Here is a 144,179-nt window from a genome sequence, read left to right as displayed (position 1 = left end):
AATCACTTCAATCCTTCATTTTCATAGATTTCGTGTAACTTTAAAAGTAAGTCTCACCGAAAGAATTCGTACGCAGCATGGTCACATGATCTCTTAAAAAATTTCCATGCCTATGCATATTTGAGCACTAAATACACTGAGAAGAAGTATTGCGTTTTGTTCCTCTCGTATTCTCTGATTAATTACTTTAAGTAGAATGAAATGAAAAAAAGATATATCAAAGTCCAAATTTTTAGACAGATCAACATTTTTTGAAAACTTAGATGATATCCACAGGAGAAATACACCGAATATTATCCTATCAGAAAACCAATTTCAGTGGATATGATTGTGCTCGACCAATGAAAATATCTCCGCTTTGACTATTTCTATAATAATTCATCACGTCTGTATTAAGCAAAACGTTGTGCTACCAAGATGCAGAGTCATAACATGTTACCTAGGTACAATTCATCATAAATTTATCATATTATGAGCAGCTTTATACTACACTACTTTGTCTTTGCTGACCTTCTTGATCCATTTTGAAAGTGCTTTTCAAATTTAACCTTTTCTAACCCAGAGCTGTTTCTGGGAGAAATAAAATTTCAAGATTTTTCATTTTGAAAACTTGAAAATTTTGCACTCCATCATAATTATTGTGGCAGCTAAATATGCCGAAATTTACAATTTACACCTCAAAATATTTTTTTAGATATTTTTTAGAGTATTTTAGATATTTCCTGAATAGAGCAGAAAAATTATAAATTTTTGATGCTGTTTAGAAGCAACATTGTGTTATAATGGGTTAACCCTTATCCATCTAGCATGTGTCTCACAGACCCTGACAGTTAAATAATCGTAAATATTTCGGCGCCACAGTATTGTATTGACTTTTTCGTGCTTGTACCTATTCCTCTCACCCCTCAGTGTCGTGCAACCGCTCGCCGGGGACGGATGTGCGCGCGTTTTTCACGGAATAGTAAAAAACTACTACCTCGGGTCTGAGAGATCCATGTTAGGTGGTTACGTGATTGTTCTTAAATAATATATTTTTCATTATTTTAGTGAAAAATTGCTCTAAATGATGATTCTATCCCGAATTGATTGGAGAACGATCTGTCACCGAAAACCTACCGAACGACACATTTAGCTTCATGGAATTTGATATTGGGCTAGATAATGTTTTGGGAGAGAGTTGTGCCGGCGATTCTGAATGCGAATAGAGAACTTCGGTGTAATAAACTGAAGTCACAATATAGTTTCCTAAAATATAAGTCAATACAAAGAGTTTTCATAAAAAGATAAAATTACCTTCATCTCGCTTGCGAAGGAGACCGGGGAGATAGAGTTATTTCAGTAAGATTCGCTTTCGTAGGCAATGTCTCACATTATTCTTGATGAAGGACTTTACAAGATAATAAAGAAGGACAAAATATTGGAAGCAGGTACAAGTTTTTGAGAAAACAGGGCAGAGGTTGAGGAGACCGCACATGGAACGTCGTGAAAGCAATGTGAAATTGCGACGTGATATGCGGATCGTTAAACGACACATTCTCCATGGATAGGGGAGAACGGGGTAATACCATACGCCAATACCGTGCACCATAATTTTAGATCCACTGGAGTATGTAGTGAGCGCTGGGAAGTACTGCTGCATAGCGGAAGGAAAGCGAAACCGATTGACACAATCTGGGAGCTTCTGCCTTCACGCACGTGCATGAGACGAAAGTTTTTCTGTTTTGTCAACTTTTCTCATAATTTTATAGACTTACTCGAACTGAGGTAAGGGAAACATTTTATTAGGGACTTTATTCAAATTAGTGGTTTTTAATAGCCCACATCATGGGATTTTTTAATATAAAAAACAAGTCCCATATTGTTCTTATTTTAAGTTAGGGTTGAAAATACTGCGTCATTCCATTTTGGGGCAATTCCGTGCACCTTGCATGGGGCAATACCATGCATGGCGCAAGGTGTTCGGTATCGCCCCGTGCTGAACGAAAATGCCCCCTATAATATTATAACTTTTCTGATCAACTTCAACATTAAAATGCTTATGTGAATTAAGAAGGACCTTTAAATGTGTGAGTTGCCAATCCTCCCAAGTACGGGCGAACCTCGATAGTCCGAGCACACGAAAGTCGGAGCACCTCAATAGTCCAAACGACCTTCATCCGTCGTATCGTCAGTTTGTCTGTACTAATTAAGGATTTTTTTCTTTAATGCTACAGTAAAACATTCAATCGTAACTATAAAATTATTTAGTTTAATTTTGGTTTTACGTTAACTCACTTTCATTACAACTAAGATAGGTGGCTGGTATTATTATAATTTTAATGTAAGTTATTATGCTATGTTTTACTTATTTCGATGATTGTATAAAACATTCTCCATCTTTGTTTTCCCCCCACAGTCTTTCCTTCATCGTCAATATCGTTCATCATCACCATTTAGGGGCAATACCGCACAGGACAGTATTGCCCCGGTACTCGGGAATTTACCGAGCAGTATAGGGGTTTTGTAAAATAAGTGTAACACTCAAAGTAAGTTCAAATTTCCAAATATGAAGCAAAGAATTGTTGGGAAATCGAATATTCTTCAAAATAATATGATTGCCTGTTTCTTTAAAGTTTTCAATTGATAGATATACAATAAAAATGCTTAAGTGTACGCTATTACCCCGCTCTCCCCTACACGACCACTCTATCAGGAAGCCCAAGTAGCAGTTATGCAGGCGAAAAGTTAACGGTCCACAAAAATTGTTTAAGTTGCACATTTAGTAAGACCCGCAAAATATAATACATTTGTTTCGAATTCAATGCACCAATATGCCTCGAATGCTCAAACAAGCTGTGTTTTCGTTGTCGTGAGAAACACAAAAAGTTGAGAGTTTGAATTTTTTTATTTATTTTTATTGAAATTTTAAAAAAGAATTTATATTAAATAGAAAAAAAATGTCTTTACTACGCGATAATTTTTTTGAATCTCATTTTCAAAGATGTGCGTACGTAAGATCGAAATAAGAGTTATTTACACTCTTCAGAGACTATGCAACAAATAAAGTCCATTTTCATGTTTCTTTATTTTTAATACATACTTTATTATGGTCCAAAACCAACTATTAATTAATAACCATATATTTCTGCGCACATTTTATGAAATTGAATTATTTTACTCTGAGGTCTGACAGACCCATAGTAAGTGGTTGTGTGACAAAATTATATGCTAGGTGATTAAGGGTTAAGTTTCTGGCATCAAAAATACCTTTCCAGCCTTTATCTTCATCGTGATGATTCATTTCTAGATCTCTGTACAGCTATTCTAATTAATGCGATATATTCTTTTAACTCTCCAGATTATATAGCCACCTTGTCACTTCTTCGTCTTTGCCAGCCCTTTTGTATCTTTTTGAAAGCGTTTTTCAAATACAAGTTAATTTAATATTTAAATTGAACATTCCTTTCCGGCCTTTTCATTATCTTAAATCGTGATTCATTTCTGGATCTCAGTACACCTATTCTAATTCCTCTTTTGCTGTTCTCTTAATTGTCTTTTCAAGATTTGGGAAGATACCCACCCATAATATTCACCCTATTCAACTTAATCTACCAATATCTTGTTACCTCAAGTAGGTACATTGCTCTTATCTTTATTTGAAATCTATAATAGACTATAAATGTTGTTAAAAACTATCATGCTGGTTACAAATTATTAGCCAAACTACTTGTGGAAGTGTGTCATTTACTGGGGTCAATTTCTGTCTTACTTTAAAAAAATGAAATTAAGCTATTTGCGCCTCATAAGATATCTACTTGAAGAGAATAAATAAAATCCAAATTTTTAGAAAATTTTTAAATTAAACCATGTCATACTTGCTATTCATTGCCTTGGTACGTAAAGGAGTTAAGAGAGTTGTGACCTGCAAAGTCATTTAAATTTATTAAGATCATTATAATTCCTAACAACCTCGTATGGACATAAGGAAGCTTTTTTTTGGAAATTTTTGGTTAGTAATATCAACTCATTGATAATGTAAAAGAATCAATGAACCAATCGTGCTCGCTCCATATTCCGTGTATTCTCAATAAAATGTGTGTTATCAATTTAGTATGTGGAATTTCAATTAAATTCAAAGGTAGGTATACTATAATGTTGTGTGAATATGTGAAAATTTCAATAGAGAAACAGTGAATTATAGCATATTTCTGCACTTTATGATCAGGTATAGGAATGGAACCCAATGACCTAATATGTAATATATTGATACGCATTAAAAGTGTATAAAAATATAATATAATAAAAGAACTAGGTGTATGTAAATAGAGAATTGTTAAACAGTGGTGGATAGCATGGAATTTATACTTGATATAATGTGTAGGTAACGGATTTAAAGATAATTGTTTATGGCTAGATAGGACTTACATTTCAAAGTAAAATAGAGATACATGATAAAAGAATGGAAATAAATTTGAACTTGGTCAAGAGATATATCAATAGATTGATGGATTATCCCCTATACTGCCAAAGCCAGTACGCATGAGGTGAAATTAATATAAAGTGCAGTAGTAAGGCACGACACGAATATAATATTCGGTAAAGCCTGACATCGATCCTTGTAAAATGTAATAAGAAGGAAAATGAATGAATTAATAAAGGAAAACGGATATTGTAATCTGCCATTTTAACCATGAATAAGAAAAAGGGATGGTTCAAAATCGTGCGTTGCATTTTTTTTAATGGAAAGCATGTATGATTAGGGTTATCATGCCATATTTTCCTGGAATACATGGAGCAGTGCGATATTGTCGAACTTTTTACAATTTTCAAATACTGTTTTGCTCTAGAGTTGAGCGCGAAAACAAGCTCCAGGGCCGATGCGAGTGAACGTCAAATTTTGGCGAAATGATGTTTTAAAGCCTATAACGTGTGACTCAGGACTTATTCCAGGAAATTTATACAGGTCAATCCAGGCCGTGCATGTTTGAAATTTCAAAAATGGAAGTGTACGCTGTTGAAATATCTCCTTTTAATTTTTCGCTTCGTCTATAAACTAATTATAGTTTAAAATATAGCATTCCGTTTAGGAGACATGTTTTGACCATTATTTGAATTAAAATATCATAAGGCTCTGATTAATTCAGCATAATAATCGCAGAAGCACATACTTACAATTTATCCCTGTTTCTATTTATTTTAATACCACATATCGAATAACATCACTGGGATATATAGCTAGGGTAGTAAAATTTAAAGTAAAAATTAATTGTATTTTATTTCAATATAATATAATCTCAGGTAAAACCGGACTGAATCATTGCCAAATAGGTCTGCAAAAATTTAAGAAAAAGAATGCAAACGGTCGAACAAATGTAAATTAGGATTCATCGCTGGTCACCGCTCCAAAGATTTGTATGATGCAGCTCTCCACTCAATCATCCTATCATCTAATCTTTAAACATATACGTGTTTCTTCTCTTTCACATCTATCTTTACCTGCTCTATATATTTTGTTCTTTCTTTTTCGTTCCTGCCATCCACTTGTCCCTCGACGATTGCCTTCATTAGGCTATCATGTCTCAAAATATGGTCTGTAACGTTGTGCCGTCTTCTTATTGAGGTTTTCAAAAGGCTTCTCTACTCTCCTACTCCTCCTAAGACCTCCTCGTCACTTATCTGACCAATCCATTTGATCCATATCATTCTTTTGTATCACCACATTTCGGTAGCCTCAACCCTTGACTTCTCTATTTTTGTCATTGTTCAGGTCTATACGTCACTTCCGTTGAGAGACATTCTCCTAATGTAAGTTGTAACAAGCCGTTTCCTTACTTTTATGGTTAAATTTCGTGCTGCTATTAGATTTTTCTTTTGGTGGAATGCATTAAATAATAAGTAATATTTTTTTATCAAACGTCAATAGGCTGAGCTCATTATTTTCAACTTAGGGTATATGAGTTGAATTGAATTAAATTAAATAATTATCCTGGAGTTACACCCCTTAATAATGAAAAAAAGTTTTTGAGCAAGATTATCAAAATAAAGTATTTGGAACTAAAAAAGTGAAAAAATTAGCATACATTAATACAATATTTACTATTAAAAGACTTAATGGTAATTATTTGGGAATTATTTAACATAATCCATCTGCGCATGAATTTTAAAGTTAACAATAGAATTAATACACTAAAATACTAAATAAATATGCAAATACATTTACTGCAAACAAAATAATGACAGAATTTGGTGGTCAGAAAATAAGTTATTACCTAAGATACCTAAGATATGGCAAATACCTAAATGGCAAAAAGAGTGACATTAGCGAGGGAAATATAATGAAAGAAATTAAATATTCAGTTGGGGAAAATACTCGAAATGAAGGTTACGTCAATATTTCAAAGCCCTCATATGCTGTTTGACCAATTAACCTGACGGGGATGAAAGCCAGCAAATGAGGGGGTGTGCCCAAAATGAACGATGGAATAGCGAATATTTGGCCGAAAAGGGAAGTAAAGTTGTTATCACGTTTGCGCCGCAGCACGAGGGTATATGATACGGAAATTAGCTACTCGAAACGAAGGGAATGTGTGACGTCTGGTGGACATTTTTGTGGCCATGGCGTTCAATTCTGTAATAATAGTGTTGTGTTTAAAATTTTTCCCTTTTGAGCACCTCATCGCTCATTCTAATTATTGCCCTTTGCCTTCGCCCCTAGTGACCGCATTTTGAATTCGGACCATATTAGATTATTACCTGGACGTCAAAGTTCGTTTCAACATGATGTCGCCATCCGTATTTTTCTGAAATAGAGTGAAATGAACTGAAGTTTATTTCCAGTGTTTTCCGGGTGACTACCATCGGTAGAACATCTTCAAATTCAGGGTAAATATCTGCTGAATGATTCAACATTATGTACCCAGCAAGTAATAGCAGTTTTTTTCGTTTATACTCAACTCGTTCCTATATTGTTCCAAAAGAATAGCCTTTTCGTCATGATGTCCTTTTTTCATAATGGTTAGTTTGTGTCTTGCTTGGTGTTTTGAATCACGTGCGTAATTTTATGCAATTTTTGTCATTGAACTCCTTTACTCACTCACGGTGAGACCCAAAAATTTTTCATTTTATTTATATTTATTCTCCGTCAGCATTACTGTTTCTCAGAAAATATATTTTTGGAGTGAAAACTTAAAACTCCTTAAATTATCATGTCTCCGTCGATTATTTGTTGGAGAAAATAGCTTTTTCGTGTATTTTATTAAAAAATACCTTTGGAAAGTGTCACTGTTGCTTTGTAATACTAAGAGTATTACTTCTACCGTCAAAGAATGGTGAACGAAGTATTGCGGATAGAACATATAATTAATTTATTTTAACTCTCTCATACAGTAATTCCTCTCTGCTGAGCAATAGTACACGACAGTTGGCCAAAGACAAAGACGTGATTCATTTCTCAGTCACGATGACCGTTGCGGCGTGGTACGTGGCTTTCTATTGGTAATGCATAACGAGGCGGCGGAGAAAGTACCTCAATAACCTGATATTGAAATTGAATTGAGTTTTAATTGCGAAACAAATATAAAAATTTTGCTGTATATCGCAAAATTCGTTTGCATGGGGTAGATGGAGGCTAAGTTTTTTCTAATATTGTCGAGGTATAAGATCATGAAAAATGATTATAATTGAGGAAACTTCAGTCATGGAAGAATCATGATGAATACTACAGATATAATGAATTGAAAACATAATCATAATCCCTACAATGAATATTACTGTAAATTTCATTCAGTGCTTCATAACATGAAATAATATTCCTCATTTTGATATTTTTGTCTCAGGAATTGAATTTAGGATCAATTCCGCGTGAAAGGCCAGAATTTGTTATGATATGGTACCAAAGGAGATTTTTTGATTGGGTGAATTGGAAATTAAATTTGCTTCACACATTCCACGCTTTATTTTTACCGACCATGGTTTCAGCGCAATCTGATATCTTCGAGATGCAAATATCGGCCGTTTCGAAAAAATCTCTGAGATCAAGTGAGGGACGTAGGAGGGGAGAGGGAATGCGGAGAATGGTAGTTCAATGAGAAGATGATGTGGAATGCCTAATATTGCTTTCAATATGACGGGCTGGGAACGGATGGTGTCATTGATGATACTTGGTGGGATCGAAGTTTAGCATTAACGTGAACATATATTAAAGTTCCAAAAGAAGGACAATAATGGTGAATTGTGGTCTGACATAATGTTTGGTAAACATCGTGCCAATATAAATTTTTCCATATCTTTATCAATTTGACATAGTCGAAGGCAGTGGCGGCGCGTGCGTATACGCATGTTAGCAAGTGCACACCCAAAGATGAATGAATAATAAAAGAAAACTATTCCTTTGCAATGAGAAGGATAAAAATCCTGTCTGCGTATGCAATAAACATGAAGCCCCGAACGCTACAGCTATCTCCTTTTCGAATTCACCGCTCTACAAGTGTGTGATCCCGTAGCATCGCGCCGGGCACATTTTCGGTCTATGCGATCACTTGAGGGTGCTCTGGCGGGACGAAGTAAGCGGGGGGGGGGGGGGGGGTATTTACAGTTCAAATGGGTGATGGGAGCTGACTCAAAACGATGCGAGTGCGCACGCGCATATTTTTGGTGAGTGACTCGCAGGTAGTGTAGTGGTGTAGCCGCCACCTACACTACCTGCGCCCAGGATCCTAGTTCGTCTACAGAGTCATCTGTATGGCCGATTTCTACACTAATTCCTCATAGGGTATAAGGAAAGTAGAATGAATTTCACCTACCGTCACTTGTAAGGGTGTGTTTAGAATAATTATTTTCATGCAAGCTAATATTATTTCTGTTCATGCAATTTTAAGAGCAGAATATACCAATGATATGTTTTGCTTGCTATGTATTCTATTACGACGAAATATGATGCTCATGGATTAGTATTAACATAATATAATTAAATCATCCTATATCTGCTCTAATACACACCCTAGATAAATTACCAACAACCGCCACTGGTCGAAGGAAAAGAAAGCCGTTTTAATAACGTTTTATCGCTGTGTTGCTTGTCATCTTGACCGGGTCAAAACTTTCAGCTCAATTATAACCCCTCCTTCCGATTTTTACGAAGATAGCTCAAAACCAGATGTCAATAAAATAGTCCAACACTTTTAATATGATAATTACTGTAACTCAAATGTTATTCAGGATTTTGAGTTACATACGGAGATTAGTTCAAAAAATGCCCACCAAAATCCAATGACAGCACTGAGATTATTTAATGGAACGAGAATGATATTCATAGCAACAAATTTGTTTCCATCAAAGTTCATTGTAAAATTGATTGAGGAAAAATGTAACTGTAATATATTTAGATCGCGATAAAAACATGGTATTTTATAAAAATCTCATTTCATTTGATATTACTTCTTATTTTTTACATTCGTATTTTTTCCCGAAAATATTGAACGTGTTTTTTTTTAATTCAGTGATTCCTCAGGGATAATTATGAAATATATAACTTCTTTATACCTGAGCAAAACGAAATTCTGTATAATATATCCACTTGCCTTAAGGCTTTCCCACTGCAGTCGATACGATAATAACTTTGGCTCCAATGCCACCTGTTATTGCGGGCGAGGATGATTACCATTTGCAGTGACTTTGCCAGAGTTTTGACCTGGAACATTGTGTGTTTCACAATCATAGAAGGAAAACGCGCGTGCATTCTGTGAACTTTCCCGTGCCAATCCAGGCATGAAATTGAATGGCCTTCGGAGGAGTGCGAGGGCTTGGATTCCAAGCAAACGCACTCCTCCGAGCCTTAACATAAACACACCCAAGTCATATTACCTGCCAGCATCGCAACTCTTTGTTGCTTGTAGCTCTCTCCTTATTTTGAGTAGCAGCAACTGACTGCAAAGCTTCGTACACACTTTGTTCGATGACATTCACGCGTAAAAGTGAAACAATGTACATATCAATAACTTATTCTTTTAGATGATTACTTACATGCATTGATTGTACACACTCACACGCATATATTGTAAGATTTAACACTTTGCGCGCTAAGGGCGTAATATTACGCCTCGTGAAATCCTTCATTTTAGTTACGGGTGTAATATTATCTTAATACGGATAGTCTTTTGAAAAATCATAGTATAGTACCCATAATTTCAAAAAGTGGTACTAAACTCTTCATTAAAAAATGAAAAATAGTCCAGCAATATTCAATCTTTAAAACGAAATAAAACAATATTCATTCTTTAAACACCTCTTCCTTGCATCAAAGGTTTTTTGATAAGAAAAAAAACAAATGTATGGGAAATGGCCTGAAATGGGGTATAGATCTATAGTACTATGGTCGGCACGGTGTTACTTTAATTATAATATGATTTTAATGCAATATAAAACGATTTCAATTGTCTAAGTAACATAAAAAGTATGCTGTGACCGGAAGTTATTCATCACAGTTAACCAGTTTGGACTCATCAGACGTTCCTTTGTGCAACAGATCGTATCTCACATGTGTGGATTTTTCACTACCAATGGTATCGGTTTGCTGTCCTTATTGATTGCTATCACCTCGATTAAAAGAATCATCGTGGTACTTTACGGTACTATTTAAAGCTAAGTAATAAGTTGATTTTTAAAAACACGAAATATATGACCACAGGTACTGCATAAAAAATTAGTTCCTCTTCCTCATTTGGCAGGAATAAATGTGGCCATTCATTTTTCAATGGTCACAAATAATGAACTAATCATGATACATTTTTAATTGTTACCATTATTGAAAATTAAACCTCCTTTAGTTCAAAATTGAAATTATTCAAAAATTAGGTGTAAGTGAACGTAAATACTTTGTTTATTTCAGGTTTGTTTTAGCGCATTAATAAAATTTTTTTCAAACACTTGAGTCATGCCAATCAACACATCGAAAAAGCAGTTTCATTACGTAATTTAGTAACGCAAAGTAACCGTGCGTAAATTTAATTACGTAACTGAGTCAACCTGACATTATATAAAACGTGTTGCACACGGAAATTTGAAGCTATTGATATGGATATAAGTTTTTTTAAATCAACACAACACATAAAAAGTGACCGTAACATGCATTTTTGTATTGCGTAGCAATGACAAAGAATGAAACTTTTATTTCTTATTCGGAATTGAATAAATGTATATAATAGACTATAAAGCTATTAGGATAAAACTCAATTTTAGCGGCATTATTATGGGTGGTGGTTATATTTACCTAGTTAACAGCATACGATTTGCAAAATTTACATCAATGCGCTTGTTCTTGCACTTGAACAGTGGAGAATATTTATGTTTTAAGTTGGATGCCAAATTGAACTTAGAATTTAAATTAAGGTATCTCATTAAAATGGAAAAAAGAAGACTCTGGGCATAACAGGGTAATCTTAACTAATTAGGCTGGGATACGGTCGTTATGTTAACATTTCGCAAACTCTCTTTCACTTGAAATCCGTGGTCAGATCAAGGTTTGGCAAATGCGAGAAAAACAAACGGAAGAATACGAACAATAAGAACGCTAATTATGTATATCTGGAACATTATAGTTTTTTTAGCCTCCTCCGTGGACATTAATTATTTTGGTAAAAAATGGCGTCGTGAGTTAATCAGCGATAATTTCGGTACTAAAATGTATATGAAAGGGGCTCCATGATGAATTATGTAGACGGAGTGTGGATGAGTGGTCGGTAGGGAAAATTCGTAAGGTAATAATTATGCTGGCATTTCGGCGAGAGTGGGCGCAATTAGATATTCCAAATATCCGCACCGGAATAAAAGCTAAGATTCCCTTGCAGCTAATTACGGGGCTCCGAGGTCGGTGATGAGTAGATTCCTTCGACCCATAAACTCAAGGGCTCCCCCTCATACCGTTGTCGTCAACCACCCGTACTCCTGAGGTCCCCCCCGCCCCCTTCAGTAGCGGCCTCACTCGCACAAGGCCAAAATCCAGACACCGCTCTCAGCAGCCTCTCTGCAGCGATCTTATTACCTTTTTAATGCTCCATTTTCACAGTGGATGTTCCTCCTCCCATTATTCCACTCTCCCTTGAACTGAAATCCACGGAATGTGTTTACTCATTACTGTCCACCATAGGAAACGGAAAAATCGATTCTTTCGCGGAAATCGGCTTTAATGAAAATAGTGTGAGACAGGCAAAAATCAGGTCCAAAATGTTTGAAACCTCAACCTCCTTGATTCAAGACATTCGCGCTGTGGCTAGGTTGCTTAGGATCCTCCACCTACGCAATTAAAATGGTCAATTTGTGGCTAAAGGGTGTGAGATACGAAAAATTGACAACCATTTTGGGCCAACAGGAACAGAACTTGGGAGCATATATTAGGAATTAATGTAGAATCATTCAATTTTTATAATAACCCCCCCAACCTATTGACGTTGGCAAAACGAAGACTAAAGTTTGACCCAGAGCTTTCTAATATTTAGAACAATTTTAAGTAAGCTTCATAACTTTGTTTCAATAGGAAAGTTTTCCCAAAAAAATAGAATTTTCCGATTCACCTTACGATGCATTCCTTTGCCTTATCAGATTCTTAGTTCTCTCTCACTGTAAAAGCCCTTTATATTGCTCATTCTGAGACCCTAGTACTTAAAATCCACAATTACTACTCCACTTCGGGTGTCTCATTCCGTTTTCACGTGTTTTATTCTCGATGTGTTTATATTTTTTCATCTTCATTCCCCATCTAATACTCTTCTGCCCATAAAATTAATGCCATGTAATTAATGCAATATAAACGTTACGACTTGGCTTATCATACAGGTGAAGCTTATATTTCTCACAAAGAACTCGTGTTTTGTAAGTGGGCTTTTTAATATAGCTATATACTCATAATCAACGGTAAATTGTTATTTATCATAAAAATATTCCAAGGAGTTTAAAAATCCAAAAGTCAATATCTTCACTATTTTTTCACCACCCGTATGTTTCATGTAAATAGAAATACCCTACGTATATTTTTCCTGTAAGTCAACAGTACCAATCCCGTTATGAAGAAACTATAGATGCTTCCAATACTTCTTCATTGCAATGCCTTCACACACTGTGTTAAGTAATTAATTCTCCCTCTTTTCAAATATTGTTCACCCGATATTTTTTTTTCTTTTAGCCTTGGCCTCATGGTTCTACTTTAGAGTTATCAATGTCTGCCCTCCAAACTCAGATCCAGACGGATCATTTTCACTCTCCCTGGCACCCCTTTCATTTCTGATTTCCGAGGCAGGGGAGGATGAGAACGGAGCCTTGTCATTATATTTCTCCTCTCACTGAGATTCATCGATCATCCACACGGTGCGCTTCAATAATAGGGCGAGCGATCGGTGATCGAACGCCATGCGGATACAAAAAAAAGGACAAGAAAAAGAAAAGTGAGGGAAATTTAACGAGGAATGAAAGCATTTTCGAGAGAAGTGGAGGTAGTCCTTGATAGCGGGGAGAGATATGAGCGCATGATTAAAAGGACGAAGAAAAGTCAAGAGTGATGCGACGTATTTTGATGGAATGGGGCAGAAGGAGCTAAACTATAAATTTGCTGCAAATCCAAGGAAAAATTTCGCATTTCACCCCGGAATTCCTTGAATAAATGGTGCACGGAATGAATTTTGTTTTTCAGCTGTTTTTCCCAGGCCTTTGAAATTGGCATACGATATGAAATTACATCGATAACGAATAGCTGTTAATATCTGCGCCTCCTTTCGAATGCCCATGGTAATAAACCACCGGGAGTTGGCGATAGTACGCACTAATTATAGGGTAAAAACTTTCGGTGAAATATAATATGGGGTCTGAGATGCCGTATTAAGAATAAGTAAATGTCATTAAATTACTAACTGAAAAATTTATTTTTGTTTCATTTTCCAATGATTGATATAGCTGAATATTTCCGCGTATTACACAAATGCGAGCTTAAATACGGCCTAGTCTTACTTAAATTTTAGTGTCACACTCTTCATGATAATTATTTAAAAACTTTTACCTGACTATTTAAATAAATATTTTATTCACGGATCACATAAAAATGATCCATATTCCGTGAATAACTGTAAAATAAGAAGAACTTTAAGAAGATATACATTTTGAAGCCATAGGATGAGGAATGCAGTAGTCAGAGGTAAAAAATACAAGCTTTTTTGAATTTCTTGTTTTGGAAAAACTTATTAAATATCGAAAAAGGTATATTTAATACACACTTTCATTGTTATTAAATAAATAATAATTTTCCCGTTTTTTTTTCTATTAATATTGTTCAGACATAGGATAATACTGAAGGGTTGCATACAACAAGGGTCGCATGCGGCGCTGAGGAAAGGTTTAAACTTACGTAACGCTGTGACGAATAAAGGTTATATGTTAAAATGAGCTTACTTAATAGCTAGAGGAGTTGAAGTCAGGAATATGGAATGCACTTGCGTCATCGAAAATGAAGCCATGCACTTAATAGATATTCCACTTTTGACTCCATTTCCATTACTTAATTTTATTGCATTCTCAGAATACAAGATTCCTTACTGATTCACAGGTTGATCGAATAGTAATAGCTTGAATAAGCAATCAAATGGAAAAAAGATCCTCCGCGTAATCATTGAAAATAACTTTAATACTTTACGAAGTGACTGAGAAATTCCCGATTGCATAAGTCCTAAGATATTGGAAAAACAAGTATCAATTATGTTGTTTACTTATGCTAATGGTTAGCGATCATCATAACTGTTTTTTACTGGCTACTGGTTAATTTGACTGAGTTAAGGGAACCGTTTGCCGCTGGGTGCGAAATTAAAAGACCCGTGCATATCGCTACCTTTAAGCGTCGTCACATCATCACGGGCAAAAAAAAGGTGATTAGATCGGTGACTGGAACCCTACTTAGACGAGCCATAATCATATCGGACACCTCCTCCCCGAAGAAAGAATAACTACACTCAAGCAGGATACTAGATGTCAACGGATACTGCCAAAATGTCATCTTCCAACGAGAAAAGAGAATGGACGAGGCCCAAAATGAGACCGAACACCCTGCACCTGAAGTTGCTAAGAAGCCTGTGTAAATCGCCTTTCTTCCATGTTTTGCGCAAAAAGCAAACAATCGCTCGCCTACCCTCAAAACATGGTACAGTTACATGATATGATAGCGCAACAAATATCACCAGCTTTATTAACAAAAGAAATTATAGAATTCCCCTAGAAAGGCAATGCGGGGTATACCACGTCAACTGCAACGGGGACAATGCATGCATTGGGAAAATATGTAGAGCCCTAAATACACGGCTCAAAGAACACCAAAGAGCCAAAAGAAATAAAAAAATGTGCCTTTGAATCATTACCTAACACATTTGGTGTGGGCTCACTGAAAATATTGACTAGACAACGTGAAAGTAATTGTCAAGGAAATGAGATACTATCCATGCTTCACCAGGAAGTAATGAAGTAAAATCCACGAACAAATTCAAGTGGGAAGTTGGGTACTAGTGATCAAACTCATGGAAAAGAGTGCTCAAATCAATACGGTAGAAATAAAAAATGGAAAACTCTAGGGCAGACAGGCCAATGAGAAGTCTCCTTACTCCTATATGGACTAATGAGAAGACGCCCCACTCTGACGGATGTGTATTGAAAGACCGGTACCACCAATCTCTTCTTAATCGACCTGAAGTACCCAACTGCATTGCCGTCAAAACTTTTGCCCGCAAAGATGGACACACGTGGTGTATTTCCCGTAAACCTCACTGGTCCAAGTTTAGGATCTGAGGAATTGATTCCTGATTTCTACACTTGTATTCTCGCATGTGAATAGATTTTTCTTAAACATTTTTTTACTTTACACTTTTTCTCCCTTCTTCGGTGCTGTTCCTTTTCTTTCATGCTTTGTCCATAGCTGATTTCTCTTCTTTCTATCGATCAAAACTCACCTTTCGGCTCTTCAAGCTTTTTTCTATCCTTGTTATAAGTGAAAAATCCGAAATGTTTCGATGAATCTGGTGAATATCGCGAAGGATTGTGAGGGGAGGACAGACAAGGAATATTAGCTTGGTTTTTAGGAAGAAATTGACTTTAAAAAAATTAGGTTGAAAGGATGGCAAAGCTTTTTAAAAGCGCTTTCTCGCATCAAACGTGACAATTTGAGCGGGGAAAGCCATAAAATACGTGTATCCGTGTCTTTCTTTGGATTTCCGTACCCAGAACACTACCTCCTTATCTTGCTCTCTTTTTTTTCTCCAAAAGTCATTAATAATGCCCCTGGAGCATGGAAGTCGAAGTAGCAGGAAAAACTCGTCACATTCTGTATAAAAAATTAATGTGTCTCCATTTCGTACGGATTCAACTATTATTGGTATTTTATTTAAATCTGTATTTTGGTAGTTAAGTTATATGAAATGAAAATTCAGTTAAAATATTGTATTTATGATCTGAAAGATATTTTTGGTAATTTTTCTGATCTTCACATTTTTTCACAAAATGGAGTGAAAAGTTTGGGATGACAATTTATTAGATGATGTTATTAGGCTAAGTTATGAATTTTTTCAGTGTGAAACTTAAAAAAATGCATCGAACATGAGAGGATAAGAATAATCTTAGCGTTATATTTCAATATTGGAGTTTTTATATGAATTAAATGTGTCCATAACCAATTAAACAGTTTTCATAAGATTACACGCATTCTCCTTAACAGATTTTATAGCTTACATAATAAGAAATACCAATGATCTTCCCAAAGTCAATTCATTATGTTCTTAGAAAAAAATAGTGTAGCATAACAGTTTATTTCGTTCCATGAATTAGTGCAAACATTGAATGTAATATAAATAATTGAATGGCATAAATGTCTTCTTCAAACATTATTCTCTAGCTTGGAAGACCTAGAAGGAATTAATGACGACACGGTTAAAACAAATCAAATGACCGATTTCCTTATCTATATAACCTGAATCCATGTCATCGTGCTCACTTGTCAAACCAAAACCAAGGTGTCGTAATTATATGGACTATCACCATGTCCTGACTTTAAATTGATTTCAACGCATATAAAACACCTGTCATGAGTTAGCCAATTTTATAACTAAAATGGAGGTAGGCTTATCATATTTCATTGCCTGATGTTATTGTAGCGTAGACATACAGCCCAAAATTATCTTTAGCCAATCCTTTCAATTTGAAGTAGATAACAAAATATGTGACTTGTGTCTATTTCCCTTTTTACCATAGAAATTCAGTTTTTTCTCCATAACATGAACATTAGTATCATGGAAAAGGACACATGATTTTATGAGTCAATGGCATGCAATTGTCTACATTCATTCAGCGTTTACTCATTCATAAATGCTCGACCATGGAAATTTGCATTTGAAACTGAAACTCCCACAGGAGCTTTGGCAGTACTCATGTCCTATTTTGGTAATAGCAAGCGAGTGTTTTCTTATAATTATAGATACTCCTTTCCTCTACATTTTTGAATTAATTAATGCCTCTTTAAAACACAAATTTTACTCGGTCCTACTGCACTCCAGGAATAAAATTGAACTCGATGACAAATTATTAGAGATTTTAATTTTTTTTCGTCTTTTGTTAAGCTTCAGCAGTGGTCCAATTCAGTATGAGACCACTTTTAGCAATTTTTTTAGGTGATACTTACTTTTTCCTCTTTTCGATTCGTCACGCTATCGTGTATTTCAAAGTTTCTCCGGATTCCTAGTGAGTTAACACCACCGCGCGTTTCAGGGAAATATTTTGAATTGGAACTGGCCCCACGGCATGAAGAACGTCAACGACTGGCTGCGAATTCGCCGAAGGCAACTTTTCGCTACACTGATTAGCATATACTTCGCGGAATTATCCCAGTATCCCGCCGTTGTTACGTAGCTCAAGCTCGAGAAGTGATCGTCATCTGTTTTGTCTGTTTCCGCACCATCGCATCCAACGGTTCTTCTCCCACCACTTCCTTATCGCATCACCCATGCTCCCCCATTCCACCACTCTTGTAACATATCCTCCCACTTTGCGACCTTTGTCGCTTCTCCGCCCCCGGGCAACGACTGCTGTGCACCCTAGAAGAGAACATCTGACGCCACTGCGGCTTGGGAATGAGTTCCATTGCGAGGTGGGAGGAGTTCGTGGGAAGGGAGGAGTATGTGCGGGGATCGAAGGAGTTAAGGGCGGAAGCGGTTCCTATCGGGACGAGGAAATCTTCGTCCAAATTTAGAGGCCGCAGCGAGGAGTATATGCCGCAAATTACTTGAGGCATGACAATATATTTGAAATTATTGTTATCAATTTTGAAAGAAATCAATGTTTTACGACGTTGCTCTGTGGGGTCGTAGCATAATAGATTACATGGTAGACGACAAAGTTTACCTTTTAATCAATCAATTTTGAATCTCCACCAAAGTTTTTTATTATTCCTCTGTTGACTAACGACGGCAGCGGAACACGTGGGGAAGTGTCCAAAATTTGACCTACTCAGACTTACCAAGACGTCTTGTGGAATGGTGGTATCTGGAGATGGATATAGAATGGAAGAGTTCTTCCTTTTGTCTCGTTACATGGAATCGATATGAAGTTCGTGTTTTAATTATGTTAATCTGCCTGATTCTCGGGAGTTGTGTGTAGTATCTTTGGAGACATTTTATATTGATATAGCGTTCAGTTGAACTTGAACCAAAATATCTCTATCAGATTGGAAAGTTATTATTGATGCGACCACGAAATTGTAATGTATATTTTTATGGCTAATATAATGCACCTACATCAGCACAATAAGCCACCATAAACGTATGCACGAGGAGGGAAAACGGTGTATTACGCAAAATTTCACTAAAAATTGTTTGAGAAACATAATAAATTCCTCACAATAATGGTTTTATTCAGGTGTTAAATCGATTGCAAAGAAAAATTCAGAGAAATAAGACATAAATCCAAAATTAAATGATTTATATAGTTGTTAGCTGGTATTATTAACGTATTTATAAACTTTTCGATGAATATAACGAAGCTATTAGCATGTAACATATTGTAACTCAAGTTATTGTGTGGCGTCTACCAGACTCCGAAAACAACAATGTTTAAAATGTATTCCATAAATGAGGTAAAACAATAAATCGTATCGGTCACTATTTCAGAATCATAAAATAATAATATACAAGGAATATGAGGTTTCTAACTATGGAAATACGATGTTAGCAATGAGAATAAAATGGCATGGCGTCTGGTGGACGCCACGCGACCAACGGAGGGTTAATCTTCGTTATGACAGTTTCGCCGGCGTTGCAGTGGGCATCTTCAGGTTTGAAATGTCGGATTCAGGTTTTATTTCCCGTCTTATTATAATATAATAGGGCTTGGTTTTGGTCAACAACGTCATGATTGAGCGGTTTTTGGAGTAGTTCCTTCCAGGCTTCGGAGAGCAAATAGCTTTCCTCCCCGTTGAAATAAAATGTTTTGGCTTGTCAAAACCAAGGCCTATATATAACGGGAAAAAAACTTGCATCCGAAACTTCGAACCAGAAGACGCCTGCTGCAACGCCGGCGAAACTGTCGTCGTGAAAATGAATCGACGTGGAGGACAAATGGAATCCCAGCTGCGCCTACTGAACCACTCCGCGGATACCTCAATCAACATGAGTTGCACTGACTTTATAAAAATTACCGGCAATCCTCAGAAATATGTTAATGGCTCTCAGATGCATATGAGCCTAGGAATTTTTAGGATGAATGCGAGGGTGAGAGGCTGCAGGGCTGCTAATGGTTTTCACTGTTAAAATTACCTTTCGAGGGAAAGGGAAGGGGGGAATGAGAGGGGCACTTGTTCATTAGCGTGATGGGTTGCTGGCGATGCGTCCATGGATGTACCCGGCGAGGGGCAGGATGGGGCAGCTACCCCCCTAGAAGCAAAAACGGCAAATTTATTTATGGAAAATAATATTTTTTCAAGCAAATAATTTTAAAAACTAAAAAAGAGCTGTTACAGTTTCCTTAAAATTTTGATTTCATTAACCTCGTCCATGCTTAAATCTTACCTACAACTTGAACAACCATGGCTTGCACCCCCATAGTATTGATCCTGGGTACGCCCTTTGATGCGTCCATAAAAATTTAGGTGTAATAACTCACGAGATAATGCGGTACTGCCGGAAGTTGAATTCAATCCGCATTTGTTTTCTTATTTGTGAGTAAATTATTCCAAAATTAAATAGCAAGTGTTGAAAATTAATTGAAAAAAAGAATTTAATGATCATAATTCCACTAAAACTTTTGAATTTTAATAAAAAACCAGCCCCTGAATGTTACCAATTTTTAATTAATGCTACATATCCATGGAACGACCTGCGGAAATGGTTTTACATCGATTTTTTTTATTTTGGTGTATTTTCACTCGTTCGATTTATATGAGTTTAAATGTTCCATACTCTCAGTTTTTAAAATGCAATATTAATTTTCAAACTGGAATTACACATTTTAAATATCGAAATACCATTTTTAGACCGCGACCTCAAGGCATGCTTACATAGCACTGGAACATACATCACTTTGCTATCTGACTCCATATGTTATTATCCAAGGTGATAGATATAAAAGGGAATATTTGAATTCATAAAAGCGCATGATATACTTTGATTTGGTTATGTTGCCAAGCTAAGTAGGATTTACCAGCTGCTGAAAATTTGTTCGATCGAATTACGTATTCAACGTAGCTATCTAATTGATAACGGCCCTAACGCCATCATTTTGTGGGTAATGGTGGCTATCATTCACTCTTGAATTATTAGGTAGCACTCCCTTACATTACGAGGTCCATTGTGCGAGCTAATCCTGGGGCGCAGTCCGGCGCTTTCTGTCCTGATTCATGTCCCCACACTTGCAGCTGTCTTACGTCCTCCCTTAGATTTTAGCGGCCAGATTCTGATCCACTTCCTCTCCGCCATGTCCACCAATCGCCTTTTCTTCTCCAGTGTCTACAGTGGAATCCCACTAAATATTGTTTACTACTTTTCCTCAGAAATCTTAAACCTTGAAGGAATTTGGATTCATTTTAGGCAATCGTGACATCCTACTCAGCTGAATATTATTTCTTCACAAATAATGTTCTTTTAATGGCAGGCATAACAATAAAAATTGAATGCCATACTAACATTTTTTTGTTACCCATGTAGAATTTAACTAAATATAGGTTACCCAAATGATTGCACATTTGTGTTGAGACTCGAGTTTTGACGAGGTTAAGTGTGAATAAAAGTGATCTCTATGATGGGTGACTATTCTAATATACCGCTGACAGGTCATCTCCCACTCTTCTCCTTGTTACTTGCTGTCTAAATTATGAAAGTTATTCTGATAGTTACACTACGATTTCATAAAGTATTTTGAGAACCACTTCGCCTGTCTCCTATCTCCAAATTCGAATTTCCTCTTCATTTTTCAATGAAATTCCCTTTCATATCATATTTTCATGGAATATTCTTCCTCCTCTATCCTCTTTAGGCTATTTATCTTCCCTCTAATACGAGTTTTAGTATCCCCTTTTGATTATCGTTAGCCCCTCCAAACCCTGTATATCCTTAATAAAATTAGACATTTGCAATATATCCACTAAGTTTTACTGTGACACTACACGTTGCGTCGTTACAAACACTTGATAATGTTGTAAACTTATTGTAACTTGATAAAACAACATTATCAAGTGTTTGTAACGACGCAACGCGTAGTGTCACAGTAAAACTCAGTGGATATATTGCAAATGTCTAATTTTATTAAGGATATACAGGGTTTGGAGGGGTAACGACAAAACGCGTAGTGTCATAATAAAACTTACTGAAATATTGCAATGTCTAATTTTACTAATATTAAGAACTTATACTATACCACCATAGCGTGTCCAACATTATACAAGATACCTGTATATCCTGTTTCTCATCCAGAAGTTATCTCTCCTCGCCCACCCTAGCACCTCGTTGTTCTATCTACTCTCCGTCTGCTTCACCTCCTTCATTGTCCTCCAAGTCTGAAAACCTTCATTTTGATCTCGTACTTTGTCCTCGGCGTCCATGTTTCTGCACAGTGGGATACCATATTTTAGGTTATTCATTAGCCTTTTCTCAACATTTTTACATGCCAACACTATCTTTGCTCCTTCCCACGAGAAGAATCATTCTTTTTTAACACCATTTTTCTCAAATTCATCCGAAAAAAAAATTTCTTCGGAGATTATTTTTCCTTGCTTATTTTAAATTCGGATTTACACACAAATTCATCCTCTACTCAGATATCCTTACTCCTAACTCTTTCCCCTATATCTTATTTCTTACCATAGTCTTCTTTCAACCTTCTCCCTTTCCTCGAGTTTTCGATTGTACCTGTGCTCATCATTCACTCTCGTCCTCAACTACTAGTCCTTTGGTTCTCCTTTGCCCTCCTGAATCAAACGCAGATCGGCTCTCTTTTCTCCTTTCGTCAGAACCCTCCCAATTTTTTCTCCTTTCTTAACCTGATTCGTAATCCTTTTTCACCCGATCCACAGTTCATCCAACTACATCCCTTTAGCGAGCCTTTCTGGCCTTACCACTTCAACCCAAAAGCCTTCGTACCCCGACATGATCCGCTTTCCTTTGAAAAAACCTAGCCATTCCACCCCGAGGCTCTTCGTTCCCTCCCTTTAGGAAACCGGCCCCATCGCTGCGGGACTCATGCCTAGATCTCGTATTGCATATTTTAAGGCAAGCTCTGTTCCTCCCTAGCTATCCGGGCTTCGTGGCCATGAGGTCGCTTTGAGGCCTCTTCGCCCTACCCTTAATCCTCCCCTTTCTCCCAGGCTACACTTATACTGCTTTCTTCCCAGCTCACTCTACGTTAGATTATTTTGCACTAATGTGAAATAGATGAATGAAAATTAAAGAAAATTAAGCGTGATTCCTAAAATTCCAGTTTTTTCAGCAATTTTGGGACACAAACAATTTCCTCTGCACATTTTTGAAGCTACCTAAGCTAATGCTTATAATTTTTCACATTTTACTTCCCGTTACTTTCCATAAAACATTTTCTGCAATAATTGCGTGCATAGTACTATATTTTATACATATGACGAACATCCAATAAACATCCCTAGGAGCTCCTAAAATATAATCCAAAAACCTCTTCACCCCACAATCATGCCAGATGGTAACTCTTTAGCGTAGTATACGGTAAAAGCGCTTATCTGGAGGACACCTGTTTGCACCGTAAACAATGACATAAAGCATGAAGAAAATTTTCAGATATTTGAGGGAATTATTTTTGAGCCCATGAGGACAATGATTCATTTCCTTACTCGCAAGTTTTTTTTTCTTTCGAAATGATAGTCGAAACCTAAGGCTCTTAGCTCATAAAACACATTGATAAGAAATTGAGTTCACTGCTACGAAAATAAATATTTTCTTGTGTATCCGCCTTTTAACCACAATTGTCTGCTCTACCAAATTTTTACTTACAGTGAATTTCTTGTATAAAACTTCTTTTTATGGATATTAATATTCAAAAATTCAGGGAGCTTTTCCTACTTATATAATTCACTGAAAAACAGTCATAACGATGAAGTTCTGCATGATTTTAAGGGGGTAAAAATAAATCTGAGAAGAGGAGAAATAATAATTGTTAAATGTGGCTGAAAATCCATAGAAATTATTAAACGGATATAATAGAAGTGAAGATGTCGCAAATATATATATTTAAAATACTACTGCCACCATCGTCAGTAATGTTGCAGTAGGCGGTGGACGGCTTTCTTCCCAACTACTACGGCATACGTATTTTACCGCTACTTCTTCACAGTAGCACCGAAAATTTTGTGTTTGTGACCATTGTAGAGTTTTTATTTTCAGTCTCTCTACCTGTCCTATTTTCCATGACAATGTGCCCACGACAATTAAAGAAACACCGAGGTTCGCGTGGTAAACATAAACAAAAAAACACTCAGAGCCCAGTTGTTTACTCCAATTGTCTTTCATACTGACCCTTAATAGCATTCCCTTTGTCCTTGTAGATGCTATATACCGTTTGTTTAGGTGGACATTCTTTGATCTCACCTTAAAGGGGTCACATTTCTCTCCTTCCAACACCTACCTTACCCATCACACTGATCCTCATGGACACTTCGTCTTATCCTCCGCTTTCTTTATTTTCTCAACGACTCCTCCCTGCCAGCTGCCCTTGACCCACAACCCCGTAGCCCCTGTGTCCAGTAATTCTATCTTTCTTCAATTCTATTCCTTCCTCAACTCCCATTTGGCAATATATCCCTAAAGAGGATACACTGTTCGCTTCAATCCTATTTTTCTTATTTTCATGGCGTCTTTTTTTTTGCTTGAAACTTGCGACTCCATCCTAAAATATTAGGGGTATAGAGGGTAGGGTCTTATAACCATTTGCATTTCCTTAAATTCACCTCAATGAAAAATTAAGAAAAACGTTTCATGTTTGAGATACTTGCAGATTTTGGCAAGGGTGTGCACGCTCAAAAAATAATCAGGTGATAGCATAACAAACGATTGATTCCTCTTTAACTGATTCTATTAGTGAGGATAGAACCCGACTCGTGTTCCGAAACGTCGGCAGAATGGAGGGAGACCGCCCCACTGGTAGCCCGAAGAGCCTTTTCCGGATTGATTCCTCGTTTGCCGTTTGGCTTAGTTTTACGTCCTCTCATATTAATATAATGCGTCTCGTACATTGGCGCTCTAATACCCCTAAGATCACGGTTTAAATTATTTAAGATATTTTCAACTAGTCAGTTTGTATAAGTAATATTCTGAGGTTTTATCCAACAGAAACCATAGATAAGAATGCATGAAATATGCATCGATGAAATATATATGCAATTTGAGCAATTTGCACGATGCCTGAGGAGTGAAAAAAAATATGAGTGAGTTTTTTCTTCAGTCCGAAGATCGTCCGTAAAATTATGGAGGGGCAGAGAAGAGGTCCCTGGAAATAGACTCGTTATCAGTTATTGCAAGCGGCCAATCAAAAATGGGAAGTAAGTGAAAATTTTAATCTATCTGTATACTGTTTCCCTACGCCCTTCAGTGACAGCTATCACAACTAAACATGGCGTGCCCTTAACGTAACACACATCTTCCTAAATTATTGTATTCCTAATATAATAAGGTCTTAAATATTTAATCCCAATAAACCCCATTTTGTCTCCCAGAACTACCTATTGCGGGAATCTATCCTTACCCTTTCTCCGTTTGCAGAAGCGGGATAACCTACCCTCCTCCAATGCGTGGCAATATATCCCTTTGAAACCACCTTTGCAGCGTCCGCAAATGGACCGGCTCAGCAGGAACGGTAGGGATCGAGAGAAAAATGCGTGGCCATCGATAGCAATGGCATCGGGGATTGGGAAAAGCAGCCGTCGCAAATCGGCGTCCACCCACCACGCACATACGGTCCCCGCCGACACCCCGACCCTCCGCCACCGCCGCCGCTGCGGGATATATGTCCGCGGCGGTAATGGCTGTGGACGACATTGCGGGGAAGTATGGGTTAGGCTAAGGGAAATGTATATATGGTTGTGCATGTGTGTATACACAGGGTGGGTCCCCGCCCGGCGTTTATGTGAAGTAGGGTGGGGTATATATATGGGATGATCGGAGCTGTGTGAAAGGTGTAAAAGCGGTCGACCTATGGTCGTCCGATGCTGTAGGACATAAATGATGGGCCCCCGAAGCGGAAATAGTGGAGGGAGAAGGGTTCGCGCCGTTCAGGGTAGAGCATGAAAAATTGGATAATAGGATCCTGCCGCTGCGGGTGTAATCGACAGAGGGATGTTGATAGGTAAACACTGCTGGCCTCGGATCAAATTCATAGTTATGCTCGTACTATCGGAGGGACGGGTTTATCATTGGAAAGTAATATCTCTCGTTGAGTGTCTTCAAGCGATAGCGTTCAAAGCAACTGCTTTTTTATGAAGAGTAGAGAATTTATGTCACAATCCTTTTCTGATTAAACTTTTGTTTATTTATCTGAAGAAAAATCTCAATTTGTCGTTGATGGAGTCGTATCCATGTTGTCTAATTATGCGAGAAAGTAAAGGCAGCACTGTTATTTATAAAAATCAAATTGATTATTTTACTGAAAAGTAAGAAGAGATTTTATAGTCGTTATAATGGAATAGATGATTAGAAACTGGTGTTTCTAATCATCTACTCCACTCTAAAATACTATAATAATATATACTAAAAAACTATAAACTAGATTTGACTATTATTTTCATTGAATGCCTAGAAGCGACTAGGTTAAGGCTACTTTTAGTAGTTGATTCTTCTAGATAGTTTCAAAAACTGTTAAAAACAAGCGTAGAATTTGAAATTAAAACCGTCTAATCGTTAATGGACCCCATGTCAATGGTTAGAGGAGAACTAGGTACTTGCACTCCTGTCTCACATACAAATAAATTTGGGAATTAGAAAGTCAGAACCTCTCCAAAGCTCGCTTCTTGCCTCGAGAACTCTTGGCAAGATTGAAAGAGTTGCACCTACATATTTCATACTATACATGCAAATTATTCTAGTCGCAGTTGTCACCCATTAGTTTTTGTCTGGGAACGATCCCTCCATGTGCCCGCCGATCAACCTATGATAAACTGGATTGAAATCACGGTCTGAGAATCCCACCATTAGTATGTGGACTGGTATGATTAATTTTACTTTATCTATATTTATACTATTATCTACCGGTTTGGTGAGGTGTGCATGGAACCGTTATGATGAACCACCCCCGCCTGACCCCTCTCATTTTGAACCCTTCAACTCACATTGAGGACTTTTCGCCTTTATTCTAACTGTAGGTACTTTTCCTTCCTGCTGCTTCCGAGCTTACCGAGCTTTCTTCCGTCGAACATGATTTCTAGCATGTTTTTCCCTGTTAATACTTGCTCCTTCCACATCATCTCTCTTCCCAGTGTCTCCCCCAGATGTTTACTCTCTGCGCTCGCCATGTTTTTCAGCTATTCGTTCTTTATTGTCTCTGTCTATTTCACCGTCTTCATTCTCTTCCTCACTCACATCTCATAAGCCTCCAGGTTTTTCTCGTCCTCCTTCTTCAGCGTCCAAGTTTCCGCCCTGTAGAGCACTACGCTGTAGATAACGACTGCTTACTAGAATTATTTTGCACTTATTGACGACAAATCTCTCATTACACCATTCCTACTGATAAACGCGTCCTACGTAAAAATTATTCTATTCATTGAATTCTTGCTATTATTTCCGTTTTCTTCGAATGTGCTGCACTCATGTTAAACTGTTCTACATTATTAAATTTGCATATTTCTACTTTTACTTGAAGTCCTCGATCTTTGTGAACATAAATTGCTTTGGCCTTTTCTTGATTTATACTGGTGGAAAACATCTTTCGCCGTTTGCCTAACTCATCAAACCTGTTAAATAACCCTTTGACTTGCTGCCTAATCGTTGCTCACTCTAATATAAGAGACCTTCAAATACGGCAAAGAATTCTTTCAAAAAATTCAATTTGTATAAAACAACAGAAAATACGATTTTTGTTTGTTTTGACATCTTTCAAGTGCTAACAAAGAGCAAAGATTTCACTCTCTAGAAAAACAGGTGCTATTTGATTTGTGGGATATATTTGAATTTCACTTCACATGCATTATTTTAAATTCGGAGAACAGACTTGTCAAATAAAATAAAACTCTCTGAACCGTTGGCTATGATTGATTGAATTATTAGGTTATGTCGAAATTTCTTGAAAATCAATTCCCTACACTTAATCTTATATTTCTTTTAATGGTAACAAGAAACAAATAATTTATGTGGTATTTTTGGAATTTTTGATAATATTTTTCTTTGTGTATTCTATAGAGTTTTCGAGGCAAATTAGAGCAAATATACCCTATAAAGTGAAAATCTGTCGGTGAACGCGTGCAGTTATTCAATAGAATTGCAAGTGAGATTCATTTTAGGTGTCATTCCTATTCCTCATTTTGCCCTGTCACCGATGCATCTACCATATTGCACTCTCATTTGACTACGCAGGTACGGAATTTCGTATAATCTTCCATATTCTTTCACTAGGAAGAGAATTCAGTCTTTTAGAGAGAAGTCATTTAGTTCTTTTGTCTCTCCGGTATTCTTTTTAGGACTGCAGAATTGACTCCTGATGACACTGCTCCACTGTGTATATTCTATCCTACAGTGATACTTTTGGTAGGACTTACCGGAAACGAATCCTTTGATTTACGCAGTAGCTTCCAAGGTCCATTGAATAGTACAGTTCCTGATTTAGAATAACGGCGTCTGAACCTCTCCGAATTTTACCTAGCGCTGAATCCATTCAATTAATGGTGACTTCAAGAATATTCTGTTTTTTACAAGATATGAGTTGGTACATTTTTCCAGTTAAAATAGAGGAAAATGAAATTTTTTGCCTCTTTAAATGAAAGTATTTACGACGTTTGCGAAGTTTGCTAGTAATGGTACCAAATAGAGATCCTACGACTGGAGTAACTCACTCTCATCAAATCCGAGACCACGGAAGGGAATTTCATTCTTTTGTATATTTTATTGCTAACAATTTCGGGTTCATAATTCCAATTTTTTTTAAAGCAAACTTTATTTCCGCTTTTATTATCATTGTAATATGAGCTTTATATGAAATATCTCATGAGCAAATACTCTCATCAGTATTATTCTTGCGGAAGTACAACGTATGTTCGTACTTTTAACTTGAAGCAAATGTACGAGGGGATTAGTTGCTTATATTATTCCCTAAGTACTCAGGCAATACTTCACCATCAATTCCTAAAAGATAGGCCTTTTGGCGCTGTGGCAGAATGATCAAGTCAATGTGCTGATAATTGGAGGATCTTTTTACCAGTTTATTACGATATCATCTCATTTGAGTGACTTTAATCTTCTTTTTACTCCCGTTTATATCACCTCATGTTTTTTTTCAAAGCTTAGCTTACGTAATATTTATCCCTTTAGCAAATTGCTAAGCATGAATCTCTTTATGTTGTCACTTTGAAAACTTTTTGACTTTGAAAACTTTTGAAAAAAAAATTGATGACGTTGAGCGAAAAGGAGGAGCCAAAGATATTTTTTTTCTAAGAAAATAATAAAAATAATTTCATTCTTTATATTTTCTTTGAGTTTTAGAATACTAATTCAAATTATGTCATTTATGGTCAACCGCGCAGTTAATGCTTTCCTTCATAGGAGTATTAATTTGCCCAGTGAGATCACTTTTAAAGGTTTTATATGTGGTAAAAAAACGGATAATTAATGGAGTGCACGAAAAGATACGATTGATCGGTCCAGAGTACAAATTACGACATTACCCATGAAAGGTTATGTGAGTGAAGTGGCAAGTGGAAAAGCGTGATGCGATAAGAGTAAGTATGAGATAAATATTTAGGACGTAACCATAAACTCAAGTGGGGCGAAGGCAAGGCGGGTTTGAAGGGAAGAGTATGAGAGAGGCAGAGCGTATGAATTGGCTCGTTTATGGGACATAAAAGTGGGCGCCTGGGGCAGTAAATGCGGGCCGAAGGTGTGCAAAAAGGCCTCCCGAGTGACGATTCTCCCTGCGTCTCTTTACTGCGCGAATATTTTCCAGGAGACTCGATTCTGTCATACAGTCCTTGGGTAAAGATTCAGTGCGATCATAACGCGTTTATGAGCCTGTACCCTTTTCCTGTGAATCATGTCGTTTAATTCTCATCCCAGCATGGGCAGAAGGGATAAAATGTGATTTCAAGCAGGAAGAGGTTGATGTTTTGTCCTATCAAAAAATTCATGGGTGTAAATATTTTTCAAATAAAATACTATATTTGTATGCATTAGGAGGTTGAGCTGAACGATCAAGCACAGTAAAGGTGGTGTTCATTAAAATCAGAAACTTGTCCTCTCGGTCATGTTAAGTGATAGGGGAAAGCATTATATCTCCTATGTGTTCGTACCTTGTTTGAATCACTATAATCGTCAAACGTACTGAAATTCCCTCTTTTCAACGAGTTTTATGGTGCTTAATTTATATTTTTGATCATGCTCTTCTACTTTGCAGTACATGGGACATGAGAAAAATTTATTTGAAAATCAATGCCCTCACCAATTATGAAATGGGAAATGATGATCTGCAATTTCAATAACCCAAATTACGTGGATATAAGATGTAACTGATCCAATCACCACTGTGGAGAAGCTTGTGGATATAAATGGATGGAAATTTAGGTTGGAGATCATTGGAGGTGTGTGAGAGTATCTATTTTGAGCAGTAATTATTTCGGTTACTAACACTGGAAAAAGCATCAGGTAAATTAATTCCATTTGTCACATTCGGATACCAATTAACTGTTACATTCTTTCCCATTCGTGTTGCGTTATGTAAATTTATTGTCCTTAGACTTCGTATGAATCTCTAGCACTATTGTGGTCCAACCAACTAAGGCAATTTGCATTCCAACAATCATAGGAGCCTTTTGGGGGGGAGGGGCACGTGTCACCCCAGACGCTTAACCCAAGCCCATCAGGATTTTAAATAGGATTATCATTACGTTTGTTTAGTCTTGTGTATTACGAAACCTCAATCGTTTACGCTTTAAGGCTCGAGCCTAAGTCCAGAAGACAGGTTTTTCGTTCATTGGTCATTCATTCGCTAGTCAGCGATCGAAAAAAAGCATTGCTAAAATGGGAAAGAGGCTCATAAATTGCTCTTATTTTACATGAAAGGGCCGTTTTTCTTTCAGCTTACGATCGCTTAGCAAAAACATCATACAAGCGACAGGCGGGTACAACGCTGGAAGGGCAACTGCGCATCCTCCGCACTACAAGCGCGAGTCATTTGTGACCGAAAGTTGTTAGTTTAAGGTTAGTGGCTATCTCATTAGCCTCGCTGCCTCAAATGATTCTCCCGCCAAGGGTGTCCTGGGGAGCGACAGTCAGAAAACTCTTCGAATGGCTTAAGCGTTGATATCTTGACCTTTATGCCGATAAAGAGATTTTTTTAAATGCACTGTTGATAGAGTAAGAAATAATGTGAAACATAACGTACGTTCCCCTTGAAAACCAAAGAAGGGACATGCTGACTTTTGAAAGCGCTCTGATCCATGAAAATGCTCGTCATATCAGCGCTGATGCAGCCCAACTGCTCCTTGAGCAATTTCGATGGAGCATTTTCAATCACCCTCCGTGTAATACCGACCTAGTGCCATGTTACTTCTATCTTTATGCTGAAATAATTATGTGGCCAGAAGGGAAGCGTTTTCGAACAGACGATGACCATTAAGACAAAGGCAAAATTCATTGGAAGTCAATGGCAGCAACAGATGGTATAGTGAAGCTTATCCACAGCCACGACCAATTCCTCAATCGTCGAGGTGGTTATGTCGAAAGGAAACCAAGAGTGTATTCAATATTTACCAATGAAATAATTTTTAGTCAATCATTTCGTCTTCTGTTCATGGCCCATTGGATCTTAAATAAAACGGCCCTCGTATTAATATCTTGCATGTTAAAATACAAAAAAAATATTTCGCACAGTAACTGTTGCAGTAGACCCCCCCAGAAAAAAATCCTGGACCATCCCTTGCCAACAATGGCAACGAGTCAACCATAAATATTAAATCACGCTAGGCGAAGCTAGGTTTCCTGGTTGTCCTTCGCGTGTATTCATCTTCATGACGACAGTTTCACTGGCGTTGCAGCAGGCGTCTTCAGGTTTGAAGTTTTGGATGCTAGTTTTTGCCCATCTTGGGCAAAATATTGTCGGGAAAAAACTTGCATCTGGTACTTAAAGCCTGAAGAAACCTGCTATAACGCCGGCTAAAATGTCGTCACGAAGTTGGATCGACGCGGAGGACAATCCGGTAACTAAGCGGCGCCTACTGCATCACTCCGCAAAAAAACTCCATCGGTAATAACCGTGGGAAAAAATTGTCATGAAATATTTTTAGCATTGAATTCGTGGGCTTCAGTTAACATCCTTGTCGAAATTCCATTCAGATTACCGCATTAATTCAGAACTTGCCCAAAGTCGTTACTTTCACCATTCCTGTAAAATCTACTTGCGTAAGAAGCTACCGACTCTACCTCATGTTTTTACTACCCTTGGTCACATAGTTGCTATTCCCGGTTCAGTAATATAACTTCAAGTGGCTCACAATGCGTTATTGCTACAACAACACACTTCTTCGGATGCATTGCGATTTTTTATTGTATGTGCGCAATTCGTTCCCATAGGCCATTCAATAAACAGATGAACCATCGCGGTGGTTTCCCATTATCTTTCGATCCTGGAAAAATGACATATATATCTCGTCGAAACGTAATAGAGGAGGAAAATGGGGCAAAGGAGTATCATTCGGAACAGAAGGAGAGAGGGGAGACTCGAAATTGAGGGTTATGTACAAAGATTATATACTCTAGAAAGATGTGTATCTACGTGTTAAAAATGACGTAGCAAGTTTTGGCCGCCTACTGTAGCGTCATCCTACTTTTGCAGCGGCCAAAAAAGTAACTTCGGCTATGCTAGAGCGCGAAATTCAAATTGAATAGCCTTTTTCCCCGCCCCCTTTTCTTAGGGATTACCAATATTACTACTTATTAACAACTCGGGCCGATGACCCGTTATCATAGTTGATATCCATTACGGTTCGCTAGGGTGAAAACACTAAAAAAAAATAATTTAGTAATACAAAGCACATTTATTAAGATTTCTTGCAAATTACATTGTGATCACACTGCAGTAGCCTTTGACACAAAACAATAAAATGATGCAAAACAATTATACAAAAAGATGGGATTATATCCACCAATGTGAAATAACAATCAAATGTGCAACAGAAAAGTTTGACAACTGCACCTCAAAATTAATAATGAAATGAATCCGTAAGGGTGCTATTCGTAGACGGCACTTTAAGCTAAAGTGTACATTAGCTGGGCTAAAGTCTACTTTAGCCAGGCTAAAGTCTGCTTTCTCTGTTTCATAAACACCACTTTAGAGGAAAAATGGCAGAATTGTCACTTTACCGTAAAGTGCCCAACCGGAGCTCACTTAGGGTAAAGTGTTCTTTCCGGATGAATAAATATGGCTGCTTTTGAAGTTGAAATATGAAGATATTTGGGTTACGGAAATTAATAGGAATTAATTCTTTGGTGAGACTCAGCAGAAGACAGGCATATTTCAAGAAATAACCAGACACGTAATGTGTCTCTCTTTCCGGAAAATATATCGAGTCAGTATTGCTGGAGATGACCCATTACTTCTGCAGTTGAACTCTATTAGTCGTTATACTACCTAGGACATTTTTACAATTATGTGATAATTACAGCACAGTAAGTGGTTGAATAGGTTGGCATAAATTGTGTTGATTTTGAAAACAAGCTAATTATGTTCTTCGGTTATGCATGTGTTTATATTCTAGAATTTCCCCCCTAGAAATGATAGCAAATTTCTGTTTATATTGGAGCCAATGGTCCTCGTAAGCAGACTTGATTTTCATATCGTTTGGCAAACCAAATGCTTTTTTCTAAACGTTTCATTGTATTTTAACCATTTTCATTCCACAATTGCTTTATGTATTCTTTCCACATGCCTCCATATTATGTTTAACATTTTCCTGTTTCTGTCATTTTGAAACTAGAGTTTTTGTTTCGTTTTTTGATTAGTGATTTGAATGTTTACAATGATGAAATAGTATCTTGCCATGAAAGGCAGCAATAAATAAGTAAAACATACTTTCCTTCATAGTCATATTATCTGCAGCTAAGCAATATTTTATCGAGGATGTATATACATACAGCCGCATACATCAACATCCCAAGAATTAAAATACTGGTATGAACAAAAAAATTCAATAAACACCAATACCTACTTCAAAATATGCGTCCACCTGAGACAACCACTGATTGGAAAATCGTCAAATTGATTACTACAGTTTCAAGTTAACGTGAGAGAATTTCACTATTTCACCCACCTTCAATGAACTTATACCATCAAACTTCGACTAACATGTAGTCCAAACAACTGTGTGCAGTTAAACAGGCAAGATTATCATAAAATGATGTGAAAATATCAGCATTTGTATCTTTACTTTGCTGAAAACATCGAAGTGAATTTCCAATGCAGGAAGCTAATTAAAAGTGAGCTTTTATTCACCTAACTCAGTCATTATCATACAAAAGAGTTAGTGGGGAAAAGCTTCGGACAACGCAGTATTAATTTACATCTGCACACAAAATGATAGAACGGGAAAATGCAGCTTAATAAAATCTTTGCACAATACAACATGGAAACCTAGTCCCCAAAAACCTGTAAACAACTTAGCAATTCATATCCTGAGTCAACTTTTTGTTGACCTTTACAAAGCGTTCATTGCCAACACTCAAAATTTCAATGCCTGATCGAGACTTCAGCAGCTACAGTTCCACTTTATAAAGTGAGATCCTTGGGATGCCTTTGAAGTGAACTTTAGCTAAACTCTCACTTTACCGTAAAGAGACTTTGTAGAGTGAGCAATTTTAGTGTCTCTATGAATCGCACCCTTAAATGCTTTTTTACCCTAAAAACAATTTGTATGGCACTGCATAACATAATAAATAAAAATGTAAATGAAATACAAAGATTTCTTAAAAATCTAATGGCACAATTAAGTGGTCATAATCCCAATTGGTTACGCATCATTGTAATTCCAAATACATACAGCAACACCATTGATATAAAAACACTGACTATAAGATGGCCTGTAGGCAAAGATAAGGAATACCTTAGATGTACACCATGGCAATGTCAAAAATTTTACTTTTGCATATTTTCCTATCAAGGTTATTAATTTGGTTAAGAGCAGAGCTTCATTTCCATGTCCATTACCGTGGGAGAAATCCACAGGTTGAACCACTTCAGCAACTTCAGTTTCAAGATACTGTCAGAGCAAACAAAAAATGTATAAAAATATGTCACCCAATAAAAAGCAGGTACTCATAAAGATGAATGCGAAAGTACATTAGCAATCCCATCAAGTTGATTACATACCTCTAAGATCCATGCCTTGGAATGTTAGAAATCCAATGGAATTTTTCAATATTCAATCCCATTCATCAGTTTAACTGCTCCATTATCCTGATCTAAGGTTTCACATTGTACTTGGGTGATGAATGACATCAATTCAGATACTGTCAAGGTAAAAAAAAAGATAAATGACAATATGTTACCTGGTAAAAGAAAGATGGCCATAGATATGAATATCAAAGTACATAGTCAATTCCATCAAGTTCAACACGAGCCATTCCATATCAATGCAACACACTTAAAATAAAGTGTTTACCTCACCATTTTAGATTTTGTGGAAATTTGTTACGATGATTGCAAGTGCTGGAGCAATAATTACCAAATTTTCAATTTTTTATCTGAAGCAGTTACAGAAATATGGCTAAGTAATGTTTTCATAAACTGACAAAAAAGGGAGAACAAATATTTTTCATCACTCTTTGTGCTGTCTTAATTGAGCTGCAGAGATGGGAAAGGTGTCATATACCAACATTTTGTACGCTATTTCCAGTGAGATACGAGTATTAGATAGAAGGTTTTGCAGAGGGGTTATGCAACATTCTTTCAAGTTCTCTGCTGTATTTATCCATCTGAAGATGGCATGTATAGCAGGCGTTCCAGTCTGCTTCTTCAGGCTGGAAGTCAAGGTTCAAATGAAAAAAATGTCAACTGAATTAAAAAATCAGCTTGAGTTGACATAAATAAAATAGACAAGTGCCTATTCAGAAACACCTAAAGTGGGGGAACTTGAAAATTTGGAGAGTGAGATGCTTCAAATTTGATGACTCTCAACATTTAAACAATATTCTTTTGACAGGTGGAACATCTAAATTAAGTCATAATTTAGGAGTTTGAGACATAATGCAATAGAACCTCTGATGATAAAATAGATGCACATGACTATGGGCCTATCTGAGGCTTTCTGAGTCCGTACTTCACAAGACTTAATCTCCAACCAGATAATGAACAACTATCTTGTTTCTCTGTTGGTGAGACTTTTTCTTTACATTTTTATTGAAGATAAAATTAAGTACCACATGGCTCAGCTATTACATTATGTCATGATGATGATCAAATCTGTTGAGTGATTCATTTGTTAGCTTAATTATTAGCTGTACTGAGTGGCCACACCCCACTTGTGAATATTCAACTCAACAAATCATAAAATGAATGAGTGACAATGCCAAGCAAAATGTGGCATAGAAAATAACTTAAGTAACAACAAGCAATGCAGTGTAAAATAGAATTTCAACTGATCACCAATTGATTGAAACATACGTACATAATTCTGAATATTGCCCTTGAGAAACTGTTACACCTAAAACTTTGCAAGACTCCCTTGAAGTAAATTTAAATTTAACATGTTCCACTCTGACTGTAAAATTCAGTTCATTATTGTAACCTGACTCAGACTAGATCATATAATGTGATCTGTAAAACTGGAATTAGCATTAAATAACCTGCAACATGACCTCCATTTGGCCACCAGCTCTCTAGCTCCATTAGGACTGCCACAAGTATAGCTGAAACAACACCATTAATTTATGAGCTAGTTTTTCCAAACTTAAGAATTCTTATTCCATAAAGAAACTTATATCAATTTAAAAATTTGGAAGATATTTAGTATCAGAACCAGCTATGGGTGTACCACTTTTGAGCAATATTAAAATTACGATTTTTCAACAGTAAAGGGCACCCAACAGTTCAGAATCTCAATCATACAAATCCAATGTCTCACGATAGAAGAGGATAATGAATGAAACCATTGACTACACAGCGAAGAAAAAAAGTTCTACTAGAGAAAGACTCCAGTTCAGATCAAAGGGGATGTAATCGTAATATTAAATTTTAAAGATCATTACCTATTCCATTGCATTGAAATTTATCCAAAAATCACACCCAACATGATAGAAATCCAAGAGCATTTTACAACAGATCTTGCCAATATTCACTCAACCATGTCCAGCATACAAAGCCAATGTCTCATGCTATACGCGATTTCACTGTGAAGAATAAAAATAAGATAGGTTCCCATTCGAAGAGGTCATATTCATAGAATGTAATTAGAGTTCTTACCTATTTCATTGAGTTGATCTTTATCCAACATTCACACCTCAACGTGATAGAAATTGAAGCTTTTTTCAATATAATACGCCAATTTTCACTTAACAAAATACACCATACACGTCCAATGTCTCATGCTATATGTGATTGATGAATAATAGCATATATTGCACTATGAAGAAAAAAAGCAAATGGGTTAAGGTGCACAATCAAAGAGGTTCTATTCATAGAATTTAATTAAAATAATTACCTATTCCACAGAGTTGACCACGTCCAACATTCACGCCTCAACATGATAGAAATTCAATTCAAGGGCACATCCTTCATTACTCAAATATCGAACATCCATAATTATTTCCACTTACTTTCATGTTTTAATTGTCCAGACAACGAGATAACTGAGTAATACTGGCAATACCTCGAGCAAAACGAATGTTTCTGTCAACAAGTATATAGGCAAGTGAAGCAACTGCACAATGTTCGCATAGTACAGTGGCGTAGGTTACTTTTGCACAATAGGCATTAATCCGTATAAAATATCGTTCATATATATCCGCAGATAACATTACACAATTTTAAAATATGTTTCTTCCGCTGCACTGCTCTTTATTTTGCCAATGAAAAGTAATTCACACTAAAAGGATTATGTTGGTAATAGCATGAAGGATATCGAATAGGATGCTAAACTTGATGAATTTTCACTAGCGCCCCAGGTCTTCACGCGGTGTCTTATCCACAACATTAGGTAAGCCGGCGGCCTATACTTCTTTCACGGCCTTGGTTATGTACGATCAAATGTGTTGGGGAAATGTAAGGGTGACAGTCAAAGGACTCCCTCGGGAGAGAGAGCGGCTACGACCGAGGACCTTTGCCCTAGGAGGCGGAGAAGAGGAGAGACGTAGCCGGGAGATGGATTCGCATTGCGGGGTGATGCAAGGGAGAAGTCGGTCTCCTCCGAATGGAGGGAAGATAAAGAGGTGGATACACAACTGTGACTATTCTAACGGCTTTTGACTGAGCATCGAATTATTCCAAAAGTGTTTCCATTCCAAAAAACCCTAAAATATTTTTTTAAATCTCGCGTTTTACAATTGGTTGATTATGGGGTTTCCGTAATAAAGGATTCAATTGTAAGACAAAACCCTTCGTCTGTCAATGAGTTAAACTTGTGTGGGAAATTGCCATCGGATTTCAATGTTGGCGAGTAGAGTTTCACCAAAATAAAAATAACTGAGGAGAAACGATTTTTTTTAGATATATAGATTTATTGCCCACAGCTATTGCGAATTGAAACAAGATATGTCATGATTGCAAAATATGTTGCCTCGAAAGAGAACCTGTGTTAAGGCAAACTTTATATGATGTATACATTGCTAACATAGATGTATAGTGCATAATAATTCGCATATTGATATATTGTAAACATACAATATAATATTACAAATTAGACGCACAAATTAATAATACTACAGTACAGGTGATGCCAAACACGTAATATGACAAATATAAGGTATATTTTTTTTTAAATCTGTCAATATTTTCATCAGCCAATATCCAATTTTTGATAGGTGCAAGAAAACTATATTGCATTCTTATTCTTTATACAAAAAAATACAAACAACATGCTACCATATATATATATATATATATGGTAGCATGTTGTATATTCTTGGTCGCAAGTATACAATGTACCGTTTGAAGATGGTTCAATTAGATTTAGTTCAGTTTACCTTGCTATTTTATAGATTGAATCTTCAAGAACAACCAGATAAATTTGTGTTATTGCCACTCATAACATAATATTAATAATATCATATTTATTTGCGTAAAAATGTTGTAAAGATGGTAAATATAGATGCACAAACAAAGGGAAGGAATGCTCCATTTTATTTTTAAGTGTAATATTTCTGTTAATTGTTTTTGTAAAATTTGAGCAGGCTTTAATTTATTTAAATGTACACTTTCCCAGAATTATAATCCATAATTTTTCTTTGATTAGATTAGGCCTTGAAAGATGACTTAAAAAAAATAATAATTTACATTTATTGCGGATGCAGTAAAATTTCTTAAGACCGAAGATACGGATAAGATTTGATGGTCCCATCTCAATGATCGATCTAAGACTATTTCCAGGTAGGTATTCCAGATTCTCTACTCTACGACAGATACAATACCAATTTGGGGACAGCTAGGTGCATGTCGTTTTGTAACAATTTGTATCTTGTACTTTAGGAAGGAGAGGTGTAAACGGGAGAAGTGAAAGAAGGGTGGGAAAAGGGATTGAGGTTTCGCAGAGTTGATTTTTGGGTCAAAGTGTGGCGTGCCGAAATGTTGGATGCTAAGCAATGATGGGGTCTTGGATGAGGAGACTCCTAACCTTTTGGCCCATGAGTCTCCCTGACTCCGTGACTCGGGAGGCGAGGGAAATTTGTGGGGAGAAGGAGAGAGAAATCCAGCAAGCGAGCGAGCGACCCGTTTATGGCACAACCCATTTCACAGAGATAACGATGCCGCGGGGGCATATTCGACAGAAAAGGTCGGGCAAGTGGAAAGTGGCGGTGTAAGGCAGGAAGGACGTAGGATGGATGTAGATAGGGTACATAGCAAAAGGAAATGAGGAAGGGGAAAAGTGTTTTCTTTTGCCCTGGGACCGATACAGGTTAAAGACGGAGGACAGATAAAACCACGAATGCTTCAAATGAGGATCCTCAACTCTGCCTCTAAATGTGATTTCACCCATCGCGCATTTAAATGTATTTACAAAAGTCGCCACTCACATCGCTGACGGAGAAAGTGATACGTGTTTTACGGGGATATGAGGTATAATTGGGAATTTTAACCAAAATTTACACACATGATGATATGACCTGTGTAATTAATAACTTTTCAAAGCTATTCTTCGCAATTACAAGCATTATAATGCCAAATTTTGGAAAAAAAATATCGCAATGCACTCCTAACCGCGCCGCGGACATTTTTGAAAACCGTTTAATATACGACCGAAGTGGTAACAGAAATCTGCCTTTTATGGAATGGAATTGGGTATCCTCTATGAAGTCCCCTTGGCTAAAATAATGCGGTAGGGGTAAGGCACTGGCGGGAATGAGGGAGATTGTGAATGGACCAGGGACGATAGCAAATCGTGAGTTAATACTTAATTGAGGGAATACTAAATGTGAAAGGTAGAAATACACCGTTAACTGAGCTGGATCGGTAAATTTAGTTTCAAGGGAACCGATCGATGAAATAAAAATGGCACGGTTTTCCTGGTCCATATCTAGATTCATACCAAATCTGCATTACAAAACAGCATGATTCTAAAAATACTCTATTGGGGCTATTGAATTACCCTATAGTGCTGAATGTCTTGCTAAGAGAATTCGACGAGAATACAGCGCCCGTAAACGGTATTTCATCCATTCAAACTATTCTATAAAATAGCTCAACTGGAATGGAATCCGTATTACTAGAGTCCGAATTATCGATTATCCATGATATGAAATTATATTTGGAAGTTAAATGAACAAAATCCTTGAAATGCATGTATAAATATTGATTCTGTTTCTCTTTGAACTTTCAGGAGTCCTCCTGCTCATCTTAAACCCCCAACACTTTGTGTTAAATCGATTTATAAAACCAACTATGTTCAATATTATGGATACCTACTCAAGCGAAATATTGGCTGGCACACTAGGTACAACTTGTATCATGTGGGGGGCTAGACAGAGAATTACCCATAATAAAATTTTTTTTCTGTTGATCAGCATTAATATCTGTCGCAAACCATTCTCCGATGACCATGTATACATTTTTATCGACTGTTTAATATTTTATCCCGGGAGAATAGTATTAATTAATGTGATTAAAATTTACACGGTTAATAAATAGCCTTTCCTTTCAATTTAGTTCATTTTAAGCACAGCTTATACAGGAAAATATCAGAATAATCTTATTAATTACCGAATTTGGCCATCAATTAGTGCTTTTATTCGTTTGATTAATCTGTAAGTGATGAGCGATTGAAGGACATTGACTTTCTTAAATAAGATCGGTGTGCAATTTATAACCTAGTTCATTTGTTGGGCGCACTCGGTAAATTTTAAATCTGCAAGATTTGATCTGCAACCCATGTAACGTGACATTATATTTTACTTCCCTATCCAAATGTGACTTCATTCCTTTCTCTGTTCGTTGCACGTCAATTATGTTGGTATGGTATTGCCGATAGCCATGCGTAATTATGCAGCAACTCAAATTATAACCCTTGCACGTCGCGACGACGATATCTACAAAAGATTTTTGGATTAATACCGTGCTACAATGCACACATTGCTGACGAATGTACCTAGATATCGAACAGCGGGGGATCATAATGTTCTGAATCTCAGGTAATGTTTGGTTTTCATTGGTATTTACACGTCTCTAAGATCAAAGAACATCAGATGGATGAGGCATCATCGACGCGGGACGAGTCGAATTCTGGGAAGGATAAAGTGTGAAAATAAGATCCACGTTGATTGGCTGAGGGAAAGGATTAATGAAAGTTGGCTGGGAATGGAGGGGTAAAGGATTCGGGGTGAGTTAGCGTTAAATATTAATTCCCGCCTTCGGAATTCCCATTCAGCCGTGGGTCGTTTATGTTTCCCCGATAATCCCCACGTAACAAAGAAAGTGCGAAGTCAGCTTAGTAAATTCCTTTAACTCAGAGTAAATTTGCACCTTTGGACTCAATTAAAAATATCCTGTTTGACGGCGTGGAAATTTCCAAGTATTTCTCAAGTGTTCATGCGTCGTCTTTAAACTGCTAGAAAAATACAAATAATTGAGCAAGTCACTTCTCGAGTCTATTTTTCGTAATGATTATGCCAACTAAGCCTATTATATGAAGTCATCTATTTGTAAGTCCGTGTTGAGGATGAAGCCAGAATATTGAATTGTCTTAGACCTGTAATCGATGTGATGAAGAAATGCTTCTGTTGCAAGCACAAACATCAAGCAGAGGCAATAACATGTGTTACTTATGACATTCTTTACAAATACTTGAAGTACATTTTTATATTTTTATAAATATTGGAAGTCATTGTGAAATTACATCATTTCAATGATAATTTTTCAGTTCATTATTAATTATTTTGTTATATCTCGACTTTTATCTTTCCTCTTGCGATACTCGACTAATAGTCTGAATATATTCGCATTCTACAATTTTTCTATATTTTTGGTTGCGGAATTGGAACCATTTTCACGAAATCCTCTAGCCAAGAAAGTTCTGTCTTTCTGCCTCGACCCATAAATCTCTGTCTTACTATGATTTTGTCTATTTGATATCTCCACGTATCTACTGGACACTTCCATGTGTACCTCCGCCGTTGATGATTGCTGGCAGTATATTTGTAATGAATATCTTGATTTTCCTGCAACATTCTTTTGCTTTATCCCCCGTTTCGTTTTCCATTCCTAATCCATATCCTCCTGTTTCGTTTTCATCTCCCTCTCCACCGACTTCGGCGTTTCAACTACCGTTTCGGCGTTTACTTCTGGATTTGTCTTTCTCGGTATTTCCCTGATTATTTCCTCGAGGTCTTTATACATCTCATCTACATCTTCCTCCATACGATTGCTAGTGGGAACGTAAAATTGAACTATCACAAGGCTCAATTTCTACCACCAGAATCCTATCGCTTACCTGATCTATTCCTACCATTCTTTCGCCCATCTTCTTCTTCAATGCTGACGTTATCCCTCGTTGACTTTCACCCGAATCACTCAATAAAAGTCTATATCCAATATTCCAATAGTACCTTATCTTCCCTCCTAACTTCGCATAATTCTAGGATATCTCTCCTCCCTACCTTTACTTCCCTTTTGTTATTTTTTAACTTCTTCCATCCTCATCATTTTCCTCAAATTCCATTTTCTTACATTCATTGCTATGCATCTTTTTAGTCTTCTTTCTTAATTGTTACTGATGATAAGTGTCTGCTAGAGATTCATATGTTTACGACCTAAAGGTCCGTGCCAACCTCGCTGCCATAAATGACACTAGCCTTTGCGGACGGGTACCGTTTGATGAGAATCCCAAGCTCACTTGATTATACTCCATGTTCTCAGGGAATAGATTGATTCTTAGTTTTCCCAATTCCATTTGAATTTTGTTTTTTTACGTGACACCATTAATTACGTGGGTTATCATTCGTCTGGCTCCTACCCTTTGACCTGTACGGCATGGGTGGCACTACCGGGAGTAATTGAGAATTAATACCGCCAGTGCAGCCGGAGAGGTCATGGGAACGCGCAAGCCTTTCCACCGCGGCAAGATTATAGCCCAAGGGAAAGGCGAAACCGTAGGACACATTATAATTCAAGTCGCCAAAATTTTCTTCTTTTCTCCATCTCGAGAAGAATAGGGATGGAAGGAACAAGGGGCCTCCTTTCCTCAAGGTACTTTCCAATCCAGAGTGGAAAGAATAAATGATGAGGGGAAAGGTACGAGCGGAAAACTGATCGTCGGAACGCCTTCTCTGTCACTGCGACTCCTCTCTCATATTTAACAATCCTTTTCTTGTGGAATGGTTTCCTTGCTGAGACGATTTTTGCACAGAATCATAATTTGGTCGCGGCACTAGAGATATGAAGAGTAAAAGTGCAACTCTATTATTCCTTCTTCGACATATTTTAGTATTTATTGGTGCGCTTTATGAGTATTGGTACATGAACTTGCTAGATGCTATTATTTTTTTGGGGATTAAACTTATTTAAATCATGCTTAAAATCATGAGGTTTTCCTCAATAATGGAAAACTTTATTATGAATGACCAAGGGAAGTCAATTAGCGGCCCATTTGTTGCTTTTATTCTTTCCATTTCGGGTTCATAACATATATTTTACAAGTTTTATATTGCACTGGTCCCATCACACGATCCCTCCCGATATGATGGATTTCCCCGAGATGTCTTATAGGATGAATCATCCGGATTCCCATATACAACTGAGTTTGCTAGTTGGCTGACTCGGCTTAAAGAAACCGGGCCGTCGACTAACGAGTGATGCCCCTGGAATCAGACTTTTAATTGAATCAAAGGGGCTTGGATAGGTTTGACCGGGGTTCCGTTGAATTTTCTAGTAATGCGCTCGATGGATGGGAAATTAACGATGTTAGCCTTTGAATCATGATCACTCTTGTAATTTCTGCGAAAAAAATTAATAAACTCCAAGATTTATGGACCAACGTCGTCACCTACAACACTCACTTCACACACACATACGTCGTCTCCTGCAAATACCCTTTTAAAACACACGCCATCTCCTAAACAAAATATACTAAGCCACACGCCGTCTCCTAGAAATGCACTTTTACACCAACGGCTTCACCTCAAAATACAATCGGAAAATTTACTTGTTTGATTCTGATTTTATTAAATGTTCATTGGAAAAAAATTGAGCAAATTGTAATTATTGGTGACAAGAACAAGAACAATACTGTGACTTCAATAATTAGTCCCACTGCTTCTGCAGAATTGGCAAAACCACAAAACAGGATAGCTCAGAGTTTCTGATATACGTTGTTCGACACAGGAAATACGGGGGTGGAGGGAGTAACACGTGGTTGCAAGGATTCTTACGAGCGTTCTCCAGGCGAAGTCTCTTCCAACGAAATTAATTCCGGATGCCAAGTTGGGCGAAATTGAGGGCAAATTACTGAAACTCACGCCAGCCCATCGGCACCTCGTTGATTTTTGGAAAGACCCCTGATGTCAAGCCTCGTTTTCCTCGCGTCGTGGACTCTTATCCCAGTTCCTTCTTTTTTTCTTCTCGTAGGGTGAACAGTTGATTTCACCTGACTTTCGTTGCTTGCAAATGGTGGTTGGCCAAGTATAGGCTACCAGTAGTGTGGCGAGCCGCACCGCAGCTAACTCGTATCAGCTTAGGTGGAAGACAGCCCAGTAAAACTCATGACATGAGAGATAGAAAGAGACCTTCCTACCCTGAGGCGAGGGTTATATAACCTTGTTCCCTACCCACAGTTCACTACTTCCATGATCGTCTACTATTCCGCGATTCATTTTTCGAGCCGAGCTATTCGAACGGTTGTAGTACACTAGTCACTTTCTTTTCACCGGTTTTCTCACTTCACTCAAATACAAAAGTTACATAATACACTTCATAATGCAAAAAAATAATACACTTCTTAGAATAAAAATAATAAAAACAAGTATAAAAAAATATTTTCATCCAACTTTTAAATGGCCGCTATCGCTCCCATCCTTCGAGTGGCGACGAGAAAAAAAAACTTTGTGATGGCAAGTAAAGTGATATCGAAAAAAATCGATCCATCACAATATATACGGTTCATATTAGCCATTTTATATCGGGGTTTTCAACAAATGAGACGTACACGAACAACCATACCCTGGAATTGGAGCAACCTACCCTGGCGGGACTCGAACCCGCGACCACTTGTTTGGCAGGTAGCGACTCTACCCCGCCGCTACCGAGGCCGGCGTTGTTTTAATTCATGATGTATGTACGTATTGACCTAGAAACATTTCTTATGTCACTGCATATTTAATTTTCATTCCCACAATTGATGGAAACGAGATTATTAGAAAACTGGATGCTTAAATTTCTATCAGTTTATTACATATATTGAGAATATGCAAAAATACCCGAATGATAGTGTACCAATGCAAAACATTTACAGAAGCCATCATTCAATGTTTTGTTTCAGAAACCAGATGAAATTCGTTAATTTAAAATAGAAGCATTAAAAAAGAATGTTTCATACCTTAAAATTATATTTCTCTTAGCTATGAAAAAGACTCAGCAAGTAAATACAGCAAGATTTTCTGTGCCACATTTCGTATTAATAGTTAATCCCGTTTTAAAATCTTCCTGTTATTATTCCAAGCAATTTCACCAATGAAGGCTAAGTCATTACTAATTGATTTTTCACACCCGCTTCGTGTCCCATACTCCAGTCGTCTCCCCGTCGGCATGAGGCCAACGTCTGAACTCCCTCGAGATTTACATAGTGCGACCTCATCCATAATGTCTCCGAGTCCAAGGGTGTATAAAGCATAGATACGTTATTCATGTGCTTCTTCACGAAGCATTCTATTTCCTTCTCATCAGTTTTCCTCCCGCTGTGAGGGCGGTGATAGAGAATGTTCAAAGATGAATGCCCTTCCGAAAATTTCAAATTTTCGAGAAAAATTAATGAGAAGGGATGGCGAGATATGCAGACATCGGAACTAGAGACGGGAAGAGCTAGGACGTGATTGGAGCTCAAGAGAGAGGAGAGATGTGGTTATGAGAACGGGAAACTGTTTTTTAGTGAGAGAAGGCATAAGTGAGGAGGGGAGGATTGAGCTTTTAAGGATAAAAAGGCCGCGAATATATTTCAGAGTTAGATGAATAAGAGGAGGTTGAGACCAATATCATTGGGACTAAATGAGGAGAAGCAAAGGCGGAGAACGGAGTGGTATCGCACTTCAAGAAACCACGGTGAACACGTACAGTGCGGGTTTACTTTTCTCTCTTCACCCGTGGTTGTTCTCCGTTTAAATTTTTCTGATACCAAGATATCCTGCTCGTTGTGTTTTTTCACCGGTACAAAGCCAGCCTTCCAGCCCTGAGAACAATGTGAAACTCCGCAATCGTAATGTCGGCAACAATCTGACCGGGCTGCAAACCCAACCATTATTAACATCATGCAACGAGAAAACTTTGGATTTCACCCTATTCATATCTTCTTCCTTAGAACAAATGAAGATGGCGTAGTTCAAATGTACTACGTTTAGCGGTTTGATGCTAGTCTTAAAATCTCCGCTTTCAAATACTGGATAAAGCCTGAAATATTCCGCATCAAACAGTAATGGCAAGGATAAGAAGTACACGTTCTGCGCACTGGGAGAGCTACGTCGAACCAATCTTAGAATCGTTGAACAGTGTTCATAATGATGATGATGAGGATGATGTGTGATATCCAAATATTTATTTTAAACAAATACCCAGGATCTACTTATTATGAAAGAGTATCTTATTATTATTCTAAACCTAGAAGATTTCAATGCAATTATAAATTATTACTTAATGCGGAATTGACTTGTAAGATTTCGGCATTTTGCGGATAAATTCAATCCTTATGCAGGAGAAACGTACATATTTCTTTTAACATGACCTAATAGGTTTTCAATCACGTAATTGTGTAAGTAGGGCGAACAATATCGATGATTTCGTTATGGGAATCTTGAAAAGTAATAAGATGAATAGAAATAACCCTAACGACCATTTATTTATGTTACTACGAACTTCCATTTCAATTTTTAAAAATAGGTCAATATACTTAAAATTTTAAAGTTCACGCGGTGAGGAAAAATAATTTCATACGGGATTTTAAAGTGCATAAAATCACATCCCGATTTCATATAACTTATATTACATTGCTTCCGCCCATTTAAGTTCCAATTGAAAAATCTACCAGAGATCGAGCAAAACCATGAGAAGATCAGCGCAAGCAGCTTCGTGATAGTTCATTCCATATTTTCTATCAATACGCGTGTGCATATCTGGAAATTTATTTTTGCTCCTGCCGGTTGCCGATAGAAGCGCGCCGGAGAACCGACGACCCCGGTTGCTCCTACCCTCTGTCGGCGGATTTGAAAAGTTGTGCGATGCGGGGTGGCAGCGAGAGGCTACGACGTAGAGGGATAGTTCAGGCAGACCTTATGAAAGGCGAGAGCAGATTTCTCGCGCTGTTCGAGTCAAAGCGAGAAAATGACAAACCCTCTTCGATTCCCCCTCTTGTTTGTAAGGTATGGGACTCGCGGATCTCATTTCACAGCCGACCCTTTTTCGAGCCCGTGCCGCGGGGTGGTCCGCTGGTTTCAACGGCGGATCCAGGATTTTTTTCTGCGCGGGGCTGGGGGGGCAGGACAAGGGTCCGAGAGGCAAATATTCTTCTCATATTTGAGATAAAAAAACAGCATACAACAATACAAGTACAAAATATTCTCTATTATATTCCCTTCTTCATTTTAATATGCAAGTTATGAATATGAAATAATTCATTGATGCTCCGTAATACATAAAACAAAACAAATTTAATGATAGCCCTATTAAAAATCGTGTGTACTTTTAAGCTACCGGGGGCGGGGTCAGGAGGGGTGGTTAAGCGTCTGGGGGGCACGTATCCCGGAGCCCCCACGTCCCTATATTCGCTTATGGCTGTTTTAATGCGTACCTAACGATGCGATCAAGTAGGGAACGCTTCTGAGTGCCGTATTAGGTAACCATCATCCCAAAACCTCCAATGGTAAATGAGTATGACCAAATGTATAACCATCAAAGGAGGCACAAGTAAATGGCGGCTAAGCGTTATATTTGTTGCCGTTCCAAGATTATTTTATTCGGCAGCGCCACTAGGCAGCGGTATCTTGTTCATTATGACTTTCACCATTGACCGTAAAGTGGTCTCTTTTAGTTGAAACTCGTCCCAAGTGCGTTAAATGTGTGGCTTAAATTGATCCATTGGATCAGTTACATATTATTGTCGTGTATTTTCTCGTGGCAAGTGGAAGTCGATCACAGGTAGAGCCGTGAGCGGCGGTTTTGAAATCTCATTTTAACGCGGATCGACGACAATTCTAGTGGCGGACTTGGAAATCCTTTAATGCAATATTCGTGTATAAAACATGAGTCCAAGATGCACAGGTGTAAAATGTGCCATGAGGCCATAGCGAAAAATCAAGAAACGGGTTACAGAAGTTTATTTCACATTGAATGCCATGGGATAAAATTCTCATTGACCGAACTATTGACCTTCCGCTTTCCGAGTGAATTTAGACTCCTAGTCCAGAGGATTTCATTCCAGTGGCATTAATGTTAATTTCATCAGCGTTAATGTAGCAGACTTGGAAACTACCCTGGACTTATTTCATCCATTTTGACTCGATTTTCACTTAAAAAATAATTCATAAAGTTACGCCCAGAAAAACGAATTACCTCTCTCCTATACGAAGCAATAAATTTGCTCCAACCAGTTAAAATATTTAAGTATATTTCATTATTTTTCACTGCTAGTTTCCTTTTCTTCGGGTTATAATTTGTTTCTCCAGATTTGCAAATTGAGAAAAAATTAATGTAAGGATACAATTTTACAAACATGAAAACATGCGAAAGGTATCCGCTCTCATAAGTATGCTAGATCTTTTATCTGCAAAATTCTTGTTTTGAGAATGCCGGCCAGGTTGACTTTATGCCTCGTCAGTAATGCCTATGCCAATGTTGCTTATCCTTCCAAAGAGTTCAAAAGGATTCTTTTTATTCAAACATGAATTTTTAAGGGCGAGCGACATATTTATTTTAGCAAAAGTTCTTTCTTTGCTTTAGGCATTCTTATCGAAATAATCATTTTATTTTCATATGAAAATAATTGCTAAATACCTTTGCTGTATATATATTTAGAGAGGTTTTTATTGTTTGTTTATTAGAAACTAGAGAGTTGGCGGAAGTATTACCTTCCTCTACGACGAAATACGACTTTATAAAACCAGTTCATTTCGCCATCGTATTAGTTTTCTATCATGAAACCTATTCACTGTATTTCTCAGCGACATGCTCTGGCGCATGAATTCATCAATTCTACTTCAACTCAGTAGAACCTTTTTTTTTCTCGATAGTTATGATAGATTCTGCATTTAGATCTGAGGTGATAATAGGTCAGGGGAAAGGGGAGGAATAGATTGCAGTGCGCCTGCGCAAGATATGGGAGAAATGTGGTCGGGAACGCGTATTGTCGAAGTGAGATAAGCTGGGAGTTTCTAGAGGGGTCGGGGAATAGGGAGGGAGACACAGGAGGAGAGATGGAAGGGAAGAAGAGGAGAGGGGTGTGAAGGCAGGGGAGGGTTTGAATGGAGAACGCGGGAGGGGAAACCAGCTGATCGTCCTCCGCCCTCAGTGTGTACTTGAAGAGCGTAGCGTTCGCACAACGGGCCAGACGTCCCAGCCTCGAGTGTTGGAACAACGTGTCACGTGTTCGAATCCCATGTGGTGTACAAAAAGGATGAAGAGAGTAAGAAGTGCACGTAACGTGATCCTCGACAGCGATAACCTGTCTCACCGAATGATCTAAAGTGTGTAGTTATTTGACGAAAAGCTGTGAAGTTATAATTTTTCGGCGGTACAACTCCTACAACAACTTTTCTACAATTCTTAACAAAGCCTGCTTACTAATCCATTATCCTGTTTTTTATCCATTATTCATAATCCAGTGTTTATCCTGGTTAGTTTGACTGTTTTTTTCCCGCAGTCAACTTTGCCATGCTTCAGTCCACTCTCTTGCCGAGGACTTCCGATGTGCTATATTGGAGTGACAAACGTGTTTATTCCTTTTGAAGAGGGCTATCCTTGTTGCTTACTCAGAAAATGTTTTGCTCTCTGATTAAGTCTTCGCGTTCACTTTCAGTTCGCGGAAATTGGAGTCTTGCGAAGAAATGCAGCATTCCAGTGACATCAGTTCGAACTAAACTACCGTAAGAGGCCCGCTGCCTCAGCGATGCCGACGATCTGCTGCCAGTGGCCCGTTTGAACTTATCCACCACGATGGTTTTCACCAAGGAAAGGGTGTGTGTCCACGTTGCCATTCGCGCTATCGGATCTCTTGCCCAATTGCAGAGAGCTATAGCCCGTTTAGACGGCCACTTTTAAAAACCATTTAACTCCCTTGAATGTCCTTCCCAGCGTTGCTCAGGTGAATGCCGGTGAAGAATATGTTTATGTACAAGGGTAAAGGTGTAGTGGGGAAGGCTATCGACGCTGAATGAACCATTTCCCTTATTTATTTATTTTAGTGAATTTTGCCTTAGAGTTGGACCTCGATTGAGGTTCCCGTATTTTAGAGGGGGTAGTTCTATAGTTACATTAATACTACTTAACTTTTCATTCAACGAACACCAAAATTTCCGTTCGAAATGACTACGGAAGCATGGAAAACCAATTGGAGTTGTTACATTAGACGGGATCGGGCATGGAAGATTTGCTTAAGACTTCTTCTTCCACTCCCCTTCGAAGCAAGTTCCGATGGGGGTGGCTTCTTCATTCTGATGAAGTAACGAAGCGGTAAGTAATATCTTTGTTTTACCCAGATTCATAGAAGTAGTGGCTGTCTATGCTTGTGAACATTTCACTAAAATAGTCTAATGATGCATATGATCATCGAGCCACGTGGCAAAAAATTCCGCCATGAGCAAGAGATCCGTTACAGCTCCTTTTATTTAGATATGAACTCTTTGTAAACGTTGTTTGGAATGCTGTTCTTACAGAACCATAAGAAGTAAGTCGGCAATACTTACATGTTTTTATCCTTGATCCCCTCTTTCGCCACTGACTAAAAGTGAGTATAAATTTTCAACTTTATGAACCGCACCTTTTCATCCTTTTTAGTAATAATAGCAGTTCTATATATCTGTTCTTGACGAACAATCGGGTAGTTACTGCATACATTCCATATAGTTTTCTCTCCTTCATCATTCGTTGAACGAACGATGGAGGTTGATGGTATTCCAATATTTTACTGTAACACCAGGTAAATTAACCTTTCGCCTTGATGTTTTTTCGTATTCATTGCTGGCAATTCGGTAGTCAAGTTCCTTTCACTCGTAATGGTATATGCGATGACCAATGCATCATCCACGATGTTTTTCCCAAGTGAAAACGAACGCTCAAACAAAATGAACTTCCAGACGATTCTAACGTCCAGATGAAAACGAAGGTTGAGATAAAACAGACCCCCAGACAAATCGTTTGGCACTTTAACTGTTTTTTTTTGCCTTGGTGAATGCTATTTGAGCTGAATGGAGACATGGCGGAGGGGAATGGGAGAGAAAGAGGGGGAGGGGATAGGCGGTCTACCACGTGGCTTTGACGGCCTTGTAAGGTCTGCATCGTATACGCCATTTTTTGTAACTACAACGAACTTGCTAGAGTAAGTTAAAACAGGAAGCTTTAGAGAAATTTTCTTTTCTGAATCCAAATACTTCTGGGAACAATTCGTTTTTGCAGTTCGTTTCTTTTACTAATCTCTACGGCAGAGCAGCGCCTCGTCAGCACAGACAGGACATCAAAAATGGGAATTTTTGACGTACTTTCCAATGGTTATGATTTTTACTGTCTTTTTATGCATGTGATTCAATTATTGATCATATTCAGACAGTATTAATACGATTTTTTCATACTGTTTATAAGCCCTGGCACCAATTCAGAGCATTGTAGTTATCCTATTTACTATTGGTAGTCATTTGGAAGAACTTATGACACTGCCTTTGGCTCATAAGGTTCACAGTACTATTTAATATCTAGGATATAAAAGTGTAAAGTCCATTACCAGTGGTTCAAGTTTATAAATTTATAATAATCAATGACAAAGGTACTTCCCTTATATATCAAGGGTATGATACATAATGAGTAGATAGTTTGATAGTTATTACTGACGGGCGTTATTTAAGGAAGTGAAGGTCGTAGCATAAAAATATCGCTTCATTTGGATGTCTTGGTTTTTTTTATTTTCAACCAATTTTGAGGAAAAAAAACGTATTTTTTTCTAAAAAAGAGATGAAAATTTCTCTTTTAGAAAATAATAATAAAAATATAAGTTGTTTGATTAAAATATCAATCTATTTCATCATCAAAAGTTTTGAGATTATAATTTGCACAAATTTGGATCGTTTTAAATGGGTACCATTCCTCAATAACATCTCTTGCTATTTTTTTACTGACGGCAGGGCACTACTTTAGTTATCCTCCTAATTCCCCTTCAATTTATTTGGCTGATTCGACATATGAAATAAGTAAATTGCTAGACACTAAGTTTTGAAAGCATTGTGGGAAGTTTCACCGGAAAGACTTTTATGCATTGTGGATTTCCAATGGCTAAGTTTTCTGGAGTAAAATAAAAATTTCTTTTTTTTTTTCAAAAAATACCGGATGAAATCTGTAGGTTTTTCCTTCTCCTTGGCTTAAAAATAAGCCTTGACAAGTTGTGAAAATAAGCTAGGAATTTAAGAACAAACGTTTTTTATTTATTTCTGAAACTTCTGGAAAATATTCATTTTTCGACTCTTTCCTGGTCTTTTGACATCTCGCTCCATCGTTTTGATGCGAGCTTTTCCCGGATATCGAACTTGTTGAACTTTGTTACTTTCATTTTATTCGGTTGTTCGATCAGAAATTAAAATTATTCTTTGATGCCAAAAGATTGTACTCAAGCGATTCAACTGTGTGCAGTTGGAAGAATATAATTCGTCCTCAGAGACCTCTGGTGAAAAAGAACGCAGTTAAGGGAATTTTTTTATGGCAAATAAGTTAAAATCATGAGTATTAAGGGCTCTCTTGACAAGGGGTATTTTACAATCTTTGCCTTTTACTATGTCACATAAATCGTTAACATCAATTCATGCAGACAAAAAATTTAAATTTTTTATTTAATAGAATTAACATTAAGAGGAATACAACAATTTGGGAAGGGGGAAACTTAATTTTTAAAATCTTGTGCTGGTTATTACACCATCATGTCCTTTCGAAAATTCGGATTTGAAAATTCACATGCATTTCTGGGGATGCTCTCACACCTTAAAGTTGCTTACTATGAGGTCATATGAATTTTTTCAAACGCAACATAAATAACGCACATTACGGTTAGTTAGTTTTTATAATACTTTTTGACACCACCGGCAACATTCAGTCATAGCCGCTATTTTTATGCTCTGAATGGATACTTGGTCAGCTAATAGCTCCTTTTCGGTAGCTGATGATCGTGATAATGTGTGTAAAAACCACAACATGAGTAAAATCCTGCTGTAAGGTATTTGTTCAATTCGTGCTTCTTTAGAGCCCAAAGATGCGTCACACTTTTAGGCACGCTTGCTTGGGAACCTCGTGTCTTCATTTTAGAGCAACAAATTCAGCTTGCTCATTAAAAAATTGGCTTCTACTAGCCTGTTCAGAAATTTTTAATATATTTATAGACATACAAAGGGTGTCTTCTTTAAAAAAACACCTCGTTTTTCATAACCAAGGTCTGCTTCTCTTTTGAAGGAACTCTACAATTGTGTGCAGCTTATTTGCTCCCATGATTTGTTCTGAGCTTCAAACCTTTGGCCTCCTAATCACTCACCCTCGAAAACCGATCGCTTGACACTTATTCTCCTTCTTACATAAACCTTCTCCACGAACAACGCGATCAACAGTGCGTACGTCTCCATCCTTTCGAGGTCCCATCTTATCCCCTTTCCTCCTCCTCTTATTCTTCCCCCCTCTTTCCATCTTTTCCTTTACCATCTCTTCCCCTTCCTCATCCCCTGGCCTCTTTAACTCCATCCTCGAGGTACTGTTCTTCCACAAATGTCCTCCCTGAGGCGCTGCAGTCTCCCATTTATCTTCATTCTCTGGGCCCTCAACATTTCACTTACATCTCGCCAACCGGCCTCACTCTCGCCGTATTCCACCAAATCTGTTGTTTCCCTTCCTTATACCTCTCTTTTCTCCTTTTCTCTTTAACTCTTACTTTCCTCTTCCTTATCTTTAATACCTGTCTGCTATTTCTAAATCCTTCCTCCACCAAAATTCATTCTACTTCTTTTTATTTCCTTATGTTATTTCATCTTCGTTGTGATTTTCATTTCTTCCAGTCCCAGATGATATTTTACGTTTATTTTTTTAAACCACTTCATCTTTTCCAAGTTCAGGTTTTAAGCTATTACAGTAATAACATACATTTAAAGATAGGAAATGGCAATGTAAGATTTCGTTCTTGTAATATGGCTGCTTTAAATAAAATAAGTAAATATACTCGTGCCTCAGAGGTATTCAACTAGCTTAAGACGTATTTGCTTATACGATATTGTCATCATATCATTAAACATTTCTTTCAGAATTCTGTAAATTATGAATTATTGCTGTTCAAAGTCATTGAATATGCTAATGATTTCTCATGGAAGTATAAATAATATTTTTTCGAGTTTTTAATGCGTAGATTACTTTCTATGATTTCTTTCATCTCTCCGTCCTTTTTTACCTTGCCGATTAAACTCGACCTGATATTTAAATTTATACAAGCTCTTTTAATGAAAAAGACGCGACTTTTCTCTGTGGTTTGACTGACTTGAAGCAATGTGTTACTGATTTTCTTATTAGCAACTATTTATGATTTACTATTTTATAATATGGCGTGTGTATATTGAAGAGAAAGGTTTTTTAGAACTATTTATATCTACTTTTTGTGCTGAAATTGAATACAGTACCTTATTCTTTGTTCGTACCGTTGTCAGTTTCAACCGAAATCCTTACATTGGCATCACTACCGCTTGTTTCTGCCCTTCAAACATTTTCTTGCAGCTCATTTTGTTTCCACAGCACGATTTCCTGATGAACGTTTTCTCTCTCTTTTTTCTAACAACTTCATATTTATTTAATGCATTTCCTTGCCTTATTTCACCCTCATTTCCCCCTTTTAAAGAATCTAAATGACTTCAATCCATCTCACTCTTTGTTTCTATGTAATCTTCCTTTTTTCTCTGCTATTTTTCTTCGCACAATTCTCTAAAGTGTATTTTCCTCTATGTTTTTCGTTCCTTCTCCTCACTCTTTTACTCTTATTTCACCAACTTACCGCGCCTAAATCCGTGAATCCACTTTCCCCAAAAGCCAGCAGTCTGTTGATTAACTTTCACCGTGTCGCCTCCAAGGTACTTTCCTTACGTGTTTCCTCCTTCCCATACCCTCTTTCTCATCTTTTTGTACCAATCACGTGAATTAGTGTTATTTTTCTTTTTCCCTCTTTCGCGAACTCCTTCCTTTTCTATACCTGCCAGATGTTATTTTTTCCGTCCATGTTCACATAGAATCGTCCTCTCTTGAGGTTGACCTCCTGTCCTTGGAAAGTATTTATTCTTATTCTTCGTATTGAGGATTTGAGATGGTATTGAGATTGATTTAACTGAGAAAGCCGATTTCCTGGGACGTAATCTCATCGATATTTTTGTCTTTATTACATTTTATGAGTGAAAATTTTACCATTTTTTGGAATCAAATTTAATTAATGTTGACCCATCAATCTTATTGAAACTAGTAGCCTTTTGCTGATAGAGTAATGATTGTTCAAACCCTGAATTTGGAGGCGAAGCTGATATGTTTATTGGGGGAGAATGGATGGGAAAGTGAAAAATATCTTTAACGGGCTCTCCGGGCTGTGCTCTTTCTTTTAAGATTCATTACCTCTCGGGTACCCTAAAGCTGCACTTATAGGTACATTGCTCTCATACACTCAAGTATTTATTCCATCTCATCCGCATAATTCAACCTTTCGCAAGGACGGTTTAAAAAAGCATGAATCTTGAGAGCATGTCGTGAAGTCATGGAAATGAAATTTTGATGCATAAGAAGTTAAATAGAATGCTGGATGTAGGCCATCGCTATAGATATGTAATTGTAAGGGAATCACAACGCTTATCATTTTGTTGCCTTTTCCGCAGTCAGGAAAGCCCGCATGAGAGGGAAATTTTGTCAACAATGTTAAAAATTAAAGAAGAACAGCTTCTCCAAGGTCAATGGCATTGGAATACCTCTACTAATAAAAGCATAAAGAGAGAAGACAGATATTTAACTGCCGTTAACACTATAAAAATTTAATAATTTTTAAATTATTCTAATATTACTCATAATCTAATTGCATTCCATGGAGATCAAACTTATATTAGTACCATCGTATTTTACGGAAAACCTACGATTACTGGAATCATATGGTCACAGTATAAGAGTTATATGTCAAATAATCGGTTCTGTGGTACATTTAGCGTATTTTTCATTTGAATGAGGGCTTCCTATATTTCCTCGTCTCCTACCGGGGACATCTCTCCAGTCTTTTCCTATTCTCCTCAAAGTCTCAATTTTTCGGTGCGAAGGCTTCCGCGGTGCGCTGGTACTGTAGGCTGCATTTTCCGGGTTTCACCGCGTAGTGGTTGCGTTGGTGACAACAGTTTCGCCTGCATTCCAGCAGGCGTCTTCAGGTCGAAGGTTCAAATTTCCGTACAGGATGACTGAGGCCTTACTAGGATACCCCTCCTCACGTCGACTCCGCATTCTTTGCAGGGATGGCAAGTGAAACGAAACAAAATGTTTCGTTTCGACCAAGAGGGAAACGAAAATACGAGGCCTAGGTTTAGTTTCGTTCCCGCACGAAATTAAGGGGGCGCCCTAGCATTTGAATTTCCCAATTTAACCGCTCACAAAGGCCTCTGGCCGCAGCGCCGGGACATTGGAGACCGAAGCCGAAGCGCCTCGAGGGAGAGAAAGGGGGGAAAAGGCAACTCCCCTCCCAACTTCACCCGCGACGACTCCGAGGAGAAATTTGATACTCATAAAAAATATGATACGGGTCGCTGGATCAGGGATCTCAGTCGGAGTTGATACATGACACCTAAATGCTTGCGAGCCAATTAAAAATCGTAGAAGCCAATTTATGGGGTCGTGTTCCTTTCTCAGGCGCTGAAAAAATAGGCCTGTAAATGCGAAGGTCCTTTTGAGTTTACACCTTTTCCGAAATTGCTGACAATATTATTTACATTATGTAAGCAGGCATTTCGTCAAAATCATGTTATCGTCTTAGGTGGAGGCTGGGTAAAGTCCTCGCCTGCCATACTAGAAATCGCGGGTTCGAGTCCCGCCTGGTTAGGTTTCCGTTATCTAGAGGTTGGTTGTTCATGTATTTAATTGTTAAAATTTTCGGATATCCAATTAAAATGGCTCAATGTGATCTGTATTCTGTGTTGGGGAATAAAACAAAATTAAAAAAATAAAATTTCAGCATTGACTTGTGGTTTATGATGTTATTTTGACGGAATGTAGTCTTTTTACGTAGTGAAGATATCATCGCGCGCAGTTTTCTGAACGGAAGGGAAAACCGGGTGGCAAATGAAAAATGGAGAGGTTTCTCATTTGATATATACTTACGCGAAATATATTCAACTATCAGAATAAATTATTAATAAAATGTAACAATATAATATGTCAACTAAAAAAAATGGTTACTAAAGTTACCGCTAGAAATATTTTTTTCTTAACACCGATGAAAAGAAGAAATGGAACAGAGCACGATGAAAAAAGTTCTGCGGGAGAGCCGAAACCTGCGTTTCAAGACATATGTGGTAGTTAATCAATAGCTGAACTTTGGGTCATCATTTTTTTCTGATACAACTCTCATCATAAATCACCTCGCAAGCATTTTATATTTTGAAAAATGCAACTGAAAACATGAAATTATATATGAACCATTATAAATTAACATAAATACATAAATCAAAAGAAAACATAAAGAATAAATTCACGAGTTCTAGAACTATTTTTCATTTGCATTCAAGGGAATAGTTGACACCGTGATCATCACTGAATCTTGGCATTGATGCTGTGATGCGCGAGGCTGTGTGGTTCAGAAGCCCTTGAAGGTCGTCTAATTTTTTTCTTCCACTGATATCCCCTCTGGGTATGAAGATTTTTTTTCGTCTAGCCCTTTCATAACTAGGATAAAACTGGTGGCCACAGATCTTGGCAATCTTACGAATAATTTTGTATAGAAATGTTGATAAATGACAATCGACAATCAACAATCGACGAAAGAGATTCTTCTGGCGTCAGTTCATTTTGAGTTGTAGGTATGTTCTTCTATATCTGTTATGTCCGTTTCCCTCGGGTGGGGGTGGTCGTGGTCATTTCCGTGATTATCTTCGTTGCCGCTTCATTCCCTTGCGAGCGCAGTGTCATAGATGTGGCTCGCGATAGCAGAGCTGCTGATGCTTTCTCAAATCAGTCACTTTTCTTCTCTTATTGTTAGACCTATCACAAAACCTTTGAAAGTGTTTCTTAGGCCTTCTTTGCTGCTTTACCCAGAAAAATCAGGATGTAGATGACAATAGTGATATAAAATCGCCTAGGAGAAAAGTAAAGCCAACACGAATACTGTAATGGTTCAACGTCGGTTGCCCGGATGAAAAACCGCGAAAACCACCCATAAATGATAAACCTCCTTAAGTTGCCAGTCAGGACGATTTATCGAAATATTTAATTTAGCATTACAATAAATGCGGGGGATTCCTGTTCGCAGCTTATTTCGTGGTGAAGAGATCCTAATTGGGGCAAGGCGCGTGACGGATCGGCGGCAGGTGAAGGAAAATAGGTTTCGTAGGAATACCCAAAGAAATGCAAGGACCCTTTCATTCAGCATTCACACAAATATATTCAAAAATAAGAAACATCTTACATGAGATATTTAACCAGATGAGTGAAAATGATTGGGTTAGTGATGAATGGATGAAATAACAAATGATTTATGCACTTGGCATTTGAAATTACCATGAAATAATAATAATAAAAAATATTTAACAAAAGTCAAAAATATATGCCGTTAAGCGGACTCGTTTCAATTATTAGACTTCGTTACAGTTTTCAATATCTGGGAAGTAATAAAGTCTATCCCAATTGCACATTTAAGTTCCGTTGCTGACTAAGTTTGAGAATAATGAGAAAAATCACTGAGGCGTCGATGAATTTCACAAGGTGCCTAAACAGTGGCGTATTGCTGCATACGGGGACAAGTACATGGACACAGGGGTGGTATCACTGGGGTCAGGGCAATATAACTTTACGTGACCTGGATGACCACCGGATGACTCCGTTCCTTGGTGCCGTGGTTCGGGCTGGACGCAGGATCGTCTATTTCTGTGCGGCCTCCTATTTTCTCAGAGACGGCAATGTGCGCGGCCTGGCTGCCCCTGGAACCTCCTTGGCGACCACCTTCGGATTTCAGAGTGGATCCTCCGACTTGGCTTCCCGTCTTTTACACCGATCGCTGCCTTTCGCCTCACTTTTTATCGTAGTGCACAGTCAGCAACACAATTTACAATTCTCTCTTTTTCCTTCGGTGCGTTCGACTTTTATACACTCCCAAAGGGGAGTGAGGGGGTTCCGATGCACACGCAACACATACACAAAAAAATAGGGGGAAACCTTGGGCCATTCAACGGGGCTGACCTCCACTCACACCGACTCACTCATCCACTCCACCTTGCATACTTGGGTAGGAAAAAGGGGAGGGGGAGGATGGGAAACGGGTGAGGACGGTGAACAAGGGAATAATGGCCAGGGTTGGGACGGCCGCAACCATCACAATACGTTAAACAATAATATTGAAGAAGTATTGATAAAAATGTGAGTGCCCCATGCATCTAATGGCGGTAGGCCGAACCACTACTTAATTCAACCTTACTTTGTACACGGTGTGTGGGTGGAAACTAAACTGTTCGAAGGTGAAGCACGTGGTCCCTCCGGAGCGATACATTCTTTGCGTTTCGTGTCGTCCCAAAGGTTTACTTTAGTTTCTACCCGAAGTAGTTTTGAGTTCGATTTCGTTTCGACCCTTAGTTTAGCTCCCCGGGTAGCTATCCATTTCGTTTCGTTTCTACGTTCCGCTCCCGGGAACGGAACTATTGAAATTTTACTGGTTTTGACTATCGTTTAGTTTCAATTGCCACCCCTGATTCTTTGTGAAATACAGTTTCTTCATATACCTTTTTGCTTCAATTGTTCCCTCTATTCCATTCCCACCTGTTACTCCTGTCTGCGGTGTCTGTTCACAATTCACTCGCACATTCCGAACTTTTCTGAGCCCCGACCAACTGTGCCACTTCAGCCGAGATACAGCTCGTCCTCTTCAACTAATTTAAACGTACGTCCGAAGAAGTGATTACGCATTGATTAAATATGGAGGGGTTAGTAGATGGTAGAGCTCTAAGTCTTATACGAGTGTAACCCTTTTAAGAGTGCGAGGGCTGGTTCCTTTACCTTTTGCATCTTGCAACTCAAGTAGGCTCAATATCGTTTGAATAAATACTCGTCCTTGTTTCCTCCTCTCTAGTGAAGAATTGCAATAAAATAGGAGTAAATATTTCACACAGCGTAACGTATTGCATCCGTAAAAAATCAAATGTTCGCGCAATAAATTCCAATTTGATCCTTTCTTGTATTTAGAGTCTTCCTTGGATGTCCAAATCGTTTTCATTGGAGACGGAATAATGTTTGAAGCATTTAATATAAAAAAATTACATTTACCCCAAAGAACTATTCAACGATAACAATTTATTTGAGTGACAGGTGCTTCAATCAAAATTTTTGAAAATGCCTTAAATATTTTCTGTAAACGAGAAACGCAATCACTAACCATTTGGTAGTGTCCTATTTATTGATATATATTTCATACCTAATCGGAGGTAGTTTAAAGATTAGCAATCGTTGCAAGAAAAAGAGCAATAGTGTCCATTGTTACCTCACATCTTTAGCAGCGGGAACATTCAACTACGCATAAACAGGATACAAAAGTGTACTTTATGATCGATGATATACTAGACAAAAGTGTTTACATATCATTAACATATGACAAATATAGTCAAATACTATTATTTATCTCTCCGAACGCCATCTTGCGACAAAATTAATTTTGACACTGTGCAAGCCTATCGCAGTAATGAAAGTAGAATAAACCTTGGTTCGCAACCTCTTAATTAAAGCTTAATTTCTCGAGAAGCTAACCCGTAACAAGAGTGGTAATTTGTAAATAGACAGATATAAAATTACCTCAAGCACTGAAAATTTGATTTCAATATTTAAATCATGGTTTTTGTTGGATTCGTATACTATGCCATCAATTGTTCTGGTTCACAATGAGTCAAGTTACGCCAACTTAAGATGCTGTGATCGGGGGTAAAATCTTACTGGCGACTTAACTAAAGCGAGTTTTGATGCACTTTCTCATCGAAGGTTTTATTGTTTGGAGTGCTCTTTTGTAAGTATCAAAGCGAACTTCACAATTTCAAAACGCCTTCGGTAGGTGATTAAGCCAATTTAACATGACCGACAGCCTAATTTTCTCTACCCTACCAGCGCCGCGCGACGTAGCTGGTATCAAATTATGAATGGTGCGCTGCTCCTTGCATCCTGACTCGCGAAAGTTCACTCCACGCGACTCATTTTATGTATTCACTTTATCCTTATCGAGGGTATCATTACATCCCCATTTGTCTTCGGCTTGAAGGCTCCCCTGTGACTCTCATCCACGCTTCTCCATCATCCACGCATCTCCATCTTACACAAAAGAAACTGCGCCTCAGAGCAAGTTCAACGGAGGTCCAAAAAAGGACGGCGGAGTCAATTCTCTCTCCCAAAACCACGGCCATTGCAATGGCTGTAACATACGCCTCTGCTTACCGGGAACTCTATCCCATATGTCCCCTCAAGACTCGCCATTGTCTCGTATCGTTACCATGGTCTCGTTATCAAAGGGGCTATTCCGGGGAGACACGAGTCCGCCCCGTTTCAGAATGATTATTATTCCCGCATAGGGCGCATTTTCATCAGTTTTCAAAAATGTCCGCAGCGCGGCGATGTCTTCACAGTATTTATTCTCGTTATTGACTGTGTAATATTTAAAATCGTAAGAAGTGTAATATTGTCGCTTGCCGTCTAGTGTCAGCTCGGTTTCGCTCTCGGGGCAACAGAAGAACTAGGCGCAGAGTCACGTTTAAGCGATGGGTCGAGTATCCGAAACTCCTTCCACTTTGTGACCGTGGCGTGGGATCGGTCTTCGTGCATGTCTCTAAAACCCTACACTGATAAGCACCTTGCACTCTCTCGCGTGTGATCGGGCTCCGCGTATTTCTCTAACACTCTAATCCGTTTAACACGTTGTAGTATCTTGGCGTGGCAAGGTGCAGGAAACGCAAAATCATGCGGCCATTTCCGGCCAATAGGAAGACACCGAGAGGGTCACGAAACGGACGCGACACGGGAGGCAGCCTCTTGGAGGGAAAATGCACGGGGAGTCTTGCGCTGTGTGTCGGAGGGAGAGAACGTACCTGCGCTGTATGAATTAAAAGTGTGGAACCAGACGTCCGACTTGTCATCCCACTGCCTTCTACGAACTTGGCCTTTCCTATTAAGCTTAGCGCTCACGGAATTATTATTAAGAGGTTATTTATTCGATAGTTCACATAATCAAGAATATTATACATTTCGTTTAAAAGCCCTGATTATAGGTTATTCATGCGCGGAATTTGTATCGCTGTGCTCATCAGCGACGCGAGTAGACACTTTTGTACACCCATTTAAATGCGCGGTGGGTCATAAATATCAAAAGGGAGGCTGTAGAACCCTCCTTAGTAATATTCGTGGTCTCTCCATTTCCTCCTCCCTATACTTATGCCACCTTATCGCTTTTCCTCAATTCACGGTCATCCATCACCGTTACATTTTGACAAGGCAACCTCATTGGGCAAGAAATATCACGCCGCTAATATTGATAGTAGTGAGCATTTTGTTTTTTAATTATCACCTTTAGAATATCATTCATGATATTTTGTATGATGTGCCTAAAAGTCTTAATATCTCACAACATTTTCATTGAATTATTGCGCACGGTTGCGCTATACATCACGTCAATTCAGGATGGTCACAAGAAATATGGGATAAAATTTTAGTCGTAATACCGATATAACGAGGGAATCAGAAAACAGTTGCCAAATGGTCTAATAATGGTCAAAAATTATGTTTCAGAAATCATTATAGAAGAATTTAGACAAAAATTTGAAAAGATTGCATGCATGATTTCGTTTCCTCGGTAGAAGATAGCATTATGCCGCATATCAATAATAATTGTAGTTGAACGCAACAGTCTCATGGAATAATCCTGAAGTTGAACTATGCAACTCATTATTAGTAGTAGGAAGCTTTATGCTCGAATTGGGCTCGTATACCCTTTTCATTGTCAATTAATTTTTAATTTATTTTCCTCCCTACCTCAAAATTTTCACCACCACTCCTTGCCTTTACATTTGTGACACAATCATTCTTCGTCTATCAGATGCTGCCCTAAACTTTTAGGTACAGCCCAAAACGTCTCATCCGAGATTTACTGCTCTGAATCTTGAATTCGGTGGTATTTTTTAATCTTGAGCTACAACGCTATCCAACCTCCACGGCATGTGGCCCCACCCGGCGGCAAATCAGGGGAGCGAAATAATTGAATTGGGATTGCGCGCTGTCCTTTTCCATCCATAATTCCCTTCCTCTCAACCTTCTGTCTTCCCTATGAACTCCAAAATTACGCTAACACAAAGTTATTGATTGTTTGTGCCTCTCGGGAGAATCAGAGGAACTGCTCATAGTACCTTTCATCTCCACGTTGAGCTTATATCTTTCCACTTTGTGTCCCTTTGGTGCAGCTGCAGAGGCCGCCGTCATAATTACCTTACTTTAAAAGGAATTTTTCTAAAGGACACGGCATTGATTTCAATAGAGAGATGAGCAACTCTGAGCTCTATTTCCTTTCCATATAACAATCAACCGTTACCTTGACAGTATCTGGTTGACTATGTTATCAATTACGGATAAAGAAAACTTTATTCTACAAAAAAGTTTTTAGTTTTAATATGTCATTGAAGCGTTTCTTTAGTAAAAAAATTTGTTCTTCTATCTGTCTCATATCTAAATTCTATCAATCTTTGTATTATCTGTACAATAGTACGGGAGATATAGTCTATCGAATTATATCTTGAGTTGTCGATCGTTAATAATTAGGCTATACTTTTCTTCCTTAACACCATCTTTTATAGGCATTAGATGTAGACATACCTACCAACGTCTAAAACTAGTATTTTCAAATCTAATGCAGTAAGTATCTGTAAAATTGAAGATGCTCGAGTATTGGTAGATATGACCTCAAAGATGTCGTATTTGGAGGATAATTAGTCAGAAGAGTAGCTTAAATGGAGCTGAGCATAATGGCGTTTAATGGCAAATATTCCGTTTGATCAGAAAGCACAGTTCTTCATGTACATATTACAGTTCAAATTAACCAACAAAGATACGAACAGTAATTGCTACACAAGAAGCGCGGCTGTACTTCCTTGGGAATTATATGCTTTTGTCATGGATAATTTTCCTCAGTGGCAATCGGAATTCTTTCCGTGCCCTCTTTTAAGTTTCCCCAATTCGATTATCTTTAGCTTTCTTCTATTTTCGAGCCATTGAATGAGCACGTACGTTAATCGCCATTAAGTCTCCGTTTAAAGTTTACAATAACTTAATTTAGTGGGAAATATTATTTTACTCAGTGTTTCCAGAAATAATATAGTGTCACCTGAGACTTTCCTCTGGAACGTTTCTTCATTTTTCTTTTCCATTTTTAGAATTGATTAGTTTCGGTAAATATATTAGAAACATAAAGTTAAGGGTGTTATTTTAATTAAGGGTTCCTTGCCTAAGCATATGTTTGCTAAATGAAGTTAATGAACTTTTTGATTTAATTCGAATGCTATCCCATTCACTTGACTTTTCTATCCATAAATGATAGCAATATTAATAGCCAGAACAAAATTTAAACTCCTCATGCCTTTACAATGTAATGAAAGTAATGAAGGGTGTGTCAAGCATATTTTTATGCAATATAATTATTATTTTTACGTTTCTTACGAGGAAAGGACACCACAACTCGAGGTATTCCGCCACGTGCGTAAATACATTGCTTGCTCATTTTTATATCACGTGACAAAGGCTCAACTCACTATTGAGGTCATGCATTTTTTACAATATTTACACTTTATTTACTCGGTGCTCCCTTGTGATCTTGGAAAGAAGCCCGTAAGAACAAGGTCACCATTCATATTTCTGGTTTTCATGACTAGTTTTTGCCACCAAGATCTAATCCCTCTGTTTCCCTACTTGACTTAATTCTGGGAAAGAGAACTATAGTGTTACATGCTGCGCGTGTTCAAAAGAGGCCTGGAAAAGCGTCTAGCAGGAAAGAGAGGGATTGCTGGCAGATGAAGACATTGATGAAAAAGATAAAAAGTACGCCTTTGGGACCATATAAGGATGTGGTAAAAATGCGAATTTGTATGCAAACCTTTCATGTTAATGAGATAATAAAAAGTTTCTTTATCACGTATAATTTTTAAAAGGACGCAGCACTCCCAGTCAACTCGCCTTTCTTCCTAAAATATTGTTTTTTAAAACTTAATCGGTCATCTTGGAATTTATTAAGATGCATGAATGGATTACTTTAAAATATCGGTCTGCATCTCAAAGTTAATTGCTTCATCACCGTATTTTCATGATGATACGCTTTTTTTAATTTCAGGGGTAGGTAAATGATTGAATTAGTATAATATCCATGATGGAAAATTTCAACTTGATGGAACAAGTTTTGAAATGTATCTAATTCGTCACGGAAGGAGACAAGATAGGTTCAGTTGGTATGGAGGAGTGATGCAAAAGCTAGTTCGGATAACAACTTGTTCTCAGTACATCATGGCTGCATGAAATGGGCTGCAGTACCAATTACGACGGCCATCAGTAAACTGTCAGGGTGAAGTTAAGTGTTGTAAGGTATACTCATTTTACTGGAAAACTAAATTAACTCACTTGCCATTTAAAAAATTCCCACTATTGTTTTCCTTTTGCACCTCAACTAAAACAGCTTTTAGACTCTGAGGGAATGGCTTGACTTACGTATTTTTAATAATATCGATAACCAGGCATAGTTTACTAAATTCGAAGTTTTCATTCAACTTGGGTTGTCAACGGGAAATTGTTGTTGTTTCAATGAAACTACATCAATTGTATATATCAGGGGGTGAGAAGCCATAAGGTGCAGTTGATTCATTTTCCTAAACAGATTTAGGTACAGAAATTAGGCAAAGAGAGCAAACGGTATCAACTATATATTTAGAAGTGTATTCAATTTTCTACTCGGTGTGAGTACAGAACAGAGACTTCACTCGTATGCCTTGGCAACTAAGTTTTTATTTACGTCTTTTATCAATTTCTCTAGCTAACTCTCTCAAGAAATAAAATCAATTGTACCCGTTGGTTTCTCATCTCCTCATATAAATCCAATCACATCGGCTCTGTAAGAAATGCAGAGCCGATGTGATTAGATAAGGACATAAGGCTTTTTCCGGGAACTTGAGGCGTTGCTAAAATAAAGATAATTCGAAAGTAATCAAAAGATTAGGATGACGGTAGTCGTAATCCTACTTGCGCGGAAGAATATTGAATGCATAAATTAACATATATGCGGTGAAATTTGATTTAAATCAAATTATGTAAAAATAACCAAAATAAAGACACAATAATAATACAAATATATAATGCATAGAATGAGCATGATGGATCATCCCGCATGTTTTTTTAAAGCTTGGCCACATTGTCATTCGATCAACTCTTTTTCGCAATGCCTTGTGAGTTAAGTATTGACTTGAGAATAGAGAGAGATGAATGGCAAAGCTGTGAGGTGCATTCTTGCAATTCAATCCGGTCTAAAATAAAAATAAAAAATTCCTTGAAACCTCTTTCAGTAACGGAATTAAATTGTCCTATTATGATAGGTACCTCTAAGTGATGCCGATGGATAGTCATTTATTATTTATTTTTCTAAAAATAGATTATTACAATAGGTAGTTTACTTCAACACAGTAAGTTGAACTTCAAAAGAATACATATTTTACGTGGTTTCTCAGTGGACTGAAGCTTCATGGATGACTGAGCGCTACTCTCCGTCGATCGCTTCACTACTATCTCCCTCCGACATCTACGGCCAATTACGCTGCATGCGTTGAAATCAATCAATAGATCAATCCACGCTCTCCCTTACAACATTATTTCCATTCAAATCGAAGTGCGTAGTTCATAAAAGTCGACAGGAAATAAATCAAGAATCAGTGAAAAAGCGTAACTATGATGCATATTTCGCCACTGAAATAATATATTGCCTCGCAATGGCTCTTCTTTTCCATAAACATGCATCAAGCTTCTTCAATGAAACTGAGAAGGTAGTTCTGAATCAACAAATTCTGATTCCTTGCCTCCAGTTGTGAATGCTTGAGGTGTGAGCATTATTGATTATTATTCCCGAGCTGTTGATATTTTATTTCCTGGGATTGAAGTGGTAGTAGTATTTTTTTCAATAGTGCATTTTAGTACAAGTTGCATAATATAGCTTTCAATGAAAATATCATTTAATGAGTGTAATAAATAAGCATTTTATTTTCACAAAATTATTGAAATATTATCACCTAGCATGAATTGAAAGAGTATTCCGCCATGAGACCAATTTTGCCGATCTCACAATGGTTTTAATTCTGTGTTTCACCAATTTATATCATAATGGATAGCCTTGAAGCATATCTTAGTGGCATATAAGCAATACTCTAATGCAGAACCATGAGGAATCCACACAAAAAAACCATTTTCAGCAATAGCACTTTTTCTTATTACTCGGGCTGTAATAGCGTCTCAAAGATAGGGAAAAAATCTATTACGTTTTCATAAGAGTTGTATCCTAGTCAAATAACCTCCAAGCTTTTTTTCCTCAGGACTTGCTAATGCGTGGCAGAGTAGTACTATTCGGTACAAAGAATTGTAGTGGCAGCGGAGAGTGGTGGGACTGTTATTGATACTTGACATGACATGACGCCTTTTTGTAACTGTGTTAGCAGTTATGTTCACGATGTTCAGCAATAGCTGGTAATCAGTCTTTGGTTCTTTGTTTATATGGCGGTTATGTTTTTATTTGGTTATCGTGTTATTGCGGAGGGTGGGTGAGTGCTTTTCTCGGTCTGTGATGTTTAAAGTGGGGGTTTTCTTCATATGTCCAGATTGGTGTGATGAGCGTGTTTTTTGTTTTGTGTAGGGAGTCGTTAAAGGCTTTTGCAGTGTCGTGAAGGAATTGTTGAATTGTTTTAATTTTTAGATTTTGGTGTAAATAGTTGTTGCGGACGTACCAGGGTGCGTCCGTAATTTTTCTTAAAGCCCGGTTTTGGAGGACTGCTAGCTTCCTTATATGAACCTGTGCAATTGAGCCCCAGGCAGGGTAACCATATGTTAGCAATGGTCTTATCATACAAGTGTATAGTACTTTTTTCGTATGTAGAGCGAGGTGCGGGCTTTTGAGTAGGGGATGAATTGCTGCAGCGGCGCCGTTAGCTTTTTTGATTGCTGCCATTGTGTTCGCGTGCCAGGTCAATCGTTCATCAAGGGTAACTCCCAGGAATTTAACTGTTGGGCTGCGCGTGATGTTGGTGCTGCCATAGGAAATTGTTTTGGAGAGAGTTCTCTTCTTTTTCCTTGCAAATTGAATGATGTGGCTTTTCCTAGGGTTGATTTGCAGCCTCCATTTATGCATCCAGTCTTCTACGTCGTCTAGATGGTTCTGGACGTGTTCAGCGGCAGTGTCTGGTTTGAAGGATTTAGAAATTATGGCAAGGTCGTCGGCGTACAGGTACATTTCGGTATTCGGATGAGATGGAAGGTCGTTGATGTAGATGTTGAACAGAGTGGGGGACAGTACGGAGCCTTGAGGTACGCCAGAAGAAATAGGGTGCAGTACAGATCGGGAAGTATTAACTATGGAGAAGAAGGTTCGGTCGGAGAGGTAAGATTGGATGAACTTCGTGAGGTATGCTGAGATAGGTGAAAGGTTGAGTTTGGTGATTAATCCTTCGTGCCAGACTCGATCAAAAGCTTTTGATTGGTCTAAGAATACGCCAACCACGTATTTATTGATATTGAAGTTAAATTGAATGCTTTCCACCAGCCTAGTGATTTGATGTGTGGTTGCGTGTGCAGAGCGGAATCCTGCTTGTTCATTCCGAATAAATTTATTATCGGTGATTTCAGGAAGGAGCCGATTGAGGATGGTTTTCTCTAAAATTTTTCCAAATCCTGATAGCAAGCTGATCGGTCGGAAGTTGTCCGGGTCTGTTGGGGATTTTCCAGGCTTTGGTAGGTGGATCACTTTAGCAGACTTCCAAGGTCTTGGGAAGTAATTGAATTTATAGCACGTATTGAGGAGATGGCGGAGGAACAGACGGAAGTTTGAAGTTAAATTTTTAATTAGAGCATTCGTGAAATTGTCTGGTCCAGGCGCTTTCTTCTTTGGAAGTTGATGAATGATATCTGCTAATTCGTCAGGAGAGACAGGTGGAAATGGTGGGCTGGTGCAGAATCGGATCGAGTTGAATGAGATCTTGCATTCATCCGCAGCGTCAGAGTCACTCGCGTCCTGAAAAGTTTTCGCCAGTTGTTCGGCAAATTTTTCCGCTTTTTCGGAATCGGTCACTGCCAATTCACGGCCGAAGTCTACAGGAGGAGTTTGAGTTTTCTTATTCTTCAAGCTTCGTGCAAGCTGCCAAACTGTGTTGTCCTTGAGGCTGAGTGATTTAATTTTATCGTCCCAAGTCTTTTGGCGGTGTGCTCTGATTGCTGACGTCACTCGATTTCGGAGAGCTTTGAATAAGTTGCGAATGATAGGGTTGTTGGATCGGCGCCAGCATAGTAAGGCATTGTTTCTTCTTTTAATTAACAGAAGTATGGCAGGAGGGCGTGATAAGTCAGCTTGCGGTCTGGGTTTTGGGATGAAGGAAGCTTCTTCGGTGCAGTGGTTTAAGGCAGTAGTTAGGAGAGACACGTGTTCCTCTATTTCTTCCGTTGACGTGCTGGTTCTCGGATCGGGTAGAAGTATTGATGATGCTGAGGTAGTGAATTTATCCCAGTTAATGACAGGTGGAGGGATAGTTGTGGGATGAGCTAGTGGTAAGGTAAGCAGTATTGGGAGGTGGTCAGAGGACATTTGTGGAAGGGTAGTGGGTAAGAGGAACGGAGATAACTTGTGGGTGAGGAATAAGTCTAGAATATCTGGTCGACGGTTGAGGTTAGTCGTGATATGGGTAGGGTTTGTTGGAGTCAGAACAGTGAAGGGAAAGGTGAGTTCGGCATGATGGAGATCTCTGCCTTTAGGGTTGGTCGATTTGCAACCCCAAGCAATATGTTTGGAGTTTAGGTCACCTCCAATGACGGTAGTGTGTTGGAGCAGGAGTTGTAATGCATCGAGATCTTTCTTCTTAATTTTGTGGAATTTGGGTGGCAGATACGCACTCCATACATGAAGTTCACCGTTCGCTGTCTTGAACTTTGATCCAACAAGTTCTAAAGCCTCAGTTCTTGGAGCCTTAAGTGGGGTTTCGAGCAGCGATTTCTTGAACAGGAGCATTACTCCTCCGCCCCTTCCGTTAGACCTTTCCTTTCGTCTGACTAGGTAATTTGGCACATTACAGTGTTCGCCTGGTTTCAGCCATGTTTCTTGAATAAGTGCAATGTCCGGTTTGAATTCCTGGAGTAGGTGAAAAAGCTCGCCCTTTTTTGATATTAAACTGCCAGCATTCCATGACAGTATATTGAGTTGAGTGAGTGTTTTAGTGTTACAGGCCATTGATAAGGACCATGGCGCCAGCAATTACTTCCTCTATGAGGACGTCCAATCGGCTTTTCCCCTCCTGGGGATTGATTATTTTCCTAATGAGGCCTGAGAGCCAGGATTTTAGGTGACTCTTCCAGGAGTCATCTGAATGTGGTGGAGCCGGCATTGGTAGACTAGGTCTCGGCTGAGTTTCCTGCGGTCGAATCGATCGTGGCGGCAGTGGTTGACGATTTTGATTGCTGGTAGAAGGCAGAGGGCGTGGTTGAATTGTTGGAGCTGGTGTCGGTGGAGTTGCAGGCTGTTCTGCAGAAGCGGTGGCGCGACTGGAAGATGGTCGGTTAGTCCAGGCGTTAGTTGTAGGAGGCGGTGGGAAATGGTTGGCGTCACGCGGTGGAGGTTCAGCAGTCTCAGCCATTGGGGTATTTTTTAATTTGAGCATCTGCGCAAGTTCCTTGTATTTGGGACAGCCGCGGTACGTTGCGATGTGCGCACCTCCGCAGTTAGCGCATTTCCCTGGCTCATCCCTAGGTTTGGCGCAGTCCGTGAATCGGTGTTTACCGGCGCATTTGAAGCAGCGTGCCTCCAGGTTGCACGCCTTGTACGTGTGGCCAAAAGCTTGACATCGTCGGCATTGAATGGGTCCCTGAGCTGGGCGGTACGGGATGACTTTAGCACTGAGGCCAAGCATGCTGTTGATTTTTTTAAGCGCCTCTTTTTGGTCCGGTCGATCCAGTCTAATCTGAAACATTGGGAGCGGTCTCAACGGTATTTGGGGAAGTTTAGCTTCCGGATCGAGTTGTCGCAGTTGGCTTCGAGCCTTGTTTTCTTCGGGAGACAGGCGGGAAGAATGTAACTGATGAATGTGTTCCGTGTGAACACCTTTTGATTGGAGTTCGTGTTTAATAAGTTCTGGCGGTGAGTCTACTGGAATACCTTTTATAACAAAATGTTGCTTTTTGTCTTCTTTCAGCTGGTAGCTGTAATGAGGAATATTGTTAGCAGCTAGCGCCTTTGTGGTTGCACGGAAATCCGCGATTATTTGACATTTAATCATGATGTCTTTGCTTCTGAGGGAAGCGATGGGGGGGAACTGGCATACAGCTTTTATAAGCCGACATTTGGTTGTCCACTTGGTTGTGTCCGTGATAAATATCGGAGGAATCTTCGATTGGCCTTCTGCATTGTTGTCCTCCGCAGGTAGTTCCTCATCCATTTCCTCTTCTTCGTCGTCAGGAGCAATGGACGCGAACGGGTTGACGTCGGCAATGGGAGGTGGCTGGTCAGTCGGCGGTGTCCTAGGGCGTTCGATTGGCGAACTCGGTTTTCGTTTTTTGTAACTGGACTGCACCGGAACGAAGGCACCGGGCGCTGGGGGCAAAGCATTGGCGGCTGCAGCCTGCTTGAGGAAGAAGTCCTGCAGTTCTGCAGCTCTTTCGCTAATCAGAGCAAGAAATCGGGGATCTTTGTCAATCGGTTCTGATGGACCTGAAGCAGTTTCAGGTGATAATGGAGAATCAAAAGATTCGAGGGAGCTGCGGTCGTCTTCCATTTTGACGAGAGTATTGTTGTTGGTGAGTGTTATTGCATGGAACCCTAGCGTGGGGACCCGGCGGGTCCCCCAAGACGTGCAATGAGGTTTCCCTCTGCCTTGGGGTTGCCAACCGAGAACGACCGGGGAGTAATAGCGGTCAGAGCGCCACCTGGGGATTGCACCCGCCTCCCCCCAGATGCCTCTGCCGAGTGTGTTTACCTAAAGTGATGTGTAATGAGTGTGGGTAGGCCTCCGCAAGAGGCCAAAGTTGTTAGTGTGCAAATGGCGTTGAAAACTACGTATAAATGTAAAAAAGGTCCTTAAGAGGGCCAATGTGGTTAAAGATGCTGTGTTATTACCTCAATGCAGCCTCAGAGGGCTGAGTCCGTGAGGGCGCTCAGCTTCTCTGGTCCACCGGATGCCGTCCCGATGACTTCCGGTCAAATTTGAAATTTGACCAAAAAGGTCCTTATAGTGGCCGCAGCGGCCTCGGAGGCCTTCCTCCTTGAGGGCGCTGTGCTTGTGGTGGTGCAGGGATGTCCTGGCGTGGTTCTTGGCGTTCTTGAAAATTTTCGGGAAAATGGTCCTCTTAAGGACCTATGAGGCCTTTTCAGGCTGCAGACCAGATGATGGCCGGAAACGGGGAGTCCGTTCCGTAGTACCGCTGGGGGTGGCCGGAAGACGCGGGCGTGCGTCCTCGACAGCCGGGGAGTTGGCGCCGGTTGGCGTTGAAGTCGCTCGCAGGCGGCTCCGATGGCGACGCGGGGCGTCCAAGGCGTACTGCAGGTTCACGAGAAGATGTCCTGGTAGCTGTCCAAGCTGGTGGCAGTGGTAAGCATTGGAGTCATTCCACGATATCGTTATTGATACTTAAAATAGCGCTTATCTGAGTACGAAAACAGTGCCTAATTATTCCTTCTCTCAATTTTCATCGCTTGCCTTGATTGAAATTCATCGCCAGTTGAGTTAAAAATGAGGTGATATGTTATGGGTGTGTCCAATGTGCTTCCGTGGGTGCGACAGTTCTCAGAAGTTATAGTCTGTATACCGTAGGGTCCGTACCGTAGGGTAGCGCACGGGCCCGCCAGCTACCTGAGTTGGTCCGCGAGCCGCCAGCGCTTTGGGGAGAAGAGGGCCGACCATAAAAACTGTATGGGACCGACTCAGGTAGCTGACGCACGGGCCCGCCACCTACCTGAGTCGGTCCGCGAGCGACGGGGGGAGGGAAGGACCGGGCATAAAAACTATGGGACCGACTAAGGTAGCCGGCGCGGCGGTCCCGTGCGCCACCCCATGTTAGACAGACTATAGAACTTTGAATGTCTACACATAGTTTATATCTTAGTAGCTCACTTAACCCGTAATCCAATCCATGAATACAATATCCTTAGTAAGTGACATAAAGGTCGTAGTAGCCAAGTTAGTCGCCCCACTAGCGTGCTTTCGCAGAAATCTATGAATACGGCCGTTAGCGAATATGTTATTTTCTACCCAGATGCTTTTTATCCGTCAATTAATTACCATTTTTGATTACTGTTTCTAAGGAATGTAAAACATTTTGCCCTAATTTTGGCGGTTTCATTGTTCAAAGCTTTACACAAATTGGCATTAATGCATACAATAATAGGGCTTTAAAATTTAAAATTTTCTGACTCGAAGCGATTAATTTGAGCTTGGTGCAAATAAAATGGAGAGCAGCTGCATTGGGAGCTTTAGAGGGCATACTACAACTATTACGCCACAATAGCCTTGAAACAGGGAATCATTCTGCTATACTCTGTTCATTTTATCTTTGCGCTATTCAGCTAATACAGCTATTCTTGATTCATTAGGCTACGCTAGGCAACACTGCATGCGACTCCGTGGCGCGGAAAATTTGTAAAACTATCAAACAAAAGGAATTGATTCATCAAAATGCATCGAAATTTTCACCGGATTATGGATGAATCGTTGTAAATCCATGACAGATATATCTTATGATCAATGTACACAAAATACTATGCTATACCATTGAGAAAGGGGAGATTAATGCGTCCATAAAATTGAAGTAATTGCATGGTTGAAATGCAGTAATTCTTGTAAAAATGGCCGTGTATTCATTGATGTGCTTATTTTTTGACTACGGATATTTAGTTTCATTGGTGTACGCGTGATGAGTATGAAAAAAAATCAATTAGCAACGTCAGTATTACACACATTCATACTCGAAAAGCAGAAAGTACACCTCAAACTCGGAGTAGGTCCGAAAAATTATAAAATTTTTACAATTGAGAAAAGAATCATTAAGGAAATAAGATCAAGGCAAATGTGTAAATGATACACATTTATTACGTTACAAAACCTACGAGTGAGGAATATGTAACGTATGTTTGCAACTCCTAAAAGGTTATGGCTAAGGAGACACCACAATCTGCCTCGCCACATTTAAAATTTTCAAATATTGACGGCGTAGAATTGCGAAAACATAGGGCATTTAGTTTACTAGAGGTGTTTAATATAAAATTAATGCATCATTAACATAACTTGTTGTACTTGTGAACTGCTGATTATATCACAAATAGCACTACAACGCACATAACATTTCACAAGCTGCATTTATGATATTTATAATCATTATATTCCGAATCAACCGATTCAATGAAAAACTTGGCTCCCATTTAATTTAAATCACTATAACGCAACACTAATAAGGTATGATAATCGGTTTTCCAATCACTTGCGCACGGTAAAAGAATTTACACGCCTTGAAGTTCGAAAGGATTCTTAATATCTCACTTACCACACATCACGATTTAAAATCGGTTTATGCTATTTCACATTACCAATATGGAGACAATGAAATGAATAGGCTGAAAGAAATTGCTAAACCAATTATTGTAGCATCAACAAACTTCGAATCTCACGATCACTCATACCGTAAGCAAAAAAAACAACATCGCAACGAAATGCGTGAAATGTAAACACTGGAGAAAGCTCATGATGAAGTGGCACTATACGTAATAGAACCAAAGAGAACTTATAAGCGTTCAAACGAGTGAAAATCAATTCGCGTTCGATGCATCCTTATAATAGAGAAACTACTTCAAGTATGAAACGCATTCCCTTCGTACCACTGGGGTACCTTTGATCGAAATGTACACGGTGTATTAAACCAGTATGAAATATTTTTGTCGAAGCTCATACGCTCACATATCACTTCACTTTTCGCTTCACTCTCTACTTCATCGTCTATATTTGCAATCGATTCGCCTAGGGGTACACTAAAGGCAAACTTTGTGCTCACTTACACCAGAGGCACAATGAAAGTTCACAGCACGTAGTAGTTTCCTTTTAGCAATACAAAACTTTCAATTCCTGTCAACAATTACACTACATACGGTGCCTGCCTTGTTTAAAGAATGGATATTCGTATTCCATTCGGTACAAATGCGTAAAATAACTATCAGAGTACAAAAATAGAACCGGAGTTCAATCATTCACAATAGTCCACCATATTTAGTAGTTCCCTTAACACTATAACCGCGGACGGGCCTTGTAGCCCTTAGCAACGATCGATGAATATCGTTGTGGTAGTATGCTACTACTCAGAACGCTACTTAGGCGTTCGTAGCTTACTAAGGAAACTATAAAATACGATCGTTTGAGTTTATAATACGAGGGTGGTTTGATAGGTCCATGAATTTTCGTAGAAAATTTATTTTTTTCGAAAAAAGTGTTTTATTTCTCTTCATCGTCTCCTTTTAGCTCGATATATTTAACCCCAAGTTCTTCCAATTTTTATTCCTTCTGATGACGAGCTTTTATCAAGGCCCTCAAAATAAGCGTTTGTTTCAGTGACAACCTCTTGGTTCGACCAAATCTCTCACCGGCCAGCCTTTTCTTCACATTCGGGAACGACAAGTAGTCGCAGGGGATCTAACTCTAGAAAACATGGTGGATTGGTTTGTATTTCGTAGCCTATTTTATGGATTTTTGTCAGGGCAACTGCACACGTCCTCACCCGTGCATTGTAATTATAGAACAGAACTTATGTTCGTATTCAAAAGCGATTTTTCTTCCTAAAAATCTATATCGGAAATTCCCAAAACTGGAGTAATGCCATATTCATAGTTATTACGCGGTAAATGCAAAACATTCGCGCATTTATCAAAATACACTCGTAATAACGCCAAAAGCGTCTTGACCTTGAAAATATGATAAGGTAGTGAAATCCCTGCTGGTTTAAATGGTGTTTTAGTATTGTGTGCTGTTTGTACGTGGTTTATATTTAAAAAATCCACAATTTAATGACAAATTAATTTTAGTCAATTTACCATGATATGTTGCCACGAAATTTATTGGTTCTTTCCAATGTCCTAGATCTCCGAAATCAAGCGAAAAATATAGAATAATACATCTATTTTTGTCAAAAGAAAGGCAAAGTCATCATTTACCACAAAATTTCTCTTTATACCATTTGAAAATTGGTAGAATATTTTAGGCTAATGGCAATTTGAAAGATATTGCATGCTATTAAAAAGTTTGAAGACAGCAAAGCAATTACAATAGTTCCCTTCGTAATACCAATAGCTAGAGTGATTTGAGTAAAACAACTAAGGAAGAGGGTTTAATAAGATGACTTTACCATTAAATACTCTTTCAATGACTCAGTAAATCCACATTTATGTGACCTCAAAAGTAAAAGGGTGTCAAATTTCTTTTTACAGACGAATTTATGCACAAAGTGGAAATTCCCCTCCAAATGATAATTGGGTGCCTGCAGTACCATTAGCCCATTACTACCTTCATAAACTGTATTTTCACAATTATATCTAGTTGGGACCAAAAATATATCAGCCTCGTTCCTGTACTCCTAATTACAAAAAAAAATAAGTACGTATCTTAGTAGTGGAATTCATCTAAGTTATGTTTGATTGTGGAAAGTGCCCAATAATGAGTGTGCTTGTGAGTGAGATGTTAAAAGATAAAGAAAAGAATAAAAATGAAAAACCGATTGAAGAAGATTTTTAGCTTCATTGATGGAAGGAATTGTATGAAATATTCCATGAGTCATCAATTACTATTTTTATATTGATTACTCGCAATGCACTATTTACGACTAACAAAAAAATAAAATTTCAGGTTGCCATTAAATTAGGGCATGCAGACACTGTAAGGCTTACAGCAATTTCTAAATTCATTGCATTACATTTAAATTACAAGCTTTGGTTTTTATTCAAAACAAAAAAGAGGAATGAAATAAAAAAAAGCGAAAGCAATGACAGGTGCCGGGTTCCTAAGCATGATCTTAGGAATTGGGGCTCTAGTTTTAAAAGACCAAACTCATTATTTAACTTGGAAGTATGCAAGGGGTTGTTTCTTTTATGCATACTCAGAACATATCTATGCATCTATGATAGTCTTTGATTCTAGACTAGGAGTTAGCAAATATGATGTTTTGAAACAGATTGCTCACAAAAAGTATGATATTAAAAGATAATAGTGGGTTAGGCTTGGTGGTTTTCAATATTAAGTTATATTTATTCACATTATTTCCAGAATTAGAATTGTCTTTAGGTATATATGGAATAGTTTATTTGAATATTGAATTTCACATTTTGATTTTATATTTTCATTGCAAAAGAAATGAATTCTTTCTCTAAAATGCATTCTCAACCAGTGGCGGCTTGCCCATAAGGACTCTCGGACGCCGCCCCTCCCAAATATTTGAAAAAGAAAAAAAAATAAATATCCATGAATTTATAATTATATATCTAATTAATCAAAGTGTTTTTTCAGTCACATACATCGAAAGTGTTGGAAAAACACGAAAAGGAATAGCGCGAGAAGTTCGTATTTGTAGCCGTGGGGCGCTGGCCAGAACGTCCCAATCCATCCCCATGCAGTTATATGGAGAGTGGTAGTGGTGGGGGCCGCTGGTGCTATGACGCGTCTAACGTTGTGTCTTATGGAACTCTTGGGACGTCGTCCGAAAATGCGCAGAGTGACGTGTGAGTTGACATCGCTGCGCAGGCCGGCGGGCGTACAATCTGGCGTCTACTTGGTGCTGCCACAGAAAAGGGACGTACGGAATCAGAATGGTCACTGCACTGGGTGTAGTTATGCGATTTTAATTTTTAATTACTGGTAGGTATTGCTACAGAAAATAAATTATCCCATTATGCATGCGTTTTTTTGGTGTTTGGATTCCGGAACACATAAAATCAACCAGTTAAAGGCCGTATTGATGTAGGAAAACTATTCCCGAGTATTTGCCACAGTTCTATTATGATTACGAATTTCAAGAACCTTGGGGAAACTAATATTATAATGTTTAGGCCTGAACAATGTATTCATATCTTCCCGATGTTTAGAAATGCGGTACCTATTTTTCAGATAAATTTATCAAAAGACCTGCAGTATTAGGAAAATCAGTTAACATTCCCCACTGATTTATAATTTAATAAATAGGTGCGTGCGTGATAGGGTGAAGGATTAAACATGATTTAACCCGTAAAACGTGACTTTAAATGGAGTTATTCAATGAATGTCAAGACGTTCCGCGTACAATGCACCTTTTGTGTGTATGGCCATCATTTTTCTAGCCATCCTTGTTCTATTAGTTCATGTTCACCTAATTCCTCAGCGGTAGAGCGGTAGCTGTCTGACGGAAAATGTCCACTTGGGTCTGATTTAAGTGGCTTCGAAGAGTTCATATCAGTGCGGAGATCCTTACAGCTCCTATCTGTGGTTCAGAGTCGTCTTCTTTTACGATCTAGAATTTATATTCTATTATATCATGGCAATTATTTCGAAGACATGGTTATTCCAAGTGCGAACCGTTGGCGTTTCGTGTGTTTACCACATATGAATCTTAGACTCAAGGAGATGGTCCGTGACGTCTGCTTGAATGCCTTTGCTGACCTTAAATTCGTCCCTCAGCTGAATCAGCATTAGTGGACCACGACTTCTATCTCCCTTGAGTCTTCCTTATAGTAACGGCAAGACTCTCGGAAAGAACGGAGTGAAATGAGTTCAGACATCATTTTTGAGGAGTTAACTGTGCTTAATTGCCGATTAAGAAGTTTCTTAGTGCTGTGTGTACATTCAAGAAGACAATTTTGAATTAAGCAACAGTGCTCGTTTTTGTTATAGGGAAATATAGAGAAAAAATTGTCCCCAAATCTATGTCCAGGCACCTTGTTCTTTTTGGTCGTATTTTTCGTCGGCTCATTTTGTGTCGTCCCTTGTTTATTTATAGACTAGTGCCCTTACCATGTGTTCAATCGGAAAGAAATTTTTGTCCGGCGCTGATTTCAACGAACGTGTAATTGATCACTTCGCTGGACAAAAGGAAAGAAGGATGGACTTCTACAATATAACTAAAGGCATGTGAGTATTTCAGATTTTGTTAAAAATGTGTGAGAAATGTTTAATTATTGATTTTAAATCATACTGTATTCAAGAAGCAACGCGTACACCGCAATCAAAGTTTACATCTGCAATAGCAAAGCGCGCGCATACTAGTAGTGTTTGTTACCTAGTGGAAGTCAGTGACACTCCCCTCCCTCCTCAGGTGTTACAAGTGTTATTGCTACCTAAATCTTTGCAAATGTTGAATAGATTTGACAAATAACGCATTATGATTGCAAAATGAACAACATAAGTGTATTGCGGGCTTATCCGCACGAAGAATTTAGGCGCTAAAACCTAAAGTTACGTATTTTCGTTTGTATTTGCAAAATATCGCAGCAAATATATTTTTATTATTCAAGATCATTGATTAGTATAATCAAGAGTCCGGACTAAGCCGATCCGTATGACCGAGAGTCTACTGCATTTAGTATTTATTAATCAAGCTTTATTAGGAAAACAAGGTATTTTTGTTGAAATAAACGGAACATATGGCATCATAAAATATTATTCCTAGATTGCCGTAAAAACTTAATAAAATACACGAAATATTAAAAAACTATGACCCCCGGTGGAGTGCGCCCCCCCAGCATTTGACTCACGAGCCGCCACTGTTCTCAACATTCTCCTCTCATTCATGGGGTCCTCTGAGAAAGGTGAGTCGGGGAACATATAATGCACAGCGGTTGCCTGAACTGACAGCTGGAAGTAATTCACGTCGCGAAAATCCTCATTAAGCTTTTTCATTCCGTTACTTTCAGTTAAAACTTAACTGGCTATATTTTATAAATGGTATAGTTGAAATTACTTTTAATTTCAGGAATACCTCCATTACTCTTCCACCCTGTAAAACCACTTGAAGGCAGCGGTGTCGCCGGTTAAGGAGAAGTTCTGCAGCTGCTAGTCGCCCGCTTCAATGTAGACAGATTACACCACCGCCACTCAAATTACAGGTAAAAGAGAGGAAGGTGGGACTTCAAAAAGGGAGTTTTTTCCTCGCCTTACTATTTCTGTACTGATCCAGCTTTAATTTTTTTCTTCTCCAAATTAGACTTAAATGCGTCATAATATTTCGATGTTTTTGAATTGTAGCCCAGTAATTTTCTGAAATAATTGTTGCGGTATAGGCCCTGCGAAATTTTTTCAGAAAAATACTACGTGTACTCATGTAACCTTTTTTTGGCGCATCAGTAATGAGTGCAAGAAGTAATAGCAGACTTGAGCCGTCTCGTCCATTTTCCCATTGGAACTATGCTGACTGAAGTTACGCAAGAAAGTATTAGCCTCTTTATTCTTTTGGAAGCATAAATGGCTGTTGCATTAATATACCCTTGTTTTTTTAAATTGGCCAAACTTTCTTTTGAATTTTTCGTACCATAAATCAGGTACCGGAAAAATACCGGTGACCTACTACTTGTATTTTTTTATGTTTTCCGTAGGAATCGATTTTTATCATTTGCTGTTGTAAAATCTCTGGACGTCTGTTCAAATACATGTTAAAGATCATAAGCTTTTTAACGTGATACCGAAGAACTGCGTAGGCTCACGAGACAAATTGTTTCGGAAAAAATCCACAAAGATTCATGAGAATGTATGCAAAATTAACCACAATGTAAAAACAAAAGTAAGGTTTGCCGGCGGATAAAATTCTTTCATTTATTAGTTCCAAGAGGATATCTATGTCTAATTGAGTATAGGAGATTCGTTGGAAGCTCACGATTTAGGAAAGTGGTTATAGTTCAACCCAATCAAGCTCCAATTCGCGAAGCAATAACCTTCTCCAGGACTTTCAAAGGATTACAAATAATAAAAGTGCTCTTACTCAATCGTTAAACAAAACTCAGCAGTGGGAAAATTCTTAATTGACCGCTTATTGTCCTCAAGAGCAGTTAATGTTGTTCGTTGAAGATGCTAGCCCAGTACACCATAAGTTTGACTTCTACGCTACCCTAAGGCTATTAATTTCAACCGCCCAAGAACTTGGAAGCCCTCCAAAATGACGACCAAGTAGCCGCATTTGACCGGGATTTGACCTAGAGACATTCGTTCGCGGGCGGCCGGGAAGTAGATGGCATGCGACGCTCTCTTTCCAAGGCGCAGGAGAAGCGGAGGGACCGAGTTCGCTCGTGGGGAAGGTCGGAACGTAGGGGAAAGAAATGTGCAATAATAGAGGATTACATAGAAAATAAGGGGGCCGTGGGTAAAGCCAAAGGCGCGAGGAAGACAAGGTTGTGGCTGGGAGGAACAGGGCGAGTACGAGATTGTGGACGTGAGGCCTTTGTGACGGCAGGGATGGAGGCGAAAGTGGATTACGGTGTTAAGGAGTGAGGGCGCCGCCAAAGGGTACAACGATAGGAAAGAAACGTTCCTACTCCATTTTTTTATGTGCTCTACATATGACTGAAAGGTACATGAATATGCGACCTATCTTATTTTATGGCGTTTTACCCTCCTGTTTAAAACTTAACGTTAATCACATCCTATGGACTGAACTACAATCTTTGAGGTTTGCATAATTTGGTACAGAAACTTTCCCATATTTTTCAAATCGTAACATTTTAAAATATAAAGTTATTATTTCCTGGTGACTCGTTTCCGTGGAGACCCATCCTGATTTATTCAAGTTTAATCCGTTGTATACCAACTTCGGAAAACAGAATGTATACACCTACTCCAGTTTATGTTTCTCTATTTGAACGATTCTTGAATTCTTATACTTCGTACTAATACAGTATTTTTCTTGGCACATAAGGCGCTGAATACAAAATTACCCATTACCGAAACTTTATGTAACAGAGAGGTAATATTCAATTTATTTTATAATCTAAGTGGTGAGGATCTAACAGCCGCAGAGGGAAATTTGTAACACCGCTGAATATACGATCACGCAATATTGCCTTTAGCCAATTCAGTCTTGGTAACAAGAACCAGAAAATGAAACTTGTTTCCATTTACTTTGGGAGAAGAACAGACAGTTGTTGACCGACAAAACTTTGGGAGAAGAACAGACTGGTGTTGACCGAAAAAACAATTTTAAGATTGCGATGAGTCAACTAACCTGCCGGCAGCCCTTTCGCCTTTAAAATTGAAATCGGGACGTTGGATTTATGGCGCATGGAGCATGCGTTACAAGGATACGAGGCAGTGAGGAAGGTGGGTTGACTAGTGGGGCAGCATTTCCTGGTTCGGCGCCGAAAAAGAGAATAGAATGAAGCGGAGGAACAAAGGACGAACAGCGAGCATTGCGTTTGCATGGGGATCCGAAAAGAGAACTAGACCGCCCGAGGGCGGAAGCGATGGAGTTTCCGAGTGCCTGTCTCCCAACCGAGGTCAGTCACACCACTTCTCTCTTTGCGTTTCACAAAATGTCTCTCTCGATCCATGTTGAGTAAATATATACCTTTATAATGATGTTTGGAGCTTATGAGAGAAATTCAACATTCATCAAAGGAGTTATTTAATTTTTCTGTAATGTCTCTTTTGAGGTTTAATTGTGCTAAAATGCCATTCTGAAGAATTTGTCATAGAATTTGCCTATCATAACCTATCCCAATAATTTACACGTATAGAAAGAAGTTCCGTTTTTTACTCGGCCAAAAATATTTATCTGACTAACTTCGATTCACTCATAACCTTCATTCCCTAGCAGTCATTAAATGCTTGAATAATTTCTAGACCAAATTGAGAAAGTATTAAAATTACTCGTTAAGTTTGGTCGAAAGTTAGGTTTATATTCTGATTGTAATGGATCTATTTTCAGGGTGGTAATTCAAAATCATTGTTTGCTTTGCTAATAAATATGGTCGTAATCTGCCATTCAGTTGTTCAGAGTGTGAGAATGTTACATTTACAACAATATCCCCGCCAGGTTACATACTATTTAATGATGCTACGGGTCTTTAAAACTTAATCAAACCGTAAAAAAGCAATACTTCTGTAATCATCGATTGACTGTTTAACATAGCTAAGAATCACTCTATGATTTATACTATCCCATTGACTAGTTTGTAATGAAGTAGAACTGAAAATTTTAATTAATTAGGAACGCTTGAAGATTGACTTAATTAAAGAATCTTTTTTTCAAAATTTAATGTAAAAAAGATTATATTTTCACTTCAGACCTGTTTTTAGTAAAAAAATGCACTTTGCATAATTTTTTACTTATTGTAGTCAGTGATGTGGGCCATGATTGGGTAATAGCATTCAAAATTCATTGGGTAATAGTATTGATTACAGTACTTACTTTATCCCCTGTGTGTATGCTGTTAACTTTCTCAAATATTCAACATCCATATTTATTTTCGGTATGAAATTTAAAAAAATAAATTTACTTATCGTCACAACCCTAAACACAGTTTTAAAAGGTGATAGCATTGGGGATGACTACAAGAGTAAGAAAAATGTAAGAGGGAGAGATAGGCCAGAAATTATAGTAAGCAGGTGAAGTGATGGTGTGACAGGGGGATAAGTGGTGAAAGGCGAAATCAACACTGGAAGAAAATTGGAAGAGGCACAAAGGTCAAGTGAGTGAGAGTGCGATGCTAACAGAGCGATCACGAGATTGAGAGGGGAAGAGAGTAAGGAAAGCTGTTGTGATGTGTATGCCATAGGGATGTTGGATGTTGTCGCACAGTCACAGGGACGTACTTTTAGAGTGGGTACTGGTACGGGAAAATATCCTTCATGGATGAAAGTTTGTTCGCGATTATGAAGATAAAAATATCTTAGGATAATTTCTATTACGCAAGTTAGGTCGCTCCAATTTCCCAAAGTATAGATACTTACCAATTTAAGTTGTTAGTTTTGGTAAAATGTTTGATGTAAAAAGGGTGGGTTATTGTTGTCTAAATTTTGTGTAAGTAACTTATAGGAGAAAGTAAGGTTTACTGCATGAAGAAAAGCCTTAAAATTACATAACAGTGTTTCAATTCACGCAAAAGAAAGAAGCTTATGTGGAAAGGGAATCATTTCCCATCCAACTTGATGATTTATGCTAATATTTAGTATTTTTAGTCTAGAAAATGTTACGCAGGTTCATTTATAAAATTGGAAAATAAACGATGACCAGCTTGATTGCCCGATGCAGAAATGTAACTTTGACTCGTTCGTCTTCATAATACTATTGCATGCAATCCGCAAAAAGATCTCGTTGACCACTCTGAGGTTCTTTTTGTTTGCTATACACCATCCTCATATGTTCTTTTTTGCCTCAAAGGTTATTGATACATCTTACCTCATAATATTACATCGGTGGAGAGTATATTATAATTTATGAGTAATAATGAATTACCTTTACAGTAGAAATTCATGCTATGAATTAAGAAAAGAGAAATTCTTTTAAGTGCATGTGCATGAATGAATCCAGATTGAAATGTAAAATTCTATATTTCGAAGTCATGGGAGTTGTCAGCACCATCTTCTTTTGAACATTTGAAAATATAGAATGGTATGTAAGAAAGCTAATATAGAATCTGCAATAAAAACTTAGAGAATTCTAAATAATTTTGCGTTATAAATTTAATCTCATATCCGGTATCTTGCGCTTGCTAAAGGGTAAAGAGGAGGTTACGTATTGGTTAGGCGTTCCGAAATTGTTGGTGGTCCTATTGTAAGACCCTGAAAGTAGTAGCGATAGCATTTTGTTTGAATCAATATTTCATTCCGTGTAAGTCACCTCAAGTAGATTGAAGTGAAGTATAGACAGGTGAAGAGAGTGTTTTGAGAGAAAGCGATATGGGTATTGGATACAGGTGGGTTTGACCCAGGAGGTTCGTAGTGTTTGCTCTTGTGAGTGTTTGTGTGTGGAGGAAACGAGTCGGGAGAGTGTTTCTCAAGGGTTGGGAGAGAAAGAGGAGGTCCGCGACGGCGTAAATTGAAAGGCTAAGGGGACGTGAAAAAGATGAGGAAAGGGTGTCCCCTTTTGGAGGACGCTGCCCCATGAAGTATCAAAAAAGAGCTCAGGGAAGGAGTTTCCTCCTCGAAAGAATATAGAGGAAGGAAGAGCAGAGGATAAGAGGAGTGAATAAACAGAATGAGGGACTCTAAAAAAATTGTGTCACGAAATTTTAATTCTGGATAGTTCATGCCAGTCATCATCATCATTAGTCAACAATGTGAAGGTTGGTTTGGCGAGTTCTCCATTCCTCTTTCCTATCTGCTAGCCTTTTATAGTGATGTATTTATTCTCTTTTACATCCTTTACAACCTGTCCTATGTAACTCATTCTGGGCCGACTCTTACCCTTCTTCCCTTCCACTTTACCTTCTACCATTGTTTTCATCAGGCCATTACGTCTCATGAGGTGGCCCACGAAGTTTTGCCGTCATCTGTTTAAGATTTCAGTAGACTTCTCTTTTCTCCCACTGTTACTAGCACTTCCTCAAAACTTACATGGTCGATCAATTCTATCTTCTGCTGATGATGTGATGCAGGAAAATATTGCCAATATCTACCTTAAACTTCCAAGATAATTGCATAAGTTTCCAATCAGTAATATGTCATGAAAAAGGAGATAATTCCAAATAACTACCAAGATTGGTGCGTCCATATAAGATTTGGCGGAAGGGAAGTCTAGCATATATGATTTTCGCAGGTAATAATTTTTTTGCGGGCATGTAACAGCCAATAAGCCTGGTAGAAGTTTGGAGCTGTAACAACGATGGATGAGATGATTCACGAAGATGGTTTCTTTTTAGGTTAAGAGGCACAATTGAATTACATCGGCTAATTTGTTACATGTTTCAATGGAATGGGAAAAATATTGATCAGATTAACAAAAAATTAAAAAGGACACCTAAAATCCGTCATTATAAGATGCGAATAGAAATATATTTATAACATCTAGGTAATTGGCAACAGAACAGAGATGTCATTTAATTTCAAAAGCGTTATTTACAAGGTGGGCGTAGTCTAGGAGTGTTTTGTTTTTATTAAATTTGAAAAGACTCAGTTTTGAAACCACATGAAATTGTTTCAAGTTTATCAATCATTAATATTATTCGTCAAAAATTATGACGTGAAAAGTGAATATTTAGTCCAACTACATTTCTTGATTTCATTCCAAATTTCTAAGCACTCTCTTACTAAAAATGTGGAAATGACGATCTTATAAACTTTCAAAACTCCTTCACGGGGGGAGTGCATGTAGGAAGCGGTGTAAGGCAGCAGAGCAAATGATGTCTTCAAGGTTGCATCATGAGGCATTTTATAAACTTATTTTATTATTAAGGGTAACTCACAGCCGAGGTTTTAAGGCGGGAACAGGTTATGTGGTTTTCATTGAGGTAATACGGCGGTGGAAGGATTTTTTTTGGCGTAACCTGTAAAAGCGTTGCCAGTTTATGTTTTCTCAAGTTTATTCGTCGAAAATTACAACGTAAAAAGTAATTCATTTAGCCCAACAGTGTTGCCTGATTTATTTTTAAGCACTCTTTTACCAAGAGGGTGGAAATGACGATATTGTAAACTTTCAAGACTCCTCGACTGGAGGAGTACATTCAAAAAGTGGCGTAAGCCAACAGGGCAAATGATGTCTTCAAGGTTATATTATGAGGCATAGTATAAAATTATTTTATTTTCAAGGATAACACGACCGAGGTTTCAAGGCGGGAACAGGTTTTATGACTTTCATTAAGGTAAATGGGCAGTGGGAGGATTTTTTCGGCGTAACCTGTGGAAGCGGCTCGGGTAATACCAGAGAGCGTAGCGGAGGAGGCATTAGTTCGTAAATGAGAGCTCTCATAGGGGTGTTTGGGTGCCATTTATTCCCACGATAAACGTGTTGATGAAGCCAGAGGATCTTGCGTTTTGTTTCTACTGGCAAATTCTTTCTCTGGCCATTGTTCAGTTCCCCCAAACGATTACAGCGATGCATTACAGCGTTAATTATGCTACAGAACGAGGAAAAATGCAATTAATCGTACCCCTATGACCACTGATTAATTATTTATGCGTTTCTTTTACCTAGTGTCACTAAAAATATTATTCTCTCCTCACTATATGAACACTCCTTCCCATCAAATTCTATGCAAGTATTTTGCTCGAATTTTTAGCCTTTGAGATTGAATAATTTAGAAGCACATTATTTTCACCATTTTATATTCATATTCAATGACAATCAAAAGCGCAACCGTCTTAAAGCTAATACCAAAGCTATTATGCAGGCTTCCGCGGTGATTAAATTGATGATTGGTTTCCGGGTTAATTCCGCGCCGACTCATTTTTGGTGGGCAAAAATGATTCGACGCGGAATAGCCCAGAAACGAATGATTAATACTAAAGCTTTTTATCGGGGACTTTCGAGTTGATTATGTGTATTATTTATGCATGTTTATCAATTTTCACTAACGATATGTAGATAAATCCGTACAACTACACAACTTTTTACCTTCGTTTAAGGCTCTTATTTTTCAAGTATGCTATTTAAGAATTTGCTGCTAAACAATTCGACGTGATAATTTGAAAAAAAGGTGTTTTTCTCGCTGCTTTCTTTAATTGGATAGCTCTGAGACTATGGAAGTCAATACCTGTCCTAACCTGATATTATGGTGAGATATATAAACGACTTTAATAGTAAAACCCTTCAAATTGTCTCCAAGCATGTCATGTTCTCACGTTTCCATAAATGCCCAGAGGCAACCCAAAAAAATGGAACTAAGTTTGCACGCTTGATTTCAGCAATCCATCCCTGTCAACGTTCAACTAATTTTCCACCTTCTGAATAAAGCCTACTACGGCTCACCTGGCTCTCCCAAGAGCTAGGCTGGGCACATTGTTTTTGCTCCGAGCGAAGGTAGAATAATTTTATTGGAATTAGTTTAGGGACTTTGGTGTCATTCTTTATCCTAGAAGGAGAGAGATGGGTTTTTCTCAAAGTGGTGTCCTCTATTCTGAATTTTAAGAGAGAGTTTTGTGTTTCGCATTGCGATAGGTAGGTACTACTTGAAGTCGCGTGATTATGTCGGAAGTTCTTTTGACTCGAGGTAAACATATTTTGTGTGGGTAGAATGAGATTACATTCAGGGAAATGGGCAAGTGTATGGATAGAGTAATTTACTTTAAAGGTGAAATGGTTTCAAGCGGTATTAGATGTATCTTTTTCATGAATATCAGAGAAGGATAAAACATGCTAGTTCCATGATGATTTATTCGCTTGCGACCGGTTTCCATACAGTGTATCATCTTTTGACCAGATATCGGAACTTATATATTGAATCGAAATCGAATGCAAGTGAATGAATGGCACTAGCAAAGTTTTATTATTTCCTGATAGCTACATTTAAGATTTCATTTAGTTCGGATCAATGTTGGACAGGTGATGAAAGTAAAAGTTGATTTCTCATTATTTATATGATCCCGCAGTTCCCAACTAAATGACTGTGTCCAGGGTAGGGTTTGGTGTTACGCTTTCACAAAAGTCAACTACCATCATTTTTTACACGTATTACACGGTTTTGTAGAGGTTTTGAAGGGTTAATTATTCGTTGGAATGTGAAATGAGTCACCTTTGAAAAGTGAAAGGTTTGGTTATAGCGGGGGTAGTCTCAGAGGGGTGTTAAAAGCTTGTTTTGAGTTGTGGAAAATTTAATTTTCACTGATTAGGATTGGAGTTAATTTCTGTTTTTTTTTTCGGGTGTTTCTATTGCTGAAAAACCACGAAGCAATGTTTCTTTCACTATCTTGTTTTCGGTTTACTGAATTCTTAAAATTTGAGTCGAAATGGTGTGTAAGTGTAGGATGTGTAGTTAAGAAGGGGCTCTAATTTCAAGCATGGAGTGGCAGTTTAGCCTGGATAGGCAGGCGTGAATTGACGTTAAAAGTGGATATAGAGCGGCGCGGAATTGACCGGTGATTAAAGTACACCATTCTCTCATTTTATTCTCTGGAAGGTGAAATGAGTATACCTGGCAAGGGTAAGCGTGAAACAGAATGTGTGGATAAATAGTAGCATTGAATTTTGGGTTATTACCGATTTAGTGAAAGATAAGTAAAATGTGAATTATAAGGTATAATTTTTCATTTACATCTACTTACCACTCTGCAAGTCGATTCAGGTGTGTGACAGGAGGTGGTAGGTCTCCGAACGTAATCCTGGCACGAAAAAAAATCGAAAATAAATTTTGGTGCTCTTTTGAAATATGTGAATGCCTGTGTTCAGCTTAGAATTTATTAGAAAAGTCCTATATTGTACGGAGAAAATCGAATTCCTACACCAACCCGTTTGGTAAAATGCCTCTCATTCTATCGTTTTTATGAGATATAAATGTATAGTGCGATGCGAAGACGACTCTTTCAATTTCGCTTTGAAAGATAGATCTGTTATAGATTGGTCAAATAATGTAAGCTTACTTCGAGTCTCCGAGTCTCTAGCAGCTCCCAGCTTGATTCTTGTAAAAAGTTTTAATTAATCGTACCCCTATGCATTTGTATTTGATTTAGTTTACGGATTAAAGATTTTAAAACCGGTTATATATGCCTGCCGCTCATTCCAGTTGCAGAACGATCTCGATCTTTGCTCGATCGTATCTGTCAAATTTTCGTCCGACGGCATTCTTGTATCGCGAAGCTACTGAAATTAACCCCACTTTTTTGTAAATGTTTGTACATTTTTTGTAAAAGTATAAGATCCATGGTGAAAGACTGAGATGGATTTATTTACTTTCACCATGGTAGAGCTATGATGACCCAATTTAAGAAAAGGAAATAGGAGAAGGGGTCAGATAAGGATTTTTACATGTTTTCTCAGCCACCTAATGCTGCGCAGTTGGCATTCCTGCTCTGATCTCATTTACGCGTTTATTTGTCGATCGACCTCGCCGGATCAACATCGACTAATTTCTCGATCTCTCGGAATATCCCAGCTGTGGTCTTTCCGGGAAACATTGCTTCTTTCGCCAAGCATAAGAAGCTATATGGGTTCAGGCGTTGCATCGCCTCGTGGAAGAGAGCCCCCATTCGTCGGATGACTTACAGGAGATGATCCTCTAAATCCCACCGAGCAGGCGTTCTCAGAAGTTAATTCTGTCTTTTTGACGCGTCTCCCTCTTCAAAGCGATGCATAGGTATATGCCTCCGGATGAGTAGCACGAGTTGGAGGAAGTGAAGGATTAGAAGGACGTTAGGAAAGCCCTCGTGGCTTGCCTTGAGACCGAAGTTGTCAAAGAGAGAAAACTGGAGTACAAGGCCAGACAGCTATTGTGAGAGACGTGGGTGTTCTCGATAGGAATTACTCAAAATTCTCGGTTGTTGCGGATGACTATTGTAGACTCAATTTCTCCACGGTTCATAACGCCAGGAAAACAACTTAATTATTTATGCCATTCATTCTTATTTTTTCCAAACTGTACCTAGAATCTGTAATGTTAAGAAATGATGAAAAGAAAATAAGCGAATAGACAAATAATATATTAGCCGATTCATGTAGCATTATGTTTTAAAAAATTATGGAAGTACAATGCAATGAAAATATAAGTAAGTCGCTTGCAGTAAAGAATGAATTATTTTGCAAGAAAGAATGAGAAAATGGAAATCAACTTCAAGGGCTAATAACCATTTATTCGCGGCAGAAAATGAAAAAAATTTGTTTATGGTCACAGCTAAAGTGAGGAGTAAGAACCAAGAAAAATAAATGAAATTTAGAATTTTAGTGAAAGTAAATGTCAATGGAATAAAGCTATTCTTTCGTTGTGCACGATGGAGTTTTTTTTATTGTCAGCAAAGTGAGTAACGCGTAATGGAAGATACACATCCAATGCAACTCACCCGTGATTTGGACTTCCTTCCGTCCTCTCCCCTCGTCCTCTCGTGACCCTCTGGACCTTCTCTTCCCTCTAACCGTCACCTCAATTACTCTTAAGCAAACGCACCCCACGGCTCACATCCTCGCTGCTAACTCACGTGCGCGGTAGCCCTCGAAATTACTCCTTCGGATGAGAAGAGAAGCATTTGTGTCCGCTCCCCCACAAGGTTCGTCCACAAATTTGATATTGCCTCCTGAGCACAAGCACGCATGGTGGGATACACACTATTGCCACGAAGACACATTGGAAGAGAGGAAATGGCAGAGACATGACATTGCCGTAGAGTGAGGAAAGGAGAAAAACTTTCCACAACGGTGACTCTTCTCAATCCTTCCTCTTCTTTAGGTCCAACCGATTCAGACGTGATATAATGGAAGTTCGACGTATTTTAATAAAAGTTAGTTTATTTTTTCCACAACCATTGTCGAAGAGTGCAACTACCTCTCATTCCAATACTTTCCTCGTCTCTCTATCCCCCCAGCCCAAGCCTGCATTAACTATATAACTGCATAGGCATTTTTTTTAAAGGCGAATACTTTCAACTAACCTTATTTATCATGTTATTAGGAAAAATGAAAAATATTACATATTTTCAAGTATTTCTTTCTTCTGCCAGCAATGGGTTAAGAACAGGTATATTTCAGAGCGACACGTAGCATATTATCTTGAAACCTAAGCTCGTTAGAAACAACGAAATTCGAGAGATATATATTGTTAAAGGAAGAGGCAGAGGAGCTATTTTTTCCCCGAAAAATAAATATTTTTGTAAATGCTTGGTAGCCCAGCAGTGAAATATCGCGCGCCTTCTTTACTTCTTTCCTTTTTTTTTGTAAACGGCTGTTTCTCTAAAACTCCTCCGCCACACTGCTATTGAGGCAACTTGTGGGTAGTAATTAAATTTAGGTGGAGTTCTCATAGTGACAGAACACCTCTAAGTTTGCTAAACCATTTTTCAATTTTTACGGGATCGGCACGAGAAACGATGCATGTTATTTTACTCAAATTTCAAAACATCATATTTTCACTGTACTCAACGACTTAAGGCCACTAAATGGACCTTCCGTGTTGTAATTTCTGAAAATTGCATTCCAAAATCCGCATTTTTGTTTGGCTGTTATCTCTGTACTAGTCTAACGATGGACAAAAAGCTATTAAATTGTAACTTTGGCAGAACCTTGATGCAATTTTACTTGTAGAAAGCCTTGAGATATTTCTTCTCTAAGTTTTTTACTTTAAAAAATAATGAAAATGGCAAATAAATGCATATTATTCCACAAAACAATGCGTAATGGAGGTAAAAACGGTTGGTGCCGGATTAAAATCGTATTTTCGGATAGAAATTGCAATTAGTTCCCATCCAATCAGAAATATTATATCCGGAGGAACTTCGCTTTTCGTGATGTTCTGCATAACCTTCATTTTATCGGCGCTCGTCGGAAATGGTGGAAAATGAATTATTAACTTTATTAATATCGGTGAAAACTGAATGATGTGAGTGTAAACTCAAGTTTCAAGAAGTGGAATGACACGTGTGGCGTTACGCAGCGCGTTACGTCTACCATTTGTTTTGTTTTTTTGTCTTCTGATGCTGCTCCCCGTTGGCCAGGAGGAGGCGCTGACGTATAGAGAATAAAAAGAACATGCAGCGAGTGGGAAGGAGGATTGTTGTTTCAACATTTTACCAAGGCTGGTCTGAGTTTAGACGTTTTTTTTCTTTAAAAGTGCATAAGTTTCTTTTTATTTGTTAAGCAACTTTTTTGATTGGGAGGCCTTGGTATGTAAGGTATCTACTTTTATCTTCTTTAATTCTGAATATATTGGTTATTGTGAACTTTACTGTCACCGGTGTATTTTTTGAGTGTTTGTGCCACTACTTTTGACTTCGTCCGTAAATCTCGCACTCAGCCTGTGTTGTTTCCCCCCCCCCCAGTGATATGTTTACCTTTTGAACAAGAGCATTTCCGAAAGGCGGGGTTTATGGTTACATACAGTTCGAGGTGTCGTCCATGTTGGTTCTCCTCGAAGTACTCGAATATACAGGAAAATGATCGGAATATCCCCATAAAAGGCAAATCAAGTTGGGAAATTAATTTTCAAATAAAAATTGATATTTTACTCAAGTACTAATTACGATTTACTTAATAATATACCTATTTTATAAGTAAATGTTATAAAATAAACTGGTAGTAAATATGCATTTATAATTTATATGCATAAGGAATTAATTATACATGCGTCTAAGAATATAATTTCAGTAGCGAGTATTTCCAATTACTATATACAATGGAGTCGTCGAGACTGATTCTTTGAGTGTTCAATTTTTTTGTCAATATTGACATTTTTAAGGCAAATATTTTAATCAAATATCGACGCTTGATTTTATTGGACCTTGCTCATAAATATATTGAAGAAGTGGTTACTCAAATTATCCTCTGTTTGGGAAATTATTATGTACTTACCTTACTAAGTATTCGCATTACAGTACTGCAGTAAGCAGTAACCCGCAGTGAAATTCACAGTTTTCTCTGCTTCTCCTCTTAAGAGGCCGGTAGTAGCGTTTTATTCATTAGATACCCTATATTTCTGTTGAAAAATTGACGGCATGAATCAAAGATATGAAAAAGTTGCTTGGTGTATCCATGGATACTGCTCGAATGTTAGTGAAGCAAGAACAAGTAGCAAGCCAGCAATGGTGTATTCAGTTGCAAAGATTAAACTTAGACCTCTATTGATACGTTATTGTAATATTTTTGCTCTGTGGACTGGATAAATAATTTTTTAAATGCTATGTGTTTCGGCTTGCCTACCACATGCATAATCTTATTCATAAAATAATGTTGTCTTAATTAACTGCGAATTTGGGTGCTAATGAATCCTCTCTTACCATTAATGTGTTTGACATTCACATGCATCCATTCCCTAGACGATGGTATATCCACCCAGGGGGGATTCGAACCCGCGACCTATGGATTGGCAGTAGGGGTCGTTACTGATTTTAAGTGAATACAAAACCTACCTGTAAAGGGTTTAATGCCATTGTTAATAATAGAGGGCATTGATTCACTGCTCTCTATTCTCCTATGATTCAATTCTAACACAGTCGGCGGAAAATGTGAGTCTCTTTTAATACGAAATTTCCATTCGGAACAAAATTTTTTAGAAAACCTTTTAGAAAACTATTTTTTTAAACTGCAAACACATTTAAAAAATAACTGTAAGTATTTTTTCCCCGAGAAAAATTGGCATTAAATTGCACCCGAATTCATAACCCCCTTATTCTGAGGGCTTATGTATTTACAAAATTAAGTGTGGATTCTTTTCTCGCTTCAATTTTCATGGTGAATCTTCCCTATTTAACCGTGGGAGCTTTCCGAATTTTAATTTTGACGAGAAGAACAACGCAGAATATAGCGTCCCCATGTGAAGTTTGATGTTCCGCTGTTATCTCAATCCCTGTAGCTCATGCACGCTTTCATGTTCTCAGCGCTGGTGTATGGGCTCGCTTTTCGAACCACCACCACTCATAATGGACTGAGAGAGTTAAGGTGTGGTCATTATAAGCAGTGTACATATCCTTTGCAGCTGTTATTTTTTTTTAATGGCGCTCTAAATGGAGCAGAAATGACGATGTAAGATGTCTCAATAGCCCATTTTTAATCTACGAGGTTGCAATCCATGGTTTTATTTTTGTGCAATCTTTTAGCAACTTTCAGCAGTGAAGGAGACATTATTATTTTAAACGGTACTTAAGGTATAGTTTTTAATGATATAATCGTACCAGTGGCAATCATTCCATTATTAATTTTGAAAATTTTTCTTTTAAATTTAGGGTTATTATTGGATTAAAAGTTTCTCATGAGTTTATTGCTAAAGCAGCAAAAAATTTTTTATTTTAATTTGTTTTCGCCTGATAACATGCATTTACCTGTCCAATTTATGTTAAATAAAATCTATCTTCCTATTTTTTTACATAGATTTTTCATATTTTCAAACATTCTCTTTATTTGTATTGTTTTATATGGAAATGATTTTTATCATCCTTCAACGTATGAGGGCATTTAATTCTACCGGCCGAATCCAAGTCTCAGTATGAATTTTCATTATTATTATTTGTTACTCACAGTTTTCTTGCTCCGTTTATGTATTATTGTGTAAATGTTAAGGTTGTTTTAATTTTACGACGGTGAACCCAAAATCACCATTGAATTTTACGTATAAGAAATGCCCCACCAGTCTCCGGGTAATCATTTCGTTTTATAAGAAAATAAATATGTTTATTCCATAATTTTCTGAGGCATGAAGGTGCTCAAAAATGTTCACTCCAACTGTACCAGCTTGTAAAGACTGGACTGCATTGGAATTCAATGGGTTGCGGGTGCAATAGGTGAAGGATATTGTTTTATGGCTCGCTAAAAATCCATCCGCCACCACACGTGATTGCACATGCATGGGCAGGCGACAGGGATGTTTGAGTTAATTCTAGTGGCGTTACTATGGGGGGGATAGATAGATCCCCCACAAAGCCCCAGAGAAAAAAATATTTAAAACTTTTGCCTAGTTTTGAGATTTAATAACTGTATCTGCTTAAATTATTTTTTTGGGCCAAAATAATGTAAAATGTCATTTTCTACAATTTTCTCGGACTTAGAGGAAAAAATTTCGTCACCCCAAGCCATTGCATTCCACCCTCCAAAGCATATTCCTAGTTACGCCACTGGTTTACTCCTACTCTTGTTAATCTCCTCCTGTAACTTTTATCACTCTATGTTCTCAGACAGGGTCATCATCATCATTGCAGATATGTCCTTAAACAGCCTCCTCCAGAAGAATTGCAGCAAACTTATCTAATTTGCGCTCACGCTCACTCTTTTTTTCATGCGTTTTCTTTATCTTCCAATTTATTGCTACGGAGGTAGTTATGGCTCGTGAAATACCCCAAACAGTTTTCCCTGCTTATTACTTCATTCTTTAGAGATTTTTCTCGTCAAACGTTTGCAAAACATGGCCATGGCTCACCTTTCCCATCAACTTCACCCTCATCTTTATTCTTCAGAGTCACATTACAAGAAACCAGACTGCTACACCCTCACTCCAACTCTACCTCTCCAACCTCTTGGGATTTCAATACCATGCTATCCCTTCTCTGTATCCTTCAAGTAGCACACAGAATCATGTATAAAATCGCCCATTTGACGTCCAGCCATGTTCATTCTCCATTTCCGACCGGGACTGTGAAATTAATACATGTGACATCCATTTCCGTCCACTAACCACTTAAACGGTGAGAGTCCCGCAGGACAAATAGCCCATTTATATTCCTGTGCTGCGTTGCCGTCATTTCTTCCGCTTCCATGCTGGTTTTTCATGAATATCACTTCCATTCAACCGAGCTAGCAATAAAATTTTAATTTACTCTCGCTCAAACACCTGCGATGGAAATGTTACTTGTTTCGTTTTTTGATTTTTTTTTGCAGTGTGGAATGAAATTGAATCAAACACACAGTTTTATTGCACGGAAAATTTTTCTTTTTATTGACACACCTGCTTTGCATTCGCGTCGGAATGATGCTGATGTTGCCGGGGGAAGTGAGTTACTGAGAGTTATGTGGGAGTGGTTTTTCACTTTTGATGGTCCATTTTGGACGAAACGATGCATCGTTCCGCTCGCACTGGTCCTAATTCGAATGCTCACCATGTTCACCGGAATATTTGGCTGATGTCAAAACCATCATCAAACCTGGATCCGTGATACATTTGCAAGCACCTACATTTGTGCATTCATACTTTCTGGTCAAAAATCTTAAGTTTGGTTTGACATAACTCTTTACTCAAGTAATATTATAACAATTTTATGTTATACCCTACCTGAGTAAATGAGTAACGGTTTTCCATGAACTATAAAGTCAATTCTGTTTTTTTTATTCCATAGGATCCTTTTGCTTTGCGAAGCGTTTACTTTGCCCTAAAAACATGTTTTTCTATTTATAAAACGTATGTTTTTATGACTCGACAGCAAAGTATTATTTACAGGATATATGATTTCCGGAGGGCATTGATCTAAGTCAGATTAAATGATAGTTTCAATAAAAGAGTCTCCTTAGAATTTGTTAGTTTTTAGAAAAAAATGAAATTAAATCTTTTGCGAAGAATGGCCGTTAAAAATTCTTAATTATTATACGAAAATCACTTATAATATCTTTAACCGCCGATTTTAATACAATCAGGATTTTACGCACAGGAAATCATTCACATACGCACGCATATGTACATCAATTATCTTTTTTTAGTGGAGAAATATTTCCCTCAATTTTTTTATACATCACTTTTAAAGTTTCCCTCATTACTGTGATAAGCACTGTACCATCTTGAATAGTAGTTCTTAAGCCAAAACTCTCACATTGATAATAGCGTATGCATTAAGATAAGTATGATTACAGGATTTCTTTGTTTAGTGGTTAAGAAAAGACAAATGTTATCATCCTGGAGATCCTAGGAATCGTATCCTCAAATGGGAAGTTTTGTTAATGGCTTGCAGCACTTGTAACATGAGGTCCCATTTCTTTTTGCTTAATTTGAGAGTGTTTTGGGTGAGCAGCGCATTTGAAAGTCTTCATATTCAGTTCTACATCATTTTTGCGTTAATTTCCTATTTCTCTTTAAAATTTTCTTCTCCCATCTTGAACTATTGAATATCATCATCGACCCATTCGACATATTTGGGACTGATTGGAAGCATCCGAACCTTTCATTTTGACCTTTCATTTTGGAAACGTTATGTTTTCTCGACCTCAAGGTGACCGAAATGTTAATTCTATTTTGGTGACAAAATTTGTTTACTTTAAACCAACGAGAATCAGTCCACCAAGGGTTCGAAGAACTAAGAACCAAAAATTTTTTTTTTTAAGGCCCGAAAAACTCTATTCCAATGAAAGCAACGAAGCAGAATGCGTGACTACAATATCCCATAGATACTTAGAGATACGTTAAATATGCTATATATTTCGCCCCTCGTTTTTCCGTTATAAGTCCTAATTAACTCCCGCATATTTCAAGCAGCTCTATTATAGCTCGTGAATAAAAATTATATTTTGGTCATTTTGGTTGTGGGAAAACAAAAGTATCCGAAATCTGGAAACTTAAAGCCGGCCTACCGAGCAGGTTCTTGCAATCAAGTTGGAATGCCCAAAACACTTCTTTCACCACTAAACGACGTTAAAACGAGTACGATGCTAAATATGAGCCCAGTCAGCTACATGCGTCCATTGCAACTTAGGCGAGCTCATTTAAATCATCCAGCGTGGCTTGATTTGAGAGAATTCAAAGACGTAATGCAGAAACTTGATTAAAATTGTTTGGCACGACGATATTTTTCAAGAACTCCGGTCACAGAACAGGGAAGGCCACAATGATAGGTGGTAGTATGATCTCACATACATCCAAACTTCAATTATAAGTATTTTATAGTAAAGGATATGGGTATCCAATGAAAAGAAAATGTCGCGTGTCGTGCGTTGTCAAAATTTGAGGCCCGTGTTTGGCCTAATGCAGGCGTTTCATATAACACGTTAAAGGATTTTTACATCTATTTAAATTACTGATGGAGGGGTTAGTTTCAACAAGACTGCAATAGTGATCTTTCTATATGCAGATAGATCGTAAAACTGATTCGTGTGAACGACTCAATATTTGGCCAGATTTTTGCTCTTTACTTTCCCGAAAGAGTTTTAGGGGTCTGTGGAGGAATGATATTACAATTTCGGAGTTGTTTTGCAAGGTTCTCTTGCCCCTTAAACGTGTATTACCTCTTTTTTATTTGCGATTACATATAACCTAATTCAGACCGTTTGCCGTGGAATATCACGGAAAGGACTTGTACACTATTCCTGGGTATGCGTCACTTTGGTCCTCAAAGGGTTTTACTATATCCTCGGAATGCGGGATAGAAAAGTAAATTCATTTCCTGCTCCTTAGTTACATGGGCCTAATTTTTGTTGTTCAAAATGTTAAATATTTTATTTTCATAGCATGCAATTCTGGATAGGTCGTTATAGCTTGCAGTTCATAGTCAGATTTTTTCTTTCATCTTTCATCAATGACTTTGATCCTTTCGGGGATAATTGCACGGTTTCGGTTGGTGCATAAAGAATGAAAAGTGAAAAAAGGTAGAGTTAAAACTGCTTCCTCTTTAAACCTTGAGTGCATTTTGATATTTATTTCCTTCAAAGAGACAATTTCATCTGTTTTAACAAGCATTATTATTCAAATAGGTTGAAAATCTTTTCCAATTTTTTTAATCTGGTAAATTAAATTTCAGCGGTTTAATCTCGAGTGAAATTGGTGTCTTTGCATCTATTATTCAATTTCATCCTTTTTCTCCATGCTAAATCCGCACCTCTTCATTGTTATTGCCCCCTTAATCTCTTTCTTTTCTTCAACCAACCAACCTTAACCTCTCCTCACCGCCAAGGAAAACTAACCACCCGCGTCCCAATTCTCACCAATTCCTCCGCTACTATGAGGAAGACGCCGCTGCCGAAGAGTAATCCACTAAAACAACAATTTGCGGGTGAAAGGATGTGACGGAATCGGTAGGAAGAGTGGGGAATGACGGCTTTTAGGAAGGGAGGGGGTGGAGCTCCGGTGCGAGTTGAGGCAAGGGAGGTGTCCACATTTCCTGAGCCAGCGATATGGACGTGTTAAGAAGAAGAACCTCTCATGGCGACCGGTGTATTTTCGTGACCCGTTCATGTCTAATGCGATCAACTTTATACTTTCAGGGTGTATTAATAGTGTGCATATCGTAAGTTGGCGCACGGGCCCGCGAAGTACCTAAGCCCGAACAATGGAGGGGAGGAAAGGACCGACAAAAAACTGTATGGGACCGACAAATGTAGCTGGCGGGTCCTTTCGCCCGTCCCTTTCCTTCCCTTGACGAAGGCAACTAGCTCCTATAATAGAATTATCAACTTTTTTTACTCTCTCATAATATCTTTAGTCTAAATAGCATATTTGTAAAATACTAAAAAAAAGCTGAGAAGAATCATATAAAATACGAAGTGCTCCGATCATAAATAACGGAATGGTCGAAAGTTAAAGCTATACATGAAGTATAACGGCTAAGAAATAACTGGAGAGAAACCTGGGGTCGGAATTAGCCTGCTCGTAACGAAAGGCGCCAAGGAGACCACGGCTTATCGTCCTAACCGACGGACGGAGTGGTAATCTTAAAATATCCTCCGCACAAAATTCAATCAGATATCTATGTTGGTGGTGGTTCTCGGGTATTGCTGTGTAGAAAACATTTTCACTCAACGTTTCACTCCTCCTACTAGGAGCGTTATCAAGAGAATAGCAATACCCGAGAACTACCACCAACATAGATAAAAGAAGCTGTGAAAATCTTCAGACGAAAATTCAATCAGATATCTCGGAAAATTTTCCGCAACAACCGGGATTTGTACCCGAACTCACGAGGTGGGAAGCCAACACTCTCGCCACCACACCAACCCGATCCCCCAGTAGAACCTTTTTTTTCAAACGCTTTACAATCCCTGACATTTAAAAAAAATTTCATCCATATTTTATTTGAAATCATTTTTATTTATTTTCGAGATGATAACATACGTTGGCAAAACTACTCTACTATGCGATAAACACATTCTAATTGATGAATTCGAAAAAGTATTATTGATTATTTCATTGCAGCCTCACCATCTCCTTTGAATTTCTCAAAAAATATATCGTTTGCGGGAAAACTCAAATTTCTCAACGTACCCTTTCTCGGAAAATGTTACCAGTATCGATCAAGTGGATCTATTATAGAAATGAGGACCGCTGGTGGGGGGAAGAATGTAGCATTTTGGGAGGTAAAGACAAGACCTATTGATCGAGATGAAGGTGGGAGTAATAGAGAGAGGTATTAATTGTAATTTTCCCATTTTCCCTCTTGGACGCAAGAGGAAATCTTTGCAGAAGTGTGAAAGGGAGGGAAAAGGAACATTAATTGTAAACAACGGGCAATTTTGGCTTTTGCGAATGTTACTTACATTGAAATCGCAAAATCCAAGATCAAGTGCTGGGTCTGATTAGCTGACTACAATGATATTGTTTTTTTCCCTCTCTCTTTCCCTAAAAATATTTTATTCAATATGTACTTGGAGAAGAAATAAAGAATAGGGATTCGAATAAAATTTTCATTAAGTCACACACTTGTTAACTCTTGCCCTTTCCCACAATAATTCTGAAGATGGGATTCAGATAATCGTCAACTTTTCGTTACTGCGCAATTACTTTCAGCGCTCTTGTACATATTCACTCTGAGAGTTTGATGCCCCGTTCTGTCATCAACGTTCTTAACCGTGGTCCGTAACACGGCAGCTCTTAGTTATCGTCTGAACGTGCGTTGATAACCGAGATATAATTAGTTCTTAAACCTGCCGCTTAACCGTGGTTAGAGCTGCTGGCGCGGGAAAAATCGAAAATGGATTGAAGGTCAATAAGATTATTTCGAAACATGGATCCGGGGAAAGATTCATCGTATTGGAGATGATTTTAAAGAAAGATCAGTGAAGTTATCTGCAGGTTACTGAATTTTTTCCACCAGTCATATAAATTAAGGCAAGTTTCCAAACTTGGCAAATGAAGGCAGCACTGGGTTACCTTGATCATTTGATTGGAAGTTGGTTGCTAAACCTTAACTTTAACCTCAGTATTTCATGAATTGGAGGAGTGAGGACTGAAAGGGGCTTCTCATTATTCGTCATAGCCCTATTTTTTTACTCAGAAGTAATTTCAGAAAAATTTTATCATACCGGCAGCCTTCATCGTACAACAAGATACTGGTTGGAAACAATCCCTTCCCTTAGATCTTTGCTTCAACACACCCAATCACTATTATCGTCTTCGGCGAATATGCCCTTGACTTAACGTTTCTGGCGTCACATGTATTAATCATAAACCGAGTTTTACTGGAGCATAAAATGTTCACGTTGTTTTGAAATTTACGCGCGTACTTGCGCGCACTGTAAGACTTAGGTATATATTCATCAGCATAAGAATTAGAAATTATTTTGCCTCTCTTCCATTTTCACAGCTATTTTAAACCCAGACTTCTTGGAATAGCTATCCGCTGCTACGCCTTCTGAATGCGTAATGAAACTGAAATTAAAATTCTGCTCCGGTGAAGCTTTGAGTATTTAAGGTGATATATATTTTATTGTTTTCAGTTCATTTACCCACGTACATCATGCTTGAATGGTAAGAAGAGAGGCATTTACTTCTCATGGTTTCAGCGTTTTTTCCTTGATATATTGATGTTTTTATTAAAATATGGAATTCCAGTCACTTTTAGTTTTAGCTATTTTTGAAATAAAAGCTTTTGAATTATTCTTGACCTGTTTAATAACAAAACAAAAGCATTATCAAAGTTTTTTCTGCTACGTTCTCTGTACATTCAAGCGCTAACGTTACGAAGGGTAGAGATAGCTCTCTTAATTTTAAATCCATGTGCTGATAATCTAATTCCTTCGATGGCTCTAATACGTGGAATTAGTATTAACTCCGATGATAACAACCGGAAGTAGCCCTAATAAATCGACAGGTATGTATGAAATTCAATTGGAAAAAAATTTTAATTCTTGGTGATTGTTTTTCGGGTTAAATCCGCGACGACTCATTTTTCATAAGGGAGGCGATAGAAATTACGATTCTCGAAAATAACTTCAATAGGGAGGACGGCTATCTTTAAGCTTCATCATTCAAACGGCTCTTCCAACAACGGAATCCAAACCGAAAAAATCAACGTGCGCCTGACTAGCCTTATGTATAAAGAATTGCAGCTCTGCAAATCATTTGGACCGAAAGACGGGAGCTGGAATTCGCTCGAAACTGTTGTCCACCAAAAAATGAGTCCTCACGGAGTTAACCCGAAAAACAATCACCCATTAAATCAACGCGGAAGCCTCCGTAATTATTGTTATTTCTTGTTTTAGTGGATGTACCAATTGTGGATTAACTTCGAAGTTATCGCAATCATTTTCATCGAAGTGAAAGTGAAGTTCATAAAAGTGAAGACCCAGGTTGAAAGTCATGTATGAATTGTTGAGTCCAAATGATGGAAGCTTGAAAATTTTCTCAAGCCAGCAAATGCGCAGATATTTTTCTGATTTTTCCGTTGCTGTTTCCGGTTACAATGAAAAATACCTACCATGCAAATAGCTACTATGGAAACTCATTATCTACGAAATTTTACGGAATGGTAACAGTGAAATCGAACATGAAAAAATGACTATTAAAAAATTGCAATGGATATGGAAAATAGGATAAGAAATTCAATAAAAATCCACTCCATTGGGCAACACTTTCCTCTGTCATCCATGAAAATCCTTAGTTGTCACCAAGCCCCGCCAAGACACTTCCCCGTCGCGCCACCTTGCCTTCCCCAACGCCGCCCAACCCTTCTATTAACTCTAAAGGAGCCCATAAGAATCGCTTCCAACCCCTCCTCAATCTACCCCTTCGTGCTTTTCCTACTCTTTTCTTTAGCCGCACAATTTATTTCTATCTTCATTGCTTCCTCTTTACCATCAACTCTGAGGGTATTTTACACTTTTCCCCCGTTACCACATTTAAAAAGAAATCACCGTCTTTTATCAATTTTATCATGTTTTCGCCATCTAGTAGTGAAACATTTAGATTAAAAGTAATTAGCTCGGAGATTTTCTGCCGTTTCTTATTCTACTTACATCCAACAGCTAACTTTTTCAGTAGCTTAGCGTGTATTTTTTCAGTTATTATAATGGTATATTTTAATTTTTGCATTTTCCATAGCACTCCCTTTGTAGTTTCCTTACGATATATTTTCTCCGGATACCAAGAAGGAATTTCAATTCAGATTGGTTCTATGGACCTCTCCATACTTTATAAACGACGTGTCATATTTCTTCCGAATCAAGTTTGAGAATCTCTCGTTTCCCTCCAAATCTCAGGCCCCTCTGAAGCACGGATAATCAATTCTCGTTCTTCTTTTGTCTTCAACTCGTAAATTTCTCTCCCTTCCCCGGCTTCTATTCTTCTTCGGTCTGAGCTCGAGAATATTGACATCCAATCCTGAAATTTCGTATCCTACAGCATGAGAAGTTTGATTTATTATATTTTTAGTCATGAATATGATTTAATGGAAGGTATTCAGGCAAGAAAAATAGTAAGTATTCCCTGTCAAATGATTGTCAATATTTTTGGGGCCCATAGATATCAGTCTTAATTCTTATTCGCTAGCATTGGAAACTCCTCTATTTGACCGTGTTAATTTGATTCATAATAATTTTTAGGCTACTTTAAACAATACATTGGATTTAAGGTAGATAAACAAGCGTCTCAAATTGATTTCAGGCTGATTGCGTTCCACTTATGCAATGCCACTTAAATAGCTATATTACATGGTTGAATCGATGGTTGATGAATAATGGTCTGATGTTTAAAAGCATAAAATTTAGATTTTGAGTTTACATTATTGAAAATCCTATTAAATGCTTTATGTTGGTGACTGAGCTCACTAGGCCTAATCCCCTAGAGGTTGGTTGTCGGGAATAATGTAATTATAACTACTCCGTATTCTTATTAAGATCGCGATACCTTCCGAAGTACCTTTCAATCTCTTGTTTATTATGTATATGTACTTCGATCAAATCTGACTGAAAGAAGTTTTTTCGACAATTAGCAAGCACATTCAAAGCAGGTCCGATTTTCATGACCGTCGTCAGAAACGGCTGATAAAATAAGAAAGAAAAATAGAGGGAAGTTTTAGCGCCATAACTTTCGTTCAAACACTGCTTTTTACAAACGACGCACACGGGTGGAAAGAGGGAAGCTTGCTGAAGGCCATTCATATGATTGGAAGACTTGGAAGTGCATATTAGTCACGAACGGAGGCGGAGAAAGGGCTCCCGGCCCGACCGGCAGAGCACGCCAATTGACGTGCTCCGCGCTGAATGTGCTAGGCAGTTACGAATATTTTATTGCGTTTCTGCAAGATACGGTCTACAAACTGCACTTTCATATTGGTATCTTCTTACAGTGCTCTCACTGGTGTCAGACGTACATGGAGCATTCAGTGTAAAATGACATTCGCCTGAGATTGGACGAAATTGGCGAAAAAGTTAACATCTACATCTACATCTACAAATTACCCTGCGAGCCACCTCTAGGGTGTTTGGCAGGGGGTGATCAATCACCAGCATGCAGCATGCATTTGGACTCCCACATGCACACCACACCGTCCAAGAAACGTCCCGTATAATAACAAACTATACTACTATATGCTGTTAGAAATAGAATATAGAATAGAAATTCAGAAACATGCAGTAAGTTTTACATAGGTTAGTAGGCTACACTACAAGTCATGCAATCTATTTACGCGTTCTATTGCTACCGTTATAATCTCTTATTGATCGTGGAAAATATGACATTCGGAATCTGTCTGTTCTGCAATCTATCTCTCTTATTTTATTTATATGATCTAATCTTCCGTAGTACGTTGGCGTCCGCAAGATATGGTTAACTTCGTCAGAAAAGACACTGCTCTTGAATTTATCTAAAAGGTTTAGTCTATTTTTCAATCTACGGTCCGACAGAGATTCCCATCCGAGTTTATCTAAGAGGTCAGTTACACTAACAAGACTATCGTAACGACCTTTCACATACCTGGCAGCTCTTCTTTGCACGCGTTCTAACTCTGTTATTAAGCCTTTTCATGAGGGTCCCAAACACTGGCAGCGTATTCCAAATGTGGTCTAACGAGGGAAAAGTAGCTAATTTCTCTCACTTTGTCGTCGCACTTTCCTAATATTCTTTTAACAAAACCCATTTTACGATTAGCTTGACCGGTTATTTCTCGAATATGTTTATTCCACGATAGATCATTATTGAGTCTAACCCCTAGATATTTCACAGATTCAACTGCCTTTAACTGCGTGCCCCGAATGACATAGTTACGCTGTAGGGAGTTATCCTTCTTCCAGAAATTCATTACGACGCATTTTTCCAAATTTAATTCTAACTGCCAAGCATCGCACCAAGCTTGGATAGCAGCAAGGTCATTCGTTAGTTCATCTATATCTTTGCTGGAACGGATTTCTCTGTAAACTACAGCGTCGTCTGCAAATAATCGTAACTTACTCTGCACTACTTCGCCAATGTCGTTTATATAAAGAAGGAATAGGAGTGGGCCAATGACACTACCCTGAGGAACGCCAGAAGTCACTCTAACCTCATTGGAGACTGCACCGTCTAATACTACTCTTTGGACGCGGTCGCTCAAAAATTCTCTAATCCAGGAAATGACATCTTCGTCTAGACCATAAGATTTCAGTTTTATTATTAACTTTCCGTGGGGTACTTTATCAAATGCCTTTTTGAAATCAAGAAAAATCGCGTCTACTGGAATGTTGTCTTCCCCGGAGACTAAAATATCGTGGGCGAAAAGCGCTAACTGAGTTTCGCACGATCTGCTTTTCCTGAATCCATGTTGATTTCCCATTAATAAGTTTTGCGCGTCTAGGTGTTTCATTACCGAGCTGACTACGATGTGTTCAAGGACTTTGCAAGAGATGGACGTTAAAGATATCGGCCTGTAATTAGATGGCTGTTCCTTGTCTCCACTTTTAAATATAGGCGTTACGTTAGCGATTTTCCAGTCATTAGGTACTTCGTGTTGCTTGATGGATTTACTGAATATTAACTGCAAGTAGGGGGCAAGTTCTGAGGCTAGTTCTTTATATACGCGAGAAGGGATTTCGTCTGGACCAGGTGATTTATTTGGACTAAGCGATTTCAATATATTATCTATTCCGAGCGTACTAATGTCAATAGCTGGCATCTTATGTAGACAGGGATTGTCATCGGTCTCGGGTGAGTTTTCGGAAGGCTCCGTGAACACGCTCTTAAAGTAGGAATTTAATAAATTGGCTTTATCGTAACTGCTTGTCAACACATCTCCATTGTCGTTTCTCAGCGAACATACGGTAGATCGTTTACCTTGAACTTCCCTAACATATGACCAAAATGCTTTTGGGTTATCCTGTAACTGCTCTACTAGTGTTTTTCTTTTAACCTTCCTGGAGGACAGAAATTATCGGCAACATATTTAGCCCACAAAATTTCGTAAGTAAAATTATTTTCACTATTTTATTAGCATGAAAACTGCAATTCGCGCCCCCTATTGATATATTGATGCCCCTGTCTATGAAGCGACCCAGACAAGAGCAATTTTCCTTCGTGATTAGTTCATTCTCCGGCACGCATATAATGGTGTGAAAAACGCGTAGCCTGTTGTTGTTGTGTTTTTTAACAATCTACCAATACTATAGTTTAGACATCCACGGTTTTTCCAAATCCATGCAGACATAAAAAAAATTGGGCTTTAACTATCTTTTATCGGAATTATAGTTGTAGGCTTTCCGAAAAATTTGGACATAAAACGACTGTAATTCTGGACTAACAAATATGGATATCTGATTTATCTTTGGTCACTCAAAAAGCTTTTCATACGGTTTCATCTTTTTTGCGTATAGGGTTTTAAGGCAATTCGGATTTTGACACATATTTAACTCATGAGATTCCACAGACGCTAAATCACGGATGTTTTTGAAGGAATTTCATGAATTCAAACAAAAGGAACTGCATTTACTCTCACGATTGTGTGGAAGTAATCGCAAACGGGTTGAAAAGAAATTAACTGGGTCACAAATACTAGATTTTTTCAAATATTTAATTTATTTTGCTCTGCGGCAGTTCCTCATAAATACTACGCTATGCTATTTGGGCATATTGTTTCTCCCGTAAATTTCGTGTTCGAAATACCTAGAGACAAACATTTGACTCTCCTCCGGTCCTTTCTTTACAAACATGAATGATTACGCCCGCTTTAAGCAGGAAATCTGGTAATATATGTCGGATTGAAATTGGAATGAGGTCTTGAGCTCAGCTCTTTGATTCAATTGGGAGTGGAAATTAAAAGGACAATATAAGAAGAGCGCTTACGGCAGAGGTTTTGGTAGGGAAGGTAAATCAATCAGATAATACACTGAACCACACGTGCGAGATTGAGTTTCAGGCCCGATCTGTTATAAGAGGTATTGACGCTCAACGGAGTTGTTTATTGCGTGGAGACTTTGGAAATCAAAGTATTCTGTGTGTTTTGGGTCGTGCAAATAGACGTACAAGATAGCTATCAATATTACGAAGGAATACAAGAGGCAATTATTTAAGAGCCGATGGAACTACCATGTAATTATGTGTCCCAGAAATCAAACAAGACTTGGCGAGTTCATCTTACGAATATGGCATTTTTGAGTCTTTAATACCTTGGGTTTCTGAAACATATCTTCTCGTTAACAGAAAATGCAACCAGATGTAGCACCAATAGCATTAGAATTAAATCTATAGATACCTTCAACTACATGAAGAACCAATGCAGGGATTTATTAAATGTAGCCATTTCATCATCATCATCATTATTATAATTTTAATAAATGAAATCTTGAAATCCCCTCTACTCTTTCTCACAAAAATACCACCGGGTGTAAAATTGACGGAGAAATTTCAAAATTAATGATAGGTGAGTGTGATATTGGTCTCCAGACTGTTCATTCCTTTTTATCTAAATGTTACATTGGTTTTCGGCCTTATTGAGCTCCATGAATAATGTTTTCCCTTGTACAAAACTGTATTTATAATTTTAATTTGCTGTATTTAAATGTTGCAATAGTAAGATGAACTTATTGACAAATACTCCAGTCATAAATAATTATCCAGGTAATTCATTAGTACGTCATCAATAGATTGCAAGATAATAGGAATGTTGCAATAGATTTATTTAGAGAGTAACGTATTATACATTTAATTACTTTTAATCATGTGCTCTGGATTTACTATGATATGTGAATGATTTTTCGCTGTTACTAATTCACAGAGGTAAAGGATATCCTTAAATTGACGCTTAGAAATCTTAGGCACTAAATTAGAGTGCCTTCGACTCATCACTTTTTTAAATTAATTCTTCAAAGTTATACATATTCTCAGGGTCTCCGATAAGGTAGGATTTTTTTTCATTTTTTTTGCCCAAAAACTTCATCTTATTTTCAATTTCAATCTTGTCTTGTGTTTATTTTCTTGTCTAGGTATTAAACGTGCGTGAATACTTTGAATTTTCCCAGCTGTACGCTGTTTTTTCTGCATTGTTTCAGCTAGGTCTGACCTAGATTCTCAGAGGAACTCAATGTTCGCTTGAGTGAACTCAATAATAAGTATGCCCATTAATTTTATTCCTCTTTCATTCAAAACGATTCCTTTGATCCGCGCTGTCTTTGTTTTTGACGGATTTAAATCATCAATGAAGGCGCATAGTGTATTAGATGAGAAACAGGGGCTCTAAATTGGGTGAAAATATTTCCATCGCTACGCTACTCTCCTTGAAGGCAGAGAAAGCTCGACCCTCCCTGAACGTTGAATATGTTTTCTCAGTGGCATCATTACCGAGTACCTGCCTCCGGTCCTTGAGAAGCTGCTGTATGACTAGCGGAAATGTAAAACGCCCACTTTGATTACGGTATTTTGCGAGGCGGAAGAAACACGAGCGAAGCGAGAAAAATTTCTCTTCTCTAAAAGGGCTGCAGATGAGGGGAAGTCTCTGTTTTTAGGCGTGAGCACTCGCATTGTTGACATGGTTCCCGCTTTACGTGCGACTATCATTCAGGAGAAATACGAATGGAGTGGCAGTCAACGCTTGGGGATTCATCCGTATGGCGTAAGAATAGGGGGTTATAGCATCTACATCTACATAATACCCTGCGAGCCATCTCTAGGGTGTTTGGCAGGGGTTGATCAATCTGCAGCATGAAATTAAAATTCCACATGCACAACACTTGGTTTAAAAAACGTTGCGCATACTAACAATTTATAATACCGCATTCATTCAAAGGAAAAAAACTTGCCAGCTGCTTGTTAAGGTTTACTGCCCACAAAGCTACAACATAAAATAACATGCTGTCAGAAATAATATTAAAATTCAGATACATGAATAAGATATGCATGAGTTAATAGGCTACAATACAAGTCATCTGATCTATTTTTGAGTTCTAACGCTACCGTTGTAGTCTCTCATTGATCGTGAAAAATGACATTCTAAATCTGTGTGTTCTACAGTCTATCTCTCTTGTTCTATTTATATGATTTGATCTATCGTAAGATCTTGGCGTTCGAATGATATGGCTAGCTTCTTTAAAAAATACACTGCTCTTGACTTTATCTAATAGGTTTCAGTCTATTTTTCAGTCTGCGGTCTGACAGGGAATCCCATCCAACTATGGAAATAGCAACGGAAAGTGTAAGGCAGGAAAGAGGAATGCAGAGAGAAAATGAAAGTCGTGTGTCACGTGAAGGAGGAAGTGAAGGGCTGGAGCAGGAATATCGCTGTAGAAGGTTCTCCACCACCATTGACACCTTAATTTGCTGTCAAGAACCGCGCTTTTTATCGGATTCGATAGTCACGGATAATTAGATGATGCAATGAAAAACCCAATCGCTACACGGCTTTGACTGGCAAGGAGACATCACGAAGGTGATGTTTGGGATCTGAAAGCTATATAAAGATCGTAAAATAATATGAAAAAAAAACGCGAAGTAACTAAATAAAACGCATGAGGATGTGTAACAGTGATTTCTAAAATTATAAGAGAGAAAAAAATTAACCTACACTGCGATTCAAACCCCGGATGCATGTGTCAAGAGTCACTCGACGAGCGCCCAAGGCACTCCACCGCCATCGGCACCACCTATAAAATCGGTATTCAGATCCCAAACATCACTCTCGCGATGTCTCCTTGTGAGTACACTATCGCTCGGCTTCTCATGTTTTTGCGAGTTTGACAGGATGTTTACAGCTAATTGGGATGTGCCAGTGGTAATTTTTGATCTCGATTCGAGTATCGAGTCGAGTTGAAAACTACTCGCTAGTAATGAGTCAGTCGAATCGAGTATGGTAATTTCTGGGCCATGCAGTACAACAACGCACGTTTCAGCATTTTTTCATTTTTCCAATCCCCTTGTAAATTTTCTATTCTGAATGCTTGGCATGTTGTAAAAAGGAAAACAAATTGGAAAGACGTTGATGGCAATTGTGACAAAATCAGGAGATGAATGAAAATTAAAGTGTCTTAATCAGTTTCATGAGCAAGATTGAAATGTGTTAATATCTAGTCATTTACCGAAAGTTTAATTAATATACGTATTCAAACTGTTTCGAAGAGCCTCGAGTATAGGCATTTGACCAATTGTAATAAAAATTAAATTCGTAAATGAATCATGTAATATTTTATTCTTTCAAATTCTCATACAGAAAAACCAATTGCCTTTCGCTACATATTTGTTTTGCTGAACCCTCTAGCAAAAATTGAAATATTTGAGAAACTTAGGAATTTCTCTAAAAATTAAATCAACGTTTTCTTATGCATCTTGAATCTTTATGGAAATATTTAAGTTTACGAAGTGAGCGAAATATAGAATATAACTTTAGTTTTGTAGACGAAGAAATATTTTAAATTTCTCATATCGCTTAATCGACCTTGGTGACTCTTTTTTGTAAGTTCAAGAGGGAAAATAAACGCAGCAAAGGAATATTCAAAAATTAACATAGGATGTACCTCGTACCCAAAAAGGCTAAAAGATGGAACCCCTTGTGATATCAAAACCAGGAAAAACCGGAATTGGCCGCTAAAACCTATAAGTTACATATTTTTTCACAGAAATCTTAACCATTTTTGAGTTTTCCCACGGTATTCGAGCAAAGAAATTAGGATAGGGTATAAAAATTTTCCACAAGTATGTGGGATGCAGTGGTACCCTTCGAATGTGCTGTTACTTCGAATGTGCTGTCGGGTCGTAAGACGGTCGGCCGCCGCCTCTGAGAAAAAGATATTCGGCTCCCACGTCCTCGACTACTACAGTGGTTGGCTGCTACACAGACAGCAAGCTGAAACTCCCTGGCCAAGGCATTAGAATGGCCTGTATTAGAGCATAGCACTTCCTGTCATCAGATTTCTTAACTTATTGACCTCGACAGCTCTGTAACCGAAACTACTCGACTCGAATCGAAATTCGTAATGCTATTCCAAATACACGAGTTGACTCGAATTTTCGAGTAACCGCACATCCCTAGTAACAAAGGTATTAAGTGAAATGTGCATATTTAACCCGCACCACCGATTCAAATTTTAAAAAATATTGCTTGTATCACGAAGTTGTATTTAAGTCAGAAACGCTTTATTTTAACGCAATATTACTTCCAATTTGGACAGAAAGTGGTATATGGCTTATGTACCCTTTAGTATTCCAATTTGGAACGCGATTGGAGCCGAAATTCCAAGGTAGACTATTTTTCAACACTTCTCACAGACAGCCCAACACTTCTCTCGCCTTTATCCGCCCAGCGGCGCCTGCGTACCTGCTTTTCCTTTTATCGTCCACCTTCAACTGGACCCCTCGATGTAGTGCTAATTCTGCGGGATCGATAACAGGTGGTTGCGGAAGAAATACTACGGCTCATCTCTGGCTGAGGAATGCGCAGCTCTTTTTAAAACATCAACGACCACAGTGATAATTGCCTTATGGCGGGCCTTAAGAAGGAAGACCGTTAATATTGAATGGATTTATAGATAAGAAATATTATATCGCAAGCTTTGCTCATCAGAGGTTGGACTATTTATTAAGAATGTTCTGAAGAAACATCTTAATTATTGGATTTTGATGGCAGACAAATACAGCTGAGATAATTTCACATTATATTTTACATTTAGTCAACCTGCGTGTGTCCCAATTTTACTCCGAAGTCTTTACCGAAATTGTTTTACTTTGTGTGTATTTTTCTCTGAAAGACAGTAAAGAATTAGAATCGAGTATAGATGACGCTCGTATATCAAAGTGTTAAGCTTAATATTCACTTATCTGATGCGTTATTCTAGGGAGAACAATGGAAAAGTGTTAGCAAAATAATTAGAAAAAAAAATGGTCACAGCTTCAAGTAATAACAATAAAGACTTTTAATTGCTGAAAATCCTAGCTTAATTAGTCTCAGTAGCAAAAAAGTAAATATGCGAGAAGGTGTGTGACCCTGTGAGACCATAAGTACTTTACCTTATCATTTCGTTTCAAGGCACCTTGCTAGGGAACTCAACCGTCTGTCTATCAGCAAGAAAGCCTCTTTTATAAATTTTGCCTTGCTACGTTGGCATACCTCATGTCCAGGTGATGGTCAGATAGCATCAGATTTCTCTCCACACTCCTGGATAGGACGAACTCTTCCGCCATGCTGGACACCAAGCAGCGAATGCTTGGAATAGATAACATCTTCTAACCTACCGTATGTGCAGCTTCAATATCATCCCAATTGAATTTAATGCCCATGTGAAGGCCCCTTTTTCATGCGATTGCTTTAGGAGCATTGTCATTTGACATCGGTACACTATGTATTTAAAATGTATTCGAGAGTTATTCCCACTTCAAAATATTCAATCTATCCTCAAGGTCGCATACTAGTTTATCCAGGGTAATATTTTCACGAGATAGTTTAACTATCTTTGTCTATCCCATCACTCACTTTAATAAGATTAAATTAGACTGCTTTAATACCCTTTGATCGGGACGACGAGTAAGAGACTATCCAAATTTTGGCCAAAAAGGGCACTGTAATGAATTTAATGTAAATATCAGATTTTTCCACCCCCTCTGTAAGTATTTCTTTTATTATTAAATAATTTACATATTTTCGAAACATAATTCAAATTTTTTGCATTGATTTTGTGCATAGTATTCACTACATCCGTAATGTCTTGCTGCATTCGTCTCCCTACGACTTATGAATCTAATCTTTCTTAATTTTTACGCGGACTCATGTCTCTGAATAGTATGATGTCATGCTTGATGCATCCCTATTAGAGACCGCAGAGATTATTTGTGGTTTAGAGAAAAGTTAATGGTCCACTCAAAGAGTGACGTGCGCAGAAAGCTGGTTAGATGAGACAAGATGAGGCTGGCTGGTGATTTGTATGGGCACGGGGGAGGGAAGCTCAGAGCAGCTGCATCGAAGCATGAGAGGATTGAAAAGAAGCCTCGGGACACGGTAAAGGACATGCAAGCACGAAAAGTTGCTCATTATTTCACTGCCTGCCCTCGAAATGCGATTAACGTGTAAAGGAACACTCTTAATGCAGTCTACTTCACTCTTACGGGATACTTGTATGAATCCCTGTCTCCTTCAATCCTGAGGTAAGAGTAGTGTTTGATGAAAAAGAGGAGGAGGGGCTACCGAATAAATATTTTGAAGCTTGTCACTAAATGGGTAGCGCGTTTTTCATTTATATTTTTTCATTAAAATTTTTTACCCCAGTTTTAGGCCGCATTAGTATTTTATGATAGCTGACAAAGTTCCAGCCTTGAACTCAAATTTAGTGTTCCTCTGACCGTCTTAGATGTGTAATTGGTGATTGACTTCGTCATTTAAAGAGGTGAAAATTTAGATCATAATTGTTGTCTATATTTTAAAATAAATACAATGCATGATATTAGAGGTCGAAATGATATTTTAAAAGATTGTCAGAGGTTTTGCTAAATGTATATAACCAAAAACGGTCGTCGTAACCTGTATGCTACCCTCAGAATTCAGGACAAGCAAGCAATCTGCTAGGTTAATACTGAGTCATGGTGGGAAAAATGCGGAAAAGTTGAACGATAAAAATATGAAATTGTTTAAAATTTTCTTTGGCAATTGGTTAAAATAATTATTTGGAAAGACAGAAAAATGTAATTATAATTAGAGAAGGATACTTTGGCTTTAAATTAATTTTGCATACTTTTAATTTTCCTATGCAGTGCGTATTATGTGGTTGCTATTCCGGAAAATTTCAGTATGTATTCCTTTTCTCATTTCCTACTCCTTCACTGCGGTAGAAGAAATATAAATCTCATTAAGAGTTTTGGCTTGCAATATTTTATTCAAACAGAGCCTCATTCAATCCTTTCGCAGCCATCAATTTGATCCACCGATTTTCAGCAATTAAGTTTATTTTTTACATAAGCAGGAAGTTCACCTCGCTGAAGTGTTTCACCTCACAAGTGTTTTCACTCCGTTGCCTCATCAAATTTTCATTGCTACAAGATCTCTCTCTTTCTTTCCCTCTCTATTAATGTCTAACTTGAAATTCGTGCGGGACTAAAGCTATTTATTTTCACCCAGCCTTGCATGAGTACATTCATACGCGAGAATTTGAAAACAGTGAAGCTTGACCAAAGTTTTATTGCGACGAGTGAAAAATGAATTTCGATGCTCAAGTGATAGATTCTGCCTCCCATATTAGTATTAATAGTAATTTATCAAAAATTTTATCGTGGATGATTACACTTTGGCATATTTGATTGACTTAGGTCTTGTTTCAAACCGAGTTTTAGAAATTGAAATATACATTCTGAATCACTGGTGCTTGACTTTTGAGATAGCGATGAGTACATTGGGCGATGGATAAGGTGAAGTGGATGAATAGGAGAGGGAAAGACGAAGTACTGGTCATTGTGAGCGAGAAGGGGAATGCGTTGAGAAGATATCGAGGAGAATTAGAATTTGAATGGTACGAGTGCTAAGCAGACTCGGGATGTTAGGTTTAAGGGTTTACTCATTGGGGTGAAATGAAGTGTCTGAGGCAAGACGATTAAATAGGCAGGAAGGGCAAGAAAACGATTAGGATTAGTGAGAATAAAATTTAGACCAGAAAACTTGGAACTAAAGATAGGAGCTAAACTTAAAGTTAGAAGACATAAGTCGCTGTGGGAGCTTTTCGCATAATATTTTGTGTCCAATTACCTAAATTGGAGTGCTGGTTTATCATCTCATTAATACCCTCGAGTAGCATGTTAGATTTTTGAGTAAAGTTCTAAATTCCATTTGCAATTGGCATGCAATAGACATCATTAGTATCTCAAAATAGATTTCATTTAAAGTTTTCGAAGGGTTGAACAATAATATGTATTTTTCCTATTCTCAACTATCTTCGTGACTTTTTTAATGTATGAGTTAAAGATTATATTTATTGTCATTAAATAGCTATCCTAGACGGTCTTAGTTTCCCCATGATACCTTATTGTCCTTTTCCAGTATAAAATACTAAACATCTTGAAAAAAATTATTAAGATTTTTGTTGCCTCAAATGAGCTTGTAATCCTTTAGATTCTATTCCACTACTGAATCATACTACGAGGGCTAAAAGTCGCAGCTAGACGGGCAATGAGCCGCTGATGGAACATAAATCTGTTTCCATAAGCAAATATTTGGCTTTGCGATGTTATGTCCGCAATTTTTAAATTGTTGCCCTTGCATAAAAGCTTATAAAATATATTTTATGTAATTATAAATAAATAATTCCGTACTAAGGCAGTTTTTTATTTATGAGATGAAAATTCCTCAATGCTGAAAGTAATTCATCAGTTAAGTGTTATTATATAGCTTGCGTGTGATACAGTGTTGTGAAGAAAGAACGTCCAAACAGGTCATCTTAATGCTGTAGCAGAGGACGATAAAAATGTTAGAGGAGAATACGAATACAGAGAGAGAAATAACTGGAATAATCGTCTTTCAGAATACAAATTACGAAAAACAGTGGAGAAGATTGGAAGAAAATAGGAGTGGAGTAGTAGAGAGGATGATTTCACGCTCCAATCGGCGTTTATGATTTCACCTCTTGTTACGCTTTTTACCTGCGAGAACGCGCAACAACTTATATCTGACGGAATATTGAAAGGACTCATATGATATACGAATGCCTACGCTGGGCTGTGCATTTAAAGTAAGGGAAAAATTCGTTTTCACGGAAGAAAATCTCTTAACTAAGAGAAAATTATAGGAAGAAAAAAGATTCCGAAAGGCAGAAATCAAAAATGGAGTTATTTTTTCAGCTTTAAAAGATCATTTTAACTGTGAATTAAGCCTTCTATAAGTGTTTCTCTTTTTTCGATTACATATTGAACCCATCCTTTTAGCATATGAACAGATGAAAAATTAATACTATAAATTAATATAAATGAAATAGAATTTTTTCAAGTAGAAACCGTTTTAAGGAACAAATTCAGATAGCATAGCCAAGTAAATCATAACAGACGATTTCATGCTGTTTAAATCTCCATATCTGCCAAAAGTTATATTGCCAACTTTGTTGACGTTCACCGTCGTAATAACTTTCATATTCGCGAAACAATTATTTTCCAAATAAGGTTCCATTTTAACTCTTTGTGGACTAGAAGTTTTCAATCTTGCAATGGGAAATGCGAAAATTATGACGTATGTCATTTTTTCTTTTGCTTAAATGTGAATTTTTGTTTCTGCTAAACCTACTACTGCTAATATTCCACGGCAATTGTGATTTTAAACGACTAATTCCAATTGGATAAATTTAATATATTTATCTTTATTTTGGAAATAGGTAATTGATGATTAAATCGTATATCCACGTCAATGAAGTATAGATGTTCCTCCTCTAGCGTGAAGGACATCATTTTGGTAACCTCACACAGCGTTACATATCCATGCAGCTAAGTCATTTTCAAAATGACCCATCACAGTCCCGCCAAGGATAGTAAAATACAATTCATACGCAAAATGTGAACTGATAAATATTGATAAAATATTTCGGCTCCCCCTCAACTTTGTGTCCTCCACTTCAATTGCATTTCTTCTATCTCTATATGCTTTATGTCAATCCCTACCCTATTATTTTATCCGACCTACCTCCCATTAGAATTGAAAACCAATATTTATCGCTCTGTAACGTACAAGCTGGCGGGTCTAAGGGATGGAGAGAAACAGAGCGGTGCTGAGCCGTACGATCGAAAGAAATGGTTGGCGAGCGGTTGAGGCTATGGGTTGAGGGCCAGAGGTCGCGCAGAAGGCTGTTTTTTCATCGCCGTCGAGCTGGTGGTGTCATAAAACACTCGACTGGGTGATCGCCCTCGCCGAGAAACCAATGGCGAGAAAATAATATTTCTAGCGATTGCGATGCGTGTTTCTCTGCCTCTATGATAATAAATTGAATTCATTCCAAGAGAAACGCACTGTCAGGCTTGAAGTTCAAGGTTTTATACAACATATTTAAGCATGGATTTCAGGATTAATTTGTTCTATGGTTAACATTACATCTAAGATAAGAAGAAAAACGTATTTTGAGCATATTTCTTTTGAATTTATACGTAGAGCCCCAATAAGTTTTTCGCTTGACATATTGTGATCTTTAGCCAATAAAATGTTATTCTATGTCCTATCGAGGCAGGAATAAATATTTTTTGCATAATAACAAATTTTGTTTTTGGCATTGAACAAAACTACTGTTCAATTTTGATCTACTCTTAAAGCTCTTTTATTTGTGGTGAATAATTTACCGCGGGACGTATGAACTTAACAAGTGTTATCACGATTAGTAATTATCTGTTAATTAAATTATTTGTGGCACATTTACTCTTTAGTTTTTGCATATTGAGTGGAGTCGAGGTGCTTGACGATAAAAATTGTTTTGATCTCAATTTTATTCGAATTTACCTCTTGCAAGCGACACACAAATTAAAAGAAACGAGCGTGCTGCGACGCTCCCAGCGGGCTTCCCCGCTCTTTTCAATGCAGGTCCATAGAGGGATAGGCGCGTTTCTAATTTTAAAATGTAGAAAAAAGGCAGGGTCTCACGTACAAATTTAATTGAAATGTACATGTACAAATTGAGGTCAGAGGACCTCTTTAAACACAACATTGGAAGTAATTACACTATCCTCTGTTAAACGCACATGATGACTCATACTTACGTATCAACAGGAGACTTGAATGTGGAATCAGCCGCATTTTGATAAAAGTTATTTAAAGAATGCGAGATATTGTTGCAAATGAAAAAATGTACCAGTTTGTGCGCCGTTAACGTCAGGAATATTTACCGGTTTTTGTTTTTTGTTTTGATTTTTTTTTTTTTTTTAAATAATTATTTAGAAACCAATTTTAGGAAACAATAGCAATATTTAGGAAGTAAGGTATGCCGTCGCATGTTCTCTGATAAATTCTGTGCATTTTGGTTCCTCATTTGTAGAGTTTGGTTGCGTATAAGTTGAGAAAAAGGTATCTATACAGTAGAAATAATATAGAAGATGGTCGGACCATTTATATTTCGGGTATGCACTCACATTTCTTTGAATAGCAATTCATCTAATGCAATGGAAACTTTCCCGAATATTTGTGGATCTCTTGGCAGTTTTAATAATATTTCAGTTTCTTAGGCCAATTAGGTGGAATAGTAACATCATATTTTGTTGAATGATTTTCAATTCGCTATTTTTGCCAATAAATTGAGGAAAATGGTCCCTTTACTCTTTTAGAGTCTTACAGCGATTTGAAACTAGTCGTCTCCATTGTTTAAAAAAGTAGAAATGGCAGATTAGCATAATGTTTTGCTATGTTTTTTTTTGCCTTCTACATTCATTGAGAAGATCACAACCAACTTGGAATAGGGTAGTTTCCCACATAAAAAAACGAAAGGAATTGATTGCGACTCGTTACCCACCATTAATGTATTAAGGATTTATTACACTTTTTACCCTACCCACCTACCACCTCCTACCCACGCAGTCTGACAGTGCAACGCCAGACGATTCTCGCCACAAATCAAATATTCGTGGGCGACGGAGTAACCTCAGGCAAGGTTTTTGAAAAGCAACCAATGCAACCGCAGATATCTACGAACATTCCCCCTACTTCCGGCATGATATGTTCCTTGATCTCGAAGTCTGCTTGAGAGAGTTAAGAACAGGTGAGAAGTACGCGAGGGAAGCCTGTGAGTGTAATTTTAATGCAGAGTGGAGGAGTAGGGGCATGTATACTGTGACGGGTGAGGGTTGTTAGTTAGGTGGTGTATTACTCGCGGTACTAGATATGTGCAACTTGAGTATAGCTCCCTGCTTCGCTGCGTTGAGATCTCGTCTTTGTCCATCGCTCGGTTTCTAATTAATAAATGAATGCGCACTTCCACTGTTACGGTCAAAAACTCGGCTAAATTCTCAATATAAAACCTTTACAACTGAAATTATCCTTAAATAAAATTTTTTCTTTAATTTAGACTATCGTATAGCCGTTATCTACTTAAATGTTATAGATTTTTTTCTACGATAGCTTCCAGTTAAAAAAAATATTGGAATCCGCACACTATATAACTGAAAACCCAAGGATATTATTTCACCTTGATTTGAAGTTCGTGGTTCATCCATTATTTCAAAACATTTGGTACTGATTTGGCATTCATGATCTAGGATAAAAATAAAGATTATAAAAATAAAACTTAAAATATCGGCTAATGATATCTTGAGCTTACAAGACATTCAAATCGACAATTTAAGTAAATGCTTAACTGCTACATTGACGTTTATACGAGTACAATTATTAGGTCTCTACACTACCGAGGCTAGTGTTCAAGCAAATGAGAGCAGATGAACTATCACCAAAATCTTCTTGCCCAAACCAATATTAATTTAGAAAGACATTGAAAAATCTGTTGCGCCGATTTAAATCTCGTTCTCAAAACTTAAAGATGGAGAATAATAAATAGGAGTACATGGTTGAAATGAGCATTGTGTTTATTTTGGGTGATAATAGGTACAAGCATGGTAGAGATTTTTGTTCCTTGAATTTGACTCTTGAACAAAGGGATTACTCAAAATGACGGCTGCTTGAAATAACCTCGCTGTAATAATTTTAATTGGCAAGAATCGAGTCAAGTGGAAGACTGGGAAGCTTGCTAAACAATACGGATACCTTAAAAATTTAAAATTGCACGCGTAAAAGGTTTCCTTCTACGAGCAAGGAAGTTTTCAAGGAAATTTTTAAGAAGTTAACGAGGAAATTTAAGTCTAAACTTGTGACAAAGGTTATAGCTATTTGATGAAGGTACATAGAGGACCGAGGAGAAAGGCGATAATGCCAGTGGATAGGGGTTGAGTGTTACTTTTTCTTTTTGAAAAAATGGAGAGACCCTGGGTTGGGTGGTTTAGGACGGGGAAGAATTATGTGTCGAGTAAACGAGGAAAATGAAAGAGGCCTGGTGACGCAGTGAAGAGTTGGCCTGAGCGCTGACTGAAGGTTTGTAATAAAGAATAGTTAGTAAGATAAAAAAGTAGTAAGAGATAAGATAAAATTGAAGTATTGTGGGCTGTCAAATATTCCTGCATTTTTTGCCTGGTTATTTTTAAAGTTTAAATAAAAATTAGGAAAACAGCCCTAATTACATTGCTCTTTCAATTTTCAAGCCATTTTAATTGCTATAATTTCATTCGTATGATCAATTTCCGCTTTAATGGAAAAATTATGTTCATTCAGCATTTGATTGACCATGGGAATAATTACTCATCGTGTAAATCCGTTTTATTTATGGGTTCATTGTGGAGCAGGTAACGTTGAGTCTCTTAGACGAGATTCTGAGAAGGTGGCGAGAAGACAGTTTACCATGTGCCTTCCTTTCCTTGCGTGAATATTCCACCAGCTGATAGGCATTGCAATTTTGATTGTTATTTAAGTACCTTTAAATAAGGAATAAAAATAAAACTTAAAATATCGGTTAATGATACCTTGAGCTTATATGACACTCAAATCGACAATTTAAGTAAATGCTTAACTGCTACATTGACGTTTATACGAGTGCAATTATTTGGTCTCTACACTACCGAGGCTGGTGTTCAAGCAAATGAGAGCAGATGAACTATCCCCAAAATCTTCTTGCCGTAACCAATATTAATTTAGAAAGACATTGAAAAATCTGTTGCGCCGATTTAAATCTCGTTCTCAAAACTTAAAGATGGAGAATTAACAAATAGAAGTACATGGTTGAAATGAGCATTGTGTTTATTTTGGGTGATAATACAAGCATGGTAGAGATTTTTGTTCCTTGAATTTGACTCCTGAACAAAGGGATACCCAAAATGACGGCAAGATTCAGTACTAAACATGGCTTCGTAAGCATCAGTCCTGCTATGCAAAAGGTAAAATCATTACTAAAAAATTCCAGAATACAATTTTAGAGGAGAAATTAGATAGACTGGTGATAAGCGAAGAGATTTTGTGGAAAACCATGATTTTCCCTTAAAATAACTCCTCAGCGGTTCTTGTTTAAAGGCCTGGTTACACGGTACATTAGAATGTACAAGAATCTGTACATTTTTCTGAATGGTTTTCTTAACAGATTCTTGTACATTCTCATGGACAAGATCCACGAGTAGGTGGTTACACGGTACATTTTTTCGGACATTTTTTAATGCGCAACAAATTATTTCAACTTCAAATATAAACCAATGGGGAACGTGCAAACTTTTTTTAAAGTACTAGAATAATAAGATCCTTACCTCAAATGTACTTGCCGAAAATTTCGCGGATGAATAATGTTTTATAGCTGAGATATGAGTCTTTAAAAATAATCTTCATCGACTGTTTTAAAACACGTGACGGAGCGTGCGCGCGTTACATCACGGCCTGGAATCCACTGATGACAGACTGAGGAATTGGATAGAAAAACTGTCTATTTAGGGACTCAAACGCAAATTTGGCGAATATAATTGCTGCTTTAACGTCAAACTTCGGATTGTGAATATATTGGGTTGCCAAGGCGTTGCTGAAATAAATAAAGGCGATTGTTTGGGGGGCTTTGGAAAGATTAAATCCAAATAAGTTGATTGCAGATTGTGATCTACGTTACACACCAACATCATTTGCTTAATGCAGTAAGTATATTGTAGCATGGACCTTCAATAGAAAAACGTGTGAAAACCATATAAATAGTGTATCCCATAAAACCATATAAAGTGCCCCGACGTCTAGTACCTCTATTTACTCACCGGAGAAGGTTTTTGCTTGTGTTCGAAGGGACAAAAATATGAGGAATAAGTGGTTAATGACTCACAAAATGGAGTCAAATACATTATCTATATTGTCAACGGGATATCCTCAACGTAAGTATACTCTTAAATCAGGGTTACCGCAGGATTTTATCAAGTTACTTATTTCACTTTGTAAACAACTCTATAAATGTACCTATAATTCTACCCATTGTAGGATCAAATTATAAGGAAAGTGGCTGTTTACGAGAATAAATACTGATTACGATTAAACCACGGTGAAAAATAAGGAATGTAATGGGCGGCCGGCCTCTCGTCACAAGGAGCCCCTAACAAGGAATATTCTCAAAGTGTCTTTCGCCGATATCGTTAAAATTTTGTTGGATAGTAGTTTTCTATAATAAAAGCACATTTTCAAAATTTATCGTGCCCTTAAGCCTTGTGATATAATAAACAGGAAATAATAAAGGCAGTTGAATTTTAGATTTGAAAGTGAGTGTGTCGTGATTTCTCTCCATCCTTCTCCTGTGAATCGGCGCACGCTACAGGAATATACGAGAAATATGAGGCTTTTGGCAAGGTAAATTCAGTATTTATTACTGCGATGCCCATAACGTTCGCTGCGTGTCAACGCAACACCTAAAATTTCGACTCGCTTTGCAGTCGGTCTCGATTCAAAAACAGGAACTTGAGTAAATACAGCGTAATTAGTACTTGAATCTTATTTCTTTGCCTATCACATGCTTTTTATGACCTTTTAACGATCATTTGGATCTCAATCTTGGACAATTCTCGCGGTTCATACATTCAGCGCCTTTCCATCTGATCCTTCCTTTTACCCATCCCCTTTTCTTGTGTTCCATTCTTTCGCTACCCATATCCAATCAGTGAGATATCCAAGTCAAGCAAGATCATATCAAATCGAAATAACTATCGGGGCCGTACGTAAACAAAGAAGTCGCCTATTCAAGCCAGATGAAATGAATGTGTCGTTTTCGTAGTCTGCCACCAGGTGACTCTGAGTTCAAATTGTATGATTGTCTGAATGAAATTAGAGCAGGCGTTCAGAAATTCATACATTCTTACATTTTACGTGGTTACACGGTGCATTTTTGCGTTCATTCTGAGATTCAGACATTCTCACATTTTCTTGTACATTCTCATGTACCGTGTAACCAGGCCTTAATACAGTTGTAAAATTTTATAGAGTTGATATGGTCTCCTGAATGTATGTTTTTTTAGAGGCAATGATTCCTAAGTAATGGACACGAAAGAGTAGAAAAATATTTTCCTTCTTTTTTAATCTATTTTTTTTTAACTTCCATCGCGTTATCACATTTTATTCACACATCTAATATACCTTTCTGGGCATCACACTTTTACCTTATAGACTATGCAGTATTTTATTGGAATCCAAAGATAATGGTATTCTTCAGTATTATTTCCGATGCTCAGCTAATTTTAAGCATATTTTGGTGGCTGAGTACCCCTAAATTTTGTGGCAACTTTACGACAGTCACAAGAGAAAATTTAATTGCATCAAGTGGAAAATGTCTCTCGCGTATGTAGAATAAAATTTTGGGAACTCTCATCAATCGAATTTTTTCTAATTTTCTCCTAATGATGGCCCGTTTGTGTCCTTCTAGTTGAGTTTTGTCTCTAGGTCACGTTTCCCCAACGTATTTGTTACCTCCAGTGCCACCGGAAATTTCTCATGCTTCATCGATTTTAGCATTTTTCTGTCATTCGCATTATGTAAGAGGCTTTTTAATTGATTATGAAATTTAAAATTCACTATTATGTAATTTTGGCACCATAATTTTTAACCTCCAGTTTTATCAAAAACTCTTTTGAGAAGTAGGTATCCTACGTTTTAATGGCGCACGAAGGAGTTGAAATAAGGTCCTCATGAAAATAACTAATATAAATTTTTAAATAAATTTGATCAATTTTCTCCTAACTTTTTCACACACACTGCTCTGCTTCTTATTCTCATTTTCACTGTTTGTTTTTTCTTTATTTTTAGATAAACTATCCACACTCCGGTGCTTCTGTAAAACGATTACCAGGAAGCTCTTTTATTCCCATATCCATCGCACTAAAAATTGAACCAAATTTTGGATAAGTATGTATATAAGTTCATCCTCAAATTTTAAATCGAGTTTTTATCAAACAGCTATGAAACCTCTTTAGCAAACTGGTGATTGATTTTCTCCTCGATGGCAAGACTTACATTAAAGCCTAGTGAGATGTACAAAGCCAACTACACATAAAAGGTATTTCTGTGCTAAATGTCTACCTACGAATGTATTTTATTTTTGTGCTCAGTACGTTATTAATGGACCATTTATTTCATTCAATGTGCCGTTAGCCTTTTTATGGGGCTTCCGTATTAAAAAATAATTTTTCATGCATCCTTTTTAACCCATTTTGCCTAACATCACAACCGATAATACAGAGACGGTGTTGCGGTACGCAAAGATATTAGTTTTATTTTACCCCATCAATCAAGATGTTTTGAAATGTGATTATGTGTAACGCAGTCAATTTTGTTCATAAAATTTTCGGGTCACGAATGGATATGGCTGGAGCTCAAAGGGCGATAAACTGATCGAATGTTAATTAGCCGTTCAATTTCTCATGGAATTTGCACTTCGGTCCGTAAGCTGAAATAACGGTTCCCTGCGTAGCGGACAGGGTCAGTCAGAATCGAGCAAGAATTACATTGCTTGCGCCAAAATTAACGTTAGAATCCTACAGTGACCCGTAAAGGGAATATTATCGACTCCCACTGAACGAACATCAGAGAAGACCGCGCTATAAGGGCTCGTCCTCATCAAAGACCTAGTTATAAAGTTATTACATAAATAGCGAGAGGTGTTACACGCAGTCATTGGATGGATATCTCCTATGTCGCGTAACATTACTGCATTTCAGTGCCTGTCAAAGGGCCACTTAAAGGATTTGCACGAGTAAATAAATAAAATCGTTAGCAATTCTGCTTACGATGATTACCTAGGTGTTAGGTCACATTAATTGACTTCTCCACCAGCGCATTCCCAAGGAAAACTCAATTGGGTTGATGATAAGTGTGCTTGTGTCATTCTATCCTAGGATCTTAATTATGCTGTCTCGTAAAATTATCATTGCATTGACCACTTTCGATGTACTACCTTTAAATATTAATAATCATTTCATACTTGTTTTCACGTTCTTCACAAGGATATTCATGCTTATTTTTTACTTTCTATATATGTTATTAATGATAGTTGAAAGTTTAAGTAAAGGTTAATAATTATCTTGGATCGATTCTCTTTGAATGGAGAATTTTTTATTGTAGATTGAGTGAACCATTTTAGATTTAACTGTATCTCAAATTGAAGAAAAAAAATTAGAAAGTGCTGGCGTGAAACTTCTACGTTATAGATACTGGTAAATGTAAACAAGGGTCTACTCTTTTTCAGCTGAAACCTGGAAGGCCATTATATAATTTTAACGAGAGCTAATCATAAAAAATTCATGTGGGATTGATGAGAATAAACAGTTTCCAGCCACAAGACAGGTGTTAGAGGGCTGTAGCAGTGCGCTTTCACGAGTAGAGACCAAGCAGAATGCACACGCAAGGTAGGTGTTGCATATACGTTTACAGAGATAAATGAAAAGGGGGATAAGAGGATAAGAATTGATTTTTAAAAGATAAAGAGAGATGGAAAGAACGAATAAGACAACGACGGAATTGATGACCGGGGGTTAAATGTGGCTTCCGAATACCTTTTGCCACTGCCCATCTCTCTTCCTCCCAAGCCACTTCCTCACCACTCTTCTTGAAAGGATCAACTTATTAACACTCTGAGGCTTTAGCCGATGGGGATGGTGATTGAGGTAGGACTACTTGATTTCCGCGAATAAAAATTTTCACGGCTTTACGTTTGCATTGCTTCATGCTTAAATTTTTATGCATTTATAAGTTTTAGAGGCGTCATTTATCATATTTTCAATCAAGTGTTGCACGTGATAATAAGATCGCGAAAATTCGCGTTTGCCAAATTGAAGGTGCCCCAGGCATGAGACTAATCAAACCGAAAATATACGAATCCGAGGACAAAATAAATAAAACGGTGAGCGGAGCGATTAGTCACAAACTGCTTCATAGGCACAGGAAGTGTAACATAGTGTGTACACAGATTAAGCTGGGAGTTGCTTCAGGCTCGGAGGCGAACGGAGGCTTCGATTATTAGCGCAATGAGGAACATATCTTTTAGAGTGGCACTGGGAGAATCATCCAACGAGCATACTCTATTTCCTGATCCTAAAAGATGAAGTAAGTGACATAGTTTTCCTAACGGACAGGTATTGGAAACTGTGTCCTCATCTACTTATAAATAGTACCCCTCAATTATTATATTGATAAGCGTGTGACGGGATGAGTGAGTGACCATCCTTTAAGTTAGATACAAGAATTTTATGAATTAGGTGTACGTTGTGACATTTTCACCTGAGCAATGAAGAGCAAAGTTTAATTCTAGGTTGAACTCATGCAGTCAATTCTGTCACAACGTACACCTAATTCATAAAATTCTTGTTTCTAAGTTAAAGGATGTAAATAGGATGGTCTCTCTTTTATCCCGTCACACCTTTATCAAGGTACCAATTGAGGTGTACTATTTATATGTAAATGAGGACACAGTTTTCCAAGAGTGTGTGTCCCGCCGCATTAAACTTAGAAAAAAATGGTCTCGTCCAAGAGCGTGAGAGAACAAACACCGATGGAGCTTATGACGTCTTAGGAGGAAAGGTAGAAGTCCTTAGCAGCAATCTTCACATTGCATAAAACCTCATTTACCATCTTACCCACTTCCTATGGCACCTCTTTTAACAATCGTCAGAAAATTGTGCTCAACAAAAGCTGATGGATTACTCATTCAATATGTTAACACATTATTCGTTGTTATGTTCTCCAATGGTGAGGATATTATTTTTGACGTACATACTTTGAAACAAGCAATAAATGTAACAGGAATCGCATTTTCCTTAAAATTTTGGACATAAATGTGTTGGTAAATGAGAAAATATTGCACCTTGATATGATCTATTTTTTACGAAGAGAGTTTAGAATTTTGATGTAAATATTATTACATCCGTCTATAAATAAGACCTTTCTGCTAGGATGATATTTATATATTTCATTTGTAGGTTAGTCTTTCCTTGTTTCCTCTTTCATTTCCTCCGATTTTATTTGATATTAGCGACGATTACTCCATGGATATGATGTATGGTAATGGTATTTCTTACTCTAAATCAGTGGTACAGAGGCACATATTTAAAATGCTTCCTCTTATTTCGGGTCTCTTATTCAAAATAAAATCGCTTTTTTGGGTTTCTGTGGATAGATTGTGTGAGATGAGCCACATATATTTAAAAATTTAGTTAACTTATGTACAAATTCCCATTGCTAAGTGATTTTGGTACTATATTCTCGTAAATTTCTATAACGAAAGTGTTTTAAATTCCTAATACATGGATGTGTTTCTTGGAAAGAGAAATTGAAGTGGCTGAATTTCCTCATTCAGTCACTTTCCATGATAAAGAAGCAACTAGCGGGGAAGAACTAACGAATAAACTGAAGTCAACTCGTACATCTGAAGTCATTACTTTTGCCCAAGGACCTGAAGCGCAGTCCAACAGTTTTGATTCCTCTTTATCAATTAGCCAGCCTAATTTGTGTCGACTTCTCCAATCCTTTTTTTTTACAATTGCACTATTTCTTCGGGCAGTGATATTTTTAATTCGTCCTCACACAAAGTCTATTTGAGGACCACTTAAGTAGTGGGAAGGCTAAGCACTTTTTTCCTCACAACATCTCAGAAGGATTACTGAACTTCTGCGACTTAAAAAGGACGACGATTGTATGGCTTCGTTAGTTTTTTTTTCTTTTGCGTGTATTCCGTACTTTAAATTTTTTTTCGAACTGTAAGAGCTTGCGCTAGACATTTGATGTACTTAGGAAGTAAGGTCAGGTCAGATTAAAATTACCGTCGGATGTTCACCGGTTTTAGCCGTAGAGTGGTAGACGATGGCCTGTTCAGAGCGTGAGTGAATTTTAGCATTAGCATTTTTTACATTTCTTAGAATTTTTCTCTGACTATTTTAGTGCTGATTTTGTATTTCGCTGGTGCATATTTATCTATATATATTTATTTATTTATTTTCTCATATTTAAATCCATTATTTATAAAGTAGCCAGGTCAATAACTTCACCGCATCATTTATTCCTTAGAAATGTGTATTTCTATTTCACATTTACCTCTTGACGATGGGTAGTGATGATTTCAAGCCATATAAAAAATAATTTACAGCATTTGTTAGTTGTATACGAAATATTCTTTTTGGAAAATATTGGGGATTTAATGCTAAATTATAATTCAATGGCGTTGAATTCCATTACTAGTAGCTACTAAATTAATCTTTTATCCTCCAATTAAATTACTATAATTTTTTTCCATGCTAACGTCCATTTGGAATCGCCACTTACGACGGGTCAACTTATTCTGGAATTGTGTCATTAATCAATTAAATTAATGAATAGACTTTTACTGTATCATTGTGGAACTTTTGTTGGCTTGCTGATTTTAAGAATCATTTATTCGTTGGTTGGAACATTCACAGTAGCTCACTGAATGGATTTTCGTCAAATATTGTTTTATTCGTTGAATAAAAGTTTAAGCATTAAAGAAGTAATAGATTTTGCATTCATTATCATCTTAATTTTAAACCATGCATGTACTTTTGAACAGAATACCTGGTTGAAAATTTGTATACATGTCAAAATTTTGGTGAAGTTGACTGCGTCATGGTCTGTTCATTACCCACGGTATATACGGTAAATTAGGTGCAAACGTGTTTAGGTGACAACTTATGATTGAAAAATGTGAATATGATAAAAAAAATGTGCAAAACGTGAGGCGTAGTCAACCATGGAAACGTTTCACACCTTTAAAAAAATTAACTAACTTCTGCGTAAATTTACTCATTCGGCTCACAAGTATTAAAGAGTAAATTAAAGAATCATCCCACTCCTCTTATTCCTTAGAATTATCTTTATTTGAAATTTGTTCTAAAATTTAGCATACAATGCTTGCTGGATATTCAATTTTAGTATGACGCATATATTATAACTGACAAATAGCATTTTATCTCATGGATCTACCAAAACAGTCCTCTATTTCAATAAACGACAGGCCTTCTTTTTACTCAAATTTCATCCATCTCTCAAAATACGGTACTTTCATTGAAAATGGAGATAGAAATCCATCAATGTCTTTGGGTTCGTTAGGCTGTAGTGGAGAAGCCAGTGGAAAAAGGATACGAAAGTCGAAAGCTTCGATGTCTTCGACGAGTGGTGCTCCCACTTGTCCGTAAGTGCTGCCGTTGTCTCGCAGATCGAATTACAGTTCGCAAACCTCGATTTCGGAGGTCCCAAGTTTTAATTGACGACCATCTGCGTCTTTCTTCTCTCCTCTCACTAATTCACACACCTCATGTCCTACCTCTCCACTCCTCCCATCCTTTTCTCCACTCTTACCTCCACTCGTGTCCCTGCTGCTGCGACGTGCTCAAACTTCTCCGATCTAATCACTTTGTAGGACCTCTCCAGCACTTAGTCGTGGGTTGATTCTCACTCTAAAGGATCCGTTGACCTATTCCATTCCACCTCTTCCGTCCATCTTTGTCCAGTAGGATGGGCCAAGAAATGGATTTTATTGAGATCAAATTTGTCCTATGCGTAGAAGTTGTGTACTGATTTCAAGGTCTCAGATTTTATTTTTGTTCAACATCGGATAGTATTAATCACTATCGCTGGAGCGCTTCAGTTTAAAATTTTACGGGCAAAACTTTTTCGCTAAGGGGCATTTTGATTCCCGAAAAAAAAAAGAATTTTCCGTCTCTCCCTTATCTCCAGCTTTACCAGATTCACCTCGTCATCCCTCTTTTCCAGGTACTCCCCCCAACTAGCTTCTTAGCATGGTATCGAAGTATTTTCATTATGCGCTCTGTTGGCGTATTACAGCGTAATACTTTACAAGCCACTTATAGGGCATTGGAGAGGGTTTAAGTCATTTTCAAGTTACATACATTGCGCCATAATGTAATGCTTTTAATTTCTTCAAAATTATATTCTATTACGAGTGCACATGCATTGTGTGAATATTGACCACGCATGAGCAAATGGAATACATAACTTGTATTGCTGCTAAGAAAATATAGATTGGTCGATGAATCGATTGAGGGTATACGAGTTGGGTGATTAGGCACTGAGGAAGATTAACACTTTCGTGATATTAAAATGTATCAAATGCCAATGTGGTTTTCAAGGAATAAATAATTCATTCATAAATTTTAGGAACCACAAAATTATTATACCGGATGCGCTATCTGGAGCTAAGTAATTTTTAAGTAGGCTGAAGATAAAAACATCTTGATGTGCGTAAAACCTATGATACCAAGCATAATGTACCACTAGTCAATGAATTAGTATGATATCTAATTAATCCTTGGAGCTACAGTAACTAGTTTAACCAAGCCATCCAGATTCAATAAATCAACCGCATGTTATCATGGTCGTACCACGTCTGCTTGGCCCAAGTGAGTAAAAGTTTCAACTACAAGTACTCTCTTTCCCGTGACATTCTGAGGATGCAGGTCCCATGATATGGGATCCGGAACCGGATACAGAATCTAGGTTGTGTTTATAAAGTTTTATTTCTTTAGTAAAGTTTCTTCCTCGCCTCCTTTCCGGTCCGCCTCACGCGACGTTAGGAAACAAAACTGTAAATAAACTTGAGTGCCACTCGGTCTGAGGGAGGTTTGGAGGAGAGAGAGAAGGAATCCGCAACCCGATGCGCCTCTAATATTTGATTTTTTCTTATCTTTGGCACAACCCTTCATCTCAAATTCCTACTACCACAGTTCTCCATCGGTCTTATACCTCTAAATTTCGGATAAATTTACCTTCCCCGGTCCCAACTAGGCTCGATTTTTCACGTGCAGTAAAGCACTCTTCCAGCGACCTATAAATAAAAAAAAATAGGACCGAAATATTTAGGATATCCATTTTGCACTCAATAGCACATTTTAAGAGGTAGAAATCAAAAACTGAGAAAATCTTTTAAAAATATGCAACGCACTTATGTACTTGCTTGATATACAAATACTCAAAATTAACCATTTCCAATTCAATTAATTTTCCGAATAGCGTGATCCTATTCTCTATTTTTTTTGTGGTTCTCTTTTAAATGGCAGGTAATGCAATGATATTTTGTAACTTGTAATAAACCTAGAACCGTGGAATAAAATGTTATTATTTAACATGGAGAGCACAGCTAACGCTACTCGAATAAAATCATTTTGATCCTTCCAAAGCATCATGTTTCACGAAATATGAATTATTTATGTATACTATGTATGTTTTAACATTTTTAAGCTTTCAAAATAATTATATTGCTCCCCAAAATAGTGCTAAACTTGTGAAAATTCGATGACGAGATACACTCGTCATTGCGCGGTTTGGCGTCGAAAGTTCATGACAAGCTGTACTCGTCATTTAAGCGCAAGGGGTTAAAAATTGGTAACTATGTGTCGTTTTATGAAAAAAATTATAATTCAAATAATTTCGTGAGAATAATGGTCATCCTAATAGTAGGTTGTATATTGTTTCTTTGGGTTTACGAAGAAGTGGTTACGGTGATCACCTACTAATTCCATTGAAATTTTTAATAAACATAGTCGTAAATAGATTTTTTAGCTTTAGGATGCAAATATTTTCAAGCAAGATTATTAAGGTTTTCATTCACGCAATAAACGATGCAATAGAACAAGAAACAGGTGGACATTTCAGCCATTGGCTGATGAAATCCTTGAAATATGGCGACGAATATGCGGTATGACATGGGCGAAAGCAGAGCTTTCTATTTTTGGTAGAAGGGATTGGAAGCCAAACACGTACAGGATGGACGTGGAAGGTAATTTACAGGGACGGATGGGTTTCGTTTTTTTTTACGCGTATCCTTGAGTGATTTGATATGGAGACAGAATCTTAATGCGGCCGGAAAATAGGGGCCCAAGAGTCTTGGTGCGCTTCCAATATCCTTTCCCTTTGGGCCGACCCGTCCACCCTCCTCTTACCCAGTACCCTTCACTTCATTCCCGATTCTGATCATCCCTGTCTTCGGTGGAGAGCAAGAAAAAAGCCTTAGGTGAGAAACGCCTCCTTTTCCTTTGGAAAGGAGTTATGTTCTCTGGCAGAGGCAATGGAGGGGATACGAAACATAGCTTTATGGTGGGGAAAATGTAAATCACAAATTGCAAGACAATAAGTGAAATTGGCACAGCGTACTTAAAAATATAATAATGACAAAGCTCTATCTTCCTCCCTGCTTAAGAGTGGTTCAATATTTAAGATGGATTAATAAGCTCACTTGCATTTTATTTTAACTTTTATTTACAGATATTCAACAGTTATTCTGTATGCTCTTGCGTCTGCAGTGTCTAAAGCCTTTACCAAGATGGTAAAATTAATAATTTAAATTCAAGGAAAAATATGAGCATTAATAGGAACTTAGTCTATCTAAAAAATTATTCAGGCGATCATTGGATTTTCGAGTTATATATGCTTGTGCGGCAGGGTGTATTTTAATTGATAGATGTTTTCTAAGTTTTATCTTCGAACTCAGTGAATTGTGCATGTGCGATCAATACTAATGGATGACTAAAATTGGAAGAATCGGGAACGCAGTGAAAAGGAATTCATAAGACTCCAAATATAAGTAGATACTAATAGCTCGCACAAATTTTATTCAGTTTACTAACGACTTCACTGCGACCCACGACGGGAGGCGACTTTTTAAAAGGATTCTTAGGGAAAAAACTACCAGGATTGAGCTTAAGTGAGTTAAACTCGTGACTCACACAAAGTTATGACTAAAATTTGAATTGTGAATAAGAAAACTATTTTCCGAGAAATGAACGCCAACCAGCAAGATAATTAGATGAGACAACGAACTGACTGTCCACGGTACAACTTAATCTGGGGTCAAATAAAGAGGTGCCGGGTGGGAAGTTTCATTCCGGTTGCCCAAAAATACAATCACAAAAGTTTTCTAAGCAATATATATGGGCAGGAAGCACCTGAAGAAAGTCAGAAAGGAAGAGATCATTACAGGAACATGCATTTCCACGACCGCCTAAATACTCTCAGCCTTTGCACAGATCTTTCTCTTTCCGCTGACGTTTCGGAATCGAAGCTTCGGTTTGAAATCACGAAGGCCAGAAGTTTAACTTTGTGAGCAAATGGGAGCAGCGTCTGTGAAATGAGATGGTTGGTCCAATGATGTGGAGTGCGATTTTGTAACGAATTTTAAGGGATAAATTTATATAATCAGAGCTATTAGAAGATTATGAGAATGGTCAGTAAGCAATGTGTACCTCATTGCAGAGTTAAATTGCGTAGGGGTACCGATAGTAAGTGCTTCCTAGTTACAAGAGGATCATTTAGGTTGCCGTGGCGCTGCTGAGCCGTAGATATCATGGCAAAATTTTATGCCAGAAGCAAATTTGGGAAAGTAAGGGATATGAATAGCACGTTGTAGAAGCTGCATAGACGAAAATAAGAATAATTGACGAAGCGGTTCTTTTAAATGATGAATACCTATCTACTACGCTGATGCTGACTGGTAAATAGCTACGGCGATGGGCGACTCTTCTCGACTTCTTCTCGTCACTTTGCGGACCCCCGTAGTTTGAGGGGGAGGGCTGGGAATGAGGATTTATTAAGGAGCGTGGAAACAATGGATGGGTTTTTGGGGAGGAAGTATTGGATGGGGCCTGAGGTAATAGGCTGAATAGAGGCACGAGCAGCTGGGGTAGGCGATGGAAAGAAAATCATAGCACTAGGAGGTGAAAAGAGTGAGTACTTGTGACGAAAGAAATGCCCTGGTCGGGATTTTTAACTTCTAATCATGTATAAAATGTGTCGTAAGACTACGACTTCAAGGAAAGCCAAGACTTCTGCGTCATCTATAACGGTGGGTGAAAATAACTTTTCAACTCAAAGGCCAAAGTGTTTCCTGAAGATAGAAGCGGTAAAAAACACACTCAACATTACCGTTTTTCTCTTGTTATAGCTCATACATTCTGGAAATTAGGACTCCAAAAATAAAGATATCACAAGATAATTACGTATCTTTTTACTTTTATTGATTGCCGAATTTGAGCAGCATGCATTACGGTATTTGTGAATGAAAGCTGTGTCATTGAATATTCTAAAGGAGCTTAGGAAACTTTTCACTTGTATTTTAATGGCGTTATCTACTAATCTCAAAATACGATTAAGTATTTTATGTAAGCCGTATATTCATTGAAGCTATATTTTTGTGTTGAATTTCCGTACAAAAATAGAGGGCTAACCGCAGTTCTCACTTTTCGAGCGATACGCCTACCGCCGCGGTAGGTTTTCCCTTAATGAGCTCAGTTTCAGTTCCAAGAAATGCTTTTACTCATCGGACTTTGATGGATGCTGGGCAAGCTCAGCGTTCAATTTTATATTACTAAATATAAACATATTGATCACCCCCCATCCCGGATACACATATCAAATACGCTAATCCTGATAGTATTCTTCAAATTCTAACATGCCCCTTTATGTAATCGATGGATCATCCCGGGCCCGGTGATAGAAGTGCTACATATAGCCTCCCAACTGTTAATCAGAACCTTGAGAAATTAGATTTTCTTTTTTCTCCTGTCTTGATCTCTTTTAATTAATGATTAAATAATTCATGTAGTATAGGTCATGTAATGCAAAACGTTGTTTGCCAACGTTTTGGTTTATTTTAAAATCTTCATCAGGGCTATGAATGAAAAAATGAGAATACAATAAAATACAATATTGGTACATAAATAAAGGTTACAAAACAGTTTTTTTATTATATAACAAAAGAATGAAAAGGGAATACACAAGAATTTTGACATACCTTAGCTTAGCACATATTTGTTTATTGACAGTGGGTAACTAAGCTATTACCTAACCTTGCTACCATTAATTACGATTAATGAAATAAAAATAAATTTTGCTAAAGGTTTTAATGTCCCTCTTTTTTGTAGCTGTTAATTGATCTAGATATGTGAACCATTTCTTTGAATAGTGTATTTCTCAAATTTACCTCATTTTCGGCGTTGGCGAAATCAAAAACATGGCCATTGTTTATGCTGTGGCTGGCAAGGGCACACAGTGTTATGCCACCTTTTATTGATGACTTGTGTTGTGAAATCCTGTTTTCTTTATATTGTAATGTTTGTACTTAATAGCAAGTATTACAATCGAGGCATGAAATTTTATATATTACCTATACTCCTGGAATTATTTAATCATTAACCTTGAGAAAATGATTTGATTTCGCATTCTTCCTATGTAAAGCGACTCTGCTGAGTTCATGCCTGGCCACGGGTCATAGGAAAAGCGGCTACAGACGCTGTTTTGATGCGTAACCGTTTTTGATTGGGAGTTCAAGTAAGTCAGAAAATTTCTTAACTTACATTTTTAAATCGCTGAATCAAATGGATGGTGATGCCCCCTCCCAAATTGAAGGCAAGCAATTGCGCTTCTGGCCATCTTGAAAAATATATATCAATAATGGGACGGTTCATCATTTTTTATGTTTTTAATTTTGTGATAGAGTTTGAAAAATGAAGAAACTCGTATTTCACCATTTTCTATACGCCACTTACTTCTCGAAATATTAAGGTTGATGAAATGAATGGTGGAGGGGACACTTTTAAGAAATCCATTGTAGGATATGTAGTAAAGATACTTTGAACTTTTTCTCATAAATATTTATTTAAAAAGATGTAAAAAAATATTATACACTGTAGCATTATCAGGATTAACATAGAAGTTAAATATACCGAAACGCCTTCCACCCCCAACCTTCTTACATGACTATTTATTCCTCGATGTTTAACTTCTATGTTAGTCCTTATAATGCAACAGAGCAGTAAAACTTATTCAGTGTTGACTCACTTTTATATAAATATTTATGAAGAGGGAAGGAATCGGTCACAAGAGTTTGAACAGCAACTGAGGACAAGACGCGGGATATGCGCAAGCCCAAGGAAGAGCGAAGTCGCGTTCGGCAAGAGTTCATGACGCTATCAACTAATTTGCGGAAGGACTAATGTCGTCGATTTTTCATCGTGGATAGGACATGAAGAAAATATACGTTGCATTTTTCTGCATTGATATTCCCTTAAAATATTTATTTTCTTCTCGTTGCAGTTTTGGGTGCACATGACTGTTAGAAGACAGCCTCTGCAGACAATTCTTGATGAGTGACGATATGGGTCCCACTATCAAGACGTCCACTTGCCTGAAAGAAGATGAGAAAGGAAACTGCCATAATCTAGAACAGGAAAACGATAAAGAAATCTGCATTACCGCGCAAGCTTCTAGCAACAGTGAAGTCATGGCATTGGCATTCAACGTGTGCAATAACAGTGATTTGAGGATATCGACTGTGAACGACGAAATGAAGTATCCTTAAATTCCATCTCTGTACTCACATATTTTTCAATGGGTTTACTAAGTTTGCATCGATGGGAATACATCATCATCGTCCTTTTGGTAGCTGTATATTAAAATAAATTACATTAAAGTCGTTCGTCAAATTAAAACACTTATCTATAAAAAATTATGCTTGAGAAGTGGGGAATGAATTTCTTTTATCTTTCGCGAAATCCTATAGTGAGTTCCTTCTTTTATGATTTTCACCTGAAACATTCTTTTAGACCGCATGAATATATTTTTTATAAATACTTCGAAAGCTTTTTTTTATTGAAAACGTTAAAAGGCATTCCTTACGTTACCTTTTCACTGAATTATTCTTAAAAGGGGCAATTTTAAATCCTATTACGATGAAATACGTGCCTATAAAGTTTGAATGAAATTCGAGACCTGGTATCCTGACTCTTCAAGCATTTCCCACGATGCATCACCTCAGAGAAGCCATTCACAATTTTTTACACGTGGAGTCCTGCTTCTGCCTGCATCTGACCCATATACTGAATTTGAGAAGCCGACCATGACGATGGCGTTTGTTTCATGTTATTTTATGTGATTTTAAGTTTTATTTCTATTGAGTTTGACGCACACTTAGATGGGAAATAATTAAGATTTTCATTACAGTCTATTTATGAGTATGTATGAGCCTTCATATGAGACAATCCATGGCTTCGAATGCTTTGCCTGCCGGAAATCTAGTTGTATCCAAGGCATCCGGCAAGAGGGAAAACTCCCGGATAATCGCATCGCTTGGCTCAAAAATTTCTAAACTTAAAAAAAATTGCGCGTTTTCGAATAAAAAATTATCAGTAATTTTGGTTCTTACTGGTATTAACTATTAAGGGCTCAAGCATGGCGACCCCATTTTTATCCACCCTTTATAGTCGTAGAACAGTTTAGTGGAAAAATTATGATCATAAATAACTGCCCCGAAATAAAGCCTAACTTTGTTAAACAGTGTAAACTCGCGGGTATTGCCATCGCTTGGCTCAAAGTCCCTGTTGTTAAAAAATTGCGCGTTTTCAACCGAAAAATCTTTGGCTATCCAATCATAAGGTTTGTTATGCCTTTGAGGTTGTAGTTCTTAAACAACTGATTGACGAAATATGCCTTATTGCTCTTGGGAACCAAGAAAAACTTCAAACGAGCGAAGTAACAAACAATACAGTAACTCGCTGCCCTATAATATGATGCTTGTTGGCATTATCTTGGTATGAAAACTATCCCGTAATGTTTTGCAGTACACCAACGGTAAACAGTATGTATTGTCAGCAGGAACTGTTTCCACTTGATTCACTCTCACTTTGCACTAGCTGTGCTGGCATAGAGGCTGTAGCAGGAGGTAAACACATGCTCAGCTGAATGATTTAATTTGCTCGCGCACCACGTGAAGGAACGCTATTCGATTCCAAGTCCTGATGATACAGCTATAGCTTCTTGAGTCCATCGGCTGCAATCGTTATCGCACCATTCCTGAAAAAGGTCTCTTCCTCTGAATTCTTGGAAAGAGGAGGACGGGGGTTGTAATATTTTGAATGGGCAACGAAAAAAGATGGGTAAGAGGCATGAGGAGAGAACATGTCGATAAGTTCGGATTATCACTGTCCCTGATTGTAGGGTAGAAAATTATAATATGTCGCATAGAAAACAGGCACCTGATTTGGTATTCCCTACGTCAAAATGCGGGGGTTGAGGAAGAGGTTCTCACCCATTGAAGAAACATACTCAATGATTGAAGTTTTTGGAGTCACAAGTTATTTTCGTTTTTGGCTGAATTACTCGTTTATCTATTTAATCATTAATATATAGTCACACATGAGTCTAGTGGAAACATTCTTAATGTAAATAACTACCACGAATTAAAGCCTAACTTATACAAACATATACCTTTGATGTATAGACAAAGGATGAATATCTTTGAGAAAAAAATATCTGATTAAGTGTAAGTAATAAAAAATAGATAAAATATATTTTTATAACTTTCACTTATGTTTTATTAACCTTTACACTCTTTAAATGCCTCCTGCATGGCAGAAAAAACGCAAGTGAAAGTGATTTAAAATAAAGCAGAATTCATAAAAATAATTTATTCGCTAGAAACATACTTGCGCAAAATAAGATATTCTGAGGCTGAAGGAATAAAAAATTTTCTTTTCCCACATTTTCTGATCACCACTTATTAACTTCCTAATATAATTTAGAAGCGGGTGTAACTTGGTGGAGTTCGTTTATCGTGTGAGTTGAAGGAATAAAAACTTTGCTTTTATTATTTACTCTCGTATGGAGTTTGAATAGAATGCAAGGGTAGGCAAGGCTCCGGTTTAGGAATATGGAGAGAATAGATTATACAGGGAAGTACAAATTAGAAGTATAGAGAGAATTAATAAGAACAGACATTGAAGAATAACGTTTTGCCTAGGCGGAAGGAAGCCGACGCGAAGGGTTTCTGTGGAATTGCTAGTTTTCAGCATTTAAGGTACGAAGCCCAACTATTTTCCATCTTCGTCCTTATTGCTTCGCCCAAACTTTTCTTACCCTCTCTTCCATGCTCCTATGTCCAGCCTTGAAGCTTGCAGTGGCCCATTATATTGAAAGAGTTTATTGACGCCATCTTACCGGCCTGCGTTAATCCATTTCTAGAAACTTGCTCGTTTCACCGTCGGGTACAAAACACTGCTTTAACTAAAAGTCTTGAGGCCTATCATGTATTCTTTTATCACTCCTCTCTTTCACCTTGAAGACGGCTTGTGATGCTTTCCTTAAACAACATGAAGAGAGGGGGCCTGATTAGGTACTATTCCCCTTTTTTTCCCACCCACTGGCTACCCATGCACATGAACCGAAGACCATGTGAAACCCGACAATCTACTGAACCGCGTTGGAAGAGGCATTTAATGTTTGCTCGGGCCAAACCAAAACCGAAGCTTCCGACGATATCCCCATTCTGCCCGTTAGTCCGATCTTTGCGAGTGAGCGGCAGCAAACTGCGCCACCAGTAGAACTTTCATATAACTAGTCAGTATTCTGTTTAGCTCGCGTGGAAAAACAGTGTAGTGCTCTTGATGGTTTACTGTTTAGAGGAGACGACTGGCAGCTGAGGCTATTCTCATCGCGAGGGAGGAGTAGAGGGAGATAGGTTGATAGAAATCAGGTGTCGACATTAGCCTGCTCTTAACGAAAGGCGCCAAGTGAGCCACGGGTTAGCATCCTATACGATGAATGGACAGACAGAGTGATGTTCGTGGAAAAGGCTTCCACAGAGCAACCAAGCAGGGATCGGGCAGACACGTAAAAAATCCCATCAACCGTCGGGATTCGAATCCGGACCAATTAGGTGGAAAGACTCTGCTCTTGCCACCACACCGACCCGATACAATGAGTGCACTGGAGAGAACGCGCAGCCGTTACTTATACTTTATTTGCAAAAATCCGGGTTAATTCATTATGGGCGTGCATTATCATTCTCGAAAAAGTCACCAAACTGCTCCTGAGAGAAATTAGCTGCGTAAATATTTGTGGCAATGCATGTAAGTAATTTCTTTCTAAGCTGAAGCAGCCATATACAGTTTTGAAAGTGAAATATACCTTGATGCAAAAACGAGTGTCTTTTACCTCTTTTCATAATATACATAATAATTCTCCAGCCCGGCCGTCGGAGAGATTGATCCAAGCAACGTGAGTGCCGAACGTGGTTTAATGCCAAGTCCGTTGGAAGTAAATCTGTTGAAGTTCGCCTGACATTGCTTTTGCTGTGGTAAGTGCACATATGCTACCCCAGTATTTTTCGATGAAATCATCACAACTGATTTTGGGTTGTTCGAGGTAATGCATTTTTATACCATGTTAGAGGTAATGTATTTGAAAGTAAATAAACTTGTGCCTCGTTTCAAGCGATACATATTGTGTTGATGAAAATGCAATTCCATGCTGTTCCAAACGATAGGTGCGTTCGAAATGTATCTCATTTCGGGGGGATTCCTTCTTGTATTATCTTCAATTTCCACGAGTGGACTCGAGGTGATCTCCGTTAGTTTGTAATTTCCTATCATGCGAATCTGCATATACAAGTATTATATAAGCTAGTTATTGCTTGAACTTTACTTTTCAGTGATGAATTAAACAATGGCTGCACATAGCATCATTGACATTGTCACTCAGTCATTAATTTCAGACTTACGTCATTTCCGGTGGTAGGTGGTAGAAAAAAATCAACCCAAAATTCGTTGGTGTCTGAATGCGGCCATTGCTAAGGAACTACTTCAAAACGCTCGTCACCCAAAATTTTGTCTTCTTAATGTCCTCTTGCAATATAGAATGTATAGATTAAAGACCCTTTTGTTCCGGGAAAATTTAATCACATGCATCGCACCATGGCTACTTTTAAGAGACCCTACAACGAATTTTTCCTCAAATATTCCAACCTAAGCGACCTAAGCTTTCGCTCACATCTCACTCAGAAGTCTTTTTTATCTATTTCTCTACTCGTATTTATTTTTCATGTTTATGTTTCACCTTATTCTCTGAAGAATTCCTTTATGAGAGACAATTTACAGCGATGAAAGACTCTAACTGGCACTCTCCGTTGAGAGTTGGAAAATCAATGATAGGTTCAAATTAATTGATGAATAATTTAATGAGAATCGAGCGAGTTGAACGAGTTCGCGTATTTTGAGGGAGGAGTATGGTAAAATCCGGAAAATTTTTGATGCGTGTATTCCACTCCAACTCAAAGCAAAACATCATCGGTGGAAGTCTTCCACGTCATCAATCATTGCTCATCACCGAAAGCAAGCCTCCATTTTGACAAGTGTGGGAGAAATCAAAAGCGGGGATTAATCTTTCCTCCACTCAGCAATCGGCGTTTGAAAATTTGGCAATGCTTTATTGAACGGCTCCAGTGTGGCACATGAAATGCCGACGTTAACATGACGCGCTCATTTCCACGCGAGCTGCCTCCAAACACAATATCTTCTGATTTCCAGGGTAGGGAATTTGGTGATTTGAACAGGAAAAACATGGAAAACTAACGCTTCTATTTATTAAGTTAATAAATAAGTGAAAAATGTCGCTATTTAATTAGCTATTGGGAAAAAAATTAGAGTTGTATAACTCATTGCGTGATATTTTTCACTTATTTCTCATTGTTATGACAAACCGTTTTTTTGCGTTAAGCGAACAAGTTCAGTTTCACAGATAATAACAGCTCTCTGTTTTGTCTTCTTTGCTGGTCTCATGAGTGCATTGTAAGGAATTAATGTGCTTAATCGTTACATTATCACGGTCCTCAATTTTTATTGATTTAATTTTATAAATTTAATTCTGTTTAGCACTTATATACTAGAATTTCTGCAAAACTGTGAAGCATGCGAAGTCTTTAGGTTTGAAAAAAGTTTTAACGCTTTAATTTTTCATACACATGCA

The 144,179-nt window shown here is 37.8% G+C and overlaps 1 long non-coding RNA gene across 3 annotated transcripts; it reads left to right on the top strand.

Annotated features, from left to right (window-relative positions):
* Window positions 1–50,109: 50,109 nt before the first annotated feature.
* Window positions 50,110–138,871, top strand: LOC124153729. Of its 3 annotated transcripts, none has more exons than XR_006863746.1 (3): window positions 50,110–50,314; window positions 50,600–51,252; window positions 138,477–138,871. It is a non-coding gene; the product is annotated as an uncharacterized LOC124153729 (long non-coding RNA). The 3 variants fall into 3 exon arrangements; XR_006863745.1 differs by adding an exon at window positions 81,229–81,361 and having other exon boundaries at window positions 50,110–51,252; XR_006863744.1 differs by having other exon boundaries at window positions 50,110–51,252.
* Window positions 138,872–144,179: the final 5,308 nt, after the last annotated feature.

Source organism: Ischnura elegans, chromosome 2, assembly GCF_921293095.1.
Source record: "Ischnura elegans chromosome 2, ioIscEleg1.1, whole genome shotgun sequence".
NCBI classification, from domain to species: domain Eukaryota; kingdom Metazoa; phylum Arthropoda; class Insecta; order Odonata; family Coenagrionidae; genus Ischnura; species Ischnura elegans.
Note: the sequence above shows the minus strand (reverse complement) of the source record. Positions and strands in the feature narration are given on the sequence as shown.